The sequence below is a fragment of the Xiphophorus maculatus genome, chromosome 11 (genome assembly GCF_002775205.1).
Source record: "Xiphophorus maculatus strain JP 163 A chromosome 11, X_maculatus-5.0-male, whole genome shotgun sequence".
Classification (NCBI taxonomy): Eukaryota; Metazoa; Chordata; class Actinopteri; order Cyprinodontiformes; family Poeciliidae; genus Xiphophorus; species Xiphophorus maculatus.
The window spans coordinates 30,576,638-30,679,743 of NC_036453.1; the positions used below are offsets into that span (position 1 = coordinate 30,576,638).

The following is a 103,106-nucleotide window of genomic DNA, read 5'->3' on the forward strand; positions in this document are numbered from 1 at the left end:
TATCTGAGTTATGAAATGCTTTTTGAAGAGAAAACTAAATGTTGCTTTTCTACTGGACTCAGAGCAGTCTTGCAGAGCTGCTGCAGCCTCCTGTTAAGTGGAACATGAATGTACTGCACATGAATGCTTCTATTCTTTGACAAGGCTGTCTTGATGATTAGGTTATCTCTTAAATCTTCACATACAACAGGACAGCGAATGCTACAGTAGTCCCTCCACAGCTGACATGGTGTCACATTCTTATACAATTACTATGTAACGGTGCCCCTATGATGCTGACTCAGTAAAACACTCGAGCAGGGGTCTCCAAGTCCAGTCCTCAAGAGCCGTCATCCTGCAGCTGCTTTTAGATGTATCCATACTCCAACACATCTGAAGTAAATGGTGGAATCACCTTCTCAGCCCACCATCATGTTTGGCAATGGACAGGTAATGAATGATTCACATGATCCAAGAGTATCTGAGCAGGGATGCATCTAAAAGCTTCAGGGCATAACTCTCAAGGACTGGAGAACTCTGACCTATAGCAGGAGAAAAACTAATGTTACCTTCACTTATACTTATTGTATGCAATGCATGAAAGACTTTAAATCTGCAGTGTTGTACCCTCTGCACCTATTTTCATTTATACTTTCATTATTTAAGTCGATTAGTATCCTGGAGCCTTTTATGTGTAATATATGTTTTTATGGGATATAAATATAATTTGACACAAACCATTTCCTTTAGCCACTGCTAAAAATTGTAAAGAAAAACGAGCATTCATTTTAACTGACACATTTGCACTGATCCTTATAAATCAGGAGATCTGATTGTGTACCTCAAAGTTCTTGTCCAATGGTATAGTCAAAGCAATAGTTTTAAAAAAACACTTAAGCTGTAATTCAAGCAAGGCTGGAAAATGACCAATCTTTATATTGTCACTGTACACAGTGAGTCACATTTGAAGGCAGGTAGAACCATGATAACCTTTATAAAGGATCAGGAGACACGGAACTAAAACATGCATATTTTCTACAATCATAAACAAAAACGTAGATTTTGTTAAACACTATGTAATAAAGATTTACCTTGTCATCCACAAATACTCTAGGAGGGTTTGGTATGAAACACATGTTGAATAAGTGGAAAAGCATATTTTTATCCATCCAACACATCTGATTTCCTCTGATTTTCCATATACTGTCACTCTTTTCCTCTTTTTCTAATGAAGATCTTCGTGAGCTCAGTATTTCACATTCTCCCTGTCTTATTGTGCTAAAGGGAACAATTCTGCTTCACTCTGTTGTCTCTTTAGCTTTTATCAGAGATTGATCTCCTCAGTAACTGGTACTTCATTTATATGCATTTCTTATGTTACTAGAAAAAAGTAAAAGTATTTTATATAAATTTTATGTAGTACAACAACAGAATGAAGTGTACAATGATTGGTTTTCAATCACTTTTACCAACAGAAAGCTCAAAATGTGTTGCACCAATATACTGTATATTCTCTTCCCTTTTATTCCAATACCTCAAAAAAAACAAAAAAAAAACAATCTTTGTGTAATTACAGCAACATGAGTTTTAGGCAGAGAAACAGACAAGCAGCTGATGGTAGCTCAGACCAACAGCTCAACAGATCAACATTGGCAAGGTGGGAGAATCTGTCAATATTACACCTATAAGTTGAGCATTTAGCAATTTTTAACATTAAGGACAAGTGGAAATAAGAAAGCCACAAGAAACATTTTTTGCTAAGATGTGGAGGATGGTGCTCATCCCCTATTCAGAAACTTAGGGAAAAATTATCCTGTGGGAAATTGAATTAAGGTAAATAGATGACACCGAAGGAAGAAAACTAAATTCTATCCTAAAGCACCTGTAGCTATAAATGCAGTTTTTTAAGTAATCCAAATCCAATTTACTTTCCACTTCACAAATATCAGTTTTTGTTGGTGCATATTTTGTTGGCAGCTGTGACTCAGGAGATAAGGATTTGACCTGTTGCCGGTTCAAAACCCAACTTCTCTGTTGGTGTCAGTCATTGTGTCCTTGAGCAAGACGGTTCATCCGCCTTCGCCTGCTGGTGATGGTCAGAAGGCCCAGTGGCACCGGTTGTGTGGCAGCCTTGCTTCTGTCAGTCAGAGCAGATGTGGCTACAATGTAGCTTATCACCATCAGTGTGTGAGTGAATGGGTGAATGACTGCATAGTGTAAAGTGATTTGGAGTCTTCTGAACTAGATAAAATTCAGGCCATTTATCATTGTGTCACATAAATTCCCAATAACTTGTGTCAAAGTTTGTAGTTGCTACAAAACACAATGTGGAAAAGACAAGTGAAGAAACTTTAGCAAGGCACTAAATGTAAAATAAGTTATTTATTCACTTTTTGTTTAGGTTAAGCAAAGTTTAGATGTGGCATCAAAATGAACGGTCTTAAACCTTCTTAGTCAGCTGTAAAACAAAACATCACTTACTCATCATCATCATCATCATCATCATCATCATCATCATCATCATCATCATCATCATCATCATCATCATCATCATCACCTTTATTAAAGACACAATCAAGTCTTTATAAAAACATTAAATTAATATCCAGCACAGGTCCAAAAGAAGCTGATACATGTTTAGTGTAATGATTTACTATGGTTATGAACATTTAAAATTTTATTTTCTAATGTTAAATATCTAACTACTAATTTAGAGATGAACTAACCTTAAATAATACGACATGTTCCCCCCCAAAAAAGGGTTGCTAAAATCCATTTCAAGTTGTATAAGATTAATTTTATTTCAGCTGTACTTCTTACAACAAACATGGCACTCTAATAAATACACCAGCCTGCTAATGTCATGTCTCTCTTATAATTTGCACTCCACCTAATAAACCAAGACAGAATAATCTAGTTTTCCCTGCAGGGTTTGTGAGCCTGCAGCAAACTACTTTTCTAAGAATAACAGTAGCTGAGTCACTATTTTATTTGAGCTTTTCAGATTGAAAAATCCATCTCATTAAGCCCTCTTTATGAAAAGTGCAGTTCTCCTCAGAAGTTTACTTTTCAGTTGTGAAAGCATTAACAGAAAAGTCATTTACGTGTCTTGATCTCCATCAAGAAATAAAGAACCCATTTTCTGCCCCTTATATTTTTCATAATCTTGATTCCAAATGTAGTTCTATTAAATCCTGATTTCATTTCTCTTCTATTATTTCACATCACGACAAAAGCCTAATTTTTCTAGAGTATTTAAACATAAAACTGTCCAAATGCATAAGAGAACTAATCTGTTGTTAAGGGCTCCCAATGCCAGCATGGGGAGTTTAGCAAGATCCCATGTTTTCTAAATGGAAAGCTTAAAATAATTCATATTTCTTTATTCAAATGTAAATTAAAAGTTTTGAAGCATGTTTTAAGATGTAATAAAAGTCACATAAGCTTTCATAGTTGATAGCCATAAATTAATCCTTCTATTGTAGTTTATTGAGTTATTGTAAATGTCTGAGCTTAATTCATGTTTTGTTGACATTGCAATTGCAAAATAGATCTCAACAAGTAATTCATATTGTCTTGTAAGCACAGCAGAATGAAACTAGTGCTTTACACTGGTGACTGTACACAAAACATGACTGCAAGAGCAAATGAGTAAATCAGAAAAATAACCCAATTTCTACAGGATATATACAATGGTCAAGTCCAGAGAGACTTCACATCAAATGCAATTTCTTACATAAACAATGCAAACTGACTCAGTCTCTTTAGGGGAGTCATATTTGGCTCACTGAACCTAAAACATGTTGTCATACATGCAAAATGTTCATACAAATGAACACAGTAATGATGTGGTGAACAATTTGTAAGTAGGCCCATTAAATTAAATTCAGTTCTGGCTCCTCTTATACTCAGACTGGCCCCGGTTAAACAACCTCATTGGCCGGCCTGGGATCTGAGTCCTGCTCATTGCAATTGTGTTCTAGGTTCTTCTGGTTCTTCCCAGGTGAGATACAGCATCATCAAAAAAAACCCTCTTATCTGGATTAGCATTATGCTGAGCAACAGGCATAAAACCATCTCCAAGTTCTTGCTCAGACATGTGTCCAGAGGGAATCCCCTGCTTGTTTCCAGCACAATACAAAGGAGGAGGTCACTTTTGTAGACAATGTCCAGGATACATCTGTGTGTGGTTCCCTTGTTGCTGCTTGTGTACCTTTTCTATTGCACTTTATCCTTCCACTTAACTTTTCAATACTATGGTTGAAAAAGGGATTCTCCTAACAACCAGCTTATTTAGCACTGAACTTTTGTGGCTTGTATCAGTGACAGGATAACTTTAATGTTTTCCTCCTGACTGTGTTAGTTTTCTGAGAAACTGAAATTAAGATTTTCATTACCCCAAAACTCTAACCATAAAATTATTATTGAAATTAACTGTCAAGGACGTTCTATTTTACTGAGATGTACTTGTCTCTTGCTTTCACCAAGACTTTCAAGTTATAGATCAGTTTTCTCCCCTTTTTAATGAGCATCTTAAAAAGGTGCTCATTTTAAGCACCCTCTTGTCTTTTCTGTTCTTTCGCACCAGCATTGAGCTAAACAGCCACGTTGGCCAACCTGGGGTCTGAGTCCTGCTCATAGCGGTAGTGGTAAACCTCCATCTGGTCTCTGCACGCCTCTCTGATGTTATTGAGCCATCGTTTGATGCCTCCCCGGTTCAGATACAGAACCATGAGGAACACCACTCCGATCAGAGCCATCACTATGCCGAGGAGCACGTATGAGACTGCCTCCAGGTTCTCATTCATACAATCCACGTCCTCTCCCCGCAGCTTCTCCACGGGGACCCCCCTCCGCGCTTCCGGCTCACTGCAAAACACCCGCTCAGCATCCTGACACTGCGATGAGTTTTTTAGCCAGTAGTAAAACACTTCCAGTTCACAGTTGCATTGAAACGGATTTAAGGCCAAGTAGACGCGTATTCGTCTCTGCTGGTACAAACTAGAAATGTTTTCTCTCCCAATGTTCTCAATTGAGTTATTTATGAGGACTAGAAAGTGCAAGTTATACATATCTAACCTTTCCATGGGTATAGACTTTAGTCGATTTCCCGCAAGCTCCAGTCTGTGGAGGTTCCGCAAACTTTGCGCGCTGAGCGCGCATGAAAGCTGCGCTGTGGCATCGGGCGAAACAGAGTAATTAAGAAAAAGAGAGCGCAACTCCGTCAGTCCATGGAAAGCCCTGGATGAGATAGTTTCCAGCTGATTATGGCTCAGGTCTAACAAATGTAAGCGGGTGAGTCCCAGGAAAGCGTACGGCTCAATAGTCTGTATCCCGTTGTAGGAAAGCGAGAGTGTCACCATTTCCAACTCGGTGCCATTGACAGTGAACGCGCCTTGAGGTAAAGTTGAAATGTTTCTACCTCTAAGTATCAAAGTGGACGTCCATGTTGGTATGTCCGAAGGTAGATCAGTTTGGCCCCCATCAGGTAAGCAGGTCACAGTCCCCGAGTCCCTGGCACAGCTGCAAGAAGACGGGCAGGCGTCATCTGTCCTGACTGGCGAAGACAATAAACACAGCAGCGCTACGTAATGCGAACCCCACTGATTCCAAACAGAGAAAACACCGCTTAAATGTTCGGCACTACGAGTTATCCACATCTTTTCATTCACTGGTTGTCTAAAAGCTTCAAATTATGACGTAAAGTCGAGTCAGTCCGCGTTGAAAACGATGCGCTTCTTTCTAACAATCAGGAGATGAGGAACTCTCCACCCATTGTCACCTCGGTCTGTCTCTGGGATCTGTGCGCATCTGAGCGTTGGACAGCTGCGTGGAAAAGCTGCTGATCAGAGCTTCTTCGGCGGTATTTTTGACGTCTGTCTCACACAGAGAGAGCGAGAGCCACACACGCACCACACGGGACAGTACTTGCAGTGGTTCAGAAAGTTTCGAAAGGGGTGGCCAGATGGGGACCATTGATAATGTTGGGTGAATGAACCTTATTAAGGTGTTGCAATACATGCATGCGCAGTGAAAGGAGTATCTGCTTCTCTATTAAAGACAACATCTGATGAATAAATAAACAAACAAACAAACAAATAAATAAATAAATAAATAAATAAATAAATAAATAAATAAATAAATAAGTGAATCTTGTCTTCTCCTCTCGCCTTTTATTTGTACACCCTTTGGATGAATGCAAGCGACCCCCAAAAACTAATGTAGTGCTTTTGGATTATAATAATTTGCTTAAAAATTTCTAATAAAATTAGTCTTAAGTGAGTTAACTATTTTAGTGGGATTTTTTTCTTTTTTGTAATAGCCCAACACAAAGTAGGACATAGTAGTGAAGTAACAGGACAAGGGTACATGCTTTTTACAATATATTTTACAAAAAAATATCTGTGTTAGTGCATTTGTGCTCATCTTTGCTCTAATACTTGACATGTCCAGGTCAAATATTGCTTTTGTATGCAGTTTAATTAGTAAATAATTTATTCTGTGTATAAATGCAGCTGTTCTATAAACCTCTAACAGCTTTGAAGAATTCATGATGAACCGACAGACTAGTCAAGTCATAGATAAAGTTGCATAAAAGTTTCCAGCAGGGCTAGGTCCTAAAACAGCATCACAAATTTTGAATATCAGTTTGACACAACTGCACACCTGCCAAGGTTTGGCAATTCACCTAAACTGACTAACTGTCAATCAAGCAGCTGCAGGGCTCACTATGACTCTGGAGGAGGTGCTGAGGTCCATTGCTCAGGTATTTGTCCACACCTGACCTGAAAAGAAAGCTACCATTGAGGAAAAAAAGTCATTAGAAGTGCCATTCTGAGTTTTTCACAAAAGTCATGTGGGAATATACATGGACTGATTTGCAATTAAATGTGTTTTTTTTTTTCTCTAACCTTCATAATAATATACATTCAAAAACCGGTCAGAAAAATAGAAAAAAAATATACCTAATCTAATGCAGCTTTAAGATGGCCAAAAAATAATGCTTTTTGTCTATGTTGCTTAATGTTAAACTACATTGTGTTTAACAAATTGCATCAACACATTCAGTAATATTCTGTTTCACAATCTATTACTGAGTACTGCTGCACTCCCCGGGTTCTTGGTTTGCTGATCATTTTATTGTAACGCTCCTGGCCCAAGTCACATTAATTAGAAGTAATGTAAGGGCTGTTTTGTTGATTCCAGATTTCTAGCTGTAATTAAATGCAGGCAGTGAAGCCTGTTAAATAATAATGTCTTGATCAACTTGCCTTCAGTTTCAGATAAAAACAACATGACCATCTGGAGAGCTGATCACACTCTTTATATCTCTGGCAAACAAGAATCTACTTTCAGATCAAAATAATGCACCACAACAGGAGTCTACAAGATGGCTTCTGCAGGTTTTAGATGCATGCTTATTCAAACGTAAATCAAATGGATGGGTCTTACTAGGCCTTAGCCAAACTGGATGCCAAGAGGTAATTCAGTGATTTGAATAATCTGTGTTGGAACAGAGATGCATCACAAAGCCCTGAATTAAAACAAGGAGAATGAGCAGCATTGTTTTGGAGGGAGATGTATGAGAATTATTAAAGAATATAGATTGGAAATGAAGGTAGATTGCTGACCTTGTACGCCTCTTCAAATATATTTCACAGCAGGCAGTTTAGTTTGAAATATTGAGGAGAAAGAGACTTTCAGGACCAAGGTCAGCTCCACAATACATTTATGAAAACAAATCTAGTTTAACAGCAAAAAACACACATCCAAAATATCAAACAGGCACTGAAATGAAAAAGACAAAGATACAATAGTTGAAGTCAACCTGTCATTCAGGACCATGGAGAGCAGAAACAGTATGCAGCCTTCAACTCATTTGAATAGCCTACTTTGTAACACTATTATTCTTGGATAATTCTGCATCTCATAACAAAGGCCACATCCATTTCTATCTTTTTTCATTCTTTTTTGCAAAAATACTATATTTTATTATTTTTATGACATGGGTTGAAATGATTAAACAATATTCAGATCATAATGCTGATGGGATGATTTTGTTCAGAAGGCACATTGAAGTCGATCAAACATTGTGGGAGGATGGATTTGAAAAAAAAAAACTATGTTGGAGGCTGCAAAATACTTGAGACTCAGGCAGAGGTCCATCGAGACAGCAAGCATCTGAGATTCAAATAGCAGCACAATGGGATAATTTCCATAAAACATTTTTCTCTTCTTCATGTGTTTCTTTCTTTAAGACAAAAGTATAAAATACTTGGAAAAGGCTTTCTGCATAAATGCTGCACTTTTAAGATTTTTTTTCTGGAAAATAAATCAATATTCCTCTTCATAGTTCTGCACTACTTTGTGTTGGTCTACTTCAATAAAGCCCATAAAATACATCAAATATTATGGTTAAATTGTAACAAAATGGAACGAGTTCAAGGGAAATTTTGCCTTTGTAAAAACAATGTGCAATACCATGGACTATGTTATTGTACAAGTAAGTTGGAATTGGTTTCATTCCCTTTCACCTAAAAAAGTAAAGCTAAAAATGCAATCAAAAATAGAGACAAATTATGTGATAGAAAAAGTGAGCTCGATATTGATAGTTTACATATTTTTAAAACTGGTTTCAAACTGGTTAAATCCCGGAGTCAAGAAAGAAATGGACATGACTGATCAAGGTTGGAGTGTAAATATAGGCACAGGCAGAGACATAAAACATAAGATTTAGACACAGAAAGACAACAAATGTGCAAATAATGGAAAGTGAGCTCACTGCTGGTGCTCCTGATAAGTCGAAAGAGCTATATTAACGTCAGTATTTATTTCTCCAGACAAACAAGGACACCAGCTCGGTCATGCTCTTCTCTTCGCAGGACCCCGGAGCTTACTTGATGGACGGTGGCTCTATCTTCCTGCACAGAGAGCTGATTTAGAGATGGCTGCTTAACACCGGCTGCTGCTGATATTGTCACAGTGCCCTCTGTGGGGCCTTCAATTTGACAGGGAATCTCAAAATTGATTTACCTCAGGCTACTCATTCCTATCTCCTGACTACAGTGATAACCCGGGTGTATGTGTGTGTATCTGTTCACTGTTATGTGGATGACCCGGTTACTAATGACATTGTGAGTCAAGTTTCCTTCCCATCTGAAAGCCTCAGTTTGTTCATAGTTGCTTTAATGCTAAATGAGAGGAGACACAGTGGCTCTGCAAACATATAATACAATATAATAAATTTGATTACATGAATGCACAATAGATGAATGCACATCACAACTCCTCAATCCTCCTTCAATGTGGGGCCAACTAATAGAGGTTTTATAGAATCTAATATGTAAAGTAAGGATATCGACACAGAACAGAGTAATGCCAATATATCAGAGATAGCCAATATACATTTTAATAGCATAGTTTTTATGCTCAAATACTGTGTTGAAGTTTCAACTGGTCTTCATAGATATCTCTTCTGGTATTGCAATTTCCTCTTAGATTAGCTTTTGTACACATTGTTTTAAAAAATGAATAAAGACAAAAAGAGGGAAACAAGTGTCAAGACTGCAAGATGAAACAAGCAATGTTTCATCTTTAAAATAAAGTAAGTAAAATATGAACCTCACAGATGTTTCATTGTTTGGTTGATTATAAACTGTTATGTCTGTTACAGAATCATGTTGGTGATGGTAAATTACCTTTAATATGTAGGGAAATAGGATGTTTCTGTCATGATCTTGGGTTATTTGAATCAGTTTTGGGTTTTGTTTATTCTTTCTTTGATTTGATCAGTCTTGTTTCTATTTATTTTAGTTTAGTTCTCCTTAGTGATTATAGTTTATTTATTGTCTCTAGTTAATGCTAATCTTATTTTATTATATTTCATTCTTATTCTTTAATGTTAGATTTAATTCCTACTCCCCTGTGTTTTCTCCCTCGACCCCTGTGCCACTTTCTCTCTCTCTCCCTCTTCTCAGTCTTCCTTCTGCTCTCTCCCAACACACCTGCAATTAGTATCTATCAGCTCATGCCCATTTTTCCAGCTTTCATTCTCCCACTACTTACACACCCTTTCTCTCTCACTCATTGTTGGTTCCTCTCGTCAACTCCCGTCATTTCCTTTCTGTCATTTTCCCCCTGGATTTCTGTTTTGGTTTTGGCTCCCTATGTTCCCTGTGTTTTTTTCATAGTCTTTTCATTAAAACATCCTTCACCAACAAGCTGCCTCTGTCTCTCTGAATTTGGATCCTTTATCAACCACCCTGCAACATGACAGTTTTCATCATGGATGTGTGGGTGAAAGATCTGCACCAAATCCATAAATCCATTAAGAATCAAAATCTCCGGGGAATGTTTTCAACTCCTTGTTGCATTCGCTCAAGAAAGAATTACACAAGACCGTCAAACTCAATATCTCTTCTGTTTCTTTACAGAAATTTCTAAATTTTTAAGTATATTCATACTGATATGACCTGTACTTGTGAGACAGCTCATAAACAGTCTTGTGTATCTGTGTGTACTGCAGTGTGGATGTTTGAGCACACAATTACCTATAGATAAGCAGTCTTGGCATGCAGTCTCAGGACACTGCAGTAACTGCCAAGTGTGCATTTTACTCATAATAGGATCCATCAGACCTTCCATTAAACTCTTGAGGAAGAAGTGTTGGGTGTGTAAGCAGGTGGAGATCAGTGTTAATCTATCCCGCCTTAAAGTAAAGATGGGGATACATGACCCACCTTCCTCCTATATCAAATGCAGAGCACAGCTCTACAGTCTGCTTCACCTGCCCTTCAATCCGTCCATCTGTCTGTCAGCAGACCTGCGCCTCAAACTGTACGCCACCAACCAATGAATAAGAGATGAGGGAGGAGGAGAACAGGGATGAAGGCAGAAGTGAAGAAGAAGAGCTCTGGAGTAGACGGGGGTGTAAATAGATCTTGAGAAGCTGGTGTCAGCTGTCCCTGGACCATTAATTAGTCATTTAGGCTGGTAATGGACTGAGCCAGAACCAGACAGACGCAACTGACCCAACAAAGCCAAAATCACTCTGTCACATGACTTAGCTGTAGCTGCTGATCACTGTGTGTGTCAAGGGTGAAAAATTATGATGATTGCTGACTTTATAATGTTGAAAAGAATCAGACTACACAGGCTTTAAGAGATGGTGTATAATACTGACATGTTATCTCACTGAGGGATTAAGCTATTAAACAACTTTGCAGATATTTAGCATGTTGCTAGAATCACATGTGGGTAGATTAAGTGAATTAGGGAATTAAAATCTTTGACTATGACAACAAACTACTGAGAAGTTGTAAAGTTATTTACAGATCTGCCACTTTGTGTCAAAATATCTTTAGGTAAGATGCCAATTCAGGTTGAATTAGGTTTACTTGTTTCCATAGCTAACATTCTTCTGCAGCAAGATATCACATGCAGTTTGACGCTAGATTATAAATCTGTCCATTATTACAAAAATAATGTAGAAATACAGTCACTTGAAAAGTATTCACATCACCTGAACTGTTCTCATTGCTTTTCACATTACAAAGTAGCTGAAAGCTAAAATGAAGCTTTGTTGAAAGAAGTCAGATTATGACTTTATCACAAGCCATGAAAGGGACACAGCAAACATTTGGCAGAAAGTGCTTTGGTCAAATAACAACAAATAAAACTTGTTCTGGTCTACTTTGTCTACAATTTGCCTATAAGTGCAGAACACTCGCTTTGTACATTAAATGCCATTGATTAATAAACATTATTTAATTACAATTATATAACAGCTTATTTATAAAGCCATCAGCTCTGCTGCAAGTTGAAAAGGAAGCCTGCCTTCAAATCTTGTGCTCATATAGTCATGTCTTTTTGAGTAGGCACTTTTATGTGTTAGCTTTACATGTCCCACAACATTTAAAGTTTGATGAATGAATGCAATCCAATCTGAAAATGAATAGTTTAGAAAGTATTCAAGACCAATTAGTTGCCATTTTACAATCATTTAATTCAGTCACTTGACCTCTCAAGAAGATATTAAGGTTGAGTTACAAAGTGCCTCACAGATACCCAATAACCTTTCAGAGATGCCATAAAATAACTTTTCTCAAAATTGTTCTTTACTTTAATCATGTTTTTATTTTGGTAACTGTTTTATATGAGCTGTACTTTTTTATAAGCCTATTATATCTACTTTTACTTGGTATTATTACATATGACCGATTCCTCCAGCAGCACTCAGGATAGGTTTACCCCTCATTATGTTCCATGGTGATCATTGCTTTTCTAACGAGTGTGCGACAAACAGACGATATGGATACTCGGCGTCTCCTGTCTCTGTTTAGATTGAATTACAAAACGCTTGATATCTGATGTTCAACTGACCACAGTGTATCCTTCTGGCTGACAGCAACTGATGACACCGAAGCTCCCATGGTGGCTAAAGGCTCTGCTGTTGAGGGGTGAAATGTATCAGTGGCACCTTGGAAAGTGAATCAGTTGTCTGACTTAGGAGAAGACAGTGGACTGCTGCCAGTCTTGTTAGAAAGGGTTAATCAGTCAAGTGCACATTCTTTCCGCTTCTGACTTATTGCTGGAACTTAACAATTTTCTGTCTTTTGATCTGGTATAATTCTTTTCAAACACACTTCTGGAAAGTAGATTTTGGTATTGATACATAATTTAGTTGTGGGATGGAGACGGAGCTTACGTGGAGTCATAGTCGAGGTCAGAGTTTGAACTTGGGTTTGGTCAAAGCTTCAAGTTTCCACAGTTCGCAGAGGTCATAAGATACTCAAGTGACCTCATGGTAAATCTTAGTCAGCACCTAAAAGTCAGCACTTATTTATTTAAATATAGTAAACAACAGTAAATAAAGGGAAGAGTGAAGTCCTTGTTGGCCACTATCTCCCAATAAATCCTCCCTTGTCATCTGGCAGTCCTGAAGGGAAAATGTAAGCGCTGATATTTATTCATAGCATGGATGGGCAGTCAAACTCATAGCTTCTTCCATACATCAGCAGCCAGACTGCTCGTCACATCCACCTACTGTCAGGGTGAACTTTCCAGGGTGAACTGCTGCTGCTTTCTGCACGGTGCAGGCAGCGGCACACCGCATGATGGACAGGCCAGAGTCCAGCACTATGTCCTCTAAGTTGTTCAATTATTAATATCATATATAGCTGGGATTTGATGTTAGACTTCAAAGATTTTAAACCCAAAATACAATAAAGGATTTTTTAAAAAAGTAGTTTATGCACTACATATGAACAACAATACACTTCAGGAATTCGTTTATTCAATAAATGAAGTTGTGTTACTACACATCACTTGTTCAAGACAACATCTTGTTATTTTGAAAAGGACTTAATTGGTCTATAGGAATTAGCAAAGCAATTTGGAAATGTTAATTTAACATTTATCCTTTAGCTTATTGTTTAAATTGAAATCGGGTAAATCAGGTTATCTGTCAGGCCAGTAAGTTTATACAAAATGACTCTATGGTCAATCTATGCATCAGACTTTAAGTACTATAAAGACTCCTCTCACCCTCATCATAAATTGTTATGGTTTCTGCCATCCAGCAGGAGAAAAGTTGAAGAAAAGCTTTTATAGCTGCTGCAACTTTTTTAAAACTGAAAAATACTGAAATAATCCTGAATTATGTTTGTCTTTCATCAAACTTTCTGAGAACACTGCCTTTTTTCTATATTTTGTTTTTTTTGCTTTTGTTTTGGGACATGAATGATTATGCGGAATCATGTATTTAATTTGTTTTAACTTTCTGCTTTGTACATTTTGTTGGACTTAGCGTTGCTTTCATCACTTTGTGGCCTGAATTTTTGAGGTTCTTGTGCTTCATTTTACATTCTTATGTTTTAATGTCTTTACTCATGCCTGTGCTCAGTTTGTGTTTTGTAATTGTCTCTGTGTACGTTCATTTTGTCTTCCAGCAGGTACGCTCCATCATCAGCTTCCTGCCCTCCAGCTGATTCCACTCAGTTTCACCTGTTGCTCTTTCCAATATTCACTCTCTTCAATAGTTCAGTCAGCTACTGTCAGGTCCTCCTCTGAAATCCTTCGTTTATCATAAGCTCCTTGCTTACATTGCCTGTTAAGTTTCTTTATGCTTCATATACAGTATATCTCAATATGTTTCATTTTATTTTCTGCTCTGTATTTCCTCTGTATGTTTCTTTAGACTCTGCTAAAGCAATTTTTTCACCTTCAAGCTGTTGTTGCCTACCTCCTGTCTGCACTTTGGTTATTTACAGTGACACAATATGCTACACAATTCTTCTTGTTGGTGTATGCACAAAAGGAAACCTGTCTACAGTAAGTTGTCTTCTGGTTCTTAAGATGAGAAATGTTACATAATTTAAATGCATTTATCTTTAGGATGAGGATCAGAGGAAAGGGTCAGGGTTTGATTTAAACATTGAGTTTAAATCTAGGTTTGTGATTAGGTCATAAAAGAAAGAATAAATGTTTATTAACCACATTAGCAAGTTTCTGAAGAATTTTGTTGACAGCAGTTAACTACAAATGTATGTATCTTAAGTCCATATTTTAAAATGACCAATTACTATTCTGATAAGAAAGTTCTTAATAAAAGAGCACTGCTTTCTGGAATGCTGTAGGCTGATCATTTTTTGAGCAGAATGTCCTCCAGAAACTGTAGGAGACTTCTGAGTAGATTTTCAGTTAATCTTCACTCTTAAAGGTCAAACTAGCTTATAGCTAATGACAATGGCCTACCCCATTACCCATCCTCCTTCTGGCTGCTGCATGACAGTAATTGATGACTTGTGTCTATAAGTGATCCACTACTGCTTATTCGTCAAGATGCCCTCTCATTTTGTTGGCCCATAAAATCCCTGAGAAATGTACTGCATCTTCATGTATTGCTTGGTCCACAGCTTTTGAATTTTAATCAGCAGTGGTCATATCTCAGCTTTCTTTATCTTTTATATTTCTCTGAGCACTTGACAGCTTGTACAGGTCTGAAATATGGCATGGTGAAATATTATAGTTTGATTATTTCTGTGAGTCTCTGCTGACTAGTAGTTAGCACAAGTTATATCTATATAGTTATATTTACATTCATTCTTTGGTCAGTGAGTTAATATTGTCACAAAATTAAATGAAGTCTTCTGAAAAAGGGTTTTGTCTTTATTGTCTTTAATTTGATCATTTTTATGCAGTTGAGTTGGAAAGATAAAATCAAAAATTAATCCATTTTGGGCTGTCTAGTGCAACAATTGTTGCCTCACTAAAAAGTCTTAGTCCCACTCCATAGTGAAGCTTTAGAGTTTAAATGTTCATCTCTAGACTTGGTTCTTGTCAGTCATGTATGGAAGTTGGAGGGTAGGAACAATTCTGTGATGTCTTGTGCCAGTGAGACTTTAAAGGTGGTGCACAAGACTTTAGTACTATGGCTGCAGAATTAGACAACTTGTTCAGTCCTAGAAGACAAATCATCTGTTTTATCCACACAACAATATGTTCTAACAAACTCAAGCATTCATAAATATAGACTAGAACGTACATAACAAGAATGATAAAAAAATCCTTACAAATAAATAATCATTAATATTTCTATAAAACAAAATTAACCCAAGTATTAATTGTTTAGAAAACCTGGTTTGCAATATTACTTTTAACCATTAATGTTTAGATTAAAAATATTAATACATTATTTTTGGGTCAAACTCAAACACGTTCTTGAACCAGGCCTTTGATTAGCACAATAACCCAAACTGTTTTGTTTTTTACGGCAGCAGTTTTTAAGCTTTATGACTGCCGATTCAAGCTTCCCCAAACAATGTCCCCAAAACCTAGAAGCACATACCACACTCTTATTGCAAAATAAGAGAGAGAAATGGCTGAAAAGCAATAAGAGATCACATTACACTGCAAGAAGAGGAGAATAGTAAAAAAAGAAGCATGAGCAGTCATGGAGCTAAATGGCTTTCTTATCCATCCATGTTTCTTCTCACATGAGACAGTTGAACAAAAAAAAGGACATAATGTGACATTTATTACAGTGAAAATAAATTATAGAGGAAGGGTCATTACTGTCTGGAGAGTTTTGAGAAAAATGAATCTATTCTTAGCTTTTACCCACATAATGAGATATGCCTGCAGTTTCCTATTAAGAAGTTTCAGAAGACCAAGCTTGGCCCTGGTGAATAATCTTTCATCAATCAGACAAAAAAGTACAAACATTACTCCTATTTAAATGGAGGTGTGCTAGATGAATAAACATTTGTGGATGTTTTTGCAAGAAAATGCTAACAATATCCCAGGTATCACAGAAGGCAAGCTGGCACCACAGAATGTACACAAAGCAAACAAATTATGTCCATTTCCCTGAAGCAAGTTTCCTCCTCAATATCGTTTGTTTACCCATTGGACGTTTAAAATATGCCACCTGGGTTTTTGCTTCCTGGAGGTGCATGAATAATTCCAGCAATTTGCATTGTTGATGCAGAAATCAAATCTATTGTTCCACAAAAATACTCAATAATTTTTCCATTCCTTACATTAAATCAGGCCCTTTTAAGATCACTTAAGATTACTGAGATTGTTTCTTTTTGCTAAATTCAAGTAATTGGTTCAGCCATATCATGGTATTAAGTTACCAAACATGATAAGCTGGTCGGAAATTGAAACTAATTAATTAGGTTTTTACTCTGCACTTTATCACCTACCTTAAGTTAGATCACTCTCATACTAACAGTACTACCAGGCTCCTTACAGCCATAACTGATGCCTGACAGACCATCACTTATATCTTCAGGGTCACACCACCTGGTGTTTGAGGTGTCAGTCATTCTCCAACTCTCCGTGTTTCACACTGCTTACTCATAGATGTGTGATGGTGTTCCAGCAAGGTGAGCCGGCTGTTCAGGAGAATAATTGGCAATGCCTTTGCTGTCCAGTTCCCTCACCTTGCCCAGTGTACACATTTCTCAAGCACACATGCCAAATTTAGCTCATCTCTCTGCAGCCCTCAAATGTAGAAGCTGCCATTCTTATTCAACACTTAACCCCCTCATTTTTCTCTCTATATATTTTTAACAATGATCTATAGGGTTTAGCTGAAGTCTGCAAGTACAATAAATGATGGCTGTTTCTAAATTTTCTCCAGGAGAGATTGTGTTTACCATCTAACCCAGATTCAGACTTGGATTAATTACCAGCCATTTTTATAATAGTTGGTAACAACGGTCTGTCCTGGACAGTAATGGAGATTTTATTTTTACATGAGCCCAGATGCATTACCATCCTCTGCATCATGTATCAGATTCCTTCTGCTGAGGAGAGAGAGAGCTGAAAAACTGAGCGCCAAGGAGACCGACTGCCGACGCAAATCCACTAAAAGGCGAATGGAGAGACTTTAGAATATGAGGGGGCTTTTAGAGTGAAGAGCCAGGAGCTCATTTAATGATCAGGATGGGATAGTTTGACCTTTAAATGGCCTGCCATAGGGTTGGACACATAAAACTGTAGGTAAACAGATTACTACTTATTAAATTGATGTGATAATGGTATCAAAATACAAATAGAGTATCGTGCAAGACTATCCTTGAACATTTTCAAATTGTGTCATCATATTTTATTGTGACGCCACCAGAATAACTATTACAACGCTGAAGGAGTACAGGCTACAGCAGCCTATATGGGAGAGTCAAAGCTCTATAGAAGTGACAATGAGGAATCCACTGTTGAAGAAGTTTGACTTAAATTTCCTCAAAAACATGTGGGAAATTTCATGGTCAAGTGGAAGAAAGTTCTTTGATCTGATGAGACCAAAGTTGAGTTTTTTGACAAACGCCACATTAACAAACACACCATCCCCACTGTGAAGCACGGTGGTGGCAGCATCAAGTTCTGGGGATTTTTATATCATTGTAACTAGTTATTAAAATTAGTTTCCAATTTGACGATAAATTATGTTTTTTGTATTTTTTTTTTTGTTCAAATAAGCCAAATGTTATTGGTCATGGTTGATTTGTAAAATCAGTAATGCCTGGAAAAGAATATTTAGATTTTTTTACTGTAAAAATCATCAAAATGGAACTGAGTTACGAGGAATATATAAATATATGTACAAATATATATACAAATATATATTAACAGCTCCCCTGAGTGTAACAATTGAATCACTTTTTTTTCTTTTACAACACTTTCTTGGAAAACTATTTGTGACTACAAATATTTGGGGACAACTCTTAATCTGTTTTGCACATCTGCAGACAGATATTTAGTATTCAGTGCATACACTGCGTATTTAGTTAAAAAAATGTTAAAGCATTCATTCTTATTTCTTTGCAGTTGATCACCCTCATCACATATCTTTCCCCTTGGAATCCTGCTGTGCTCAGTGAAAACTACCTCTGAGCTGATCTTGGTTGCCTTATTATTTTTTTACTTTGACCTTGACTTCCGCACATAAATTCAAATCTGTCCTGTTGGCTACCTTCCAGATAGCAGTGGATGCCTGAGGACATCCAGCTGTGTGCTCTGTCTTACTGCATTTATCAACATAAGTTGTTTATTCTCTATTGAAACTACAGAATCTTTAGGAGAATGCTTACTCTGATTGTATCTCTCATTCATGAATAAAGCCATAACAGAACTGAGTTACGAGGAACTACTAGGGTGAAGGTCCTGGGGAAGATGCACTGCAGGTTCAAGAGTCAAAGCACCATCCTGCTTTCCAGCTATTCAAGCATGAAATTGAATTAGTCAGTGTGCAACTACTGCCATCTAAAGGTCAGAGGGTGACATATTGCGGCATTGGAGGTTAAATTTAGAGAGAAATTTGCTTGGTTTTTAATCATTACTCATGGGTGTCTAAACAAGAGCCCCACTCACAAGTTGAAAAGTCCACAGCTATAAAAAAACAAATGTTTACTTCTGTTTGAATCGGAGCACATGTAACCTGGAAAGGTTGTCTTATACAGTGCAAGACTATCACTGAAGCATGAAATTGGAATTACTGATGGATCCATTCTGACACACACAGACACACACACCTACAGACAGAAAATTAACTCTTTCCTGAACCACAATGCCCACAATCAGAAAATATTTTATTCAGCTTCACAACATACAAAACTATATTTCGATATTAAGTGTGATCAGTCGGGCTTAAGCTTAGAATGTGGACCCTTGAAAACATTCCTCCATGGCGTTCAGCTCCTGTAGCTCAGGACAGTGAGGACCACAGTGGAGGGAGAGTATTTGCCTGACCTTGGGAATGACGGAGAGGGTTGGGCCTCTGGCACCACTGGGAGAAAAAAAAAACACACACACACGCAAAGCTGGTTTTTTAATTAAGCAAAATAATAAAAAGGTTAAACTTACACCTCAAACTGGTGCAGAATTACTCAGCTGAAAATAAGAGGACAAAGTATTTACTTGACTGACCCATTGAAGTGGAGCTGAACTAACTTGAAAAGCTGCTGTCCCAGTTCAAAACTGTCTTTTCCATACTGGGAACTGATAGCTACAGCACTTTGCTCTAGATGGGTTGCTGCATTTTTCCAGTCACCTGTAGAAACAGTAAAAAAATGAATAAAATTAAAATCCGAATAAGAATATGAAACTTCTTAAGTCATGAATGTGTTGATCAGGATCAAAAAATTTGTTGCTTATGAAGCTCATATAAAGTTAAACAGTAAAGACATTAAGTAAGTTTGGACTTTAACTGAAGTTAATAAGATATGAAAAGCAAGATTTGTTACTGTTACGTGTTCTTACAAAAGTTTAAGCCAATGGGTTTCCCTGTGGAAACAGTAGTTCACATCCCTTATCTGTAAAAAACTTCCAGTCAGTGGATTGGAAAACAGTCTCTCTCATACACTTCAAGGACTTCTTGGAGCAGAAAATCAAAAATGTTACCTTTTATGAAGTGGATCTTCTTTCATGCTAAAACTCTCTGATTTAAACTGTCTCCTGCACAGCAGTTCAAATGCAGATCAACCTCATATCGGTGCTACAGAGAGGTTTTAATTTAGGCATTATATTTTGGTAAGTTTAGAAACTATGCTTCTGAGTTACATTACAAATGCAGTGACATCAATTAACACTTCTTCCAACTTACAGTCTCATAAATAATTACTCATTTATGCCGATCTCTATTAAAATGTTAATGGCCACAGTTTTGCAATCCGTAATATTTACTCATTGTAACTTTAAAAAACGGACACAAACTAAATTTAAAGTTGCTTTTTTAGCAATTATTCCTCTTAGCTGTTCTTTTTGGTACTTTTTGACATATTAATAAATGGACTACAAACTCAACAATTTTTATTTTTAGTTATTATGAGACTAAACATATTCAAATATTGGCACACCTTGATACACCAATATTTGGTGTATATATTGGCGTCAGTAGCATCAGTTGTGATGCTCACAAAAGCAAACAAATGGAAACCTTTTTAATTTGTCTTTTCTCAAAGTTGTTGCTCTGCAATTAAACTCCTGTTCCAGCACCTGGTTTTGAATATTGCTTGTTTATAAAAGGTCTTTCTAAAATCTACAAAAAAAAAACCATGCCTATCTTTTGTAATTTATAAAATTTTTCTTCATTGCATCCCTCCTTTTGGCAAAGCTATGTGTTAATCTTTTTGTATAATTTGTTGATGATATTCAGAAAATGAAAAAAAAGAAAAGACTATATAGCAAAATATATGCAGAAAACATAGTTACAGATAAATAAATCAGAAAAGTACACCTTCATTTAGGTATGGCAAATTATCTTAAATAGATTTTGTTATCATATATAACCGTCCAGGCCTTTTATAACTCTTACCCAAAGAAGCATAAGCTCTGGCGGTGGCATCAGCCAGCTCCCCCTGCAGCGGATGAGTATCTCTGAGTAGAAGTCCAGACTGACTGCTGATCTTTTTCAGGAGGTGCAGGGCTTCCACTGGGTGAGAGAAGAGTGGAAGAAGGAATATTTGTAACTGTGTACCTGTATGTTTAAGTCTTAAGAGATTTGTCTGGAATTTTAGAAAGGAACCTGGATTTTCTTTTTCCATGAGCGCCACAGCTTTCTCTAAGGCAACAGTGAACTCCTGCAGCTTGTGGTTCACATCAGATGACGATATTTGATGACCACATGACAAAAGAGAACATGTAAATCCACTTCCTTTGTTTTTCTAAAGATAAAAATATACACATAGACAATATTTCAGATATTCAGTACAAATGTTTCATAGAAGTGCAAAAGAGTAACAGATCAGTAACTATCCAAAGTGAGTAATAAATAGTCATCGATAGTCATAAATATATACATACTTTAAGAGCTCCTTTGCACTTTGTACACAGGAGTCCTGACTCGTTCCTGCTGCTCTCCCTTATCTCCTCCTCCTGGTCGGTGCAGGCCTCACACTCACACAGGAAGTAGTACTGTTCCTGCAGGAGACGCTGCCGTTCTTCAGTCCCCATTCTGTTGCTGTTGGGCCCTGAAGACATGCATCAGACATTTAACTTGTGGAAATTATCAAAAATTATCTGATTTCAGGAGAGACTGATGAACTCATACAAAGTGTCTTTTAAGCCAGCGAGGTTTTGTGACTTTTATGGGGAAAAACATGTTATGTTATGTGAATTTGTTGCTTTTACAAGTAAATACTAAAATTGTTAGTATCACCACTGGGAGTGAGAAGTAAGGCCTTCTCACGTAAGTGGGACATTTTGTTTAATCCCTAAAAACAGTTGCTTGGCTGTCATATATCTCACCATAGCAGTGCAGGATTTCCTCTCCAGCACTGATATCTCTGGCTGCTCTGACTGTCACAGTGACTCCCCGGCCCTGCCGTCCTTCCCCAAGGAGACGCTGATTGAAACCTACGGACTCCTGTGAGCCACCAGGATCATCAACAATTCCGGTGCTAAAAACCAGACTGGTGTTGGGACGGCAAGAGTGATTGAGAAGGCTGAGAGTTGGAAACATCGCTGTGGCAACTCGAATTTCCTCCATAGACTGCACTCGTGAGTTTTCAGATCCTGTAGGATGGAAAGAATGACAAACTAAAGGTTGTGTTTTTAAGCAGATTCTAGAGTAATGCACTTCAGTGCCTTGCTAAATTATTAATACCCTTGTACTTTCTGTTTAGTTATATTTTTTCAACCACAAATTGTGAAGTAAAAGGAAATTACATTTTGTTTATAAATTAAAAAAAAAAATCTACCTGAAAGAGTTGCCAGGTATTTGTAATTGGCGTAAACATGGTTCTACAAGGCACTAACTCATAACATAGGTTAAAAAAAAAAAAAAAGAAAAATTACACATAGTACTGTTCACAATCATTCACTATACTTTGCTGGTCTATTACATAAATTACAAACCAAAAAGTGTTTAAATGTGTGAGACTGAAAGGCTAAAATCATCTGTATTTGCTTTAGACAGGAAAAACCTAAGCTACAGCTGTTTATTGTGACATTTAACGTGTCGGAAACTTACCTGTTGCTTGCAGTGTGACGACTGCCTGAGCATTACACCTCAGCTGCAGCATGTGCCTCAGAACTGCACTTCCCACAACCCACAGCTCTGAGCTCCACTCTGTGTCTCCTCCTTTCTTCTTTGGTCCGTCAGAAGATTGGCTGGTTATTGATGAAGCATCACTCAGCTTCCAAGATGTAGGAAGAGGACCTGCCTTGCTGAGCTTCAGGTAAACTGTTGCCACAGTAAGTGCACACATGAAACGCAAACTAATGCTCTGATGCTCCGTATGCTGCATCAGGTGAAACACGGTCATGTATGGATTATACTGGTCAGACTTTTTCTGCTCATCCCTGATTGTCTGCCTTGCTCTGTGGATGATTTCAATCCCAGCCTTTAGCGTTACCCTGAGAGCAAGCTGCACCATTACACCCATCGCAGCAAGCTCTGCTCCCAGTGGACACTCCCAGTGGTGATGCTCTTCCCAAGCTTCCTGCTGACAAGAAGCTGAGCAATATCGGCTGAAGCTGCAGCCCTTACATGGCACGGCACACAGAGTTTCAGCCAAACACCAGTGACATCGCTTGTGCTCTGTTCCAAACACAATTTCCCTCTGTATGTCCTGCCCCTGTCCTCTCTTTCCTTTAACCTTCTCAACTCCTGGAATGAGGACCCAGCTGAACGGCCTCTCACTCAGAATCACCTCTCCAGCTGTGATGCTCTGCAGAGCCACCAGGTGGCAGCCTTTTTCCTTGCTGCATCCAACAGAAACTTGGGGACAAATGCAGAATCTGAAAGCTTCACTGGATGATACTGTAAGACTTTTGCTGCATTTATCATCATTTGAGACATGATAGAGTTGATCGTATTTTGTTTTTACAGACATAGGGAGGTGGCTCAAGCAGAGATTGTGACGGTCCTGCAGTTTGTGTGAGAGATGAGCTGGATAGCCAGTGTTCAAGGCTCTGTCGATGTCATAGAGACATTCCTAATGAAAACAGAAGTTGATGAATACATTTTAAAGAAAAATAATAAAATTACTAAATTTAAGAAAAACATTTTACAATCATAACCAAGATACCCAAACTTCAAAATGAATGATAAAGTAAAGAGGTCTGAAAGAACAGCCTGTCAATGAGCCATTAGCATTAATTAACACCTAATTAAATGTTGCTAATCAACACATTGATCAACATTTAAAAAGCCATTTTACATTGAACAAAGTGCTTAACAAAGAATAAAGTGTAAAACTGTAATAATATTGATACACAAAATAACACTTCAATGTTAATTAAATATGATAAATGAAGATGTGGGGTTCTGCGAGACTTCAAAATGGATATTTAAGATGATCAATAAATGGTTCTAATTTAATTAGAAATGTAACTTTCATTCAACAGAACAGAGACATAATCACAAAATCAGATAACCACATTGCATCAATGTGAATAAAGGATAACCTGATTTTATCTACAGTCTAAAATGGAAACTTCCATTAAACTTCCATTAGAATGATCAGCCCTACCTGATACTGCTGCAGACGGTAGAGAGCAGCAGAGCGATTGGCATAGCACAGAGAAAGCTGCTCTGAACTTTGGGGAGCAAAACATATTCCCTGTAATAACAAGAAGGTTTCTTTGATTTCATTAAGTGCTTGACAAGAATATAAAGTTTCCTCCTTTTTTATAATGCCTTAAGAATTATTTACGTACAAATGTTTTGACAGTCGACCAGCATTTCAAGATATTTACCATCACACAGCTATTGGTTCACCTACTGAATACTTTAACTCTCTGAAATTCATTTACAGCAATAGTATGTGAAGCATATAGTCTTTTGTAGAACATTTTAATCCACCTGTGAATAGTGCAGAGCTGCAGCCTTGTAGTCTCTTGTCTTAAAGATGGAGTTACCCGTTTCTCTGCATTTGGATGCTTCTTCTGCATCTTTCTTCACTGAGCGTCCTGCAGAGATTAATTGAATAGCATCCAGATCTTGTTGGCTGGAAAACACAAAGAGACACAAAGACGCTTTTTTTTCCCACTCATACGGCTCATGGTTTCGTCAAAACCATCTACTGTCAATAAATTATGTGTTAATGAATTATCGTAAACAATTCAGTCTAAACCTCTTTAGCCCAAACGGTCTCAGATAGCAAAACTGAAACATGTAACAACGAGTCAAACTTGTTTAAAAAACACAAATAGTTTCTGTTAAGAGAGAAACGTACTTTGCCAGGCTTAAAGCGCATTTAAATACATCATCGATTTCATGCAGAGAGAGAAATGTTTCCTTTAGCTCAGGATCCAGTCCACTCCATTTGTGTGCAACGTGATCTTGCCACTGCACGCACGGAAGATCCATCATGAACTACAGTGAGACTTCAAGGCACTGTATCAAAGTTTCATCATCATACGTGGAAGCAAAACCTAGTTTTAGGTTTGTTTTGGGTCGGCTTCACATCCAGCATGCTACTATTAAAACATCCGTAGCAAGCTAATATCATCGCTGGCAGTTCCTGGTGAGAACTTTCAAAATAAAATCACACATACTGTCTTGGTTTAAGCTACAAAAATCTAATTTGGGCAATTATAGTATAATTGATTTATTATAAAGTATAGCTTTTGACGGTGCCACCATAATACAGCCTAAAAATTAATCTATGAAATGTTTAAACAAATTACCAAGCATATTATTATTATTATTATTATTATTATTATTATTATTATTATTATTATTATTATTATTATTATTATTATTATTATTATTATTATACCGTTGGTGGTAAAATTAGTAAATAAACAAATAAATCAAAAACAAAGCGGTCCTCAGAACCAATCTTGAACGACGCTGTCTTTTATTTTGAAAGCTTGCATGTTTATTTTGATATTACCTTTCTCGTTTCCTTCGCTGATCTCGCGAGAAGTGCAATCACTTGCCTTAGACTTCGCACCACAGAAGCTAATGTCTGGGAGCCTTTTAAACAACTTTACAAAGAAGACATGACCACGAAATTAACACATGGGGCAGTTGAAGTAAGCTTCAAATGCATTATAACAGGATGTTTATTTTTACCGTTAGAATGATTGTCTTAAGGTTACTTTTAATAACGGAGCGCTGCCTTCAAGAACCTGCTAGCGTTTGCTTAGGATATTTATAGATACATCGGGACTTTACATGTAATGCTCCGAATTAATAAAATCGAGACAATAAAGGTGTGCTTAATTTTATAAATATCTGGGGCACATTATGTTTAAATCTTCGTATGAATAAAAATTTGATTCCAGAGGTACCGCGTCTGCTCTATCCTATCATGTGGTGTTTATGTACAACTTCGGGAGCGATGAGAACTAATTGATGTCCAGATGCTAAATTTGCAGTATTAGCATCATAAAGTGCTAAAGAAATCAAGCTTACTAACAGGTGTGTTTTTCCAGGCCCTTGTCAAAGGATCGCATGTAGAGAATCCGGTTCTGCAGTTACTGGTGAGTAAAAGAGTCAGCACAATCCAACACGTTTTTCTTCACTGTTTATTGTGTATTTCAACATTTTCTGTTTATGTTTATATACTACTGAAGAAAAATCTTATATTTGTGGTTTGATGAATTGCATAAGTTTTAGTGTGACACAAAATGAAAAACAACCAACAGAATTTTCATAAATTGTTATCTGTTGAATATGCACCTATTAGGTTTTTCTTGGCCAATACAATTGTCAAGTTTTCTTTAATCTTTGATTTGTAACCTTTGCTTTTTTGCCAACTTTCTAAATTTGCATTGCTATTCTCCGACCCAGTATCTATCTGGCTTCACACCTGGCCTCTGTTTTTATGTTCTCACTGGAAAACAACTAAAAGGCAGAATCAGTTAAATAGGAAAGAGTTGTCGGAGCTAAATTATATTCTCTTACAATATTAGTCTCTTTATACTCACTGTGGCAAAGTTCAATCAATTTGTTTAATGTCTCATATGATGCATTAGAAAGTTTACATTTTAAATTCTATGTTTCATCTTCCTAACTTTCTTTCTGTGTGTTTTTTAGAACATTCGTCAGATTAATACCACAGGTGTGCCCAGGTACCGCCTCATAATGAGTGATGGTCAGCACTACTTGTCTTGTAAGTAATGTTTTGAGAATGTAACATTCTAGTTTTAATGTTATCATTAATAAATTAAAAATTCCCTATTTCTTCTTTCTTATTGTAAAAAAATGCATGTCCAATGTGCCAAAGTGAATAACTGTGTTTCATTATTTATGTGTACAAGTAAATAAACGTCCATACGTGAAAAATGTTTGCGTCCTGGGTGGTCTTATATTTACCGTACAAGTTATGTGAAAATTCATGTTTGGGTAAAGTAGTCTTTTCAAACTGTTATTTATAGTTCTGCTCATTATCTCACAAGATAAGTGTCACAGACTAAAACAAAAATAATAATTTTTTTCACTGTGCAAGTTAACTCGCCAATTGTTTTCCAAGTGGATCAAATTCATTGTCTTTCCAGACTAAATAATAAATTGATCAGCCTTAATTTGTTTGCATATGTATCTTTGTCCAGCCTTCCTGATGGCCACCCAGTTGAACCATCTGGCAGAAGAGAACCTTCTTGTACCACATTGTGTGTGTTTGTTAAAAAGGACAACCAGTAACACTTTGTCAGATGGCCGGTATGTGTTTCCTCCTTTTGTAGTTTTAAATCAATTTCTTTTCTTTTATTTTCTACAATTTTCTAAAATTGAAAAATTTATTTGTTCTCTATAGAATTAAGTTATTTGTTTTCTGATGAGAATAATTTTAACATTGCTCTTTACGTTGCTATCTTACCAAGCCAACATAGTATGTTTAAATGTGTTTTTTCCTTGTTTAGGCACGTGGTCGTTATTGTGGACATGGAGGTCTTGAAGTCAGCAGAAGAAGCTGGAGAAAAGATTGGAAATCCCAAATCATATTCAACAGATGGTATAGTTCTTTTAAGGGTTTGTGGTTAAATATAACAGCAGTAATGTAGGGCATTACTGCTGTGAGTGTTGATAGATGACAGATGATATTTGATTCACCTGCAGGTCAGTTGTCATCTCCAAATAAGGTGTCATCAACCACCTCGGAACCATCATCCACTTCAGCCGCTGAGGGACCTGGACCGTCCAACAACAGCAAAGGTGAGGGCCTGTATGTATCGACGTGGTGTCGTAGATTGGCTTGGTCTTGATTATAGCTTACAGCTAATAAAAACCCAAAATTAACTTTCACAGAAAATTAGAGTATGAAATAAAACCAATACACCTATCAATATTAAAAAAAATGTCTCTATACTTAATACTTGTCAACACTCCTTCAGCAGGAATTGCTGCATTAATGCAGCATGGAATGGAAGTGATCAGCTTGAAGCTCTGCTGAGCTCTTGAGGAAGCCAATGTTACTTTAATAGTGGCTGCAACACATCTGCATTTTTGGCTTTGGTGTCCCATCTTCTTTTAAAAGCACAATTATGCCAGGATCATTAAATTGGTACAGTGTGCTGTAGTTTCCTGGTAGATTTTTTTTGCTGACATTGAACTTGATAAAATACACCAGACCTCAAACAGCTTGGATTCTGTGGTTCTTCTCTCTTTGTCAGACTGACAAGGACATTCCAGCTTTAGGAATGACTGAAATAGGTGACATGATTTATACACATAAAAGGAAATTCAGGTAGGGAAATGAAATTAGGGCTATGTAGAAGACTTAATTATTACCTTACATTAAAAAAAAATTAAATTAAATAATTGCAACCCTTTATACTCACAAAACTTTTAATATTTACATACCCTAATTTTGCCAACAGAGGGAGCTATTCATCTTTGTGTTTTTGGTGCTGTTGTATATTTTTAACTTACTGGATTTTCTCCTTATTTTTTGTGTTATGATTATAATACAACAAAACCTTTACAGAAAGATTCTTATCCAAAAAGTAGCACTACAGGCAAAATATAAAACCATCTTATTTATTTTCTTACAGAGCCAATATCACTTCTTTTATCATAGATATTTTTCAAATTCTTGTAGAAGCAGGATCATAAACCCCAGTGCTGATATCCACCTGATCAATTGTATTACATTATGACAGCAGATGAGAAGTTTTAACAATGCAACATGCCTGAATGATGGCTAATTTCTTTCTACTGTGGATGGTGCTCTGAATTATACCTAATGTATCCCATTTAGGGTCAGATCCTCTGTTATTAGCTAGTAGCCAGTAGTTTTTCAGCTCCTGCTGCTCTCAGCATTAACATTGCTTTAGTTATGAGGCAGGAACATACCCAGTAGTCCTCCTCAGTAGAAGATGTAGGTGGGTATAATGAGTTTCTGATATTGTGTGTTTGTGTAGGCTGTTGTCTACATGTGTGTTGTGACTGAGGGAACGTGTGTGGGCTGATGGCTTTTTCAGTTCATGGCTTCCTGTATGTTGTGTTAAGGACTGGATTCCCCTGTAGAAAAGCACAGACGGAGGGGAAGAGGGATAGACACGTCTAATTTGACTCAGCAAAGATGAGGGTTAGCCTTTCCTTGTTATAGCGCATCCTTTGATCAGTGTTACCTCAGAGATCCCAACAGTTCAAGAGAACCTGCTGCTATGTTTACCTGTTGTGCTGACAACATTGTCTGCACTGTTCTTTATAATCAGAATAACAAGATTTATGTGAAGACAGCATTTTCTGTTTGTGGATGTGACCTAAGCTTTATTATTTTCCCATATTTTCTAAATTACATTTTCAGAGTCAATAACAAACATTATTTAATATCACAATTCAAGTATTTCAATGAGCTTTGGGAAATCTAAAGACATCAGCTATTGCAATTTGACCGGAAGCTCTGAATGAAGGAACGCTCGGAGTCACATGTTGTGAACTTGACTTCCTCCCTCTTTCACTTACTTCTTTCTCTGGTACCCGAGTTCTTTCAAGCCAGAATGTCTAAGAGAAATGTCAGAAGTTTCCTCTTTAAAACATTGCAGTAATTAGGTGTTTGTCATGTGTAAGTAAATAATTAAGCTTACAGTCTAAGGCAAATAGTGCTGTCATATGAAATGCACATCTCAGCTTCCCCAGAGCGAGGAGATTATGAATTAAGAAATTAACTGAAAACAGCTGTGACCAGCTATTCATGAATAGCATAATAGAAAAGATCCTAACAAAAGATTTTTTTTTCTTTAAAGGAAAGGGGAAATATGTCATCTTAACTCCACACTTCTATCTATTCATCAACTGCAGCATTTATTTCGTGTTTATACATGCCATGTTTAAAGAGGGGTCTTGGGTATAAACTACATGTAGTATGGTACATATAAGAAAAATAGGAATATTTTGGAAGCCAAAGCAGCAACTCCCCTTTCTGGCATTGACATAGCAGTGTTTTAAAACTGCAGTTGACAAGGTACAAAGGACATGTCGACTGCAGGCTAGTTATTTGAGCTGATATATTAACTAGGCTAATATCAGCTTTTTTAATTTGGTACCTCTCAATGAGCAGAATCTCTGGAAAATATAATATTTTGTACAGGAAGGAATTGCAAACTGCAAAGCTTAATGAGCATATATTCCATATTTTTGCTTGGAAATCTTTATTGTAATAAATACATTTCACAGATGAAATTAGTCTGTTTTTAACCCTTTAGAGATCATTCATTAGTTTGAATCTGTTGTGAAGATATCATACCACCTGGTTTTAAAGTCTCCACAGCTTCCTACTAAATAAATTTCTCTTTTTGTGTACTTTAAAGTTCATGAATGCTGATTTATTTGAAATGCCTGTGTGTTTTGTCAAATCATGAGCCACGATATCAATATTCAACAATGACTTTTACTGGCAGTGACTGTAAAGTCAAAGGTCATGAAACGGTAGTTATAAACACACCTGTGCCTCCATTTAAATATTCAGCCGTAGCTTTCGCTTGAAATAGGCTGCCTTTCAAATGGCTCAGCACATTTTTATTTAAATTTTAAAAAGAGGTCTGGACTAGGTCAAGAAAAGAAAAGTTATTGAATATTCATCACTAACTATTCTCTTTGTCTTCAAATGTATTTTTCTCACATGTCTGACAGCTTCTGTTGCTTCCAAAGGATCATGTGGTTAAACTGAAAAATCATGACAAATTATTAATAACAAGTAGTAATTAATTTCAAGCATCTGTAGCTTGTAATTTTTCTAATTACTGTATTCAGTTTTTCAAAAAATGTGATGAATGTAATTAATAAATTATTAATAATTATTAGACCAATAAATAAGATGTTTATTTCAAGTCTGCCTAACATATGCAGACTTGCTAAGTATGGAGTGCCTGTAAAGGCACTCCATACTTAGCTTGCCATGCCACAGTGATAAACCTTTTACTCGATAGAAGTGCTTAAGAAGCCTAAGTTACTTTACTCCTGGTTTCCAGCTGACCAGGTTTGTTGGGTTTCCTTTGGGTTTCTCTGTGTTGTTTAGGTAAGGTGAGGGTTCTGTTTGTAATGTTTGTAAGGCATTACTGGAAATATGAAATCAACTTATTCGTAAAGTTTATCAAAGAGAAGCACAAAGTGCTGTAAAATGTTATGATAAACACCTGTGGTGACTTTGGACTTGACAAAGTGGACCAAAACCAGGAGATGAGATAATATGACTCAGCCCGTGGAAACTGCTGCAGCCTCCCACACAATTTCAAGTTGCTTGAAAATTCCTGGAGTACTTATTTAAAAAAGATTTTCCTTCCACTCAACTTTCCACTTATATATTTAGATTTACACCATGACCAACCAGCTTTTTGACATCTAACCTGTTGATTAGAGGGTGTCAGTGATTTTCTGAGTGTGTCGTGTTTGAACTCCTCCCCATGATTGGTCATAATATATCACAATTAAAAACCCTTTCCATTGATATTTTATAATATTGAGCCTTTTTGTCTGTGAATTTGGGTTTTATTAGCTTTTTTGGGGACATTTATTGAGCTGTACTTGTACATATTATATGTTTGGTTTTTTTATGTATACTTTCAATACATGCATGTCACTTCCATGTTTTGGACACCATTTTGCCTTCTCTTTTGAACTTCCTCTCTCAAACACTCCATCTGAATAGGATTTGTTTGAATATTGATGTTCAATGTGTGATATCACTCTTGCTATTTACTCACAACACACCAGAAGCGCACACCTATATTGTAGGGTAAATATTTAATATGTTGAGAGCAGCAGCTTAAACCAGGGGAGTGAGGTCTGCTTTTGTTTTGTCCCAAACAGTCCATTCACCAAAATGCTGTTATGATAGATGTCATATGCCAGCAAAACCAAAGCATTGCATCAAAAGTATGCCGACAACAGCTAACTGTTTGTTTGGTTTGAATCATTCTGATTGGGCTGATGCTGCTTTATTGTAGGAGGTGAGATAGCGCCATATGAGATTGTGGGATGGACCAAACTGTCTTCTGGCATTTCATCTGTTCAAAGGAACAGAAGAAAAGAGCTCAGCAGTTCTTAAAACTAATTTAATCTTTACAATTTTATGATTTATTTACATTATAGTTAAACAGAGATTGGGACAGATGTGGTGATTCAGTTCGAGTATTAATAATTAAGTGACTGGTCTGAGCTAAAGCCACATGTTGGGTTTCCGTTGATTATTTTCTGTGAACTCAGTAATGTAGCACTAATTTCACAATTTATTTATGATATGGAATACTCCTTTGTTGCTTTCTTCTTGAGTTGATCCATATAAAAATATCCAATGCTAAAGAATTTCAGTACTGCTATTTTTTTTCTTTTTTTTGTTCTTTTAAGTCATAGCAATTTCTTGAATAGTAATTGGTTGACTGTTTTACCCAGAGAAAATAACTTATTATATTAATTTGCATTTAGACTGATAATAGCAGGGGACTAAGTGGATGTACAGAGAGATCTGTTGGAAGGATTTCATTTTCTCTGGCATTTTGTCAATTTTGCAAGCTCTCGTATAACAAACATTTCTACTGGAACTGAGGATTATTACATTTTTTATTTAAGCGTTTTACTTGGGTACTTTAAAGTTTCCAACTTTGTAATAATTTCTAAAATTATTCATATTTTAATTTGGCTAATATAAGCTTTCTGATTGTTGCTCTACACACTTACTGGCACCTCTGGTAAACAGGTGTATTGTTGTGGAGTAATCTTATTTTGAAAATTCTTAATTAATGAAATCAATAAAACTGGATTTTTAAAATGTAGAAATAAATATAAGAAATTTGTTTCTAACAAGCTCAGTTGTGTCACACTTATTTGCACCAAAAATAACCCTAACCCAAAAATGATTAATCACTGAAAGCATTTTTAAAAATGTATGCCACATGTATGGTGTACTAAAGTGTCTATCAACTTTTAATTAGTATTTAATTGCTTTCTGATTTTGTGGGGTGTAAATATGATGGAACATAAATTAAACATTTTTCTTGACAATTGTCATCTAGGATGGAACATTCCATTCCACATTCATTTATAAAAGCACTTTAAAACAATCACAACTGATGCAAAGTGTTATGCACTCATACACACACAAAAGAGAACTCCTTACAGTACAATCACCTTCAATTTAAAAATCAAGTCTCACTGAAAAAAGTAGTTTTTAAGACAAAACTTTATAACTGGACATAGAAGGAGCCTCTGACATGGAACAAAATGACCCATGTTTATTTCGCCATCTATACAGTGAAGTAAAGGAGGTAAAAAATCCTCTGAGAACTATAGCAAAGTCTGACATCCATCAAAAATCTTTAGAATCTCTTTATACTTAGGTTGGTTATTTTGGAAGCATGCAAGAAATAAACCTTTTCTCTCCTACCATCATAAACATAACCATTTTTAATTTACTGGAGATTCTGTTATGCTGTGGGCCTGTTTCTTTTTCCGCTTGGTGAAAGGGCTTCAACTTGAAATTGGTTTACTGTAGCACACAAATTATATACAATTCACTTTACATTGTGCTTTTGTATATTTTTTTTCTGTTTTTACAATTTTAGGTTCAGCTGAAATGTTGCTATTTAACTACCTATTCTAAACTAGAAGCATAGAAATGATTTTATCTTCAACCTGTCTGCAAGTGTAAGGAATGTCAGTGTTTAGTTTATGAGGATGTAGTCCAGGTTTGAATAATTTAGCAGATGAATATGTTTAGGCCTACATAATTCAGACAGCTAATATAAATTGTGCTTCTTTTAATTAAATTCACATTTCAAATCATGTCTGACTTCGTTTTCCACTGACCGTTTTTTGACTTCTAAGGATGGGGAACAGGTTTTACTGGAAAAGCTCCTGTGAAGACTTCACCAATGAAGACCTTTCCTATGAAAGGGTCGCCCATGAAGACGTCACCCATGAAAGCCTCACCTATGATGACCTGTCCCATGAAAGGGTCACAGATGAAGGGTTCATCAATGATGACCTGTCCCATGAAAGGGTCACCCATGAAGGGTTCATCAATGATGACCTCTCCCATGAAAGGGTCACAGATGAAGGGTTCACCAATGATGACCTCTCCCATGAAAGGATCACCCATGAAGGGTTCACCAATGATGACCTCTCCCATGAAAGGGTCACCCATGAAGGCGTCCACCAGTTCACCAGGTTCTGTCCCAAAAGTGATGCCTATCGCTACCCTCAACCCGTACATCAGCAAGTAAGTCTACCTGCCACTTTGACCTTGTTTTCCATTTATTTGTTTGTTGTTTAAACTCTGTATCACACAGTTGAATAATACACTTACATGTACTTACATCCTATTTTCATATCAAATTGTATTCATTTGTCGTTTCACTCATAGATCATTTTCGTCATTGCTCAGTCATCAGCCAAACTATTTTCTCTGATTTTGTAGCTGGTTTGTTTTTGCTGCCATTTCTCTAAAACACTGTAGGGAATTTTTGAAAACGTGTGTAAGTGCATGCATGTGTAAGCATTTTTTTTTAGTATTATTTTTATACAAATGTGAGTGGCTGTGTGGACTTGAGCGTGTGTATGTATTTCAATCCATTTGCATGGAAATGAAATAAAATGACTGATCTTGCCTCAGAAATGGATTCTTTTTTTAAAGGCAGGTACTGCTGGGTCTTTATGGGCTGCTGCTGAGGTTTTGATTCTGTTATTTGGCCCTTTGGGGATTTGGCCAACCTTGTCTGTGTCCCTTTTCCTTCACTCTTATATTTTCTCCTCAGTCTTCAATTTCACTTCTTTTTTAAATCATTTTATTAAACATTTATCTTTGGCATTTAGTGCTGTTGCTTCTGTTTCAGAACAGTTGTCCAGATTAGAGCAAAGGTACTTTTTAACTCTCCATGTTCGTGCTCTGATAACACAAATGTGTGTGAAATTGCAAGCTACAAGATAATGTGCCTGTAGGTGTTATAATAAACTGATGACTGTTCTTGCTTTGATGTTGGGAAGGACCCATGGTGAGTGAAACAGATGATGTCAGCAGTTGTGCTTCATGGAGGAAGGCATAAGTGGAAAAAAAGTTAAACATTTTGCCTGTGTTGGATATATTACAGTTGTACTTCTTTTGGCCATCTACTTTGACTTCTGGTTGTCATAAACCCAGGTGTGGCAGTCTTCTCCATATTGTGCTCTCTCTGGATCATCCTCATAATTGGGGGTTTATTCGCATAAGTTACATTGTGTATATCCTCCACTGTTTTAGCACAGAGATCAGAAAGCTGAAAAAAAGTGTAGAGTTTTGCAGACCTGCTTAAACAAGAATAAGAACTATATTTTGTAAATGCATGTATTTATAAATGCATTCAGTTGTTGGTAGATGTACAACACCATGTTTGAACTCTGAGGAGAAAGTTAATTTTCCTTTCTTGAAATTTTATAAGCTTTCATTTCCAGTTTCTTTGAATTGTTTAACTAATGATATGCAGGGAATGAAATTCACTTGTGGATTACGGGTATTGCATATTATACTTTATAATCGATCCCTGCAAATCTAGTTTTTATAATCTGGGAAATTTCCACATACTATTACAGTGATGTGTAATAATCACCATTGGAGCCATAAACTAAAATGAAGAACACTTATAGCAGTCTCCCTTTCTCTCTCACGAGGTCATTCAGCAGGACAGTGATCTGTTCACTAGACACAAAATTAACATCCTTCCATGGTCATCTCACCAGATCTAAATATTATAGGAAACATTTGAAGAAAGAGAGCCAAAGACTCTGGATCATCGTGGGCAGCGATTGCAGACTCAAACTTTAAGAACCGGTGTCTCTCGTGTTTAGACAGGCTTTTGGCCTTATTCAGCTGAATAAAGTACTGAATTAACTGTTGAATATAACATCAAGTTCGGTAGTGCTTTATAATGAATCATTTATTTTAGTCAAGTGTGCTGAACCAGGCAAACTTCTAAAACACACAAGACAGTCTGAGAAATTGTGCAAACAGAAATGGTCAAACGTCTCTAAGCTCAAACCTTGCAAAATATTATGAGAGAATATTATGATTCTTTTTTTGTTGTTGTTTAAGAAAGGTGATGTTACAAAATGTTACAGTGGTTAGGTGCTAGTAAGTAATTGTGGATATGTTTTGAAAGTTGCTTTATGGATCTTTAACCATCCATTTTTGATCCCATATGAGGAAGTTCTTCAACAAAAACCGCCTACACCTTACCCTTTATTAGCATCTGCTGCCTACAAACTGATCAGCTTTTGTACTGTTTGTCCCTAGGTGGACTATTAGAGCCAGAGTCACAAACAAATCCAATATCCGTAACTGGAGTAACTCCAGAGGGGAGGGCAAGCTCTTCTCCTTTGAGGTCGTGGATGAGAGCGTGAGTAGAGATGTGCTAACATTTGTTTGCATTGTGCATGTCACACATGGTGGTGTTTTTGCTTTATCCATGCAATATGCCTTGCTGGTCAACAGGGTGAAATCAGGATCACAGCCTTCAACAATGAAGTGGACAAGTTTTTCACTCTATTGGAGCAAGGCAAGGTGAGGACATTCATATGAATCCTTTACATAATAAGAGCCTTTTGTTATATAAAAATATTATATATTGAGTGTTTTGCTCTTTACTGGCTCATGAGTTGCCAGGACTATTCAATCCCAGACTTCCACATAGTTATTTGTGTTTAGATTGATTAAAATCTTTGTCATCAATGAATCCCTGATATTTTAAATCTATTTACAGAATAAGTTTTTAGGTAATATAAGGTAACTTGCTGACTGCAATATAAAAAAAAACCTTCAGTAGAAATGGCTTTTTCTTTTTTTAGAAATGACTGCTAGTCTTGCTGTTTCAGTTTGTAAGGAGCAACAGTGGATACTGTGGTGGCAAAGAATGCAGATGAGAGGATTGGCATAGATGTGCTGTGATGCACTGCTGTGATTTAAATGACTTGCAACACCTGTTTCAGGAACAGACAATAAAAACTCTCACTTTGGATTCACTCAATATTTCAGGTATTTTTACAGCTTTAATACATTTTCAAGAAGCCCTTTTAAATATAAAAAGTCAGCAAGCTTCAATGGCAATATATTTTCTCTTCTGTAATTTATTTTGTCAAATAATTAGGATTAAGATGGTATCTGTCTAGGATTTCTGAATATGTAATACTTGCAAAATGCAAGTATTACATATTCAAGTATATAATACATAATGGAAGTATAATTATATGTAATGGCAAAGCTCCCCTTTTACCTGAGCAGCTACAGTATATCATCTGACAATGATCCAATGGATAATTTCCACTGGACCTCTGGATTTTTATTTTGAAACCTAAGAAGGTTATTGCGTATTTCCCTGTTTAAAATTGAATAAAAGACTGCTAAAGTTTGGGGTTGATCATTTTCTATTATCTTTGTCCTGATATTGTTTGTTTTTTATTCTCATTTAAAACTTCTTGCTTGTTAAAAGATGGATAGCTAATGATTTTCATTTTTCATTTTAATTTGTCTATCTGCTTTGAAAGGCCCAGCATGAGTAAAAATGTTACCAAAAATAAATTTTAAACTCTATCTGCATCAGTCACCTGGACTAATGAGTCAAATTTTTATATTAGATTTAAGCAGAAATTCTGGTTAATACTGACAATATCTATTATTGTTAAACCCATCATCACAATTTCTCCTCGTTTTGTGAATCTAAGCATTTTGTGTTTGTGAATTGTAATGGAAAGCTTTATGTGCCCCTCACTCTTTTCTTTTTCCTTTAGATTATCTGATCTAATAATGTTATACAATTATACTATTTGTATTCAGAGCATCACTGCATGTCCTTGAAAATATAATGACCTACACAATGTTATGTTCAAATCATCCTTTGAGATTTTCAAAATGAACACAAAGATATTGTGACAATTACAAATAGATACATTGTTTAGCTCTACTTTCTACCATTAGCAGCTGGAATATAAATTGAAAGTCATTTATATTTGGATATGCTGTGCATTTCACCTTGCATGTCAATGTGCAAAAGGGCAAAGTACTCTGCTTTTGACTGATTTATGCAAATTTTATTTTACATTTGAGATTGGCCCTCCAGTTCACAGTAATTAAATTTTTGAGCCAGTTCTGCTGTTGGCTTGTCTGACTGTTGCTGTGCTGACTTCAAACTGCTCTAATATACCACTCATCCTGCAGTGTTTTGTCCTATACATTTTGAATATCAATAAGAAGTTGAAGTACTATGCTGGTCAAAACAACATCTGAATACATTAAACAGTTTTTTTTAACGCAAAATTATTTCTGAAAGAAAGATAAATCTGTATCAGAACAAGCAGGAGGTCTACAGAAATGTTTTATTTAATCAAATAATACCAAGCTAAGATCTCTTGTTGACCCTGTATCTATTTGGATCTGCATTACTAACAAACTTTTTGTCTTTTCTTGTGTGTTATATGGTTTTGGCAGCTTTTTTCCCCTTGTACATACACGAATGATGATATCCATCAAATACAGTTCCCCTCGGAGAATGTCAGCATCAGTTCTGACCTCAGCAACATACACTATCAAACTGTGTGTCTGTGATCATTCAGACACCCCCGCTGCTGAGGGACTGAGTACTAGGAGATCTCCTCCCAAAAATCTCTGAATTTTTATGACCTTATTCGTCATTTTGATGGACAGGGGGAAAGCACTACATGGCATAATTTTTTTTAAATTGCTAAAACTGCCATCCCAAACGTAACTCAGTCACAGAAGTGCCTGTAACTACAAACAGTCTCATTGCACTACAAGCCTCTCTTCTTTTCAAGTGCATAGTTGGGGAATCAAAACAATAACTTTTTTTTTTTTTTTACTAATAAAGCATTTGTTTTTATAGACCCTGAGGTCTCTAAAAAATGTTTACAGAAACCTAAGTCAGAGGATGTTGGTTCATGACCTTGCAACAGTAAACACTGGCATTTATTGTCCTATAAAAAAAAAATGTTTTCTACCGCCAGTTTCTGTTACATAACTGTTACTGCCCTTTGAACTGGCTACATTTATGTCAAAAAATCATTTAAGGTTATCCTATCGTTCATAAGAGACAGGTAAAGGCAACCTTTAGAGGAAACCTCAGTTCCACTTTTAAGCTTTGTTTTACTTTTCTGTTTCACTTTGTGTTACAGATAGACTCAGTCTGATCATCTTTCTATACTAAAAGCTGCTTGTAGTATCTGTCAGTAGCCCATTTAAAATAAAATCACCAGCCATTATGCTACATTAGAGTAACTGAAATAAGCAATTAAAATAAAGGCATGTAGGAAGTGGTGACCTTTCATTGCATTCTAGTTACAGGCTGTTGCAACATGACTTGAAGATTATATAGCACATTTGGGGTGTTTTGTATTAATAACCTGTTTTAAGATGACATAGACATATTTTTAATATACTTAGCTTTTCTGTAATGGCATGGAAACATGTGTTAATAGTATTACAAGTGCATCTTGGAAAAATTAGAATATCATGGTTGACTTATGAAACTGAATTCAAAAGCAAAACGTTGTATTATAAACCTTTACACCCAAATGATGTGACGATTGTGCACCCAAACCTTTTAAAAGATTTGAGGAAAGATTCATACAGCGTGGACTAAAAAAAATTGTTAGAGGTCTTCTGAGCAACAAATTTATGCATTTTAGTTGGAAATCATGGTCAGGAGGAAAACTGAAGAGGCACAAAATAAACGTTCCATGAGGTTTCCACGGTCATTAATAATTTGTAGTGATCTGTTTTTGTTGGTCCAGTGTGTTTAATTTATCCCAGAGTGATCACAGCAGTCCATCAAGTGTAAGAAACCTAGTTAACAGAAAAAACAAACCTTATTTGTTTTTTTAGTTTGTTTTTTTTAAAGATGGAAACAATAATTACAAAAATTGTATTAAATTAATAACTGAAATAATATAACTGTAAATAAATGATGTATGAATTTCTTTGTTACTAAAGTAAATTTACTTTTCAATGATATTCTATTTAATCTGCACCTATATAAAGTTTAAACTGCCAGTTTTGACTACCAGTGGCCAAAAAACACCTGAGCATGACGCTTGGAAATGTTCTGTCCCTATAATGCATACAGTAATGCTGTTTGCATTGCTGTAGACGTGTGGGATTACCAGCATCTGCAAGGCGGCCATCATAATTTATGGCATTTAACCACCAAATTCATCAATTAACCCTGGTCAATATTTTGATTGTCGAATTGACTCTGGCATCAGCCTCTAACAGTGATTCCTTAACTTAGACCTAGATCCAATTTGTGCCCTCTACCCTCCAAATAAATGAGTGGTCTTTATGTTCTTCATGTTCCAAGTATTGGCAGACCAAGCTGGAGTGTGTGAGAGGCTTGAAGCAGTATTATGACTGCTTACAGAAGTTTTCTGCTCCCCTGTGTGTGCGCTAAATGAAATCGGAAGGAAAGGCAGGAAGGAGTGAAGGAAAGGAAAGATTCAGAGAAACAAACCCAGAGGCAGAGAGAGAGGTGGGACATTGGAGCCTTGAGAGTGTAAATGAAGAAGAGTGCTTAGCAGATTGAGTTTAAATTATGCTGTTAAGCAGAGTCACTCTCAACTGCTGCTTATTTTCTGGTGAATTAGAGAAGTGATGGGGATGATGGGGACACTGAGCCTCAGTTTGACCTGAAGGGTTTTCCATTCTTATGAGGAAGTTTTGCTTGAACAGAGACTGTTTTTGTAGAGTAAATTTCCTTTGCGGGTTGTTCTGTCAGTCTTCATCGTTTCCTCAATGTGTTTAATTAAGTCTAATTTTATAATGTTGGTGCATTTTGCTGACCCATTTCTTTTTGCCAGGTGTACTACATCTCGAAGGCTACTCTAAAGGTAGCCAACAAACAGTATACGACACTGAAGAACGACTACGAGATGACCCTCCAGGCTCATTCATCTATTGTACCTTGTACGGACAGTCCGGAAGTCCCAGTAATGCAGTGTGACTTTGTGCCCATTGGAGAGCTGGAAAACCGAGACAAAGACTCCATTGTTGGTAAGGAACAATGTTTATAAATTCAGCCTAAAAAAGTATTTCCTCTTGATTTTTATTAAATATAACATCAAGCAACCATGTTAATATTAAGTGTTAAAAGCCCACCATGTTTTGTAAAGGTTTTTTCAAAGCATTTTGATTATCAATATTAGTTATTGTCTATCATAACCCTCTTAATGATCTTTATTGCTCTAATATAGAATTAAGGATAAATGCAAAGTTAATTCAGTTTTTTCTTATTTCTGTTCCTTCATTCCAAGTTTCATTTCGGATTATTTTTTCACTACTTTCTTTTTTTCAGCCATTCTGTTGACAAAATATTTGCGTTGACAAAACCTTATTTCGTGAGTTTAATTTTTAATGGAACAATGAATAACCAATCAGATTTTATGTAAATTTTCCAAGGTAACACAGATCACGTCTCTTGGTCCCGCCCATCGGATCATTTGAAATACTGAATGTTTAACTCATACCATTTAGACAAAGTTTGACATTTCTCTGAAGTAAAAAAATAAATATAAACCGTGCATCATTTCTCTACAGACATGTAAGGACTACTTGTACTGTTCCCTTTTGCATATGGCAATGACTAAAGTAGCAACATTTAACACATGAGATACTGTTTCAGTGGGAAAATATTACTTTTATTTTTTCTTCTCATGTCTATAAAAGATGAAGTTCTTTTAAATTGATATTGACATTAGTATCAATGTCAATTGGTTATATATCTGCCTTAGATTCATGTTTGACAGAATTGCATGCAGAATTTGCCACTTACTAGAATAACAAGATTACCATACAATTGCAAACGCAAAGTAATGTAGGCCATCACATCATATCAGTTCTCATCTGATATGATGTGAACTTACCTTTACCTTTTAGTTAAGGTAAAAAAAAACATGTTTGCATTGGTTATGTAGGGACAGTGTTGCACATCCTAATCTGTCGTCTCTCCTATTTCCCCTCACCGATCCTTCCCACTCTATCCCTTTGTTAAATATGGGATTATAACATAGTAATGAGAACTGTCAGCCTGTTCCTATTGTGATAATGGAGTTCATAGGTGGATGACATCGTTTCAATCATAATGGAATTAAGCGAGTCTGAGAGAACACTGACAGAGAGCAAACGCGAGGGCTGGAGGAGTGGGCAAGAATTTAGATAAAGGTTAACAGAAAGTGCAGAATGAAGAAAAGGGTGATTTGCAAAACCGGTTTTAGGATATTGCCTGCTTATTTAATGTATTGGGACCAGCTCTGGCAGACAGTTGGCTATCACAAATCTGTAAGGCTGGTTGAGATTTTGAGCACTCGTTAGATTTTTGTTTGTATCATATTGCATACAAATAGAGGCAGATATATTTTTATTACTATCCATGTAGTACTAGTGATAGTGAATAAGGCATGTGGTACTAGTGATAGTCCTACATGCATAGGTCTGGTGTGTCAGAAAAAGTTCAAGAAAGAGGGAAATGCAATATGGTTTACTTTAATTTATGCTAATTATAACAGTTACTAAGAAACAGGTTTTGCTCAAAAATTAAGGAAGGAATTTTAAACATAAATATGTTTAAAGTAAAACTTTAGAGGACTGTGTTTTTGATTAAGGTTTAGATAAATAAATAAAAAATCTGAGAAAAGCCTACTTGTGTAGGAACTGCACATTAATATCTGTCTCCTTTTGTTTTAAGCCACCTTGTGAGATTCCGCTTTGATTTATGATGAGCTCTTCACAAATTCATTTGAATTATGCTGTTGTGCATTGTAGAGCCATGTCTTCTGCAGTCTTTGCTCTTCAGTTGTTCCTGAATGAAGTGTTAAAGCCTTGAACGTGACAGGAAACATGAATAAGAAAGAAGTTAATTTGTTGTGATTTCTGAGTAAGGAGCAAGAGTTAGCTACCCTGTTGCAATATTAGTATTGATTCTCCTGAGATTTGATGGTTTCAGTGGGTTCTCAGCAAACTCTTGATCTTTTCTGCATAAAGTAAGGCAACCGAGGGGCAATTTACACTAACACTAAATAGAAAGATCAGAAACCTTCCTTACATGTTTCCCCTATTTTAGTTGAGTACTGCACCAAAACAGACCCTCAGCATGATGCTACTATCTCCTTGCTTGAAGCTTGCACTGATTTTAGAGCTTTTGTTTTCTTAGCATGACATCTACAAACTTAATTTTTTTTGTCGTCTTATGAGCAGTTCAAGTTTTTGATACCTTTCTCAGTCCATGGTGAGGTAAAAAGTGGCTTTTGTTCTGGACCCCGTAGCACCGCATGATTGACGGCGTTAAGACCCACCTTCTTGCTCTGATTGGTTGTTTCTAGTTAGCACTGAGGAGATGATTTTTCCGTTTTTCTGTTTTTTACAGATTATCTGTCCCTCATAATGTTACAATATAGTGATGTTTTCAACAAATATGTAAAGAAAAAAATACTTTTTTTATAAAAGTTACATGCTGCAGCTTTCCTGCTGATTAAGTATGTAAACTTCTCACCGGAACAGTGTTTGTTTTCCTGTTTTCATAAGCTATATGTCAGGAAAGATTTGATTGTGTGCCTTTAGATTTAATTGGAGTGTGCAACAGTGCAGAGGATGTATCTCGTATCACCACTAAGACCAGCCGGGAAGTCTCCAAGAGGGCCATCAGCCTAATAGACACCACTGGCAAAGTGGTGACAGTCACACTGTGGGGAGAAGAGGTAAGAGCTATAATCTCCCTCCCTGTATGCATCCATGACTGGATTTATAATGCATCATAAAAACACATTGAGCCAACTGTAATTAACTGGGTTTTTGAAGGAGCCCATACATTTATGCATCTGTGATGTGTGGGTGGTCTTGCATACAGAGCACTTTGATTTGCTTTTCTGGGCTGTTAGATCGTTTAAATCACTCTTGTGACCTTCAGTGCTGTGTTGGACCAGACACTCTGATTTGACACATGGGGCTAAAATGGCACCATCTTTCTCCAAGCTCATTTGATCAGCCCAAGCTAATCCGTCCTCTTTACCAAACTCTGGAAATTACTTTAAAATTAACTTGTAGTTTCCCTAATTATTAAAGTAAACTTTAGCTGGTATTCCAGTGACTAAAAGCTGGAGCCAGAGATTAACATGTAAGACCTCTCTCTTTTTCCTTTTCCCATTCTCTCCACTATATCAGTCTGTGACATCTTTTTCTGTTTCTTCTTCAGGCAGAAAAGTTTGACGACTCCGGACAGCCTGTTGTTGCCATCAAAGGAGCTCGCTTGTCTGATTTTCGGGGCATATCTCTCTCGGCTTTGTTCAGTTCTACGATCATGGTCAACCCAGATTTACCCGAAGCCTTCAGACTCAGGGCCTGGTGAGTCACATTGATGTACACTGACAATCACACATGCTGATAATCACATACAGAACTGTCCACAAATTACAGATTTTCTCAGACTCTGTCACTGACTCTGCTCAAGACAAGACATGTAGCCAGAAAGAAATATCCTTCCACAAAACTCTTAATAATTTTTGAAATCCTACACATTTTGCCAAGTTAAAACCTCAAACTTCAGTGGGATTTGCACCCTTGACCAACACATAAGTAACACAAGTTTTTAAAGGTATTTTTTGTTTGTTATTTTTTGGATTCAGCCTCTTTGAATCAATCATTTGTAGAGCCACTTCTCAAAGCAGTCATGGTTGAAAATCTTAGAAAGTATATCACCCAACAGACTTGCACATCTAGACATTGAATCCCTCCCAATATTGAATTTCCATTTTGATTTAGGTCTGAACTTGAACTGTACCATCACATTTAGGGTCACTGTGATCCTACAAATGGGAACCTTTGATCCTCCTTCAAGTCTTGTGTAGTCTCTCATTAGTTTGTTTTGCGTTTAGCTCCATCCGTCTTCCCATCAACTCAAATGATGTGTTGGAGTTAATATAGTCACTGCCACATTTCACTAATGGAGATGATGTGTTCAGGGTCATGCGCAGTTGTATTTTTCTGCTGCAGAGCATTTTGCATACATTTTCCCACCTGAGCTGTAGATGTCTGCGGTTCCTTCAGAATTACCAAGAACCTCTTGACAGTTTTTCTGTCAGTTTTGACAGCCAGGTCCTCGTCAGTTTGCACTAGTGTCACACTTTTGCCATTAGCAGATAATTTATTGAACACTCCTCCCGGGATCATCATTTATTACCGAACCCTGCTTTAAACTTTTCTGCAACTTTCTGCCTGACCTGTCTGGTGTGTTCCTGGTTCGTCATGATAATTTTACCTCTTTACCATAGAACACAACATGCACATGTTGATGTTTGAAGAAGTATTTTAGCTGCAAATTCATCTTTTGGTACAAATGGTCAAATGTAAACTAAAGGAATGCTAAAAAGCATTTAACATTTTTGTCATTTTAAAATCATTTAAAATTGTTTAAATGACAAAATAAATGAAATATTTTTATTTATTTTATTCAAAATTAAATGCAATTATTTATTGGAATTTTTTAAGGAATGCAAATATTGCACAAAATATACTTAAGTTGTTAAATGAAAAATCTCAAGAATATATCTTTTTTCAGTCAAATTACTTGATTAATATTCAATGGCATACTCAATTACTAATATGATTAACTGCAGCCCTAATAGTTATTCTGCATTTGTACTACAGACACTTAGTGGCTCTATTTAGGTGTATTGATAACTCGTTGCACTGGGTTTTTGGGGGCTGAATGCAAATGCACTCCAAACGTTTTATATGTACAAAACTTTAAAAACTGGGTATCATTTTCCTTCCACTTTACTATTTTGTGTTGGCCTGTAATCTAAAATCCCATATTTGTAACTTTACAAACTGTGAAAAACTTCAAGGGGTTTGAAAACTTTTTAAAGACTTTACTAATTTATCATTTTTGCTGTGTGGTCAGCATATCCTATAAAATAGGATATTATAGCCAAACCTAGAACTATTTTTTATACGCACGCGATAATAAGCAAACAGAGGTGGAAAAGCTCCGATTAGTGTCATGAGACCGTTGATTTGTGCCACCCGAGTCTCAGCGGGATTCTAGACAAGATTGGATTGATGGAATACCAGAAGCGGACATTTATTCCTGGATTCTAGCTCTGAACTGCTGCCGCCTGTTCTCTAAAGCTCGTTGAGCAGGATCAAACTGGATTCCTATTAGCAGCTCCTGTGGAGGGATTTTGAGTTATGACTCATTCACTCATTAAGACTGTTCCTAATTCTGGCCACAGGAAAAAAAAAAAATGCATCTTGTATTTTTTCCTGTGTGTGTGAAAGAATGCTTGTGTGTGCATGAGTTTCTCTTAAAAATAACAATGAGGCATCAGGCAGTACACTTAGCAGCCTTAAAGTTAGAAAACAGGCTAACAAAGGTTTTTATTTGTTACTTGACAGAAGCATTTGGTTTTCTGTAGTCCTTTTGTAGTTCCAGTTTAGGTTTTATTCATCCAGCAATTTTATTTTTCACAACCTTTACGTGACACACCACCTAATGCTGATGCTCAAAAGTCTGAAAGGGACTTTCTTCCTTTCTTCGCTGCCTCCATTCTTTAATCGCTGACTTTTCCTGCCGATCTGCACTGCCGTTTGGTTCTCCTTTCTGCGTTTTTGCTGGCAGCAGGAAGTTTTTTTTCAGGAGATAAAATGTTTGCTGCGTTTTTATTTAGTTCTACAAAGAGAGCGTGTCTTACTTTATTTTTTGTGTTGCAATGAGCAGCTATTTTTATTATTAGGATAGGGCTTGTTTTCATAAATGAAGAAAACTGATTTAATCTCAAGTATGCTTTTATTGGCCTACTCAGCCTGAACACAGAGGAACACATCACTGCTGAAAGAAGTTTTTTGGTAGATTAATGAAAGAGAAGATAAATTAAAAGATACAGAGTATTCACAGAATAAGAAATAAGTGTTGCAGTAAGAGTTCTGTAGATGAGTCTCATGTGCTTTAACTAGTCATAACAAACCCACTCTCCTCAAAGTTATGTATTTGAATTACACAGTGTAAAAACAAACATCGGTTGTGAACATCTGTGATTTTTTTTAAAAAGAAGAAAGCAGTTGAAAGTTTGAGTAAGTAGTTTGTTAAAAGTTACTTGTTTGTCAGCATCAGTAGAACTAGAAAGTCTCTTGTTCCCATATCTTATTGGCCACCAGATGATTACTTTGATTCATTCTGACACAAATGTCTAACATCAACAGATGTATCCTTTCATGTTTGGACCATTTATTGATTTATTTCAACTATTGTTTTTTTCTGGGTGGCACACTGATGCAACATGGCGCTCCAAAGATTTTTAATATTGAAAATGTTTCTGATTTTATTATGGATTTTCTCTAATCCACATTGGGACAGAGTTATATTTATACTTAAGCTCAAATTAGTACATGAATCTCCTTGAATTATTCCATCTAACTCGTGCATGGTGCTACAATCACCTTGCTTGACAGCTGATGAATGTTTTTGTATTTAATAACCTCACTTAATCCTCCAATCACCATTCTTGCTTTTGGCAAAACACCTTAATTTAGACTTGTCTATGAATAAAACCTTTCTCCAGAGATTTGGCTTGTGTATGTGTGCAAGTTTCAGTCATAGTGGAACATGATGAATATGGATTTGGACCTTTTTTTCTAATGAAAGAAACTGGCCTCACTGTTGACAGAGGATAACAGTGTTCCAGCAGCTTCACCTTCTTACTTTCTTTTATCTGAATGAGATTGTATTTTTTGATGTTTGCAAAGCAGTTAAACAACTGAAAACTTGCAGGTAACATAAAATTGTTTGGTGCGATCATTTTTTTACTGTGCAGTAATTGAAATAAACTTCCATCAGTAGTCAATCATGATCCCTTACTACATGCTGATAGACCTTAGCCTTGTCAAGTTAACACATTGTAGAGCCCCCTGTTGCTAGTGAGTTATTTCTTTGCCAGTTTATGAACGTATATTTACATTTGAGCCTTTGTGGGATTCTAACTATATGTGAAGAAAATATACAACAAATTCCAAGTTTTGCATCCTGTTGTTGTTTTTGAAAATCATTGCAGTGTTATGTTGTTGAGTCATTATAATAAGTTATTAGAAACCATACATTTAAATGATTAGATTTTTTTTCTGTGCCACATTTACACATGATTATTTCTGTCTATTTTATGTTTTTCCGTGTTCCCTTTGTAGGTATGACCGGGAAGGTTATGCAGTTGACAGCCAGTCACTAACAGAAACCATGTCAGTCAGTGTTGGATCGAAGATGAACTGGAGAACGCTGAGTGATGTTAAGAATGAAAACATGGGACACGGAGAAAAGGTACAGTCTACACAGGCAAACATGGCAGTTTCTCATTTACTAAAGGGTTATTTATGTTAAGATTCCCTACACCAGTCTGCTTGTTGCTTTCATATACTTGTATTTCTTATGAAAGCAGAATCTAGAGAAACACCTTCAAACCCAACTGATCCAAATTCATCAGCTCCAGTAAAGTGCATCAAAACTATTAGTGGGTTTTGTTTGTCTTGGAATTGTGGGGCAAAATTGTAATTTACAAAATGTCTAAATATTGAAGTTACATTTTCTTACATGCCTGTCAAAGTCTTTCTAAGTTTCAGAACTGGAAACACAAAACGATTTTAAAACCTTTACATTTAAAAACAATGGCAACTCCTATTTGTCTTCCAGTCTTTGCAGCTACAATATGTTTATCAATTTGTTTTAACTGGATAAGAATTAACACATAATAAATAGCTATACTGTGGAAGAACATACTATTGGAATTGTGTGCAGTGGATCTTAAAGTGAACCATCTGCCATTTTAGGAAATGAACCAGAGCAGAATTATCTTGGTTTCAACCAGAATTGGAGTCCATCTAAGGGGTATTTGACACTCGCTAAACTTTCCATCTAATTAATTCAGTTTATCTCAGATTAGTTTTCCTCTTTCCTTGCATTTAATTGGAAGCTGCTTATGGATAGCTTGAAGATCAATGTTATTCCTAATGAAAATTTCTAATTATGTGCTAGAGGAAGACTAAGGAGCATAATATTACCAGAAAGGAAAGAGGCATAAAAATGTGGACTAGAGACTCGATTGCAAAAAAAGAAAAAAAAACTTAAGCACTGCCATTTTAACTTCACAACACACAAGAATCTGTTTTGAAGAATATAAGAGATCAAGATGGTAGAGATGACTAGTCTGGAAAAAAATAAGGGTGACTTAAAGTGAGAGGTGAAGTGAAGCTTGAGAATTTGATGCCGACTGAAAAGGTTTTACTGAGAGATGCAGGACGGTGAGTTTAAAAGTGAGAAATTCTCATTTTTACCTCTTTTATCTTGGCCTCTTTTCTCTTGTGCTCTCACTCAGCTCTGTGCACCCCCAGCTGTTTCTGTAATTGAACTGAAAAGCGAGGACAAGGCTTCCCATCATACACTCTGAGGCTACAGCTTTGGTTAAAACTATGGAATCTTTCTAATTTGCAGCAATCCAAATTAGCATACTACCTGTTTCCTCCATCTTTGGGGGTGGACAATTTGGATAGTGTGTCAGAATCTATCTATCTGTGTGTGTGTTTGTGTGTGGATTGGAGCATGTTAGGAAGGTCGGTTGTGTGGGATATAAGTGTTCAATCCATTTCTAATTAATGTAGATATGCGTGTATGTTTGGGATTTTGGGACGAGCATTAAATTCGTCATGTGCAACCACATCAATTATGTGAAGTGGATTTTCACTTGGTTGCCCTTCCACGTGTAAATTTTAATTACATTTAGGTGCCAGAAGGTGACACTGGGATTTGGTGTGATAAGAATGAAAACTACTTTCACATTGTAAAATGTGTGTCAGTCGTGTACATCCAGTTTGTGTTTGTGTATCTCTGAGTGGTTTTGTCTACATGCTACTAGCGGTGCTATTAAAAGATTTTGCCCCAAAGTTTTTCTCTCCATACGGAGCATTGCAAGACTTTTACCCCTTTTCACTTTTACACATTTAGTAGTCGGAGAATGATGCATCGTTATTTTTATATTTTTTACAAATAAAATCTAAAACATGTAACATGCATGTGTATCTTGTCCAATCATTTGAACTCAGACATCAGCTAAAGAAGGAGTTAAGTCAGCTTGAGTGTTTATTGGGGTCTCTATACAGATTAGAAAATTATAGGATTTGATTTCATTATTCTTCTTTTCTGGGTAAATATGAAAAGATAAAATACATATATGAAAAATGTTTATATTTCCAGACTTTATTTCCCTATGTTATCTCCTTCCTCCTTTGTGTCCTTTCTTACTTACTGCATCACGTCCTTCCTTCTTTCCTTCCTTTTATCCCTTAATTCATTCATTCCTTCTTTCTTTTGATTTGTGTCCCTTTTTATCGTCTATATCCTAACCTCTTTCTTTTTGTGTTCTTTCTTTCACATGTCTTTCTTTTTCCTATCCTTGTGTTTGATCCTTTTCTTACTTGTTATCATTCTTATTTTTTCCCATGTATCATCAATCTTTTTCTGGAATGCTTCCTTCTTTTCTTATCCTTTTTGAAAAATGTTAAATCCTTTCATCTTTTTCTTTCCACTTCAGTTATGCTTTATTTAAGTTGGTCTTTGACACAAAAACCACAATGAAATAAATTGAGGGGGCAGTTTTATGTATTTTCCTGGCACATAGTGCCATTTTATTGCACAATCAGGTACTTATGTTACCTCCAGTTATAAAAATGTTTTTCGGAGCGTAGTAGCTCCTATGATGAGCTCAGTTTGACCAGGTGTTTACTAACTGCTGATAGTCTGAAGGAGCTGTGTAGGGGAGGCTGTGGGAGAGATGCTTTGTGGAGTAGGCGGCGCTTTGAATGAGCAAGCGTTTAGGCATCTCTGAGTGGTTGCCACTGGAGATTGACATAACATGATGTAAAGCTCAAAAAAGTTGATTTTATATAATACCCCCATTTAAAGTTCGTAATTATAATGCAACATTTAAAGTGTTCCAGGGGTATAAATGTTCTTATTAGGCTTTGTAGATGAATACAGCAAGAAAAGAAAGGACCTCAGCAGAGAGTTTTTAATTATGAAATATTGTGGGATTCATTTATCATGTTTTGCTATTGATGAAATAGTCCCTGGTCAAGGTCCTGCTGTCCTTTACGTCCACATTAAGTGTAGCATCTGCCGTCATAAGGAAGACTCAGCAAGCCCTCATTTCTGCCTCACCCACCCACCTACTGCCTTCCACATCGCCTCACGACTTCTTTATCCTTCCAGTTTGCTTTTAAAATGTGACGAGGCAGGCATGGTTATGGAAGCGTAGGAGTGTGGTGTTGATGGGGAGTGGGGAAGTTGCTAAAGGGGGAAATTCTGCTAATTAATAAAAAAAAGCCTCTTACTAAGTGTTTCTGAAGGGTCCTTGCTCGGTGGCATGGACGCTGAGTCGATGGATGGGTGGACAGATTATGAAACTGTGAGTCAGTATTGACCAGAGGGAGAAAAGTGTCAGAGGGCTCAAAGTCTGAGTGACAGTAAGTGTAGAGGTCAAGGGGACACAGCATTAGCCCCCTCATGAGGGATGCAGGAAACACAATGGCCTTTTCACATTCAATGCTTTTACAAAACACTTTGCAGGAATCATGCTTTGCAGAGCAGAGGAACAGCGTTCCTCAGTATGTGTGTGATTTTGGCCCACATCCTAGAAAGAGTCTTTGATAGACTCATTTAGGCCAACATTAGTAATGAGTCTGGCCCAGCTCTAGCTGGTGCTTGTTGTTTAGTGTGCGTTTTATATTCTAGCTGTAATTCCTGGATCTTGTTTAAAGTCTGTTCTAGAGAAGAAATGCCCTCTGGTGTATTGTTGGAAGAAATCAATTCTTTCTGGTTTTCTATATGTGCATGTAGATCACATTTTCCATGAGTACTTTAAATTCCTGTATGCTTGCATGTAGGTGCATTCGAGGGCTGCCTCTTGCAGTGAGACATTGTTCATCTGCTGTGTGTTTTTTTGTATTTATATTTATGGAAATTGAATGGCATGCTTCTCTACAGGATGAGAGCAATAGCCTTTTTCCCTCAGAATTAACATTTCTTTCCTTTTTAGCTGTTGAGTTTAGCAGTGTGATTTCTGCTGCCTAAGGTGCTAATATCTGTTTAAATTACAGGCGCATCGATGCATTTTAATTTGATTTTGTTTGACTGTGCACACTTTAATTTGATTTTGTAACAGAAGGAAGTTTAGCGTCACTATATCTGCATTGCACATGTAAATATTTGGTTGTTTGCATATAACCTTGCGTTATAGTCATGTATACTTGTCAGTTTGGTTGTGTGTCTGTATGTATTAGCACAGCTTTCGCATTAGAGAGGGAGAAATTCATCTCGTCTTGCATCGATTATGCAAAGATTTCTCAAACTCCTCCTGCTCTTTGTGAGCCATTCCAAGACCTTCTGGAAGTCAAATAGAGATGTGTAAACAGCATGCATGCACCAGTTGGACTGAATTGTTGGCGCCAATTAGATATTGAATGCCAAGTCGAATGTAATTTCATTTTTGATTTTCTTAATTATGCCCTTTTGCACCCTTTGCAATTTACTCTGTTGCTGTTTGAACTTAAGGAGCTCTTTGGCTTTTTGTCTTTATTTCAAGTTTTTTACTTGGTCTTAAAATGTATGGAATTAGGTTTTTCCATTTTTCAAGTCTGGATGAGAAGGGGTTTTGAACACAGGGAAACATTTTTTGATTTCAGAGTCTTCTGTGTTAACTTTTCCATAATATAAAACAGAAAAAAACAATCCAACTATTGTATATACACTCTTTTTCCTTGCCGGGTCTCCAGGGGTCATTGGGCAAGAGGCTGGGTGCACCCTGGACCGGTCGCTAGAACATTTGATAAAAATATTTGCTCACCAATTAAAGTAATTAACTTTAGGTATTCCAATTACCTGGTCAAAGCTGTATAAAATCCAGCACCTTTAAATGCTGCTTCTAAAAACACATTTACTATAAAGTAGTCACACACACATTGTATAAAATTTGTAATGTAGTATCTTCATTCAATATTGATTCAAACATTTGCAATTATAACACTTTATACAATAAAGTAATTACTGTTGATCTACTGGTTAAAAATTTGACAATATATACACAAATAATATTCAACAGATTTCAGAGATAGAATAAATTTTTTACTTTATTTGATATGATGTTTTTAAGTCTACTTGGTGAGAAATTGTCCGATTGTCATTATTTTGTTAGGAATTATGGTTTCTTATGTTATGTTTATTCATTTGAATTAGTTTTCTTTTAATCTTAATGGATTTAACTATTCATTGGGATTGATTTGACACACCAAACCTGGCCCTCTGATGCTATTTTGATCAAATACAGTTCCTGACGTCCAATCGTGTCAAATGGATTGAAGATCATGACTATTTTTGATTACAAACTTAATAAGATACTTTTGCGCTCATCTTTTTGCGTGTTATGACTGCAAAGAAGTCCAAACCACCGAAGCTGACATCATACCCCACTACTGTTCTGTAATTTTTTGACTCTGCTGTGGACTAGTGATTACTCACAGTGTTCGTGAGGCCTTTGCCACCTGGCATCTCTTTCATCTCACAAGATGTTGCCTCCTACATAACAAACACTTTGATGAGATATCTTCTTCCGCTCTATTCATTGAACACCTTTCACTTTGAAAAGTTTGATTCCGTCTTGGCAAATGCACTTTCTCTTCTAGCACACGTAAACGTGTGCTTTTAAGTTTTAAAAATCCATATGGCATTTGGATTTTAGGAGCAGGTTAAACAGAAAGATTGCATTTATTTCCACCCTTATCACAGTCTTGAAATATTTTTGGTATTTAAATGTGGTTTAAATGTGTTGGGTTATTAAAATCAGTGGTGCATGTACCGTAAGTTGCTGCTGTGTAGATGTAAAAAAGCTGTATTTATAAATGTACTAATAACACATTTTTAAGACATAGGTCATATTTTTTTGCTTCCCTTTATGCAATCATGTAAACTTGGCTTTTCTTGGGGTCAAATGAGCAACAGCAAAAGAGGAGCATTATGCTAATAAACTAAGGAAAATGTAACTAAAGAGGAGCATTTATGTAAATTGGTCTGCCATTTTTCAAAATGTCAGACCTCTAGTTGTGATGTTAAAAAACATCAGATCTAGAGGGATTCTTTTCTGACACTTACTACAAAAATCAATATGCATTCAATTAAACTTAAACCAAGTCAAAAAATATATGTGATTGTGTACATCATATTAAGATTATTAGTTCACTCCATTTTGTGTGTTTACTGTGTTTTTCTTTGAAGTAAGCGCCATGTAATTATGTGCTTCTTATAGACCTTACTGATGCAGTCGGTGACAGGAAGCTTCCCATGTCTTAAACATGGTGTGTGATTTAATTTATGCAGCTTATATTTTCCCCCTCACTGAAGCTGCAACCAAAAACATACAAACTTAATATCAAAGTTTTCTTGAAGTCTAAGCCTCTTAAGTAGAAATCAGATGGGTATGCTCTGAAATTTTAATGAAACAACTTAATTATAAGCCAGTCACATGGACTACTACAGATAGTTTCATGTTTTAACATCTGCCAGCACTGTCAGCATCCAGCAAGACATAAATAGGGAAAATAAATGCTCCAGCACTCTGACTTTCTTACTAATTACCAGGGTTTCTCTAGTCTTGCATTTTGTGATTTAAGCATTTTTTGGTACCAAACAATTATTTTAAAGGATAGCATTTATTCTCTTGTAAGTTAAATTGTAGATGTAATTCATGCTGTTCATGTTCTTTTTTTCTTTAATTTATAAATTTGGCATTTAAAGTTCTGGTGAGACTTTATTTGAAGGATTGTGAATAAGACTGTCATGACATCGTCATAAACATGACATAACACCTGTCATGAACATGAGTAAGTCTTCATGAATATTTATTTACAGGAAATCAGGTTTTGAAAAGTATGTGCGTTAAAGTTTATTTTGCATAGCACATTTAACAAAAAGGCAGTTCAATGTGCATTACATGATAAAAACAATACAGTAACCACTTATGAAACATATATATGAATCAATGTTCCAGTTACTAGTAATCAGATGCAACTCTGAACAAATGAGTTTTTAGCCTTGGTTTAAAGGAATTCAGTGTTTTGGCGGTTTTGCAATTTTCTGGAAGAAAACCGAATGCTGCTTCTCTATGTTGGGTTGTTATTGATGCAGAGTAAATGTCTGCATCAAATCCAAAGACCTGATTGGTCTGGAAAATTCTTCTTCTTCTAAACGTTTGCAACCGAACTGCTACCTGTTTTTACTGCTCAGACTCTTCAGTATTTAGATTTAGCCTCTTTTTCTGTCGTTTGTGTCTTTCAGGCAGACTATTTTAGCTGCGTGGCGACTATAGTATACATGCGTAAAGAAAATTGTTTGTATCAAGCCTGTCCGTCTTCAGACTGCAACAAGAAGGTCATAGATCAACAGAATGGTTTTTACCGCTGCGAGAAGTGTAACAGAGAGTTCCCCAACTTCAAATATAGACTCCTACTTTCAGTGAGTATGATGCACATATGGGACAAACAACATTAATGCTTGTCAAATATGCAGTGATTATTCTCAGTGATGACACAAATACACAGTCAGACAGACAGAAGTAATGTTTTGCCCTACCCATCATCTCTCGCTGTCTTGGCTCTCAGGCTAACTTGGCAGACTTCGGGGATAACCAGTGGGTGACATGCTTCCAGGAGACAGCTGAGGTCCTGCTGGGTCGCAAGGCAGAAGAGCTGGGACAGCTCAGAGAAACAGTGAGACTCTGACACACACACACATATACACAAACACACAAAAGGAGAAACTGCCACATACAGTTTTTCTTAACAATTTCGCCCAGGAGATCTAACTATAACGGACTGCTTCCTTTTAGAGTTTCCACCAAACTTTTTGTTTACCCCTGAATATTTGTCTGCTTGTCTGCGTGTGTGTGGGGGTGTGTGTATGTGTGTATTCCCAAGGACGAGGCAGAGTTTGATGAAGTCTTCCAGAAAGCCAACTTCTCTACCCACATCTTTAAAAACCGAGTCAAGCTGGAGACATATAATGTAAGTAACAATAAACAGAAAACTAGAAGTATATGGTGCAAAGGAATTCACTTTTTTCCCAAGACATAAGACTGCAGAAATGGTACAATACAAATTACTGCTTTATATGATCACAGCTCATCCCTCATTCATCATAATTTTGAGAAAGTGCATCTCAAAAAAATGGAAAATTGTTGAAAAGTACATTTGTTTCAGTCATTCAATTCAGAAATTGAAACTCATAGCTTTATTGGATTGATGTATTGGACTTGATAAAACACTGTCGACTAACAACAACAGATAGGCATGATTATTGATTGTACAAACCTAAAGTTCGACCCCAAGAACCTTGGAATAAAATTTTGATTAAAATATCCTAAAAATGTTTGTCAAAATTTTAATGAAATGCAAATTTTACAATGGACTAGTTCTTTTTCCATAACAAATTTTCTTCCATATAAATTTGTATATAAACTCAATGAACAAAGAGCGCCGACTCAGCAGTCCTCGCTATGATTGTGTAAGATATATGACACTCTGTATTGTTACTATGACACTCCTGCGTTGATAATCCTTTTTTAGTCTTTTATAACTTTAAAATTTTTATAAAAACACAATTTTGGGCTATTATCATTGACATTATTAGAAGTAAATTATTGAAACATGTGGATTGAACTAACAAGCAAACTTTTCATTGGCATTCTATGGTGCTATAGTAAGCTATTTTTTTTAAATAATCAAAATGCTATTGATATTAAAATAATTAAAACACATACAATACAGATCTAAAAATGTTTCCGAGCTGCTCCGTTCGCGTGACTCAATCACGTTTTTGTTGTTTTTTTCAAGTGAAATTTTTATTTTTTGTGGATTAGTTGGTTGGCTTACTAAAATTGACCTAGTGTCAATACTGTAGCAATCCCAAATGAGGCTGTTTTATGAAACAAAGTCAAACATATAATCTTTATGATATTGTGTTAAGCATTTCCCAGGACTAATGGATAGATCAGCTGTTTCACAGGTGAACAGTATTGGCTAATTTTCTGCTTCAGTGTGGAAGTTTTTAGTTGGATTTCTTATGGCCAATAAAGAAAGCTGTGTAACTCATTGTGTTGAGCGAAAAAGTAAGAAATTACGGACTTAAATATTTTGCATTCTCTTAATGATAGTAAACTGAAATGGCCTAATTTTTAAGTAGCCTAATAAACTGTAACTGCTGCATCTGTGGTGTTATTGTTTGGCATAAAACTACAAAAGCTGAGGTCCTGTGAGACTTTCAGGCATGTCTACTACGCACTTGTAAAACAGAAGTCATTATCTTTTGTTTTTTACTGAACTAAAGTCTTAAGCTTGTAAAACCACCAAACAAGATGCACAAACACGATGTAATCACAAACCCCGTCAGTCACGCAGCATAAACTCAGAATCATTTCAATTAGTTACAGAACGACAGGGGGGTTGTTTTGTAGCCAGTGCACTTTGGATTGCAGAAAACAAATACAGCTGTGGATTCATTTCTCTTAATTAGACACTAATTAGCATTTAGCTATTGTCTGTCTAAGGCTAATTAGCCTAATTATTCAAAGGCCAAATTGCCACTACGGGCATATACTGGGAGGAGCAATTGAGATTCAGATTTATCTCTGAAGGATCTGTGTCTTGACCTTATGAAACCCTTCAAGCAATCCTGTGCAGTTTTAATCCATTCCTTTAGTTCATAAAATAAGAAGGAATGCCTGCCAGTGACTGAAAAATTTCCCAGTAAAGCGTCTAAAGATCAAATTGTTACAGTCATAAAATATTCTCAGTGGGAGAGATTTGTCTAAAGCACCAACAGACACTACCTCCCACGCCCAAAACAAAGAGAAAAAAGCAATACGCCTTCAGATTATGAGTTTAAATTTTAAACCTTTCTCTAATTGTTTTAAGTTAAATGAAAAAGTATAAAATTGTTGCAGTAAGTGGATATAAGTGTTCAGAAAAGATACATAAAAGAAATACTAATAAAACAGCATTTTAGCTGGCAGATTTTATCCATGACTACAAAAAAATTCAAATTGTGAACATTTTCTGTCAAAGTATTTAGTAGAGCCAGTAGCTGTGTGTTGCCACTGTTCATTGTGTCAGTTGTCAGTCAGCCACCTTTCTCAGCTCTCTCCTCAGGTGAACAGTATGCATATCAGAGTGAGTCAGCATTAACCTTTTTCTTTTTTGCAAAGGTCTTTTTCATCACAAAAACTTTTAATGTACAGCGTAGGCTTGGTTAAAATTGTTATTTTGAGGGTGTGCTGCACTGTTATTTGCAGTGTGTTGTAACACACTGTGCATGTAATGTAGTGGTTTTTCGTTTGTTCATCCAGAAGCAGAAACTTTTCAGGTGGGTTTTGCTATAGGAGGCAAGGTAATTTTCTGGGGTATTTTCTCTTCCACTGAAGGAACCAAACAAAACAAAGTGGATGTAACCCAGAAAAAACCTCCCAGTTTAGGATCTTCTACAGGTCTTATTATCTGTTATCTTTTATGTCAGAATAATGACATGAGTATTTTGTGTCACAGCCTGTAAACCCAGTCATGTTATGATCAGTGTTTTCACAGGGTTACTTTTTAAATCTGTTCATAAAACAGGCTAACCTTAGTGAAAATGTTAATTGAATGATTTAATTGAAGCACAGACCTCAGCTGGAGGCTAACGGAGTAATGCTGTAATGATTTTTTAATGATTTAATATGGTGAAGTTAAAATATTTTATAGCATTTATGTTCTGCGATACCAATTAAAACGATCGCAGCCCCCCTCGGGATTGTCTATCAATATGTAATTTTGAAGTTTCAAACTAACAAACATGATGAAGCAGCTCCTGCTGGGTGTCTGCTCCAAAGATAAGTGAAATCTGTGTCGATGAAATGCATTGGAGGTGTTACTTTATAACACCTATCCCTATTTGGGATGTCTATAAATGAGTTTTTGTAAAATTGATGTTACAGAATCATCATCGATGTTTTTATTACTGGAAATTATACATTTTATTATTCCCAACAGACGTGTTCCTCCTCTCCATATGAGTGGGTGTTATATACATATTCAGTCTTTTTGTCTCATAGGTTTGCTACAAATTAACTCAGTGCAATAACACTACTTTTCTCATTTGTCTCTTTTTATAAGAACATCTAGTAAAAGCTTCACTTCAGTTGTTGTAATGTTTAGCTCATTAGTTCATACTGCATGTAGCAATAGACAATCCATCCAGAGACCATCAAGCAGTGATAATTATGGAGTGTGTGGAAGAGGTTTTGTATCTAAGAATGTTTAATCAGTAAAATATTTAGATTTAATTCAATTCAGAAAACTTTATGTATCCCCAGGGGCCAATTAAAGGAGGCACATAGAGCCCACATAATAAAAACACAGAAACATACAGAAATAGAAAGAAGGTGCAAATGGACATTGAGGTGTATACATTATATAGATGTTATATTTGTATTAATAAAGGAGGAGTTCAATCTGGTGTCTGTTATTTTCTTCTTCATATGACTGACTTGACTCTAAACATAGCACATTTGATTTTTCTAGATTAGGCCAGTCTAATGGACTCAAACAATATTTACATCACTGGTAAAGATGTGTAAAAAGCCTTAAATGAATTACTTATTCCTTTAGTGCAGTTGCATAATCTTACACTGAAAGATTTGCTGCAGTAGTGAACGCTGTAGCTATTTGTCCTCTTCACTGTGTGACGGTAAGATAAGCTTAGCTCCTCCTCCGGTCTTAGTCGTCACCATTATAGATGTTTAAACAAATGACTACTACTAAATGCAGTTATGATTGAGTTTATGAGTAGTTGTTTTCTTGTAGCAGATATCAGACTTGTGAAAACTTAATTTGAATTGGGTGTTTGCCTGTCTTTCACGTTTTAAAGAGAGGCTAAGATAGATGGACCTCTATGCCCATCTATCTTAGATAGACAGAAAAAAGTTTCTATTCACGTGTTTCTGGTTTGAGCCTAAATTTGACAAACGGCATCCGCAAACACTCCAATAAAGGACAAAGCACCTTATCTTAACCCAGTGGGGGTTAATTTTGGACTTAAAATAATAATAATAAAAAATTCTGTTGTATCATCATCACTACTACCTGATACGCAATGTGGTCTTGGGTCTGTCAGGACAGCACTATACAATTTCAATGCAAGACATGCAGCAATCACAGCTGTCCAAATGCTAATGTCAGTATTAACAATCTTTTATGAAGAATATTTTTTTCAAAGAAGTTTTTGAAACACTTGAGAGTTGAACAGGTAGCACCATTTTGCAGCAATCTGATGGTTGAATAACCTAAATAACAGATTAAAAACAATTTATTTTTTGTTGAGCAACAAATTGGTTTTTGAATTAAAAAAAAAAATCAGTATAAGGTTTTCAATAAATTACAGACTCTGCAATTAATTCGATTAAAAATTTTAATCAAGTCCCTCCAATTTGAAAATATGTCAGGTCTGTTTACTCCATTTGACTTGTTTGGTGTGCCTCTAATTGGGACACTAGTGATAATGTAGAAATTAATTTCCTCCCTTTGGTATTTATTTTCACACTTAACTAAACTAAAAGCTTAATTTCTCTTAACTTTTTAATGTGAAAAGTATGTTGGTATAATTAAAGATTATTTTAAGACTTTATAAATGTGTCCACCGGGGTTGTCAATACATATGGCAACATAATGATGCCTGTATTTGGACTTGAATCCATGTGTTTTTCAATATGAAGACATTTAAGAAGATGTAGATGTACTCTTATTATTTGCTCCAAGGTTTCGAAAATGTGAGTTGTATATCTGTTTGTATATTGTGTATCTGAATATATGTCAGAGGGGACAAATTTTCCTTCATTTATGGTAACAAACCGACCATTGAGAGCTAAGCACAGACTTAATATTATCGCCTTACATCATCTGCAAAACCAGACCCTTAGTTGAACTTGTCAGCAAGAAATTCAGTTCTTATTGCTCTTTCGCAGTATGATAAAAATGTTTTAGTGAAATCTAAGGTAATTTACATAATCAATGTGATATTTACAAAAAATATTTCTAAGTGTTTCATTCTTTACCACGTAGCTGACAGTGAGCACTTGTGACACACTGGACAAGCAAATCAACAAAGACACAGCAGGCTGTCTGTGGTTGACATATTTCTTAATTTGGATAGACGCAGAGGTTTTGATGTTTTTAAAAGAGAAATAAGACTCGTGTAGCACAGAACCACAAATGTAAGCCCTATGGTGTCATTTGAGGACAACTCAGAGCTCCAGTAATGTTCCGGATAAGACCAGTGTTTCTAAATACCGAGGCTGCAAATTTCTGATGTTGCTAATAAAACCTAAGATTCAGTAAGGTCAGTGGGAGCCATTCTTTTGCTCAGAACATACTGTGACAAAGTATTATCTGCAGGGAGTGTTAACTGCTTGGTTATGACAGTTTTTCTGCAGGAATCCTCTGCTGTGTAACTACATTGTTTAACACAATACTGAAACTTATTAATTCTCCATGAGGTTGTAGCATATGTATGAATAAATTGGCTAGTGGTGTGTTGCCTTTGTGTGAGCCATAGTGTGTGTTTTCTTTCACATTGTATCCATGTGCCAGACAGCGTCCAGACCTTATTTCTTCAGGGAAAATGCCGGCTTCACACCAACCTGTGAAATACAGTTAGAGAAAATGTTCAGCTGCCACAATATTTTGTTTTTCTGCACGTGAGTGGAATATTAATTACAGCATATTATGTTGATCACATCAATTTTGTCACCTTTTGCGAAGTAAAAATGACCCCTTTTTAATTTTACTTTTGTTTCTTTAGATAGACAAAATTGAAAATAATGATAGGAGTGTGAAATCACAGATATTAAACAGCTTTAATACTCAATTTGCTTGCTGAACTGCTGATGGAACATTTTTAACGCTTTGAAATTGTTTTATGTGTAATCCCTCTGATAGTAACTGTGATCATAACAGAAAAGACTTCAGTCATTATGTCTTCACAGGAAAGTCTTATAATTGGAGAGTATTAGTGAGATGCTTTAGCTCAGAAAATAATGGAAATGATCAGTCAAATGGAAATGGAAAAATCATATTAAATCTCTGATTTTGTGATTTAAGAGTAATCCTTGTGGATGAATGGCAAGTTTGTCTTTTCATTGTATCTCTGCATCCCCTGTCTGTACCCTCTATCTTAAAAAATGCCTAAAGAAAGTCAAATTGGAACATGTTTCTCTCTCATTTAGTCTAATTTATAGTGGAGGAAACGTACAGACTGGACATCCTGCTTTTGCGCGGTTAGAGATGGAAAATGTCACTTTCACGCTCTGTTCCCCCAACAAATTGTAGTCATCACTGAGGTGTTCACAGTTCACAAGTTGAATGCCACCTTAGACCAAAGCCGGGTCACTTTCAAATTATCTTCATTTTATTCCAGTTGAGAAAAAAATCAAACGTCTCTTTGTGATACTCTGTAGGAACTCATTTTAGATCTATAGGGTTATCAATGTGGCATTACAGCAGATAATACTTACAATCTGCTTTTTCCCTTCTAAGTTATTTGAAGAGTGTCATCTGCTTTGTCTTTTATTATATCCATGTTTGCAATATGCAAATAAAGACAGCTAATGACATAAGAAGCTCTATCCATGATGGCGCTCCAGCCAATTATGTAACACTGAGCTAGGCATAGTTTCTATTTGAAAGAAATGAATAGACTAGACATTGCTAATAGCAGCAATAACATTATCTATGGCTTTGTCCAAGGAAGAAACACAGCTATACACAGAACCACTGAATGAGGAATAATCTTTAAGGGAAAAGAAAAACAAAGGAGCATACACATCATTAAACAATACCTGTGTTGATGGCTTTGTCCAGAAAGCAGACGGCTAAACCAATTATTTTCAGCTGTCTCCACTATGTGGGCTGTGCAAGAGGCTTACTAATATTCATTTACGTTTTAAAAGTAATTATTTTGCAAGCAGAGCAAATTTAGTCTATAGTCAAACATTTCCATAATGTCAAGATGGCACAAGGCGTAGGAGCACCAGGTTGTGTTTTCAGCTCCAGAGCTGAAAGCATAAAATGTAAAGACAGATTAAACTGGGACAGACAGTGTTTTTGGTGAAGAGCTGATGTCTACCTACAACAAGAAAATAAGTCGACACATTACATAAAAAAACATGAGGCATTGAGTCACCAAACTGTGAAAAATATCAGTAGCTGACTAATCAAAGAAAATCCATTTCTACCAAATAACTTCTCTGAAATGTAGTTGGAAGGGCATTTTTGTTTCATTTGCATATGCACTAAAATTTGTTTTTGTTGTAGTCAACATAAATACAACAAAAACAAGCTTAAATTGCAAAAATGAGCATGCAATGTTTGTTAGAAATTGTCATTTTATTTGAGTTATTTTTGAAGTGGCTCCATAAGCCATCAGCTGTGGCTGATGGAGCCGTCAAGATTCACTGTTTTAAGCAAGTGCAGTTTGCACTTGAATCCTTTCTAACAGATGGTGAGGTAAATTATTCATGCCTGCTGCGTGACATAACAAAAGGAGAAAATCATCTGAAAAATAAGTTTCTCTAAGTATTGATAACATTGCAGCTCTACCTGCAGAAAGTTTCTTGGACTGAAAGGCCAGACAGACTCCTGCATTTGTTGAATAGTTTTTTTTTTTCTAAAACAAACTGTGATTGCTAATTATAGGCTTGTTTCTTTCTAAAGTCAGAACAGATGGAATATGCAAAATCTAGTGTCCTCCCAGAGTTTTTATTAAAACATTCAGCTTATTGAGGGATGTTTGCCATATTAGCTAATTATTCTTATTAACTGGCTTGTATGTAGTTGTTGCCAAAGTACGAGCTTTGATGATGAACAAAGGGTGGTCCAAGCTGCCTTTGCTTCATCGTTTATTCATTGTGAGCTTCTCATATTTCCCTCTCATTAGCAAGGTTTTTGGAACATTACTCAGACACAGAGAAACTATGCAATACAAATCAAAACTAACATATTAAATACCTAGTAATTATGCATCTACATGAACTAACAGCATAATGGCTTATGTTGCATAGAGCAGTGATCTACAGCTACATAGTCAATCTGCTGTGATGGATGGTTTGTATGTGCTTTGAGGTTAGCAGTCAAATTTGTTAACTTTTACTAAACATGCTGTTGATTGATTTTCTACCTTAACCCATTAAGTATTAGATATTAAAGTTTAAGTCTAATTTGAGCCTTTTCTTTTGTCCTTAGGACGAGAGTCGGGTGAAAGTGACCGTAATGGAAGTACTTCCTGTCGACCACAGAGTGTACAGCCGAAGACTCCTCAGCAACATTCAAAAATTGGCTCACTGAGCCACATTCACATCTGGCTGCCTGATAATTACGCATATGTCGGCTTGGTTTTTGACCAGACTAGGACTGGTGTGAGACTTTTTCAAACCACCAAATTTTATGTCTGATACAGGAGCAATCAGTGAGATCTTTAGCATGTTTATATCTTAAAACACTGACACAAAGAAGTTCATTAAAGGGATTTTTTTACATTCACAAGGTTTTTTGTTTTAAAGAAATTTAACTTTAATTTGTGGAATTTCTAATTTTTCCTATTTCTTTTTCCTATTTCTTAACCAGTGATTTGTGTATCCTCATTTTTAGTAGTTTCTCTCTTTATATAATGACTCGTTTTGATTCAAAGCATGTTGATATTCAATGTTGACTAAGTGATAAAAAGAAAAATCTTGCTTTTAATTTTGTAAAATAAATGTAGCACCAGTGCATGAGAGTTTATTTTAGATCCATGTTCAGTGTTAAAATATTTTTTCTTTGTGTTTTCAAAGGGTATTTTTTTGTCTCTAAATGATGTTAAGCTGTGATTAAAATCACTTGAAAATATCCAGTTTTTATCACTGTTACTTTATAGTATCTGTATTTTATGGTAAGTGGTTTGTACTTGTATAGCGCTTTAACTAGTCCAGAGGATGCCAAAGCTCCTCTGAATGACTTCAAATACTCATTCATACACTGATGGTGGTGACCTCTGACCCCACCAGCAGCAATGGTGGGTCAAGTGTCTTGCCCAAGGATAAAGCATCATCGACAAACAAAGTTGGGCAAATATTGCCGTAAATAACAAGAACCGTGTTGACGGATTAAATACCTGAATGTAATTGGATTGTTGAGGGATGTAAAACACCGTTTAATAGTGTTTGAGAAAGTTGCTGTAACTGACATCAATTAGTTACTAGAAAACTAATTGCATTTTCTAACCTCTTTCATTTGTCATTCTGCTGTCTGGTTCAGTTGCACGCAGCATCAAATAAAACCTTTCAGTGGGTTTCTGTCAGAACAGTCACTTCTGCAAACACTGTCAAGGCTGGTGGGAGCTGTGTTCTCTAAAGCATTTTGCACAAAGACTTTAATCCAGACATTTCCTACTGCTCGTACTATGCCGTGGCGCATGAAGAAATTAACTGAATGATTGTACAATTTTGGTACAATGCAAAATAAGAAATGCATTTTAGCTCATAGAAAAATTTAGAATTCTCTCAAGTGATCTTAAAATGTCTATTCAACAGATCCACGTCTAAATGTTTTAGGAAAAGTGGCTCACTGCAATCTGCAAGAACCCTCTATCTTTCTCACAGAGGGTTTTATGGGAAATTTTACAAGAAACCTAACTTGCAAGGTTTGACCTCCAAAGTTTAAAAACGCATTATAATTTACTGATTAGGCAGATGATTCTGACAAAACAATCCCGACTTGTTGATGTCCTTACTTCTACAAGTGAGGTGTTAGACAACAGCTTGTTGTAGGTGAGGTTTTAAACACTATATTACCAGCCAAACTTCTATAACTTCTGAGTTGGGACCTCAGTGGATTTGATTTATTTTACTAGCAAATCCCTCAGATTCTTGATTGGATGGTTTGACAGATTTTCAGTCAAAATCAGTACATCAAATATCAGTCTTCTTGTGTCCCTCAACCCCTTACCGAAATATTTCTGTCTTGATAGTATGGTGCATTATGCTGCTGAAAGAGGTCTCGCTTGTTGAGGATTGGTGTTTTACATAAGAGTGTGCATGGTTTGCTGCAATCCTTAGATAGGCGGTATGTGTCAAAGACGGCAGGACATAGGTTTCCCACCTCAACATTGCCCACAGCATCTGGCTGTCTGGTGATGTGAAAGAAAATGTGATGCATCAGACCAACAGTTCTGTTGGCTCTTTCAAGAGGTAGATAGAGGTCAGCATGAGACCCCTGACTGCTCTCTGTATTCTGACAGATTTCTTTCAGAATCAGTATTAACTCCTCTTTTTAGCTACAACAACTCATCTGTAAAATCGATCCAGATGACCCAAACAAGCATCAGAGCTCAGGTTTGCTATTGTTCCTTTGTTCAATCACATTCAACATATTTGTTCACCATAGTCAACAACTAATGCAGAGGAAGAATGCCCCACATATACTGTAACTTTGGAAATGTTAAACCTGTCATTTAGCAACCATAAGTAGATCTTGGTAAGCTCATTGAAATCCGCAAGCTAGCTGTTTTTTTCTGCTTCTAACATCAACGTTAAGACAAAACATTTTCTTGCTTCTTAACCCACTAACCCTTTGCCATGATGAATTAATCTGTTGTTCACTTCCCTCTGCTGTTCTTCCCTAGCTGTTAAATTGTTTTCTATTTCAGTTATTTTGTTAATCATGGCAATGGAAATCTTTTTTGTTTGAAGCTGTTGTTTGGAATGTAGTTTTTGATTATGATAGATAGATAAATGGATTGATCGAGAACTCAGACATCCAGTTGCCCAAAAATACAACATAAAGAGCAACAGTCTGACAATATGGTGTGCTACTAACTTAAGTAAAAATTACATTTCTGCATCTCTAATGATTTTTCTCCTTTATATTCAAGTGCAGTTATGGAATGGAAGTAAGTTGGAACAAAATTTCAACTCCGGAGTGAAAAACTTTTAAAACAAAGCCCTGTGATCACTGGTAAACTTGTCATCTCATGTATGCAACATTTACGACTAGCATGGTATTTTCAACTTATTGGAGTCAGCAGCATGGCAAAGTACCTTTTTCTTTACTCTGGCCGTACTTCCTGACACTGAAAGAGAGTGCCTGGGGCAGTGACATGCCCAACCTGTGGTGTGGCTAATGATCATGACCCTGATGTATAATGACCACAATCGCCTTCTCTTTCACTTCATGCACCATGACTGCCACTTCCTACCTACTGCTTGTGGCACTGTGTGAAGCTCTGGGATATGAAACATTCATGTGCTGCTCTTTTTAACTAAGTGCCATGATTTCACTTGACTTATTTCTTATATTCATGGAAGACCTTATTAAAGTTTTGTTTTGTCATTTACAGAAAATGCGACAGCAGTCTGTTTCACTGCAGTTGAAACTTAGTTTTCTTTATTATTTTAAAACTTCGAGGAATAAGTCTTGTAGGTGCAGTGATTGAATTTTTGAAAGGGAAGCTATGAGATCAGAAAGTCATTTCCAACTTAAAGCCTTATCTGTGATTGAATTTTAAGATGAAGACATGTCAGGCATTACAGCACAGAAACTAAAGGACAAAGTGAGAAGATCAGAGAAAATGATTTTTTTTTCTTAATAGTTATTCTTTGTAAGGTTTGAGAGGTGAGAACTGGATTGCATTTAAGACTGACAATTTTTTATTCTTGAAAGGTGGGGACTTGAATATGCAGTGACTGTGTCTGCAGAGTGTAAACCTGCAAAGACCGGAAATGAAAATGGACTTCTGTTATCACAGAGCTCTGATCAGTCCATCCACTCTTCCATCTTGATATATACTAGTTCAGTCAAGCCCTCCTAAGCCTGCCTACAATGTCTGTCTTTCAAACTGCTGAAGGAGGAGGTTAAAAAGAAGGTTATTGAAACCAATATTTTAGAGAAACAGAGCAATGAAAGCATATACATGTATCTGCAAATTAAAATGTTGTCTAAAACCTATAAGTAATTTTATTGCAAATGTACAAAGATTCAATAAATGAAGGAGTAAAAAGAATTGTCTTTTAAGAAGGGAGTTCTGGACAATTGTTTTAGGTGTGAATACTTCTTATATTGAGCTACACACAAGGAGGCCAAGACAAAGTAACAGAGTCAGTGTGAGCCAAGATTTTTGACACTCAGTGAAGGTTGCTGTCGGTGCAAGCTCATGTGCTGGAGCCGCTCTGATAAGGCCGACAGGAAGCAAAGACATCTATTACACACACATCTAGAAACCCACAAAGAGCCTCTCTGACATTCTGCTTTTCTTGGGAAAAGCGGCCGGCTCGTATGTCATTATCTCAATTGATGATAATATAACAGATCAATAACAGCTGTGGTTACCCCACCAACCACTTGTAATTTTGTTTATGTATGACTCTACTGTATAAAATATTTCATCAGTGCGTAATCGACTCTTTGCTGTGTGTGAAGAAATGGACCTTGCAAAAGGAAAACACTTAATAAATTGTTATCTAAGATAGGTCATCTCTAGCAATAAACAAAATGTTTAACTTAACAAAACGCTATAATTGTATTTGAAGCATATATTTCTTTTAATATAGACTATCATGGTTGACAAACAACAAAAACCCAAAATCCACTTTCATTTTAATAATAAATAAGACTAAAACAATAGATATAAGTTATGATTGATGTGGGTAATCCACAAAAGTTCATAGTTACAGAAGAAATCTCTGGCTGCCTGGTGTTAACCTCTCAGAGTATGACGTTAGCTGGGACCTCATACAACGACTACCCATCACTGACTGCAATAAGACTGTGCTTGATTGGCTAGAATATTTACCTGACCTGAACTCCACAGAGGATATACTGTACTATGTGATGTTGTCTGGATGGAGATGAGACACCAGACCCAACAATGCAGCTGAGGAGCTGAGGATCAGTATTAAAGCAGGCTTCCAGTTTAGCAATGACAAAACTTGGTTCAAGCTTCTTTCGCTTTTGAGTGTATGTACTGTTTAATATGTGGGGATGCTTGTCAGTAAGCAAACATGTCTGTCTTAAAACTTTTTAAATGAATTTTGTGGAAGATTTCGATTTTCAGGGAAATGGAATTTGGGTTTTTCAATCCATTTGCTATAAGCCTTCAAAATTAGCAGAAGTAAAAAGAGAAGTTTAATCAGTTTTTGAATTAAATTACTGAAATTAATTAACTTTTTAATAATATTTTACTCCCAGATACTCCTGTAAACTGTAACAAGCGAACACTAAGTGGATAGGTTCAAAACACTTAAATAAGAGCGCAATACTAATAATCTGTGGAATGGAGTATTAGTTTGAAGTTCAGATATGAAGTTTTAAACTAGCTCACAAGGGCCCAGTTTTCACTTGTCACTCTTACTGCCAGTCTGTCTAATTTGAAGCTGCTTGTTAGGTGACAAACATAGCAGAACAAAAATAATATCCTACTTCTGTGTTGAAACAATTGTAACACAGACCCAAAAGCAAGCTAAAGACATGACTGCATAACAAGTGGGTGAGCAGGATAACAAAACAAAGGAGCACACAGATCTACTAAGATGAAGATCAAGAGACAAAAATCTGACAAGGAATAAGCAGGGACTAAATATACTGAGGGAGCAAAGATAGCTGCAAAGCGGGTGGGACGGTTATGGAAGAGGGAACATACACATCACAGAAAGAAACACAAACAGAAAAAAAGACCAAGGAAATGAAAGTGAAGCTAAATAAATGAAAACTACAATAATCAAAACTAAACTCAGAAACCCAAAGCACAAAAGATCAAAATGAAACATCTTAATAACCCCTGTAAATAATTTTCTTCTATTTACACAGTTTAATAACAAGATGTTGTGTTGTGTCAAGATGTTGATCTGCACTCTCTGATTTTCAATTTGGGTCACATATGATGATCTGAGAATCTGTGGCAATACTTTGATTTGATTTGAATTGATGTCCATAGATGCTCTCCGTCCGATCTGACTGACCTTAGGGTATTTTGAATAGACGAATGGACCAAAAATGATTCCACCAGAGGGTTAGAGCAGGAGGAGACTCACCAGTAAGTTTTTACAGAGGTAAATGTAGCAAAAGGTGTCTTTAAAAACTATTCAAAATCCTCAGAGGGACTGAGTACAAACACAAAACATCACTTTAGCCAGAACAGAGCTTCCCATCAACTATACTCATGTTGTGCTTTGATGTGCTTGAGTTGAAAATTCTGGTTTAATCCACAACACGAAAGCAGTGGCAGATAGACGAATGTCCTCGCTCGTTTGCCAGCTTCTCTCTATGGACCTCACAGTAGACTTTAATAGACAGTCTGAAGGCCTTTTCTGTTCAAGGATCTCACTGCTATCAAGGACACTTCATGCTCACTGGGGTATTTATAGGCTCTGAATTGTCTCTCTCTCTCTCTGTTTGGGTGTATGAATGTGTCTAAGATCTTAGTTATCCAAGTTTTCATAAAGGACTCCAGTGGCAGAAATACAGATGCTTTGCAGCTTTCTCTTTTCTTTCATGTTTTTTTATTCTGTAGGTGCAGACTTTGGCCAACTTTCACTCTTACATAATTCCCTTTTAATACCGTATTTACTTCATTTTTCTTTTCCTCTGTCTTGTCCTCTGTCCTCCTGACCAGTGGGCACCCAGAGCAGATTTAGCTTTCAGTAGAATTATTATTATTTTTCTCATTGATTTTTTTTCCCACTCTGTACTTCCTTTCATTGTTTCTCTCCTATCCAGCACTGGTTTAATTAACCTCCCCTATTGCACTCCATCCCTCTCCATCATGAGCACATTTAGCCTCAAGGCATGTGTGTGTTTTTTTTTTTTCTGGAGCTCTTGGAGAGCCAGAGGCCATGCCGACACCAAGGACGAAATGCACTTTGCTCACTATGTGGTAGTACTTATGCATGATAACTCTTCAAAGGTAAAAAGGTCTAAATTGCAACTGCAAGCAAATTTATAACACAGTGAGTAATTGGAAACAGCATATATGTGATGGATTTTTAAGTGAACTATTGGGTATGGTGACAGAGCAGCAGGTGGATGTAGGTGGTTGATCCCAGCAGGTACAACACATCAAGCTGACAGTAGTATGTTGGTGCAGCATGCATGCATAGCAGGTTGGGGATTAAATTAAAGAACACTCCGAGTGACATCAAAGACTGCATGAAATGTCACCATAGACGTCATTATAAGCAAACTCTCACACTCAAAGGTTTGCAGCTCAATGACTCAAATTAGGGGAAAAATTAGCATTAACTTACATTACAAAACAGACTTCTGCCTGACATCCGATTTCAATTGAATTTTTTGGCATCACAGCAGTGAATACTTTGCACATTTCACATACTGGATCTTACAGTATTGCTCAATCGCTCTACATTGTTCAGAGTCCAGGGTCCTCTCTCCTTGCTTCACCCCAACAGGATTTAGATTTGGAGACTGGATTTAGATCCTTCTTCTTTTGGAAAGAAGAAGGATTTTGTGCATCATGAACCTTTCAGGGTTTATTTGCCCATGTGTTTTGGGTAATTGTTGTGCTCAAAAGATTTTTATTTTAAAAGCACTCTATTCCCAGAACCTTTGGAAGAGAAAAAGTACCACAACATCACAGATCATCTACAGTGAGCATGAATCAATTCTCTAAATATTCTTCTTTTGCCTGACCAACATTGAGTTAAGGCTGCTTAGCATTTAGCAAACACTGCATTTTTATATGCATTATGGGCAACAGAAACCTTTTCCCTGACATGCCATCCAATTAATTAGATACTATCTATAACTTACAAGAAGGTGTCCTTCTTACCAGTAGTTTTCTTATTGACTTTTCAGATAGTTTTACCTGTCTTGCTATACTCATAGTTCTATGTGGTGGAAAGGTAAACTTAGTTTTTTGCTCAGCCATATTTGTTAACAGTCCTGTTGTTTAAAAGTTTTATTTTTTAAATGCTCTCAGTCTGGTTTGAAATCCTTTTTATTTCTGCTGAAACATTTTTTAAATAATAAAAAAAAAGTAACATACAATAGTAATAAATTCAAACTTCAAGAACGAGTGGAAAACACTGTATAAGTGTGCAGAAAACGTTACATGTTTTTATATCGCCTTCTGTTGTAATTGCTAAACTACCTGAATTTTTTTATAGCCAAAATTTGAGCTTGTTGCACTTTGGGTGTCGAGAAGCAACACCAGTTTCACGAGGGCAGCTGGATCGAGAGCAACAGAAAGAGAAAAATGTGTGAAAGCGCACATTACTCAAAACACTATTATTGTGGTCTTTTGTGACTGCTGTCAATTGACAAATTGGTGTCTCTGGGCCCTGTTCTAAAGAGTCGGTGGTGCAGAGAAATGCACTCATGCTGTGACAGCTGACTTTTAGATGTTTTGCTGCTACAGGCATGAAGTGCAGTTGGAAGCAGGGTGTGATTATGAGAAATATATTATTTGGAGGTGAGAGGGACTTGTGTCAATCATTGGCTGTCAAATTTACAAATTGTTTTCTGCTCCATGGAGTCTTGAAACATGCAGATGGACTGTGAGTGTGTATATAATTTCTAATTATCTGTGGTTGGTCCTTTCCTAGACAAAAGTGAAAAGAGATTTGTTTTGCGCACTGTTTTCAGGAAAATGTACACAACTTTTTAAAATGTTTCAATCCTTAATCTTTCTAAGAAAAGGTATCACGTCTTTTCTTTAAAAAGTTCAATAATGAATTAATATGCCACCTTAATAAAAATGAATGTATCCACAAACTATTCTATTCAATATTTGCATGACCATTCTAATAAATAGTTAATGTATCACTTTAGTAATTGGTATGCCATACGAAACACTATTTATGTGTCTTGCCAACAGTGGTGGAGAAAGTACTCAAAAAATGTACTTAAGTAAAAGTACAAATACACAGACAAAAATGTACTCAAGTAAAAGTCAAAGTACCACATTAACATTTTACTTAAGTAAAAGTAAAAAAGTACTGGCTTTTAAAAATACTTAAGTATTAAAAGTAAAAGTACTTGCTGAATACATAACCTAATCGCTAATATCATTAAGTGTGCCGATAGTATTTAATTTGAATACATCATAAATGTGCCATTTTAATAAACAATGTCACAGATTAAACATTCTTATTGTGTTTATTCTCTGTAAGAGTTTAGACTTAGATATGTGATTCTATGCATCATAATTTCAGGGATGGAAACATCTTATTTCCTGTCCTAACGTAGCATGAACTTCATTAGTGACATTTATTTAGAAAGAAATCCAACTGAAAGGGGATGGAACGGAGGTGTGGGGGGAAAGACATGCAATCGAGGAGCCACGTAGCAGAGTTGTAGTCAAGACCACTGAACACGAGACCAAGACCAGCGCCCTGCGCTACATGACACAATAAAATGAAGTGCACCTATCAAAATTGGTTCTCAGATTGATCTGAAAGATCCACATTTCCATAAAAACACCTAGATATAAATACTTAGAGCTGAAATATATTTAACCAGTATCAATTACAACTCATTTCATTCTGTTTTGCTTTCATCGCTGTGCTACAATCCGCAGAGGTCGCCTGCCATCCCTATAAAAATAACGCCCTGGGCGGTTGCCCATATTGCCCATGTCAGAAACCACAACTGTCTGCACCATTAAACCATGAAACATAGCAATTAACTGTAATTGCTATGTTACAATTACAGTTGTAATTGTAACATTACAACAACACTATGAACACTGTCCAACGGCGCAACAAGCAGAAGGAGCACCATGACTGTTCTCATCCTCCCTCCCACTGCATGTTTGCCACCATGACAGGAGACAAAATCAATCAATGAGCATGCTCTGTGTTCACATGTTCAACTTTTACTTATTCGGCAATAGACCCTTTTCACATGACGTCACACAACTTCCGTTTTGGCTCGAAGCTGTGTATCCTTAGTTCCGGTGTACATAGTAAGTAATGATAAAGTTGTCTATTTCATATATATATATATATATATATATATATATATATATAGAGAGAGAGAGAGAGAGAGAGAGAGAGAGAGAGATGTATAAATCTGACAGCATATGTTGATCAGACAGATCACCGGAGCATGGAGTTTACACAGTCTCTAAAACATTTGCCTAAAATAAGATTTGAAGATATATCACGATTTGCAAACCAGTTCTCTCTGACAAAAAAATCTAAATTAGACAAAGGCTACAAATTCTTCACCGAACAATACCTGTTTGACTATGAAGGTAGGTATTTTTGTTTTGCGTAACCGTTAGCTTAGCATTAGTGAATTTTGTTAGCTAGCTAACTACGTGACATAACTGTTCCTTAACCAGAACTTTTTACTGTTTTTGAACTATAACGTTTTAGGCTCTAATCTTGATCAGATTATTAAATTATAGACTGGAGTTGCCACTCATCCCATAAAATAGGGATTTGTTTGTTATAAGCAGAGATGTCCGGTGCCGCCGCTGCTTTGTAATGTCTTTAATCGGACCACTTTTTCGGTAACGAATAATCTAACGAGTTCGTATTTCAAATCCAGTAATCAGATTAAAGTTATTTATCCAAATCATTGCACATTAATATTTTCTTGTGTATTTATTTTTATTCCTTCTTTGCGTCTTTGGGAGAGACTCTGTGACAGTTAGCAGTGACAGAAACATGAACAGTGCATGGAGATGCGCATTTTGTTGCTGGAAAAACAGAAATATCGTCAAGCCCAACTGTTATTTGTGGCTTTTGTCTTGTTTTTTCTAAACTTAACGGTTATCTAGCACGTAAACACTGTTTTATAAAACACAGAAAGTGAACCTCTAAACGTTACAGCGCTGACAGAGAGTATATTTTTCCTAAATGTGGCTAAAGCTGCTGCTAGGTGGTTTACTCTCCGATCGGAGGCTGTTTATTTTACACACAGATAGAGAATGGTGACTTTACAATGATTAGTAACAGCTATCTAACACTTAAATGCTGTTATTATTAAACTTACCTTTTATTATATCCTTAAGATTATGAGAATGCGGGAAGTTTTCAGCTTGGTTCCCAAGGCAAAATCACACCGGAAGTAAAGATACCCAGTTTTGAGTTATGGCGGCCATTGTCTGACGTCACTATGAAAAGGGTCTATTAAATAAATGTGTGTGTGTGTGTATATATATATATATATATATATATATATATATATATATATATATACACACACACACATATATATATATATATATATATATATATATATATATATATATATATACACACACACACACACATATATATATATATATATATATATATATATATATATATATATATATATATATATATATAGCTATATATAGCTATTGCAGTGTATACAAGAACAAAGAACGGCTCTCAGTGAGGCTTCAGTCCCATCAACCTTAGTAAAGATCCGTCCAGAAGAATCGGATCGTTCCTGAATCCACACAATAATTCAGCGCATGAGTGACAACTCTTTTTCATGGCAGATGCAACATGTGTCTCAGTACAGCTAGCTTTGCTAGCATCACGTCCACAGATCTTACCTTTCTTTAAGCTTTCCTTCTAAGTGACGCTAAAAGTTGGACAAAGTCCCACCGTCTGTGAAAGCGAAGCGCTGCTGGTTTTACATGTCGTCATATCTTATGATTTATGCAGCTATTATCGATTAGTTAGACATCTTCTCCCGCTCAGAGGAAACCACTGCGCATGTCTGGAGCTCCGTGCTAGTAAAGGGGGAGGCGATGGGTGACAACAGACACTAAGTCAAGTTATTGCTTAGATTTTACGGCGCCACCTTAAAGTCCCTGAACTTCATATTTTAACGGACAAAAAGAGAGCAGTGCGACTTGGATGTAACGAGTAACGCGACACTTTTGTAGAAATGTAGTGAAGTAGAAAGTACAGACACTTACTGTAAAATGTAGTGGAGTAAAAGTAGAAAGTACCCATTATTAAATCTACTTAAGTAAAGTACAGATACATGAAAATTATACTTAAGTACAGTAACGAAGTACTTGTACTTCGTTACTTCCCACCACTGCTTGCCAAGCAGATTTTCAGAGATTCAATTTAAACGAAAGAAACTGAAGCTTTCAAAGGTAGATTATTTTGCTCCAAGTGGCTGTGAGTGATTTCCTGGTAAAACAATCCCCAAAAAGGCGTCACCATTGTAACTGCTAAATTGCAATCCTGGCAATCTTCACAACCAGTATAACAACTGTAACCCATTTTTCTAGGGTTTAATATGTGACATTTTGGCTCCCTCCAATATAGCAAACACAGAGACACAGAGAAAGCCAGACTGGGTCAGCAACATTTATGTGATTTCATCGAGTCTGAAGATGTCATTGATTTCACTTGGAGCGGGCCACACATAAAAGCATCTTATTTTTACCCTAAACCTGATTCTAAGAGTTCAACAGCCACAGAGATATAAAAATATATTCACAAGATTACATTTTCTCATGAATATATAATTTAATTTTTAGCATTAGAACATTTTAATTTTTCTAGTTGCACATAAATAAAATCAACAAGAAGATACATTCACTGAATTTGGTGGTAGGTGTTTCTCACTGTCCAAAAGCTGGAAATATGGCAGCCATTCATAAAATAATGGAAATACTTTCAATAATAAAACTGAAAGTTTCTCACCAACCCTAAACTCAAAATGCAACATGCCTGCTGCTTGCAGAGAGTAACAGCAGCTGCAGTAATTATTTTTTCGCACTTTTGGTTTTACCCTTATGTCTTATTAAATAACATACATATCATAACAGTGCACAGCTTCTGTTGGAGAAGCAGTGTGAATACAGAAAATTGCTCAGAAATATACTGTTGTTTACCTATATTTCTAATAGTTGTTGCAAATCATCAACAGTTTTCCAGGCTACAACAAAAAAGCAATTGAAGTAACGGTGCCACATTTTTGCGGTGCAGTTCTGCCTTAAGGTCATAAGCAGGTCTTGTCTACAATGGTTGACGCTTGACATTTTTATTTACTTCCAAGTCAGATAGATTAGTCCTGGAGGCTGAGGTTAACAGCTTGTCTGAAAGGTGTCAAGACCAAATCGGCTTTCTGCTGTCTTAACCCTCCTGTTATGTTGCGGGTCAAATTGACCCGTTTTAAAGTTTTTTGGTTTTTTTTTTAAAGTTGGAAGTATTTTTTTGGGATGAAACTTTTTCTATTTGTCTTAATAGGTACACTCTAAATATAAATTAAAAATGTATTAATTTTACACATTTGCAACACCCCCTGCGGCTGCCTTTTACATAGATACTGTTCGGGTCAATTTGACCCAGCAGTCAAGTTGAAGGGTAAAAATGATTTAAAAAATGTCCAATTCTATATGTTTCCTTGCAGCTATGAACAATATTTCACTGCACACACACAAACACACCCCACACACACAAGCCCACCCTCTCACTATTCTTCTTACTTCACTAGGAAACTGCGAGAAAACAGGTGTTCATACAACTTTTGACGGGAACATTTTCTGTTCCTGTGGGCAAACTCCACCCACACTGGGTGGACACACAGTGTGGGTGGAGGAAACATAAATACTGTCTGAATGACTCATTTGTTTTGATTTTAATCACCGGGTCAATTTGACCCTGAACAGTATAAGTGTCTCAAGTTCAATTATAAAGATCAACTATTGGAAAAAAAATCAAAATGTAATATAAAACTTTTTTTTTTTTACAAAAGATCAATTTCAAGGAAATTGTTGTTTTTTTGTTTGTAGGTTTTTTTCAGTGGACATAAAAAATGTAAATTCCATTTTTTATGTCCAAATGAGTAAATTCTCGTTATTGATCCTTTATTTGTGAGAAATAAAACATCATTGCACAAATATTGATTGAAATGGTTAGTACTGGAGTTAATAATCACATACAAAAATGTTTGAGGAATTTTTTGGTTTCTGACACTATTGCATGATTAAACACTCCCTGAGTCAAATTGACCCACGAACATTATTGCTGTAGCCTAGAAACGAACATAACAGGAAGGTTAAATTAACTCCAATTGCGAAAACGTTGCAGTGGTAAATGTGAATTGTATTTTATGAGCCTTTACACCATTGACATGCTTACATTGAGTAGGTATTAATAGGAAAGTTGATCATTATTTGTACAGTAAACTGTAGGAGGTTATGCACCACCAATAATCTTCCTGTGTGAAACATACCGGAAACATGTCAGTTATATGGGTAAGGCAGTGAAAAAGCAAAAGTTCTGCATTCCTCCTTTTATTAAGCAGATTATCAGTTTGTTCAGTTTTTCTATCCTACATATTTCTCACAGGAAGATGAGCTGACAAGATCATTGGTGCACAACCTCCTAAGTCTACTACCTGTGAAATAAATAATGCATGACAAGGTAGTTATTGTGCTACAAAATGGCATTAACTGTTTGCAAAACACATGCTACTGACCCTTTAACTGCTTTTATCCATTTAACAATTTAATACATTTTAATCACAGGATGTTTGAAACAAACTGTGAATATGCCCAAAAGTCTGGCCTTCAAGCCAAAGTTTCTCCCAAGAGCAAAAAAATGTTAAAAGAAGTCTCTAAAAAACTCCAAACTATCATAACAAGACCTGCAGCAGGCTCCTGCTGCTGTTGAGATGAAAGTACATGTCTGTACAAACAGAAAAAGAAGTTTAACCATTATGGAAGGCTTGAAAGGAGAAAGTTGCTCTCTGAATAAAATAAAAAAAAACATAAAGGCCAATCTGAAGTTTGGACTGATATAAAAAAAACTGAGTCTTGAAAATTGTGTGGACAAATAAATCTAAACAACAAAGCAGAGGACTAGTTATGGTTTAGGGATGCCTTGCTGCAGCAGAACCAACTAACTCACCACCGTAGATTTATCAGAAAGTGTTTGAAAAATAAATTTGAGAAAATGTTTTTATGTTTTATAGCAAATTAGGGAAATTTGGGGGGGTTATTTCAAAGTAAACTAATTTCTAGAGATAAAATTAGATAAAAATATCTTAAATTAGAACTCGACATCTAATGTGCTGCATAATGTTTTTCTCATATATATAATAATTACTAAATATTTGCTATAACATGGATCTGAATGGAGGATCATTTTCATGCCATGACCGAATATCTTTTTCCATTTCCCTCATCATCCTTTGTGACCTGCTGCCTGCTCTGGAGCTGCATCTCATTGCACCATTAGTATCTCAGTTCACAGCTACAGCATATGGTGTAAAATTAATATTTTGCATATATATTTTTGCCCTGTTGCCTTGTCCAGTTTTGTATTCTGTCTGCATGTTTCTGGCAGTCTGTTTTCCTTAAAGTCTCCAGCTTGGGTTTAGCGTTTTGGTCCCGCTTGGAATTACAGCAAAATTATATTAAAAACTCCATGATCCTGAAAATAGAGGGAGTGTGAGGAGAATGCAGAGTGTATGTAACGTTTTCAGACATGGATCTGAATGGAGAATAATCTATTTTAGAGTTTATAATGATTCTATATGCTGCAGCCATCCCTTAGCTGTGTTGGTCTGTTTAGCCGCATCTCTGTGCACCTGCAGCGTCTTTAGGATTTGCTAGTCGATAACCGTCTTAAGCCTCTATCTTCATAACCTCAAATCGGATCACTGTGATATGACTGTGATAGATCCTGTTGTTTGTGTGCTTATCTACAGGATTAGATGCACCCGCTGGAATAGCTGTGAGATAACATCTTCCACTTTGCCATTACCTGGCAGCGAGAAGAAAAGAGTCAGAGTTCCTAGAAAAATATCTGAAAAAAGAGATTTTTCTTCTATAAAATTATGATTTAATTAGGGATGTCCTTCATTGCATTGTTGCTACGTATAAAATTAGAATGGTCCTTAACTTAATTACTATGGGCTTCTTTTCAAAGTTGTAGTGAATCACCAGATAACAGTACAAAGAAAAAGAAGAATTGGCATAAATCCTTAGCTTTTGCAGAATATTTTAAATTGCTTCGTCACATATAAGCAACTGCAAAATCAGAGGACAAATACTGAGTCATAAGACCCAAACATGGTGGTATGGATAAATAATTTCAAGTCAGAGTTTCTACAGCACAACCTTGACACACCACCAATTTATGTGCATCTAGGTGGTGGTATAAACAAAAAGGAAAAGGTTGATGAAGAACAACAGAAAGCATGTATTTATTTACTCTGGCTGAGATGAAAGGTGAATGTTTTTGAAAATATCATTTGGGAACTAGAAAATATAGATTGACAATCCCTTCAAAATAATTATTTAGGCAGCAATATTTTTCAGAGAAGAAAATTGGGGCAATGGGAGATATGCAGACACGCAATGATAATAAAGTAACATTTTTGGGATTTTTTTAGTTTTCAGATGAAAACTTATGATGCAGTGTACTGTATGTTGATTGTAGGTGGCCTAAGATATTAATTAGTTCATACATTTACTATACTTTGTAAATGATTTTACATCTCATAAACATTATCACATTTTATCTCATTGTAAACAAAACTTCTCATTTTAAGGATTACTGGTGACCGACCTATACAAAGTAATGTTAAATGTGAAGTATAAGAGTAATACAAATAACAATCTGAAAAGTGTAGCATGATTTGTGTTGAGCCTGCCCACCCTTCAATCTCAAAGACTTGAAATTTATCAGAAAAAATGACTTTTCAAAGACACCAGAGGAGACCTATAAAATTTTTATCAGCAGTTTTGTGGCTGTAGTAGCCAGTAATAGGTTTTCTATGTATTATTAAGACGGGCATGAATAAAGTAGGACATTAATTTAGACATTTTTGTTCTTATTGTTAATGAAACATATTTTTAACAAAATGGTAACTCTTAGTATTAGTATTATTAGAAGTATTATTTTGAGAGGCTTAACTGTACGATTAACAAAATTAAAAAGGAAAACAAAAAATATTATGACGTGAATCTGGGTTTGCAGCGACAAGATACAGTCAAATATGAGGATGTAAATATGTAATTATGTAATGTGACATGTTTTTCTTCTGTCCTCAAATGTGCTTCAGAAATAGCAACAAAACACTGAATGAAAATCTTTTGAACAGCATATGGATCATTTTAATCCTTCTAGCATGTTTAATTCTAGCATTAATTAGTTTAGGACTTTCTGCAAAGTCACAGTTAACAGATGCAGCAATGTTTCTGCGTTCTTCTTCTCCTCTTCTCCGTATTTCCAGCTGTGAGCTAAGTGGAGATGTGGCTAATTATCCGGTAAAGATAATTATACCCTTATGAGAAGTAACATGTTGAATATGCAGTACATATTGAACTCAAAAAGCTCTCTTCTGTGCATCTGTTTTGTGTATTGATTCATCACACGTGCACCACACCAGTTAAGTATTATGGAGGGGAGCTTCTCCAAGTTCAGTAGGCTGTTTAATATTTAATTATGGCCTCAAACACAATTTAAAGCAGGATTATAGGGATAACAAAGAGTTAAGGAAGGCGCTTAAAAGAGCCAGCTCCACAGAAAATGCTGTTTTATACTGAGCTTTTCAGGTTTTTGCATCTGATTTGGACTAAAACAATACAGCTTGAACCTCATAAATCTCCCTCCCAGAGGGACGTGGCTAATCACAGATGCACCACATGTCAGTGGCTCAGTTATTCAGCCAGATTAACAGTGCAGGGGGTATTCAGCACACAATGCAGCAGAACACATTACTAAACACACAGCCTCAAAAGGTGGTAATTGAAGGTTTCTCACCCTTGTATTAAATTTGATTTTAAAGGGTGGGAAAACAGATGAAGATTATATTTCAGATCAAATCAAGTCTATTCAGAAAATATCCAGAAAATGTGTTTTTAATGTCTGCTATTTGGTCAGCCTGTGTTGATCAAATAATAGACATTAAAAACACAATACTACTAATTACTGTTATCCTAAAATAACTTTTAAAAATGCTTATGCCTTGTCCTGAAAATAGTCGATGGAAAGCTTGCAAAAGAATATTGTGAGCCCAAGAAAAGATCTTTGAAGCACTTCACAAGAGAGAATGGGTAGAGTGGAGACTAACATGTAGGTATGCTGAGAAACTTAGGATCTGAACAATGCAAGAGCAGTATCAGTAAGGCTAACACAAATACAATTGAAGCTCTTAGCAATAGAGAACAACAGTTTTAGGAGGGTAATTTTTCCAAGTGCTTGTTTTTCTAGAACTGTACAGTACATCACACTACAGGCGTTTTTCCTTCAGTCCAATGGGAGATATTGAGATTTGTTGTGTGAAAAGCAGCTGTGAGATCCAAAACCACAGGGAGAGCAAAATCTGTGTTTATCTACAGCCAGAATTTGCAGCTATTGTTGCATTATTAAAAAGCTAGCAGTTTCTGTGTTGTGACGTTTTAAATGCAAACACTAAGACAATAAACTCTACATAACAGATATGGTTCTTTAAAAAAATGTTTTGTATATTTTAGTGAACTAGAGCAGAAGGAAGTTAAGATGAGCAACATCACAACACAATCATAGCATATTCATGTCCTTGAGTTGACCGTCCTAATTTTGTCAGGAAGAAAACAGAATGGTACAGAGAGCTCAATAGATAAAACCTGCATTGTGTGGAAAAAAGTGTCCAAAATATCTCTGCTTTCAGCTTTTTAAGCTTTTCATGTTAAATCATAACCAGAATAAGTACAAGAAGCACTTTTATGATAAATATGCTATTTATTAAAAGGAAAACAAGCTATCCAAAACAACATAGACCTTTGCGAAAAATAACTGCCTCATGAATCTAAATCTTCTTTTATTTACCAAGAGTAGCATTTGCAATCAAATAAATCAAACATTTGTGATAACTTATATTCAGGCCTCTACACGAGGTTGGAGGTACAAGGTAAATATTAGGGTTAATATGTTAAGGAAATTGAGAAGTCTTTTACAAAAGTTGCAAATAAAAGGGCTAACTTATCATGCAGTGCTAACTTTAAGTCTTTGTGGTTCTTCACTTCCTTGAGCCATAGACTCACCAACTCAGACATGGTGGATCTTTTTTTTTCATGAAGGTTTTTATGCAAAATAATAAAGTTTTGAGCTATTGTGAAATCAATGTTTAAAATATTTTTATTGCATTATAACCCTGAAGCACTTCTCCCTGTAGCTCCATTTTAGTTTGTCAGTTTGATGGAGTACTAAAACACAGCAACGTTTTTACTGAGGATACAGTTTGTGGAGGTGGGTGCAACATGTTGGTTGTTTTACTTTAGGGTTTTTTTTTGTAAGCACAGATCCTCCAGGATCTGTTACAAGTAACCCAGATGGGATGTGTGCAACCTTTATTTAATGCATGTGTTGTGATTGCATGTTGATTAAATGTCATTCCATTTTTTGTTCCTTGAGAAAAATGATTCATTCATGTGAAGGAGAATGGGCAATCATGTAGTCTTTTGGCAAGAAATGGTTTTTTGTGCAGACAAAGTGGATTTTTTTTTCCCTCCCTGACCTCATTTGCATAATTAGACAGACTTTCTTGGCTTAATCACCACTTTACCTTCATTATTCTGCAGCCGTTCATCTGTTTTCTTTTCAAACCTGCACTGTACTATTTTGATTTTTTAAAAATTGCACTTACTTTTTGTGCTCACTCTAATGGGTCCCTGGAGCTGTGTGAGGATCAGACTGATTATTTCGAGGACAACTTCTTGTAAGGTTAGACCATTTAGTCATGCAACCAGGACGACAAAATTAGAACTCCTCTGTGTGCCAGAAATATGTTGGAGGGAGAGACGATCAAAAATATAAGCAAATGATGGGTGAAATAATGTAACATTGGCTGGGAAGAGCATAGTGACCAATTTAAGCTTCTTTAAACTTGTTTTGGAGCACATCTGCTGTAAAATCAAACTACAATCATCTTCAATGTTTAAACGCTACAATAACTATAACGCTGGAAGTTTCTACATCTAAAAAAAGAAAAAGAATTAGTCTGCTCTGGACAGATTGGCAAGACTGAAAGTCCAGACTTACTTACGGTCTGATTAGATGAATCAGATCTTTCAAGCTGAAGGTCTGATCCAATTACATGCTGTTACTGCAGATAAGGCATCGGCATTAAATGTCAGTACTTGGATAGTGGACCTCTGGTATTCACCGGGCTAGACCGCAAATAGCTAAAATCCACACTTGAGACCCCTTCTGACAACATTCATAGCTGCTTATTTTAAGAGTTCAAAACATCACTTATACATTAATGTGCATTAACCTGCAATGTAGAAACTATTTGACCACTACTGCAGAAGATAAAATCTACGATCTTCCGTATGCAATCAGTGTTTTGTAAGAACTTTCCTATACATTCTGTAGTTTTGACCTAATTGTGTTCCTTTTACATCAGAAGATGTTTACTTCAGATTGTGTTGAAATTCTGGAACAGTTCAAGCTTTCTCAAGCTTGTTCAGAACCCTGACCATAAATTCAATCAAAGTGCCCATTAAACCATACAGTAGGCTCACAAATGCAAGTCTTCATTTTGAAAGCTTGTAGACTTTAACATTTAAAATGCCGACATAAATGCTGTCAAAACGAAACATGCATGCAAATATTTCCATCATGTTATATCAAATGCAATCTGAAAAATGTGAGAGCTTAAATGTTTTTGATGCATCCTCTTTTCCCTCATCAAACTCATCAGTCCTCTGAACAACAACAGTTATTCTCCTTGGTCTCTCTGTCATCAGTCTCATTAGAATCCCCCTCTTCTCCGTTCTTTGCCGTCTCATTTATCCAGCACCTTCTGCTAATGAGTTCAGCTTAATTGTATCCCATTTCACTTGAAAATGAATGAAATGTTGAAATCATTCACAGGGAGATTTTAGATTTGTAAGGGTAATTTTTCACTTACTTTAAAAAAAGGAAGAGTAACCATGGATTATTTTCACACAAAGAACTTTCTCGCCTATTAGTGCTTTTGCCATGCGATTGGGAAGAGGGTTATCTTACTTTAAAAGAAGTGCTTGATAGAGGAGTAATGACATATTTTGTGAATGATACTTTTGTAGTCAGCTTATTCAAAGCGATAATGGCTTATTGTGCTGCTGAAAGATTGCAGAAGGACGTCTTTAACAAATTATAATGGTCATCTAATCAATCCTTCAGTCCACCTTTTAGTAGCAAAGACAATCAGAGCTAAAAAGATTAGATGCGGTATATTCTGAGCTCTTATCATGAACAAGAAAATTAATTTGTGAAACTGCTGAAATGGTAGACTTGTTGAGTAATTACTTCTCATTAACTTCCTTCTGGGAAGGACATGTTGGTAGTGACCTGTATTATTGATAGATAAAAACTTACATTGTATTCATCCTCCTTAAACTTTTTATTTATACCACACAACTTTGTATGACCAGTAACTATGCTTTCATCAACCTTTTTTATTATCTGCTTAGTTGTGGTAGATAATTTTATAACTTGTTATAATCAGAGCTAGAGGAAGCATTAGTATTTTAAATATGTGGAGTCACAAAAATGAGTTGCATGCAACTTCTGTCCACTTCAATGAAAAACTATATTGACACAAAGAAGTTTATGTTTTTTAAGTAAAACCCAAACTAATCAAGAACTATATCAGAGTATTCTGTCATGGTCAACAGTGACCATCTGTATTTATTTAGATATCATCAAACACTTTGACAAGGGTAAAAGTACAAAGACATAACTGTCTTTCAGTTATGGAAACCAAACTGAAAGACATAAAAGTGATTGGTAATTGTTAAGAAGTAAATTAACAATTTAAAAACAGCTTTTGCTTTTTCTGATGAATGAAAGAGTTGAAGCTGAGAAGAATGCTGTAACAGGGAAACTTCAAATATTTTGCAAGTTACTTTGTGAACTACAGAATAAAAAAATATCTCTGTTCATATTTACAGAAATATAACAAAGGAATATAACCCATTGTCCGTAACCCATTGCTCTGTCATTCAGTTCTTTCACACAAGACAGTAAAACATTTCCATGCACTGTTAGATCAGTTCTATACAGTTAAACTTAAGCAATTCATAATCTTAATTCCCTTTGGAGAAAAAGATAACTACTATAATTGGGATCGTTTGGTTAAGTGAATGTGCTAATCCTTCACATCAAGCTATTTTAAATAGTTCACAAGGTTCAAAGTGACATACGGAGCAAATTGAGATATTCATTGTCTGCTACAATTCTTCCTGGGATTAACTGAGTTCTTTGCTATGAACCCTGAACAGTTTTTGTGTTTTGCTGAGATCATTGTTTCATGCAGGCAGCTGAAATGCAAAAACGATGCTGCCACTTGAGTGACTTTAGTTTCCTTTAATCTTACTGAGGTATCAGTCAAACAACCTCTCAACACTCTGCTTCTCTTCATTACTTTTTCAGCTCTTAAACTCACAAAACATCAGCCTTAGGAAGTGTATGCCATGACAAACTGTGAGTTTTGACTTCATCTTGAGCTCGCAAAGAGCAACTTCTTGTGTTACTTTTTACCTACTTCACTAAAACGTCCCCTATCAGGTCTTGTTAAAACATGTTGTTATATTTGTTTATCACATTTCTCAACAAGCAGAACAGCAGTGTTGGTGGCAATTTGGTCTTCACTGTGTTGCTCAAATACATATGGGAGGGCTACAACTGTAGAGTGAAGAAATGAGTTAAATAGAACCTATCAAGCATTTATTAGACAGGGATGCAGACTTTGGGACTGCATCAAAGTGATCCACAGTGATCCACCAACCATGGAAAAATGGTGACTCTTACCCTGAGTTCCATACATTCCAAAATTAATCCAAATGTTCATCGATAACTCATCCAAGAGATCAGAAAGGATATTGTAAGTACTTATATCTCTCCACAATAAGAAAATGGGCAACAATAGTATCTACAGACTAATTCCAAGGTGAAAACCAATGCTGGCTAAAAGAGAAAACAATACCCATCCTATATTTGTTTAAAAAAAGACTTTTGGGAAAAAGTCTGGAGACTGTTGAGAAAAAAAGTTAAACTTTTTGAAACATGTATGTTTTATGGCAAAACTAAACATGAATTCTGCTCCCCAAAAACCCTGAAGGAGAATGTCTGATCATCAGATGGTTTCCTTACACTCAGTGACACTTGGGTTAAGCTGGGAGCAATGACAGTAGCAACTCTGCCTCTAAATGGCTAGAAAAATAGAAGATTTGATGTTGTGGCGAGACCCTAGACAAGCTGTTCAGGGTTGAAAGCTGTGCAATGTGTCTGAATCTGAAGGAAATATCTCCACAGTGAAGTTAAAGCTCATTACCAGTCATTGCAAATGTCGGCTAGCAGCTTGTATTGTCAAGGGTGGAACGTCTAAGGTGACAGTTACTTTTTCTCCTATACTGTGTTGTGTTTGATTTGTATTTTCATTGTCATAATGAAAATGTTCATCATCTGAATGTAACTTTTTGTATTTAATCAGTTTATCTTTTAGTCCGATATCAAAATTTGTTGTATGATCTGAAAAGAAATTTGTAATTGGCTAACTGCTTTTTCACTGCACGACACAGAACAAAAATATTGGGAGCAATTCACTTTATGGGTTCAAACAGTTCATTAGGGATGAAACTAGTGGAAAGGCAATATTAGGATATTTTGTGTTATTATAGCTGAAAGTATATTATATAAGAATGTTATTTTTGTTGTGTGTGCCATTTGGCTGGGTGGTGCTGCAGTCGAACCGTCTGGGATTTCAGAGACCGCTGGGCAGAAGTAGGACGCAAAGACAATGTAGGTTGGATTTATGAGGAAGCACAACTATCTGTCAGGAATAATTCACCAGAGACAAAAAAGGGGTGTGTATTTCCATGCATGTGTGCAAAAACCCAAACAGTAAAACCTGAGCAGTATTTTATATGTGTGTCATCGTCTGCAGGCGGGCGTGTGGGGGTGTGTGTGAGGGAGAGAGAGATTCTGCCAGTAAGAGAAGAAAACAAGAGCAAAAGTTCCCCAGCCTGTGGAGTAAGTTAGTTGTCATCAGTAAATAGCTGCCTGTGTGGTGCTGGGCCAGTGGGCAGGCAGGAATAATGAGGACTGTAGATGGAGCCAGATGGAGTCTCACTTCACACAGCATGACTCTGTTCAACTGTAATGGTGAGCATTTTGTTGTATGAAAGAAGAACTTGAGAGCTTTGGGTCAGTGTTCTCTCAGTCAGTCCAAAAGCCAAAAATAGAGGATTTTTCTATCCAAAGCTTATAATGCTGATCTGTTCAATGCAAGAGAATGTTAGAAACAGGCTTGTGGTTTAATAGCAACTCTGAAGGGATTGCATTTTTTTTTCAGCTGATTATTAAGATTATTTTGATCATGTGTGCAAAACAAAAACAAAACAACTGCCGTTATACTACTTTGGATTTAAATTACTTTTAAGTACATTTGAGCTGAGACATGCGTTTTTTTTTACCCCTCTAGGGGGTCTTTTGTGGGCTCTAGTGTCCCTTATATGATAGTAGGCTGACAGGAAACGGGGAAGGAGAGGGGGGAAGACATGCGGCAAATGTCGTCGGGTCCGGGAGTCGAACCCGCGGCGGCCGCGTCGAGGGCTTAAGGCCTCCAAATACGGGTCGCGCTAACCGCTACGCCACCACGGCACGCCCCGAAACATGCATTTTTAAAAATAATTGTGTTTATTGCTTTGGCTTTAGTGTCCCAGACTCAAAGCAAAGAGAACATGCAACCATTTTTTTCATCTCTGTTTACTTTTATGCGTGTGAAGCTCAGAAGACAAGTGCATGTTTTGCAGAACAAATGGGTTTCTTGTTTTGTTAGAAGCCTGGCCAGCTATATTTGTCTGCTGTAACCCCCCCAATCTACTGCTGCCAGAGCACTGCAGAGTGGACTCGCCCTTGTGTGTGTGAATGTATTCGGATGCATCCGTGTGGGTGTTTTGACTTGGATTTGAACTCATTGTAGAAAATCATGTGGAGAAAAAAAACAACAAATGCCGGGAGTTTCTCTGAGCACTTCCACACAACAATCAATTAGATGCCTTAATACAGGTAGATTTCAGTAAATAATATCATCTAAAGGATCATTTATTCATTGACTCAAATCAGAAAGATAAATTAACACACCAGATTGATTATTTACACACTGACAAAGAGTTACTTGATTAAGTTTGAGTACTTTTGATGTTTATAATTTACAGTTCATGAAAACTCAATTTCTCAGAAGATTATATTAGATAAACTTTATTAAACATTACATTTTAATAGATAAGGGTTATATTTTGGCCATGTTATATCATCTAAAAAAATGCTGAGTTGACAGTTGTTCATTGGCAATTTCCATAAGCACATTAAGTACTCAAAGGTCACTGCTAAAGAAGCTTCCTGTTCACAGAGTGACATATTGCAGCATGTTATTGGAAAGTTGAGTGGAAGAAAAATGTGCATACAATTTAGATAATTGGGGCTTTAGGTGAAACCCATTAATCGGTTTGGGGAATACTTACAAGATATGCGGCCTGTCTCAAAGGCTCAAAAATAAGTGTATCCATGACAGAGGACTGCCATTGTGTTTTACTGCTCTTTTGTGATGCATTTGGGACACATAAGGGTGGCGAGATGTTTGTGTCTGTTTTTAAATTAATCCAAAAATATGTCTCATGTAGTATGCAGGAAATTGGAGCTATCAAGTCAACTATGCTCAAACATTGAATGATGAGTATTAAAAAGATATCAGACAAAAATGTTCCAGAAATTGAAGGAAAAAGAAAGGAAACAAAAATAAATAGCTAAAAATATCAGAACATTTGATTGACCTCACCTGTCATGAAAATAGATGGCTTTACATAACATGCTTTACAAGAGAGGACAGAGTGATTGCAAAAAAAGTCACTAAAACGGCTCAAATTGCCAGATTATGTGATTTTTGGCTTTATTGATCAGTTTATCTGCCAAGCGAGAATGAAGCAACAATAAACTGAATGACAGGCGAACCGTGTTTAAACAGAAAGCAGGAGCAAGGACAGTCCAAGGATTGGCAGGGTAGGACTCTGTGAGTCCAACCAGGACGATGCAGCCAGGTACCTCAACATTCGCCAGCAATTTGGAGCCAACCCCGGCTGACTCGCTGCACAGACGAAACTATGAACTGAAATAGCACAAAGATTGCAGCACATAAAGGCGGGTGAAGGCCAAGGCCTGGAACAGGAGTCCTTTGAGCTTATTTTAGTGTGTCTGGCAAAGCTGATTTTGATTCATCACTCTCAGTATGGTACCTGTCAGGAATTCAGTCGAACTAGACCCAATAAACATAGTGATGCTTTGGTGAGTCACAGTAAACAGCAAAGCAATATAATCTTCTCTGATTTTTTTTAGAAGAATTTTTCTCATGTTTAAGCCTCTGCAGATGACAAAAAGGACACTTTTCACTTCAAAAATAAATAAATATAAGATGGATAAAGATGCATTAATGGGTAAAAACCAAATAGATTTTTTTATGTTTGACATCGAATGAACTAGATGTTCCCTGAAATGTCTGGGTTTTGATCAACAGTTCTGCAGAATAACAGCAGCCTTTGGAAAGCTTGGAGAAGTATTGTAGGATCACTCTGGGCTAAAAGATTGATGTTACCATGAAAACAGGAAAAATATACAAAAAATAAGACAACACGCACACACGCACCCCCACACACAAAGCAGCTGTTATTGGAAAGTGCATCATAACATTTTATAAAGGGAAATAAATCAAAAGTCCTTTAATTACATTTATACACACATCATAATGTAATAATTTAGACGTTTAAGACATAAAACACTTGTTTATTTTCTATCTACAAAGTTACAAAATCATTCATTCCAACCCTTTAACTCTGTGTATCTTATCTGGATACAACACACCTGTCTCAGACTAAGACTAAATGGTGGCATAATTGTGAATTAGAAGTAAAAAGTACAGTTGAAGAAGGAGTTCCCAATTTTCAAGCCTTGAATAAACAAGTGTGGAGATCCTGATGGCAAAACAAACTCATTAACAAAAAAATATTATTCTAAAACAATCTACATTTAGAATTTAGAATGTTAGAATTTATAAAAGAGTAGCTTCCTACATATAAAAATAATTAATTACCTGTTAATGCTGCTTGTGTCTTCATTACACAGCTGCAGATTTATTTTAGAATGTCCTAGTCAAAGTCCAGATCTAAATCCAAGACTGGCAGGACTTATAAACTGATCTTCATATATGCTCTCAGTCAAATCTGACACATTTTCATCTGTTCTGGAAAACAGAAAAAGCCAAATTCTACAGTTTTTAGTTAGTAGAGACATATTCCAACGTACATAGAAGCAAAACATGGTTCTACATAATGTTGGCTTAGGGAATATAAAAACAAATTTCTTATTTTTATGATTTTTGTTTTTGTTAAAATTGAACACATTTTAACAATTTTAATGGCCTTTATAGGCCATCTGTGCTGGCCTATAAAGGAAAATACCTATAACAATTGTTGAGGTCTGTGGTTAAAACGTGACAAAATGTAGAAAGGTTTGGCAAGGCACAGCATTAATTCCCTGAGATTTTAGAAGCTTCTTCCTTAGCCTAAATCCAGACTGGGGGGATTTTCCTGACATAGATAGAGAAGGCGATGAATCTTAGAAAGCTGCTGTAGAACAAACGATGGTTGGAATCCACGGAGGAGGATGTGGAGGGAGCCGTACGGCGACACGGATGGGCTGTTGCACCCTCCTCCATCTCTGTTGCTCCTGCAGTGTTGAAAGTGTCAGTGGCAAAGACGGTTATCTGAGAGTCACAGGAGGAGGCAGAAAAACAGTGGGAGAAGACATGAAGAGGAGAGTGAACTAGGAAAGGAAAAAGCAAAGTGCCAAGCTGAAAGAGAAGGAGGAACCATGAGGAGTGTTATGGTGGGAGGAAGGAGAGGAACAGCAGGAGGGATAAACACTTTGAATGTGAATTGTAGGCATCTGGCAGCAAAGGAGAGAGAGGTGGAGAGGGAGATGTGAGACATAAGAGGTGACAGAGTTAGGGAGTGGGTGAGTGTGACACAAGAAGACAGAATGATGAGGGGAACAAGGAGCATGAATAGTTTGAAAGAGGAAAAGGAAAGCCGGAAGGAAGGTGGGGCCGATGAGGTGCAAATACAGTGTAATCCAGGTGAATCAGGATGTCTATGTCCTTATAGCTGTCTGATTTATTTTGTTCACGAATGTAACTGCTTGGATGGTGCTGGCCGTGTTTGTGTGGTTGGGACAAACGAGGAATGCGGGAGGCACAGAGTGAAAACTGACAAATACTGTCAATTCGCCGTCCTCCCACATAATCAGCTGACAACTCCTCCGTCCACCAAAAAACAATACGGCTTTCACAGACACACTCTGAGTGACAATGGGTGTCGGATTCCTTTTTCTTTCTGTGTGGGGGGACAAGTTATTGAGAAATATCTGATGCACCCAGAGAAATCCTTCATTGATAATTTGTCAGTCATTTGTGGACGTTAAAGTAATTCAAGACAACACTGACAGCAAACTCTGCTACATCCAAACTCGTGAAATATCTAAACACAGCAGAGCTTCAGGTTCAAGGTGTCTCCTGTTCCTCCTCTCCCTGATAGCTCATATTGACACAGGATATATGTATCTTTGTTCTTAGCACAATCCCTGGCTGTTCTTCTTTCTGGTTTGTTTTTTATTAGTTTTAAAATAGTTTCACTAATTTGTATTAAAATGTATTAAAGGTTGCTCATTAGTCTCTTTATCCAGCTCTTGTCCTGCATTTGAGATGTCTAATGATTCATATTGAACATTTTCTGAAGGTAAACTTGAGTTTTTTCTGAAGTGACAAAATTCACCCTTACAAAATACTCCCAAGCATTCTTCAGACTAAATTAAATTTAAAAAAACACTCAGTTGCTGCGAATTTTTAAAATTAATTTGAAATGAGTCTGTTAGTTCTCACATTTTCCTCTAATGCTTTATTGGCTATTGTAACAGAAAGCCACCACTGCTGACATCACTTCTGTGCTAGAAATCTGCAGAACTTATTTTATACATGGGAGGACATGGGACCTCTACCAGTTTCAGCCTTGATGTGGAGAACGAAACATCAGTATTTTCATTAGGAAATGCTTGGGAAGATTTTTTTTTTACTAAAGCTGCTGCTTATTGTTTTTCCTCCTCTATCACTATGTGCAACACTTCCATTTAAAACCATCTCTGATTATTTACTGCTAGTGTACAAAAATGTAAAAGAATCAACAGATTTTATAAACACAAACCTATAGAATTTAAAGGAAAGTCTTATTATTTGTTTCATGAATAACATGCAAGCACAAAAGGAGATAAATACACTGTATGCAGCTGGTCTGACCTGACCCACATTCCTGACACTGAACTAATCTGAAGCTTTTACTGGTTGAAAAAAATGCAAATATTGCATGCAGGGTAATTTTTAACAATGCCACCTCTGCATGTAAATAGATGCCCAGCTCTGTGAACTAAGTCCATAAACAAACTGATAAGTGCTAATGCATGCTAACATTTATCACTGTAAATGTGCACCCATTGGAGTACGGGTTAGTTCCCCTCCTATCAACACTATTATTTTTGAAAATATATATCATGGCTTACATCCCAGCAAAAACACGTGTCACATAAACATAATGGGAACTCATCTGTATCAGGCTTGTCTTGAAATATTAAATCAACAGACACTTATAAAAGAACAAAACCTTTTTTGTTGTTGTTGTTGAAGTCAACGTGCAGACTGTAAGGTATTTGTTTTTGTCCCAAGTGTCCTAGACTCATAAAAACACATTAAACCATGATGGATCGGGGGAACCCACAGCAGGAGTCAGATAAACAGGTTGAGGTTATGAAGAGCAGAGACAAATAAGGAGGAAAATGACAAAGACCTCTTTTGTTCCGCTTTTGTTTTCCACTCCTGCTTTCACATTGTTTTGCTGCCATTATGTGAGCACTCTTTCTTCTTCTGGCATATTCAGAAGCTCCAGGCAAATGCCACCTACACTTAAGTCATTGTTTTTTCTCCCATTCATTTTCTCTATGTGGGTTTAATTTCCAAAGCACTCAGTGTTTAATTAATAGGAGCTTTAATCGAAAGCGTTCTCAAGAAGATCAGCCACAACTACTGAAAAATCTAAAAAAGAAAAATGCCCAACCAAACCTTTGCATCTCTAAAGTGATAACATTTACCCTCCATTCAAGACCCTAAAAATGAATTTTCTCAGAAATAATATTTAAAGCTAAAAGTTTATGACAGCATCTGAAATTTTAGCCTTTGAATGAATTCTAAAAGCATATTCATGTCACTCAGTCCGACTGACTGTATAATTTATTTATGTTCGACACATGGAGGGACTGTTACATAAAACCATCACTTGTCAGTCACACATAGCAAACTACAAAAGTGTGGGATGATGAAATCTCTGCAGACCATAGGAAAGCATACTATGGCACAGACGCTGTTAAAACAAATGTTCCATGTAATAATAAAAAAATACTTTTAAAACCAAATTATGTTCCTGACCGCATTTGACATCTGTAACCTTATTCAAAAAGCTGATTATGAAGAAGGCATTTGTACAACTCCACAGGTAGTTTCTGCAGAAATTGGTGAAAACTGAGAAGTGCAGAGTTTAAACCTCCACTCCAGGCGAAGAGGATTACAGTCGAACATCATCTGCCATCTGAGGCCAGACAAAAGTCCTTTTTGATTTTAAGAAGGACAGTTTCAGTATTGTTTGTCCTGAGGCCAGACTGACCCTATTGTGCTCTGGCCTTCTTCACTGTGACAGCTCTCCACTTTTCTTGCTGCTGCAATAGCTGGAGATGTAAGTTTACTGAACTGTATGATTATTTCGCTCAATCTATTCTTACTATTTTGTCTGTCCTAGCATATGAGCTCATGTATTATGAGATTAGCAATAACTGCTGAAATTTAATCAGTAGAATTATTTTTATAAAACTGAAAATGTAACAATTCAATTAAATAAAAGTACAGTATGTTTGTCATTTAAGCCAAAAAAACACAACTAATAAACTATTTCCTTGTCATGTCTTTGTTAATACAATACAACACAATGCAAATATCCCACTTACCTAAGATCACCAAAGAATTTGCAGTAATTTTGGTTATTAATTCAGAGTGTTTTTGGAGGTATTTTCTGTGGTTTAAACACCTCATTATTATTATTATACAATTATCGAAGTGTGCTAATGTAAACAAACTGTGGGTTGTCTACTGGAGCAACATGCTTCTAATCTGTCCATCATGCAAATAAATCTAAAACAGGAATAAGCGCTAAATGATTATTGTCCCCTGTTACAGATTTGAGCTATTCTAAATAAACTTACAATAAAAAACATTAGCCAGTCAATTTCAAACACTGCCATGCTTTTTCCTACGAAGCTCCGTGTCAGCTCACCCTTTCATCTCCCTACTTAATGTTCATGTTGAGCACAACAGGATGGATTGTTTACCACTCCAAATATGCTCGCAGCATGTTTCTCTGTGTCACATGGATATGAGGGGCATCTCGAAGCTAAAAAACAGCAGGGGTGTTTTTCCTCGTTCGCTGAGGCAGTGTGGAGCGGTTGGGGAAACACATTTGATTGGGAAATCCGGACTGGGGCAACACCAGAATCAACACTGAAAGTGGAGGAGCTCTGCTTTGTCTTCAGTGAAAGCAACATACACTGTTGATACTTCTTGGTATATTCATGCTAATAATTTTAAAAATGTATTCACATTACTTGTTTATGTTTGTTTATCTGTTTTTTTACGGAAAGAAAGTAGCTGGCAGAAAACCTTTAAACACTCACCTTTGAGTCTTGAATTTTTAGCTTCTCAGCTTCAAAGAGTTATTTTTAAATACACAAGTCATTGACCTCAAACTATCTGTAACCCACGCCTACCACTAAAATGAACCGCTGCAGGTTACTCAGCATCTGCTGAAAAATGCTTTCTTGTCAAGATGTTCTCAGTAGTTCTAAAGCTGCTTTTGCTGTGAGCACTATGAATTGATTGCTCCTAAGAAGACGGCATCTGTGTTGCCACAGGTATCCAGCAGCGTTAAAGAAAGATAGCTCAGCCTCTGCCAAACTCTGCTAAAAGCAGCGATAGCTGATGCAAACTAATCTGCCAACATTCAATGAAGTAACTCTCAAATACATTTTATGCCTAAACACTAGGTGGTATGGCTCTTTTATTTAATTCATCTCATTGGATTTTTTTTCTTTTGTATATTTCTGTCTTGCCATCCTCAGATTTGTGGTCTATTTAGCTCGGGATAACAATACAATCCAAACTCTAGCATGGGTATGTTCACAAACACAGAACAGACTGGAAACATTTACACATATCATGGCAAGGAGACGGGATTATTCACACCTTACACTGTGGACAACAGTCATGATTCTTTTCCATGTCTGAGTTAAAGAGCCTAATAGCAAAGGCAGGGTGAGGCTAAAATTTGGTTTTAATTCCTGACTCCAGGCCACTTACTCCATGTCTTGCCCTTCTCTGTTCGCCTCAATTCCCATCAACTAATAAATAAAGGCCACTGATGCTATAAAATCTTTTAAAAAAGGATTCTCAGGAATCAAGATCCTGCAATAGCACTCTTTCCTATATGCATTAGATACAACAGCCTCAGACTAAATAGCTGGTACCCACACAATGGGTCATGTAAAACCTCTTCTGCAACAAACTGGCATTAAAAAAACATGCTACAATGATGGACTTTCGTCTGTTTCTTCTCAATGCAGAAGTATTTGAGGACAAAGAAATTGCACTTCAACCCACCATATAAATATTCTCCATCTGCCAGCTTTGACACATAAATCTAATTAAATGCACACAATATTAAATTTTGAGTTTATCTATAATTTCAAGCCATTATTAAAGTTTTCAGTATTTGACATAGTTTAAACCCAGTTACACAAATGTTCTTAGATGAAAGTGTTCAGCTTGATATAAAGTATTTAATTTATGTGGGTAATTTTTGACTTAATTAATTAAATGCTTTTATTTAATATCAAAGCTTAAGAAGAAGTTTATTTACCATCAACTGGTGATCTTTTTCACTGGTTAACCCAGCGTTTGTTGGGTCTACCAAACAATTTCTGCTATTCATACATTAATCAGCGTGAAAATAATGGAAACAGATGTTCGCTAATGTTCCAGATGTTCTTGACACCTTATTATTAGCTCTCCAATTCCCATAATGAGCGGGACACAATTCTGTATGCTTTTGTTGTTCGTGTGCTTCAACACCTTTTATGACATTATTTTCTGTATTTCTGCAGCTCATAAACAAATCATGGAGATACATTTTAAAGAAAATCATCTGTGCTGAAGCAGGAAAACATCTAAAACTTCAGGACAGAGAGTACTAATACCCTGTATTGAATGATTTGTTGCCATTAGCCCCTTTTAGATCTGGGATTTACAGTACATGGTCTTTACTGCAAGTGATCAACTGAAAGATTCTAATATGGATCAATGTCGACCCATCAATATTAAACTTGGAATGGTAAAACTCATACAGGCCATGGAGTGTAGGGGTAAAAAGTTGGACTGCAGTGAGACATAGTGACAGTGACCTGAAGGATACATCTATGTTATACTCTATCTCTCACCTGATCTGATCAGGTTGTTTACATTTTTACTTTTCAGAGTTTTAAATCGCTATTGGGCAACCATCCAGGTATCTGAAAGTCTCTGTAACAATGTTCACTACACCACAAATCTCCTATCTACTGAGTTGACTTTGGCTCTTACTTTTATGTCGTTGAATCAATATAGATTGTTATTGTTTTCCTCCACGATACTTTAACACACTTGCATGTACTCATTGAGACCGTTACGTTCCACTAGGAAGTGTTGAAGTGGCTGCAACAATAACTGTCCATATGAACAATCAAACGCAAGAAATATAAAATAAAAAGAACCTAAAATATTAAAATAAACAAACTTCAAAACAAGGTTTAGGAAAACCAAACTCAAGCACCCGGCAACAGAGAAGACCATGCTCTCAAACAGAAAACATTGACCCTCCTTTTCCCACTTCCAGAGCCGCTATCCAGTCACAAACCATACCAAAAATAGACTTTCAGAGCACTTCAATGTACGAACTAGACATTAGTGTAGGGGTGCATCATATGCTGAAACTCTAAAGGCTTGAAGGTTTTGTGATGTAGTGTTTGAGCCAGAACCACAGCACCTGAGGTTTGCTGGAACTAACTGTAGGTTGAGGCAAGCATTGAGACGTGCGAAGCCACCGCACAGAGGTGATTTACACCTCTGTGGTTTGAACCTCTGTTAGGAGGGGACTAAGCAGATGATGTCCTCAAATCTCCGGAGAAGGACAGACTTATGTCAGGCTGTGCAGGCAGGTCACCACTGCAGAGTGTAACAGGAGACAGCTGGAGAGCTGAATGAAGAATGTGTTGCAAAAATGCTTTGGAGAAATGATCTGTTTTTCTAACTCCTCTTCATGCTGACAAATAAGTAGCAACAAATATATTAAAGAAAAAATAATAACATGGCGCTTTAGGTGGGCCTAATCCAGATTTAAAAAATTGTTCTGTTGTATAATTTGTTCAAAAACAAAAGTGCTCTGCAGTTTATTTGTTTTTTTAATCTTATGTAATCCAGGGTTTTGGAGGGGCAGAGGTTATGCCTCCAGTCGGCAACGCTACTTGCTTCGATGGTGTCATCTGTTTTAGGAATGTTATTGCAGAGCCGGAATGTCCAAGAGTTATTTCCCCACAGAAACACAAACTATTTCATGACCTTTCAGTTTATTCTTTTTTTTAAATTATCGTCCAGTTATCTGACGGACTCGATGATGAAACATTGGTTGGACATCATCGCTGGTTGGTTGTGGGTGAAATAATTTCTTGTCTCGCTATTATCATGCCAAAGAAAACTTTCTATTTACTTTAATGGCACTTTTTTCTATTAGCCGTTTTGGCTGCCATATAAAAGTTATTTAACAATTTCAATCTGTGCAGTCCAGAATTAAATTTGAGTTATATAACTCTAAAGAACACAGTTGGTTTTACATTTACATCTCTTCACAGCTTAATTGCTGGAAGAACATAAAGATAACGTCTTTTGTCACTCATAGAATATGTGGTCACATTAACATTTTTTCCATGTTATTTGTTTTGAACTATAATCAGCTACATATTTTAAATGAATATAAAAGGTTTGCCTAACATCTTTCTTTACTGTCCTTTTCTTATCATAATTACATCTTAGCAGCTGCTGTTTCTCGCTTTTTGCAGCTGCAGCTGCAGTCATTGTTAACTTGCAGATATGTGCTGATGGTCTTCTCTTTATCGCTACATTATACAAAGCATGACATTTTTACGTTTTTATGTCAATATTTGTGCTATTTGTAGTAAATAGTTCTTAGCCAAAGTCATCCATACCATCTCTCCAAATATCCCAGCGCCTACACTGTCTTCTGTTTCTATATGTGGAGTGAATCCACTGGGTCCGTGTGATGCATGTTTTTGGGTTTTGGATCTTGGAATCTGATACATTTTGAGTAAATTTATCATTACTCTACTCTCTGCAGAGCTGAGTCTGGTCTAACTTGGGAATGATGAAATTAGAGTGCAGATAGGCTGTTGGTTCAGTGTGTCTCCTGTAGGAATGCTTTCAGCTCACTCAGGGCATCTAAGCACGCAGCATTTCTTTACTTAAAAGCTCATTGGTAAAGAAGCTTTATTGAGGTATGCTAATTGTTTTTAAGGAAGCAGATAAAAATACAACCAAGAGAACTACTATTTGCCTTCACTTTTAATAACTAGGCTGCGGGGTAGCTCAATCACATATTTAAAACATATTGTTCTTGTATATATAAGTTCAGTTTAATTGGATTCAATAGTAACATGACACCTTCTCATGTCTCATGCTGTGAGCTGTCAGTCATCTGGGTATAACAATTGGAAAAATGGAAAATCCATAAACCTTTACATTATTTTAAAATTATGAATTGAGTAGGTCTGAACAATACAGTTCAGATGTTTTGGATATCAGAGAAACTTCACCCATCACTTATTTTTTTAAAATAAGAAACGCCTAGTAGTTGAAGTGAGAGTAAGCACCATTACGCGATCAAAAGAGCTGCATGAGGTTTTCAGAAAGAACATTATAATCGTGTATAAATGTGGGAAAGAATTTAAAGATGTTTCAAAACTATTTAAAACCTACAGTTCTGCCATGCAGAAAATATTCTGTAAGTGGAGGATGTTCAAAACAACTGCCTAAGTCTGGCCGTTCAAGCAAGTTCACCGTGACAGCAGGCCGCAAGATGCTGAGAGGAGTCTCCAAAAGTCTAAAATGTCAACGTGGAACCAATAACAGACTCCTGCAAATGTTAGCATGAAAATGTATTGCTGTACAATCAGCACAATTTATTTTTCTATATTTGCTGTGTAAAAAGGGAAACTTAAAGGAAAGACTAAAGTCGGCCAGAGGGCACCTCAAGACCAGGACTTCTGAAATAATATGTTTTAGACAGAAGAGTTCACATTTGAATTCAAAATATTGCATTCCAATAAAAAAATCTCATAATAACTCTGAAGCATGGGATTACAGTCATTATAGATTGGGGATGTTTTCCTGGAGCAGGACATGGCCAGCTCTCCATCATAGAGTCCTCCATGAATTCCTTGATGTATTAGATGCTGCATGAGAAATATATTGAATCATCTGTAAAAATATTAAAGCTGAGCTAAAACTAGAGCAGCAACACAACAGTACACGTTACTCATGTATAAAGGAGCTCGTGTATCCAGATATTGCAAAAATGTTCCAAATGAAACTTGCCATGTTTAGAATTGAATGTAGTGTAAAATACTGATTGCATTCTAACGGTTTGGTAATAATTAGTTAAAAGGGAAATTTATTTTGCAACAAAAGTTGTTTTTTTTACATATCTAATTTTTGTGACTTTGCTTCGTTGCATTTTTCAAGAACACAACTCAGCAAGGTAAAGATATGAAAATTGATTCTTTAATTGATTGTGACAACGTATCTGAATCTGAAAAACCGTGTACTTTTTCTCAGGCAACTTGTGTGAATGTTTAAATGTCTTTTTTTATTTTAGGATTTCCGTCTGTATTCCAGTTCCTTCCTTCCATGATCAAGTTCTTCAATATTCCAGTAGTGTAGAGAAGTAGAGTAAGGCAGAAAATAAGTTTTTTATCCTGAATAGTCTGTGCAGAATTTCAGAATTATAACTGCATATATTACTGTAACAACAGCTGAACATTTCTTCCTACAAGTAAAACATCCAAGGACATAGAGAGGTCCCAGAGAGGACAGAGAAAAGCTGGTGTCCATTTACAGAGATCCAATTCCCTTGCTACACACACAAGATGAAGAATGATGAATCCAACTGTGTTGCACTACAGCTTGTGCCAGAGTAGACAAGGACATGAGGTAGCAAGCCAAATCCAGCTTTTTGAGCATTTTACATAACCTTGAGAGAGGGAAGGCTGAATATGTTAAAATTACTGTCCGTTCACAACCTCCACTGCCCATATTGTGTCACATTACTGCTGCCCTGGTCAGTGTGTTTTATCAAGATTTTATGTCATAGGGCAACACAAAGCAGAGCATGACTGTGAAGTGGAAGAAAATAAAGTGTGTTTTTTTTCTTGAAAAGATAATCTGAAAATGAGAGGTTCCTTTATATATAGACTCCAAATAAAATCTAGTTCAACAATTGTTCTTAAGCAGTAACTTAATTGTCAACCTTCTCAAAAGCATAGACTCTTAGGCCAATGACCTGTCACTACTCCTTACCAGTAGGTGGCGGTAATGCTCCACTCAGTTGGTTGCCAAATGCTATTAAATTAGAAGTAGAACGATAAGAAGCACAAAATTTCATCATCTTCTTTCTCAGAGTCGCTCTCAGCAGCTGAATGAATCGCCCCCTAAGCTAGGACTCATTTTAAGGCTGAGAATCTTTGAGAATAAGGGGCTTAGATATTTTTTTCTGTAAAAAAAAGTTAAATCATGTACTATTCCATTACCACTAGTTATGTCCTACTGTGTTGTTCTGTCAAATAATTTCCAACTGAGACACATTGAAAGTTATGGTGTAAAAGCGTGTAAAAGCTGAAGGGTTGTAAATACCTTCGCAAGGAACAGGCTTTCTACTCAGTCATTCACAAGACCTTCCCTCAAGTCTCCAGTCAATAAGCCAATCATCCATATCCTAGAAAAGAAAAACACACTACAAGACTGACAGGCCCTAAATCTTTTCCTTCTGCAAATATGGCCATCTGAAAGAAGGTGGTACAGGAGGCAACGTTGCAGTCAGACCTGCAGTTCTGGCTGCTGTTCATTGTCTGGTCAGTTGAGAGCCAGCGAGGGGCAGAAGTTCATCCATCTGTTCTGCACTCATCCAAAAATATTGATGATGGTTTTGGCTGCAAAGCCTTGGCTCAGCAAGATGATAAAAATCCGCTTGTTGGACTGAACCCAGCTCTGCCTCTGGTTGTAATTTTATGATGTGAAAATACTATGGTTTGACATAGTGACATCCCTAAGAAAATTCAACATATAAATCAGAATATTACATAAAAATATAATTGTACAGCAAAATGTAGTGAAAAATTTGTCCGATAAAGCAATTCAAACAGTTTTGAAGCACATAGCACAGTGTAAGCTCACGGTTTCATGCACTGCATGCGCAGACTCTGCTGGATGCCGCACTTTGATCTTTTCTCCGATCTGAAGCAGATATCTGCCTGTAATGAGTGTAATGTAGCCTGATGGAGTTATGGCAGCCAAAAGAGGGTTGGTGTTAAATGGCGCTTACAAGAGGGCACTGTGAGCAATGAGAGCTGGTGCGTGAGACAAGCAATGTGCTCGCAAAGTGATGGGAATAATAACAAAATCATTGCTCTCAGGCAATTTCCTGCGTTCTTCTGGGGTACAACAGAAGTGTGGTGGAAAAAACAAGCATCTACATTTTGGATATTGTGTCCATAGTTCTAAGGTCCAGTTTATTGTGCAGAAACACAGACAATTTGCTTTTTCAGACTTTGCTTCATTTCTATCATTTCCCTTCCTTTTTCCTGCTTT

General features: G+C 36.4%; 3 protein-coding genes across 3 annotated transcripts; 1 reads left to right on the forward strand and 2 right to left on the reverse strand.

The window, feature by feature from the left end:
• Positions 1–2,552: 2,552 nt before the first annotated feature.
• On the reverse strand, positions 2,553–5,879 carry LOC102217301 (trophoblast glycoprotein-like). The gene has a single exon (XM_023341932.1). It carries the CDS (start codon positions 5,637–5,639, stop codon positions 4,575–4,577), a length of 1,065 nt encoding a protein of 354 aa, XP_023197700.1. The 5' UTR covers positions 5,640–5,879; the 3' UTR covers positions 2,553–4,574.
• Positions 5,880–19,059: 13,180 nt separating this feature from the next.
• On the reverse strand, positions 19,060–24,931 carry smyd4 (SET and MYND domain containing 4). Its single transcript, XM_023341795.1, has 10 exons — positions 24,666–24,931; positions 24,293–24,437; positions 23,961–24,050; positions 22,457–23,423; positions 21,733–21,999; positions 21,289–21,455; positions 21,011–21,149; positions 20,801–20,917; positions 19,414–19,537; positions 19,060–19,273 (listed from the first exon to the last, which is right to left on the reverse strand). The coding sequence occupies exons 1-10, from the start codon at positions 24,800–24,802 to the stop codon at positions 19,141–19,143; spliced, it is 2,286 nt and encodes a 761-aa protein (XP_023197563.1). The 5' UTR covers positions 24,803–24,931; the 3' UTR covers positions 19,060–19,140.
• Positions 24,932–25,360: 429 nt separating this feature from the next.
• LOC102216794 (replication protein A 70 kDa DNA-binding subunit-like) lies at positions 25,361–64,889 on the forward strand. Its single transcript, XM_023342731.1, has 17 exons — positions 25,361–25,470; positions 25,873–25,920; positions 26,477–26,552; positions 26,992–27,100; positions 27,301–27,392; positions 27,497–27,592; positions 33,704–34,097; positions 36,144–36,246; positions 36,342–36,410; positions 40,712–40,904; positions 43,467–43,603; positions 44,098–44,246; positions 48,081–48,210; positions 55,267–55,443; positions 55,590–55,697; positions 55,905–55,991; positions 64,254–64,889. The coding sequence occupies exons 1-17, from the start codon at positions 25,438–25,440 to the stop codon at positions 64,353–64,355; spliced, it is 2,103 nt and encodes a 700-aa protein (XP_023198499.1). The 5' UTR covers positions 25,361–25,437; the 3' UTR covers positions 64,356–64,889.
• Positions 64,890–103,106: the final 38,217 nt, after the last annotated feature.

What these genes read in the sequence shown, in the direction of transcription:
- smyd4 (XM_023341795.1), bottom strand. Translation starts at nt 24,802, where the DNA reads ATGATGGATCTTCCGTGCGTGCAGTGGCAAGATCACGTTGCACACAAA. An exon ending in TGCGCTTTAAGCCTGGCAAA is followed by an intron (nt 24,438 to 24,665) that starts GTACGTTTCTCT and finishes TGTGTTTTCCAG; the next exon opens with CCAACAAGATCTGGATGCTA. An exon ending in CAGCTCTGCACTATTCACAG is followed by an intron (nt 24,051 to 24,292) that starts GTGGATTAAAAT and finishes TTGTTATTACAG; the next exon opens with GGAATATGTTTTGCTCCCCA.
- LOC102216794 (XM_023342731.1), top strand. Translation starts at nt 25,438, where the DNA reads ATGACCACGAAATTAACACATGGGGCAGTTGAA. An exon ending in AGACAAAGACTCCATTGTTG is followed by an intron (nt 40,905 to 43,466) that starts GTAAGGAACAAT and finishes GTGTGCCTTTAG; the next exon opens with ATTTAATTGGAGTGTGCAAC. An exon ending in AATATAGACTCCTACTTTCA is followed by an intron (nt 55,444 to 55,589) that starts GTGAGTATGATG and finishes CTTGGCTCTCAG; the next exon opens with GCTAACTTGGCAGACTTCGG.
- LOC102217301 (XM_023341932.1), bottom strand. Translation starts at nt 5,639, where the DNA reads ATGTGGATAACTCGTAGTGCCGAACATTTAAGCGGTGTTTTCTCTGTT.